Raw genomic sequence first — 144,179 nt, 5'->3', positions numbered from 1 at the left:
ACAGAGATACTGTGACTAGATCCTGAGGCCCATTGTCATGCCATTCATCCGCTGCCTTCACATCATGTTCCAGCACGATAATGCACGGCCCCATGTCGCAAGGTTCTGTACACAATTGCTGGAAGCAGAAAATATCCCAGTTCTTCCATGGCCTGCATACTCACCAGACATATCACATGTTTGGAATGCCCCGGATCAATGTGTATGATCAATCAATCAATAAATCAAATGTATTTCTAAAGCCCTTCTTACATCAGCTGATGTCACAAAGTGCTGTACAGAAACCCATTGTAAAACCCCAAACAGCAAAGCAATGCAGGTGTAGAAGCACGGTGGCTAGGAAAAACTATCTAGAAAGGCCAGAACCTAGGAAGAAACCTAGAGAGGAACCAGGCTATGTTAGGTGGCCAGTCCTCTTCTGGCTGTGCCGGGTGGAGATTATAACAGAACATGGCCAAGATGTTCAAATGACGGTGTGTTCCAGTTCCCGCCAATATCCAGCAACTCCGCACAGCCATTGAAAAGGACAACATTCCACAGTCAATAACCTGATCAACCCTGTCACAACAGATACTGACTGGTTTTCTGATCCACGCCCCTATGTTTTTTAAGGTATCTGTGACCAACAGATGTATTTCTCCATAGATTAGGGCCTAATTTATTTATTTCAATTGATTGTTTTCCTTATATGAACTGTAAGTCAGTGAAATCTTTGTAATTGTTTCATGATGCATTTTATGGTAAGTTAATAAAGGTGTTCTTTGTCATGCTCCTTCCATCTAGAGCTGATGGAATGTTTAGCAGGTGTAAATGTTCTTTGTCAGGTCACATTTCACAATTAAAACAAGTGTATTTTCTCCCCCCCACCCCCTACGGGTGGTTGACCTGACAGGTAAAACGTGTATGTTATTCCCCCCATAGGGGTGGTTGACCTGACAGGTAAAACGTGTATGTTATTTCTCCCCCTAGGGGTGGTTGACCTGACAGGTAAAACGTGTATGTTATTCCCCCCCTAGGGGTGGTTGACCTGACAGGTAAAACGTGTATGTTATTCCCCCCCTAGGGGTGGTTGACCTGACAGGTAAAACGTGTATGTTATTTCCCCCCTAGGGGTGGTTGACCTGACAGGTAAAACGTATATGTTATTTCCCCCCTAGGGGTGGTTGACCTGACAGGTAAAACGTGTATGTTATTTCCCCCTAGGGGTGGTTGACCTGACAGGTAAAACGTGTATGTTGTTTCCCCTCCTAGGGGTGGTTGACCTGACAGGTAAAACGTGTATGTTATTTCCCCCTAGGGGTGGTTGACATGACAGGTAAAACGTGTATGTTATTCCCCCCCTAGGGGTGGTTGACCTGACAGGTAAAACGTGTATGTTATTTCCCCCCCTAGGGGTGGTTGACCTGACAGGTAAAACGTGTATGTTATTTCCCCCCCTAGGGGTGGTTGACCTGACAGGTAAAACGTGTATGTTATTTCCCCCTCTAGGGGTGGTTGACCTGACAGGTAAAACGTGTATGTTATTCCCCCCTAGGGGTGGTTGACCTGACAGGTAAAACGTGTATGTTATTCCCCCCTAGGGGTGGTTGACCTGACAGGTAAAACGTGTATGTTATTCCCCCCTAGGGGTGGTTGACCTGACAGGTAAAACGTGTATGTTATTCCCCCCTAGGGGTGGTTGACCTGACAGGTAAAACGTGTATGTTATTTCCCCTCTAGGGGTGGTTGACCTGACAGGTAAAACGTGTATGTTATTCCCCCCTAGGGGTGGTTGACCTGACAGGTAAAACGTGTATGTTATTTCCCCCCTTGGGGTGGTTGACCTGACAGGTAAAACGTGTATGTTATTCCCCCCTTAGGGGTGGTTGACCTGACAGGTAAAACGTGTATGTTATTTCCCCTCTAGGGGTGGTTGACCTGAGAGGTAAAACGTGTATGTTATTTCCCCCCTAGGGGTGGTTGACCTGACAGGTAAAACGTGTATGTTATTTCCCCCCTAGGGGTGGTTGACCTGACAGGTAACACGTGTATGTTATTTCCCCCCTAGGGGTGGTTGACCTGACAGGTAAAACGTGTATGTTATTTCCCCCCCTAGGGGTGGTTGACCTGACAGCTAAAACGTGTATGTTATTTCCCCCCCTAGGGGTGGTTGACCTGACAGGTAAAACGTGTATGTTATTTCCCCCTCTAGGGGTGATTGACCTGACAGGTAAAACGTGTATGTTATTTCCCCCCCTAGGGGTGGTTGACCTGACAGGTAAAACGTGTATGTTATTTCCCCTCTAGGGGTGGTTGACCTGACAGGTAAAACGTGTATGTTATTCCCCCCTAGGGGTGGTTGACCTGACAGGTAAAACGGGTATGTTATTTCCCCCCCTAGGGGTGGTTGACCTGACAGGTAAAACGGGTATGTTATTTCCCCCCTAGGGGTGGTTGACCTGACAGGTAAAACGGGTATGTTATTTCCCCCTCTAGGGGTGGTTGACCTGACAGGTAAAACGTGTATGTTATTTCCCCCCTAGGGGTGGTTGACCTGACAGGTAAAACGTGTATGTTATTTCCCCCCTAGGGCTGGTTGACCTGACAGGTAAAACGTGTATGTTATTTCCCCCCTAGGGGTGGTTGACCTGACAGGTAAAACGTGTATGTTATTTCCCCCCCTAGGGGTGGTTGACCTGACAGGTAAAACGTGTATGTTATTTCCCCCCTAGGGGTGGTTGACCTGACAGGTAAAACGTGTATGTTATTTCCCCCCTAGGGGTGGTTGACCTGACAGGTAAAACGTGTATGTTATTCCCCCCTAGGGGTGGTTGACCTGACAGGTAAAACGTGTATGTTATTCCCCCCTAGGGGTGGTTGACCTGACAGGTAAAACGTGTATGTTATTCCCCCCCTAGGGGTGGTTGACCTGACAGGTAAAACGTGTATGTTATTCCCCCCCTAGGGGTGGTTGACCTGACAGGTAAAACGTGTATGTTATTCCCCCCTAGGGGTGGTTGACCTGACAGGTAAAACGTGTATGTTATTCCCCCCTAGGGGTGGTTGACCTGACAGGTAAAACGTGTATGTTATTTCCCCCCTAGGGGTGGTTGACCTGACAGGTAAAACGTGTATGTTATTCCCCCCTAGGGGTGGTTGACCTGACAGGTAAAACGTGTATGTTATTTCCCCCCCTAGGGGTGGTTGACCTGACAGGTAAAACGTGTATGTTATTTCCCCCTCTAGGTGTGGTTGACCTGACAGGTAAAACGTGTATGTTATTCCCCCCTAGGGGTGGTTGACCTGACAGGTAAAACGTGTATGTTATTCCCCCCTAGGGGTGGTTGACCTGACAGGTAAAACGTGTATGTTATTTCCCCCCCTAGTGGTGGTTGACCTGACAGGTAAAACGTGTATGTTATTCCCCCCTAGGGGTGGTTGACCTGACAGGTAAAACGTGTATGTTATTTCCCCCCCTAGGGGTGGTTGACCTGACAGGTAAAATGTGTATGTTATTTCCCCCTCTAGGTGTGGTTGACCTGACAGGTAAAATGCCTCACTTGTTTTTATAAACTACTATGAAAAACATTATTAACAAACTTATTTCAACTTTAACCATTTGAAGTGAAGTGGAGTGAAAGTGAAACAGTGAAATGAAAAGTCATTAGTAATGATGAAAGGTCATTAGGTGCTTCTACACCTGCATGGCTTGCTGTTTGGGGTTTTAGGTTGGTTTTCTGTACAGCACTTGGAGATATCAGCTGATGTACGAAGGGCTATATAAATACATTTTATTTGATTTGATTAGTAATGATGACTATCTTTGGCAGAATGTTCTCAATCTTGTTTGTCACCACAGGAGGTTGGTGGCACCTTAATTGGGGAGGATGGGCTCGTGGTAATGACATGAGCCAACTTAATGGAATGGTATCAAGTACAACAAACACATGATCTGAATGTGTTTGATGACATTCCATTTGCTCAGTTCCATTATTGTGAGCCGTCCTCCCTTCAGCAGCCTCCAGTCCGTCAGGGTTCTTGGTCAGCTAGTTGACAATGCGTGAGACAAAAACTGATGGATTCAATCATTGTAGAATGTACTTTAGTTAATTAATCTGCACTTTTTTCAAAATGTTAAGATGTTTGAGAAATGTGTTGGTAAAATTAAAATGATGTATACATTTTTATTATTAATATATTAAATATAATGCCCATGTTATTTTAGCCATGAAAGAACCACACTCGTATTCCTCTGCGGTGGTTCAGGGAGGGGGCACCGCATTTGCTTCCTCCGGTGAGGGACGCACCACAGTGGTCAGAGTGTGGGAGAACATCAACTACTACTACTACTACTACTACTACTACAACAGCAACGCCTACATCAGCGGGTGAGCAGACCCTGACCCATGAACAGACACCACTGACTCAGTCCAACAGCACTACCCAACAGACACCACTGACTCAGTCCAACAGCACTACCCAACAGACACCACGACTCAGTCCAACAACACTATCCAATTTCTCACCACTCACTCAGTCAAACTACACTACCCAACAGACACCACTGTCCAACTACACTACCCAACAGACACCACTGTCAAACTACACTACCCAACAGACACCACTGTCCAACTACACTACTCAACAGACACACTTTCTATATTTATTGTGAAAATCCTTCTCTGTTTCTTTGGTTCCCGCTACAACTGGTCTCCTGTGTTTGGTCACGATGCTGGTGAAGAGCAGGAGATGGAGCCGTCGCCAGGTGTCTGGGAAGTACATCCCTGGAAACTACATCAACAGTGGGCGCTCTCTGTCGGCCGGCCAGCCCTACCATGTCTCCTTTTACCCAGCCCACATGGGCAATGAGCTGAGGCCGCTCAGCTGTCGCTTCAACGGTGCCGACATCACCTCCATCGGAGCCTACTGGGTATTGGTGTACTTGGAAAAGGCTGGAAATAATTTGTGGGGGAAAAGTATGTCTCAATCTTTAGGTTGGTTCCCTGGAAACAGATTAAACCTAGTCCGGGACTAGTTCCTTTTAGTGGAGATTCTCCATTGAACATGATTTTTAGTCAAAGAGTAAAATTAATCTGGGTCTGGGGAACTGACCCTTTACGATTTGGATGTTTGACATAGATGCTGACAGGACTGTTTTGGTATTTAAGATACATTAACTGAGCCGTTTGAAGGTTAATGAATTTGAATGTTTAGAATATCATTGAGTATTTTCTAAATATGCACACTGTTATTTTTGAGGTTACCCCAATGAAGGAGGAGGGTCACGTACGGGTCACATTTGAGGTTGTATTTACCACAACAAATGAAAAGATGAGTATGTTTGACTTCATCAGAATACATTTAATATACATTAGTTCAGCTTGTTATCTTAGCGTTATACAGCAAACAAATGTTTTGTAAGTGTCACACCCTGATCTGGCTCACCTGTCCTTGTGATTGTCTCCACCCCCTCCAGGTGTCGCTAATTATCCCTAGTGTATTTATCCCTGTGTTTCCTGTCTCTGTGCCAGTCAACCAGCGGTTTTCCTTGCCCCTATTTTTCCCAACCTCTGTTCATTTCTATTCCTCCTGGATTCGACCCTTGCCTGTCCTGACTCCGAACCCGCCTGCCTGACCACTCTGCCTGTTCTGACTACCAGCCTGCCTATTCCCTTGTAAACTGTTTTGGACTCAGATCTAGTTTCTGACCCCTGCCTGGCCTGACTTCGAGACTGCCTATCGCCTGGTACTGTTTGGTCTCTGACCTGGTTTATGAACTCTCGCCTGTCCCCGACCTGTCTTTGCCTACTCTCTTTGTTATAATAAATATCGGAGCTCAACCATCTGCCTCCTGTGTCTGCATTTGGGTCTCGCCTTGTGCCCTTATAGTCAGGGGAGCTACCAGCTGGGCACAGACGACAATTCAAAGTCTACTCCACATTGGTTCAACATAATTTCATTAAAATGATGTGGAAACAACATTTATTCAACCAGTTTGTGCCCAATGGGTAGTTATTGAGATAAATTCACATTTTATCCCAATTAAAAGAAAATAGATAACTCAACTTACATACAGAAAAGTTGTTAAAATTGCAATTTTGATTTATATTGACCTTTTAACTTATCTTTTTTTAAATGTATTTTATTTTTTAGCACTTAAGTCCTACACTATATATTTGTATTAATGTGTTAATTGAACTATCAAATATTATGGATAGGTAGTCACAAGTGCCTCGGGGTATTTCACCTTGTCATCTCTATACAAACTTTTATTTTCTCACTTTGTAACTTCTACTGATATTTATCTGGTTCATCTGCAGAAAATGAAATCAGATTGTTTTCCTGTAGTAACATGAACAGGTTGCCAGTGATTTAATGAAGATGTGAGTGTTGTAACAGACTGCAGAAAATGTTGGACAATAATGAAGACGAAAAATTGAGAATCTCATCTGCCCCTCTAGAATTAAATGGAAACACATGTACAGAAGAATGTTTGAAGGGAAGGAGTTCCTCTTGGTGTAATAAAACAACTGAAGATTGGGAGACTGATTTTGAGCGATTTTTGTACACATTCATAGAATCTTGGTACATTCTTGAAATTGTTTGGTTGTTAAATGGTATCTTCCTTTTTATCCCTATTTCAGATCATTAATTTGTTACAATTCAAAAGAACACAATTATTATTTCCTTAAAAAATGTCCATGACACTCCCTCCCAAAGTAGCCTCGACCAATTAGAAAACAATGTCTGACTTCTCAATAGTGACTGACTAAACGTGTTCTTTGTCATGCTCCTTCCAGAACTGATGGAATGTTCAGCAGGTATAAATGCAGTTCTTTGAGGAAGCAGTACACTAGAAGGACCTGGCAGAGACAGAGAGACAAGAAGCTTTCACAGGTTTTCACACACATCTCAAGATAGCACTGTGGGTAACTACACAACTAACTAAATTGAAAATGTGCACTTGTTTTTAATGCATAATACTGGTGTGGGAAATGTTATGAAGTTAATATTCATTATCTCTTGGTGCTTGGGCACAAATATTTTGGCCCTTTTGCCACTAAATTTAAATTTAATGATCTGACATTATTTTAATGTGACAGTAGCTTAGCACTGCAAGAGTGATTGTAGTAAACAAGAGGAGGTTCAACTTTTTAGAGCTGTTTTATAACATTTCACATTAAGAATGGTTTGTTGTTTGTTACGTCACAATTCAAAAGGTTATTTTCTTTTCCCTCCTAGGAAACACTGACCTGACAGGTAAAATGACTTATTTGTTTTGACAAACTACTATGAAAAACATTATTAACTACATTATTTCAAGTTTTACCATTTAAAGTGAAACGGAATGAGAGTGAAATTGACTGAAATTAAAGGTCTTAAGTGTTGATGCCTCACTTTTGCAGAATGTTCTTAATCCTGGTTGTCACAATGTTCTTGGCTGGCTGCTTGGCTTTGCGTGAGTTATAAAAATACAATTCTGAATTATAATTATTAAATAATAGCTTTTGTGCTTTCACCAATTTGTCTTTTTCAGTTAGACAGTTCTTCTTTGAGACATAAACTAATGTATTAAATCATTGCAGAATGTACTTTAGTTAATTCATCTGCACTTTATTCATGATATAAAGATCTTTCAGAAATGTGTTGTTAAAAATAAAATGATGTATATAAATATGTATTATTAATATAGTAAATATAGTAAACATATTGGCCATGTTATTTTAGCCATCAAAGACCCCTACTCGTATTCCTCTGCGGTGGGTCAGGGAGGTGGCACCCCATTTGCTTCCTATGGTGAGGGGCGCATCACGGGAGTCAGAGTGTGGGAGACCAACAACAACTACTACTACTACTACTACTACTACAACTACAACAGCAACAACTACATCAGTGGGTGAGCAGACTCTGACCCATGAACAGACACCACTGACTCAGTCCAAATACACTACCCAACAAACACCACTGACTCAGTCCAACAACACTACCCAACAAACACCACTGACTCAGTCCAACTACACTACCCAACAACCACGACTGACTCAGTCCAACTACACTACCCAACAAACACCACTGACTCAGTCCAACTACACTACCCAACAAACACCACTGACTCAGTCCAACAACACTACCCAACAAACACCACTGACTCAGTCCAACTACACTACCCAACAACCACGACTGACTCAGTCCAACTACACTACCCAACAAACACCACTGACTCAGTCCAACTACACTACCCAACAGACACCACTGACTCAGTCCAACTACACTGCACAACAGACACCACTGACTCAGTCCAACTACACTACCCAACAAACACCACTGACTCAGTCCAACTACACTACCCAACAACCACGACTGACTCAGTCCAACTACACTACCCAACAGACACCACTGACTCAGTCCAACTACACTGCACAACAGACACCACTGACTCAGTCCAACTACACTACCCAACAAACACCACTGACTCAGTCCAACTACACTACCCAACAGACACCACTGACTCAGTCCAACTACACTGCACAACAGACACCACTGACTCAGTCCAACTACACTACCCAACAACCACGACTGACTCAGTCCAACTACACTACCCAACAAACACCACTGACTCAGTCCAACTACACTGCCCAACAGACACCACTGACTCAGTCCAACTACACTGCACAACAGACACCACTGACTCAGTCCAACTACACTACCCAACAACCACGACTGACTCAGTCCAACTACACTACCCAACAAACACCACTGACTCAGTCCAACTACACTACTCAATAGACTTTCATTCTTTCTTTCTTTCTTTCTTTCTTTCTTTCTTTCTTTCTTTCTTTCTTTCTTTATTTGTTGTGTTTATTACATATTCAGGTTATGACCAAACAATATTGTTATCGTATCTAACCCAGAGTACAATATAAAATGTAATTCCTTGATATTCTCTGACGCTACCTGCTGTCTCGGTCTGAATGTGCCTTATCAAAACACAACCAACGTGAAAAGCTTCCTCTGTTTTAGGTTCCAGCTGAGATACGGTAGCAACTGGTCTCCTGTGTTCGGTAACGAAGGGAGTGTAAAGCAGGTGATGGAGCTGTTTAATGATGAGGCCATTGTCGAGGTGTCTGGGAAGTACAACCCAGCAGACTACATCTGCTACCTGGTGTTAACCACCAACATGGGGCGCACTCTGTCAGCCGGCATGCCCAACCAGGTCTCCTTCAACTTCTACCCATCCAACATGGGCAACGAGCTGAGGATCCTCAGCGGTCGCTTCAACGGTGCTGGAATCACCTCCATCGGAGCCCACTGGGGATTTGTGGACATGGAAGGGGCTGGAAACAGTACTCTGGGAACAGCACTGGAAACAGTAACTCCTATTTATTAGGGGAAAAAAGTATGTCTTGCTCTTTGGGATGGTATCCCAGATACAGATTAAGCCTAATCCTGGACTAGTTACTTTCAATGGAGATTCTCCATTCAACATGCTTTTTATTCCAGGAGTAAACTTAATCTGGGTCCAGGAAACTGACCTTACATGATGGACGGATGTTTGACAGACGCTGACAGAACAGTTTTTATTTCACTATCGGTTTTTTATTTCACTTTTATTTCACTGATTGAATTTGAATGTTTTGAGTACTTTGGAAGTACTTTTGAGGTGATTCCTCACTTGAAGCAGTAATAAAATATTTCTTAACATTCAAATTCATTCAGTTCAAATTCTCATGAAGCATCCATTAGATAGGAATATTCAAACAGTCCTGTCAGCTTGGGTCAACATGCATTGTTATCACATTTTATCACAATAAAGGAAAGATTCATATGGGATTTAAAGGATTAATTATATCTTTGATTAATGGAACAATCAAATATTATGGGGAGATAATAGTGTTTCAGGGTGTTTCACCGTCACTATTTTATACACTCTGCATTTGTTATTTGTTGATCCTTTTCTGCTACATCTGCTTCTGGACATTTTAATAAAAAGCATATCTTTAATCATTATATTTCATTGTATTCCTTTTGATAAGACAATACATACAGTAGTGACCAGAAGCTACGATAAACTAATCTGTCATCTTAACAAACCCTACCTCAATGGTGTCAATAAGGAACTACATTTATAACAGCAAGACTGTTGAAACGCCTATCCAATAGTAATGAAAGGGGAAAAATGGATAGTTACATATCGGATATTATTTTACACAATATATCATGTCGTATCGCATCAACAATATCAAACTATTATTTTTGAGTTAGTTGGCTGTCCCTGCACCAAAACTCTTATTTCCTTCATAGACTGTTCTCCATTTTCATTTTAAATAGGAAGCACATATTTGGAGGAAATTTTATTTCCATTACTTTCTCATGATTTCTAGTCTCTCTGCCACAGACATATAGTGAGCAATGTTTGGAACATCGAATCACAATAAAATCACAGTATATAACCACAATAAGTGTAGAATCATGAGAATCATAATACATATCATACCAACACCATATAATTGTTATAATATGGTGCTGCATAGTGTTTTAGTTAAAGCTAAAGTCTGAGATTTGGGAAGCTGTTCAATGTACAGCTGTATACCAAAACAAGTGGTGGGGAAGGACACTACTTTGTCACGAATCACAGACTGTGTGGATGGTCTAGATTAGACAGTTTGATAGATGGGGTTTATACAGTATATGGATGGTCTAGATTAGACAGTTTGATAGATGTGGTTTATACAGTATATGGATGGTTCAACAGTCAAAGCTGCTTAGCTAGTTTTGGTGAGATAGAATGAAAGTAGGAAAAATATATATATTGTCTTTGTTTTACAGAATAAGTCTGTGTTTCCTTGAAAAATTGTCTTAGTCCCAGTAAATCCGAGCTAATTTGAGGAACAGACGTCGATTTAAATGGGGCAAAAATGATATGTATTTTTGCTATTTGCATTTAGTGTAATGTGGATGATACTGCAATGGGATGGTTGCAAATCTTAAAGAAATTATGTGTGATTTTTAAATTATAGTTGTTAAACCATGAACAATGCTACATTATAGCTTATTATAGAGTCTAAAATGTTAGCTTGACTACTGCTTCACTACTGTATATTCAGACCAGAATCACTAATCTGAGTAAATGTATCCCCCTGTATTGGACCCTCAAAGCATCACAAAGCACAACCTGCGCAACATTTCAAATGATGTACAGTAGGTGTTTATGACAAGTTTTCAGTGTATATATACTGAACAACAGAAAAACGCAACATGTAAAGTGTTGGTCCCATGTTTCCCAAAAAATGTCACAGGCATTTCAAGTTGAGGGAGCGTGCAACTGACATGCTGACTGCAGGAATGTCCACCAGCACTGTTACCAGAGAAGATCATGTTAATTTCTCTACCATAAGCCGCCTTCAATGCCATTTTAGAGAATTTGGCAGTACTTCCAACCGGCCTCATAACCTCAGACCACATGTAACCACACCAGCCCAGGACCTCCACATCTGGCTTCTTCCCCTGAGGGATCGTCTGAGACCAGCCACCCGGAGAGTTGATGAAACTGTGGGTTTGCACAACAAAATAATTTCTGCACAAACTGTCAGAAACTGTCTCAGGGAAGCTCATCTGTGTGCTCGTCGTTCTCACCAGGGACTTGACCTGACTGCAGTTTGGGAATGTACCTGACTAATGTGGGAAAAATGCTCACCTTCAATGGCCACTGGTCCGCTGGAGAAGTGTGATCTTCACAGATAAATCTCGGTTTCAACTATACCGGCCAGATGGCAGACAGCGTATGGCGTCATGTGGGTGAGCGGTTTGCTGATGTCAACATTGTAATTAGAGTGCCCCTTGGTGGCGCTGGGGTTATGGTATGGGCAGGAATAAGCAAACAACGATCACAATTGCATTTTTATCGATGGCAATTTGAATGCACAGAGATACCGTGACGAGATCCTGAGGACCATTGTCGTGCCATTCATCCACCGCCTTCACCTCATGTTTCAGCATGATAATGTCACAAGGATCTGTACACAATTATTGGAAGCTGAAAATGTTCCAGTTCTTCCATGGTCTGCATACTCACCAGAAATGTCCCCCATTGAGCATGTTTGGAATGCTCAAGACCAGCGTGTACAAAAGCATGCTCCACTTCTCACCAATATCCAGCAACTTTGCACAGCCACTGAAGAGGAGTGGGTCAACATTCCACAGGCCACAATCAACGGCCTGATCAGCTGTTGAGATAATTTTGTTCTCAATGTTTATAAACTGAACTTCAATTCACTGAACTCAATTCAGTGTTTTTCCACCTCCTTAGCTATCATACTCAAAATCCAGAAAGTGGAGAGCAACACTTATGCATTTTACCAACACATACTGACCAGCTCAAATAGACAGAAGTGTGCTCTACTCCTTGGGCTACAATATCTATTTTTGCCAATTGTCCTGGACCCCTATTACTACACGAAGCCCTGCTAATCCATCACGTCTTGACTACCGGCATAATCTGCCGAGGGTTCTTTTTGCAACAGGCCCCTCCGTTGCGATGTCCCCTGAATGCCCATGTGCTAGCCTGCTAGCTGTGGTCCGCTAGCTGTCTAGGGAATATCGGACTGTTAGCAGAATAGGTCCATCGGCCAATTCCTTGGGCCACTATACCTATTTTCCAATTGGACCAGGCACCTTTACTAAACAGAACCCTACCAATCCATCACGGCTGGTCTGCCGATGTTACCGCACGAGGAGGCTACAACAGACCTCTTCCGTCGCGACGTACCTCTAAGGCCCTTGTGCTAGCTTGCTAGCCCCGGCCCGCTAGCTGTCTGAATCACCGTGTCTCCAGCCAGCTTAACTACTCACTGGACCCCTATAATCACTCGGCTACGCATGTCTCTCCCTAATGTCATTATGCCTTGTCCATTGCTGTTCTGGTTAGTGATTATTCTCTTATTTCACTGTAGAACCTCTAGCCCTGCTCAATATGCCTTAGCTAAACCTTCAGTTCCGCCTCCCACACATGAGGTGACATCACCTGGTTTAAATTATGTTTAAAGTGACAATATCTCTCTCATTGTCACTCTATGCCTAGATTCACCTCCACTTTATTCAAACCCTACCATAACTTTGTCTATACATTATGCCTTGAATCTATTCAATCGCGCCCAGAAACCTGCTCCTTTTACTCACTGTTCCGAACGTACTAGACGACCAGCTCTTATAGCCTTTAGCCGTACCCTTCTCCTACTCCTCCTCTGTTCCTCTGGTGATGTAGAGGTTAATCCAGGCCCAGCAGTGCCTAGCTCCACTCCCATTCCCCAGGCGCATTCATTTGTTGACTTAAAAGCTTTGGTTTCATGCATGTTAACATTAGAGGCCTCCTCCCCAAGTAAGCATTTTTCTACAGCTGGCCATGCTTTCCATCTGGCTACCCCTACCCCGGTCAACTGCCCTGCACCCCCCCACAGCAACTCGCCCAAGCCTCCCCATTTCTCCTTCACCCAAATCCAGATAGCTGATGTTCTTAAAGAGCTGCAAAATCTGGACCCATACAAATCAGCTGGGATAGACATTCTGGAACCTCTCTTTCTAAAATTATCTGCCAACATTGTTGCAACCCCTATTACTAGCCTATTCAACCTCACTTTCATATTGTCTGAGATCCCCAAAGATTGGAAAGCTGCCGCGGTCATCCCCCACTTCAAATTGGGAGACAATCTAGACCCATACTGTTATAGACCTATATCCATCCTTCCCTTCTAAAATCTTCGAAAGCCAAGTTAATTAACAGATCACCGACCATTTCTAATCCCACCGTACCTTCTCCACTATGCAATCTGGTTTCCGAGCTGGTCATGGGTGCACCTCAGCCACGCTCAAGGTCCTAAATTATATTATAACCACCATCGATAAAAGACAGTACTGTGCAGCCGTCTTCATCAAGGCTTTCGACTCTGTCAATCACCACATTCTTATCGGCAGACTAAACAGCCTTGGCTTCTCAAATGACTGCCTCGGCTGGTTCACCAACTACTTCTCTGGTAGAGTTCCGTGTGTCAAATCGGAGGGCCTATTGTCCAGACCTCTGGCAGTCTCTACTGGGGTGCCACAGGGTTCAATTCTCGGGCCAACTCTCTTCTATGTATACATCAATGATGTCGCTCTTGCTGTTGGTGATTCCCTGATCCACCTCTACACAGACAACACCATTCTGTATTCTTCTGGCCCTTCTTTGGACCCTGTGCTAACTAACCTCCAGACGAGCTTCAATGCCATACAACTCTCCTTCCGTGGCCTTCAATTGCTCTTAATTGCAAGTAAAACAAAATGCATGCTCTTCAACCGATTGCTGCCCGCACCTGGCCGCCCATCCAGCATCACTACTCTGGTCCGTTCTGACCTAAAATATGTGGACAACTACAAATACCTAGGTGTCTGGTTAGACTGTAAACTCTCCTTCCAGACCCGCATTAAGCATATCCAATCCAAAATTAAATCTAGAATCGGCTTCCTATTTCACAACAAAGCATCCTTCACTCATGCTGCCAAACATACCCTCCTAAAACTGACTACCCTACCGATGCTCGACTTTGGCGATGTCATTTACAAAATAGCCTCCAACACTCTACTCAGCAAATTGGGTGCAGTCTATCACAGTGCAATCTGTTTTGTCACCCAAGCCCCATATACTACCCACCAATGCAAACTGTACGCTCTCGTTGGCTGGCCCTCGCTTCGTACTCGTCGCCAAACCCACTGGCTCCAGGTCATCTAAGAGTCTTTGCTAGGTAAAGCCGCGCCTTATCTCAGTTCAGTGGTCACCATAGCACGCTATAGCACCCAACCGTAGCATGCGCTCCAGCAGGTATATTTCACTGGTCACCCCCAAAGCCAATTCCTTCTTTGTCCGCCTCTCCTTCCAGTTCTCTGCTGCCAATGATTGGAACGAACTGCAAAAATCGCTGAAGCTGGAGACTCATATCTCCCTCACTAACTTCAAGCACCAGCTGTCAGAGCAGCTCACAGATCATTGCACCTGCACATAGCCCATCTGTAAATAGCCCATCTGTAAATAGCCCATCCAACTATCTCATCCCCATATTGTATTTATTTCTTTATTTTGCTCCTTTGCACCCCAGTATAGTTGCACATTCATCTGCACATCTATCACTCCTGTGTTTAATTGCTATATTGTAATTACCTCGCTGCTAGTGTAACCAATGTGAAATGGCTAGCTAGTTAGTGTGGTGCACGCTAACAGTGTTTCAATCGGTGACTCGCTCTGAGACCTTGAAGTAGTTGTTCCCCTTGCTCTGCAAGGGCCATGGCTTTCGTGGAGCGATGGGTAACGATGCTTCGAGGGTGGCTGTTGTCGATGTGTGCAGAGGGTCCCTGGTTCGAGCCCAGGTTGAGCCCAGGTTGCCTTTACCTCCCTTATCTTACCTCATTTGCACACACTGTATATATACTTTTTTTATTGACTGTATGTTTGTTTATTCCAAGATAAAGCAAAGCAGTTTGGCACATACAACAACACACACTGCTTTACTTTATCTTGGTCAGGTCGCAACTAGCCTACCTGGTTTAGTAAATGTGAGATAATTTTTATTTAAATGTATGCCAGACCAATCCAAACTCATCTCTCAGCATTTCCAGCCCACTCATCATCTCAGCAGCTAGCAGGAGCATTGCTGTCTTTTTCTGTGACTAAACCAACTAGGCTCGTAATTTAACAATTGAATTCGTATTTACAGATGGCATACAATTTGTTATTAAGGCACATGAAAGTTCACATGTTCGATAAGGCTTTTCTGCTAAAAAACGCATGATACATTTGTTTTATTATCGTTCTCCACAATTTAACAATGATATGTTTCATGATGTGTGCATTGTTGACATTAGATCTTACGTTCCATGTGTTGGTATAAGGCTATACTTGTATGTAAGGCAATGAACTTGCATTTTAATGACGTGTGATTTGCGACAACAGAGGGAAGGGGTGTCACAGAGTACATGTACGTGCACATCTTGCACTTCTCAACCATGTAAATTATAATCATGGAACAGTAATGTCTTTGGAGTGGAACAATTATGTTTTTGGAGCATTTTTTAATTTTTTATAAAACCTTTGTTTAACTAGGCCGGTTGTGATACAGCCTGGATGATTGAAAAAGAAAATGCTGAATTATATTTTTTATCACGAGCAGAAGGTATTTTATGGTCTCTGGAGCAGCTGATTTAAAAGAGAGGAGGATGGAGAGAAAGGATGGGTATGGAATCACTTTTATTTCCTCTTCCTTCCTCCACGTCCAGTTCTCAAACAGAACAAGTAAGCCATCGGAAGAAGCATTGAAGGGCTGAAAAAGCAGTCAACACCAAGGGAAGTAATTAACTCAATGTCTTCAGACCAAGCTGGATGTTCAAAACCATTCTCAGAGACCTGGCAAATCCTCTCACCCCTGTATACAAGAGAAATTATTGCACACATTTTACAGTCAGTTATGTCAAGTTCAAGTGCATAGGATGAAAGACTATTGAAGTCTATAGACGAATATAGCTACCTTGACCTGATCTCAAGAAACCAAATATCAACACAAGAAAAGACACAAAAAACGACATGGTTTCATAGTTTGGATTGTTGTTCAAAGGTTTGTGTGACAGAGCATATCCACATTCCTGTGTGTATATATATGTGTGTGTGTGTGTGTGTGTGTGTGTGTGTGTGTGTGTGTGTGTGTGTGTGTGTGTGTGTGTGTGTGTGTGTGTGTGTGTGTGTGTGTGTGTGTGTGTGTGTGTGTGTGTGTGTGTGTACTGCGTTTTAAATCATTATGTTTAAGGCAAGGTTTTTAAGTGTGTCTCCCCACTCTTTAATATTTAATAATGATAAATAATGTAAACTAATCAAAAAAGAAACGTCCTCTCTCACTGTCAACTGGGATTGAGTTGCGGGCTCTTTGCTGGCCATGTCAGAACACTGACATTCCTGTCTTGCAGGAGATCACGCACAGAACGAGCAGTATGGCTGGTGGCATTGTCATGGTGGAGGGATGAGGATGAGGGATCATGATCAGCCTGCAGAATGGCTACCTCATGAGGGAGGAGGATGTCTTCCCTGTAACGCACAGCGTTGAGATTGTCTGCAATGACAACAAGCTCAGTCCGATGATGCTGTGACACACCTCCCCAAACCATGACGGAGTCTCCACCTCCAAATCGATCTCACTCCGGAGTAGAGGCCTCGGTGTAACACACATTCTTTCGACGCGAATCCGACCATAAACCTTGGTGAGACAAAACCACTTTTTTACAGTCCTGTCTGGTTCAATGACGGTGGAGTTGTGCCTATAGGCAACATTGTCTGTGATATCTGGTGAGGACCTGCCTTTCAACAGGCCTACAAGCCCTCAGTTCTGCCTCTCTAAGCCTATTGCGGACAGTCTGAGCACTGATGGAGGGATTGTGCATTTCTGATGTAACTCGGGCAGTTGTTGTTGCCATCCTGTACTTGTCCCGCAGGTGTTATGTTCAGATGTACCGATCCTGTGCAGGTGTTGTTACACGTGGTCTGCCATTGCGAGGACGATCAGCTGTCCGTCCTGTCTCCCCTGTAGCGCTGTCTTAGGCGTCTTACAGTTTGGACATTGCAATTTATTGCCCTGGCCCCAAGCATCTGCAGTCCTCATGCTTCCTTGCAGCATGCCTAAGGCATGTTCACGCAGATGAGCAGGGACCCTGGGCATCTTTCTTTAGGTGTTTTTCAGAGTCAGTAGAAAGGCCTATTTTGTGTCCTAAGTTTTCATAACTGTGACCTTAATTGCCTACCGTCTGTAAGCTGTTAGTGTCTTAACGACCGTTCCACAGGTGAATGTTCATTAATTGTTTATGGTTCATGGAACGAGCATGGGAAAAAGTGTTAAACACTTTACAACGAAGATCGGTGAAGTTATTTGGATTTTACCAATTATCTTTGAAATACAGGGTCCTGAAAAAGGGACGTTTCTTTTTTTGCTGAGTTTGTGTCTTATACCCCTCCTGGATTTGGCCTAATATGCAGTATCTATTGGGGCCTTTCTTGAACTTTGTATCAATGAAAAAATTACAGTTTTTTTGGTCCGATCTAAATATTCCCCCTTAAAGCAATGCCAAGCATTTTTCTGCTCCATCAAGTAGTCAAACAGGCTCGACACTGCGGTGAGATCATGAACTTAGGTGATACTTTCTGGCTCTGGGTTGGACTTTCCTGTTATTATGATGATTAAGTTCAGTGACAGACAGATATATCCCCATTTCGTTCTATTCATTAGGCAGGCAGGTTGTGGGAAACTGTTCTAATCGTCAGAATCTGTTTCTCTTGCCAGAAAGTAGAGAGATATATCTCCACACACAGGTCTGTTTTAGAGGAGTGAAACATTCACATTAAATGTTAGAGATATCAGAAAATTGCTGCCATCTGTCAGTTAACCATCATTGAATCAGTATTGCAACCAAGTCACTTGTGGACCTATGATCATTTATAACAGTGTATGACTGTTTCTGTCTGCCTCCTCTACACCTGTCTTTAGAAGAAAACATGCGTGACATCATTTCTCATCAGGAAAGGATTGAGGAAGTAATGGCAGTTCCTGGTACATGTGTTTTTATAGCGAACAACCAGGTGAAATTGAAAGAGTTACAATCATCTGTCTTCTTCTTTGATTGATGACTAGATAATGTGTTGTCAGATGCTGAATGACATGTTTTTCTTGAGACTAGTTGGCCAATAAGTTTAACTGGGGTTGGCTAAGATAATCCTGCCAAAAGATGTCAAACCAGTACATGTTTCATGTAAAACAGTTAAAAATATTATTTTCTGAATCTTGTGGGTACTGTACATCTACAGATAGGAGGGCTTACGAGGCAGGGTGCAATAGTACGTAGGATTGCTTTAAGAATATACATATGTGGAGGTATAATCACAACTCATTCTCATCTCAAATGGAAGATCAGCTACAGACACATCATCAGAGTTGACTCACAAGACTAAAGGTGACTATTTCATTTTTCATATTCTAACATTACACTATCGTAAGCAGCATGAGTCCATGGACCCATCCTGTCTGGTGTCAACGGTACAGGCTGGTGGCGGTGGAGAACCGCTGTCCAATCTGCAGCAACTGCGTGATGCCATTGCGTCAGCATGGACCAACATCCCTGTGGAATGTCTCCGACTTGTAGAATCCATGCCCCAAAGAAGTCAGGCTGTTGTGGAGGCAAAGGGGGCTCCAACCCGGGACTAGATGGGGGTGCCTAATAAACTGGCCGATGAGTTTATAATTAGTTAATAATATGCATAATGGTATACATTATTGCTTTTTTCTTGATATGACAACATATCTCTCCTATATTGGCCACATTATGGGCTCAATTAGTCCTGCTAACAGAGCTCATTCATCAAACCTATCAACACACAACTATTCTCCATAAAACAATGCACCATAGTCTCATTAGAAGAGGGCTCTCCAACCCTGTTCCTAGTGAACTACTATCCTGTAGCTTTTCATTCCAACCTTAATCTTTCACACCTGATTCTAATAATTCACTGGTTTATAAGATAAATCAGGTTAGTTACAACTGGGGTTGGAGTGAAAACCTCCAGGAGGGTATCTCTTGTGAAGTTGTCCTGTAGAATATTCATAATTATTTTTGGTTTGTTTTAAGTCCGCTATAGATGGTATGAAGGTCAAATGGTGTATATCCAATGTATATACTGTACTCTATACCCTCTACTGCATCTTGCCATCTTTATGTAATACATGTATTACTAGACACTTTAAACAATGCCACATTTATATGTTTACATACCCTACAATACTCATCTCATATGTATATACTGTACCCGATACCATCTACTGCATCTTGCCCATGCCGTTCTGTACCATCACTCATTCATACATTTTTATGTACATATTCTTCATCCCGTTACACTTTTGTGTATAAGGAAGTTGTTGTGGAATTGTTAGGTTAGATTACTCGTTAGGGTATTACTGCATTGTCGGAACTAGAAGCACAAGCAAAAAAGTATTTAGTCAGCCACCAATTGTGCAAGTTTTCCCACTTAAAAATATGAGAGAGGCCTGTAATTTTCATCATAGGTACGCTTCAACTACGACAGACAAAATGAGAAAATAAAAATCCAGGAAATCACATTGTAGGATTTTTTACGAATTTATTTGCAAATTATGGTGGAAAATAAGTATTATAAGTATAAATAAATAAATTGCAGGCCACACTACTACTTTTCATGGCTGTTTGTCACATTCGTCATAACGATGAGACCAAGGCGCAGCATGATTTGAATACATTCTTCTTTATTTACGAAGAACACAAAGAAACACTAAACAAACTAACAAAATAACAACGAACGTGACGCTAATAATAACGAGTGCTGACATGCAACTACACATAGACAATAACCCACAAAACCAAAATGGAAAATGTCAACCTAAATAGGATCCCCAATCAGAGATAAAGATAAACAGCTGTCTCTGATTGGGAAACAATTCTGGCCACAATAGACCTACATTTACCTAGACAATACCAAAACCCCATATATATACAAAAAACCCTAGACAGGACTAAAACACAAATACCACCCTCGTCACACCCTGACCTAACCAAAATAATAAAGAAAACAAAGGTAACTAAGGTCAGGGCGTGACAGGTGCGGACTCGCGGCCGTAAACCTAAACCTATTTGGGAGTGTCTGGGTGGGCATCTAAATTTGGTGGCGGCTCTGGTTCAGGACTGGGGACCATCGCTGGAGACCCCGGGCCTGGGACCGTTGCTGGAGACCCCGGGCTGGGGACCGTTGCTGGAGACCCCGGGCTGGGGACCGTTGCTGGAGACCCCGGGCTGGGGACGGTGCTGGAGACCCCGGGCTGGGGACCGTTGCTGGAGACCCCGGGCTTGGGACCGTTGCTGGAGACCCCGGGCTTGGGACCGTCGTTGGAGGTTCCGGACTGTGGCCCATCGTTAGAGGTTCCGGACTGTGGCCCGTCGTTGGAAACCCCGGGCTTGGGACCATCGCTGGAGACCCCGGGCTGGGGACCGTCGTTGGAGGTTCCGGACTGTGGCCCGTCGTTGGAGGTTCCGGACTGTGGCCCATCGTTGGAGGTTCCGGACTGTGGCCCGTCGTTTGAGGTTCCGGACTGTGGCCCGTCGCTTGAGGTTTTGGACTGTGGCCCGTCGTTGGAGGTTCCGGTCTGTGAACTGTCGCCGGAAGCTCTGGACTGGGTACTGTCAACGGACGCTCTGGACTGGGTACTGTCACTGGACGTTCTGGACTGCCGAAGCGCACTGTAGGCCTGGTGCGTGGTGCCGGCACTGGTGGTACTGGGATGGTGACATGCACCTCAGGGCGAGTGCGAGGAGAAGGAACAGGGCGTACTGGACCCTGGAGGTGCACTGGAGGCCTGGTGTGTGGTGCCGGAACTGGTGGTACCGGGCTGGTGACACGCACCAGTGCGGGGAGGAGGCACAGGATACACTGGACCGTGGAGACACATTGGAGATCCAGAAAATAGAGCTGGCTCAATACATCCTGGCTGGATGCCCATTCTAGACCTGCAAATGCGAGGAGCTGGAATAGAGCGCACAGAGCTAGAATAGCGCACTGGAGACACCAAGCGCATCTCTGCATAACACGGTGCCTGACCAGTTACACGCTCCCCAAGGTAAGCATGAGGAGTTGGCTCAGGTATCCTACCTGACTCAGCCAATCTCCTCTTGTGTCCCCCCAAAGCATCTCAGGCTTCCGTGCCAGCCGTGTACCCTCATATTGTCGCCGTTCCTCTATTCTTCGGTATTTCCCCATCTTAGAACGGCGATACTCCCCAGGCTGCGTCCAGGGTCCTGCTCCAGCTAATATTTCCTCCATTGTCCAGGATCTTTTTCCGTCCAAAATCTCCTCCCAAGTCCATAACGTCTGCTCCTCCTTTTCACACTGCTTGGTCCTGTTATTGTGGGTTATTCTGTCACGTTCGTCGTAATGATGAGTCCAAGGCGCAGCGTGATTTGAATACATTTACGAAGAACACAAAGAAACAATAAACAAAACGAACGTGAAGCTAATAATAACGAGTGCTGACATGCAACTACACACAGACAATAATCCACAAAACCAAAATGGAAAATGGCAACCTAAATAGGATCCCCAATCAGAGACAACGATAAACAGGTGTCTCTGATTGGGGACCAATTCAGGCCACCATAGACCTACATTTACCTAGACAATACCAAAACCCCAAAAATGTACAAAAAACAAGGGAAAAAACACATACCACCCTCGTCACACCCTGAACCAAAATAATAAAGAAAACAAAGACAACTAAGGTCAGGGCGTGACACTGTTTATTTACCACCACAAACAGATGCTGGCACTAAGACCGCACTCAGTCAGCTGTATAAGGAAATAAGCAAACAGGAACCGCCCCCCCCTAGAGGCGGCGCTCCTAGTGGCCGGAGACTTTAATGCAGGGAAACTTAAATCACTTCTACCAAATCTCTATCAACATGTTAAATGTGCAACCAGAGGGAAAACAATTCTAGATCACCTGTACTCCACACACCGAGACGCGTACAAAGCTCTCCCTCGCCCTCCATTTGGTAAATACGACCACAACTCTATCCTCCTGATTCCTGCTTACAAGCAAAAATTAAAGCAGGAAGCACCAGTGACTAGGTCTATAAAAAAGTGATCAGATGAAGCAGATGCTAAACTACAGGACTGTTTTGCTATCACAGACTGGAACATGTTCCGGGATTCTTCCGATGACATTGAGGAATACACCACATCAGTCACTGGCTTTATCAATAAGTGCATTGAGGACGTCGTCAACACTGTGACTGTACGTACATACCCCAACCAGAAGCCATGGACTACAGGCAACATTCGCACTGAGCTAAAGGGTAGAGCTGCCGCTTTCAAGGTGTGGGACTCTAACCCAGAAGCTTACAAGAAATCCCGCTATGCCCTGTGACGAACCATCAAACAGGCAAAGCATCAATACAGGGCTAAGATTAAAACATACTACACCGGCTCCGACGCTCATCAGATGTGGCAGGGCTCGCAAACTATTACAGACTACAAAGGGAAGCACAGCCGCGAGCTGCCCAGTGACACGAGCCTACCAGACAAGCAGAATCACTTCTATGCTCGCTTCGAGGCAAGCAACACTGAGGCATGCATGAGAGCATCAGCTGTTCTGGACAACTGTGTGAATTAGGTTATTATTGTAAAGTAAATACAATTTTGTTGATCCATCCTCACCTTTCTTATGTCAAAGCCATTCATTCCTGAGAGTGTGTGTGTGTGTGTGTGTGCGGGGGACGGGGGGGAGGGGGGTCTAAGCTAGCATATGGAATTGTTTTATGATGGTCATACCATGGATCATTTACCTAATATATTTTGAATTTTAGGACACTCTTAAGGATAAAAAAATAAGTTAAAAAAATAAAATAAATGACTGAGTTCAGCCTAAATGATTTAATGAATGATGGAGCCGTGTTGGCTTTTTTCCCCAAAATGTCATTTAATCTTTTCACTGTCATTCTTTATATAATATATCTTTGTTTCACGGTGTCTTTTCACTGTCATTCTTTTTCTTTTTCTTAATTTACAGTATGTTTGCCAATCAGTTGGGCTGACAGACTTACTTGCCATACCTTTTGCCTCATCCCTATCAACCCCATACAACTTTTCAATTCCTCATCAATCCAAGGGGATTTTTACAGTCATATTCTTTTTTTTTTGTTGAATTTTACCCCTTTTTTCTCCCCAATTTCGTAGTATCCAATTGTTGTAGTAGCTACTATCTTGTCTCATCGCTACAACTCCCGTACGGGCTCGGGAGAGACGAAGGTTGAAAGTCATGCGTCCTCCGATACACAACCAACCAAGCCGCTGCTTCTTTAACACAGCGCACATCCAACCCGGAAGCCAGCCGCACCAATGCGCCGGAGGAAACACCGTGCACCTGGCCACCTGGCTAGCGTACACTGCGCCCAGCCCGCCACAGGAGTCGCTGGTGCGCGATGAGACAAGGACACCCCTACCGACCAAGCCCTCCCTAACCCGGGCGACGCTAGGCCAATTGTGCGTCGCCCCACGGACCTCCCGGTCGCGGCCGGTTACGACAGAGCCTGGGCGCGAACCCAGGACTCTGATGGCACAGCTCTGATGGCGCACCTTAACCAGTGCGCCACCCGGGAGGCCCCAACAGTCATATTCTTAATGGGTGCGTGCTCAGTAGTAACTGGAATAAGCAATTTGATAAATGTGTCAAGTGCAGGATCTGGTTGCTCCTCATTACACACCACAGACCAGCAAATATTCTTTACATCATCAACATATGAATAACTACAAAACGTATTGTATGACCTCTTATACACAATATTAGGCCCAGCCTTTGGAACTTCCTAGATATGGCTATTACAGTGCCTTGCGAAAGTATTTGGCCCCCTTGAACTTTGCGACCTTTTGCCACATTTTAGGCTTCAAACATAAAGATATAAAACTGTATTTTTTTGTGAAGAATCAACAACAAGTGGGACACAATCATGAAGTGGAACGACATTTATTGGATATTTCAAACTTTTTTAACAAATCAAAAACTGAAAAATTGGGCGTGCAAAATTATTCAGCCCCCTTAAGTTAATACTTTGTAGCGCCACCTTTTGCTGCGATTACAGCTGTAAGTCGCTTGGGGTATGTCTCTATCAGTTTTGCACATCAAGAGACTGAATTTTTTTTCCCATTCCTCCTTGGAAAACAGCTCGAGCTCAGTGAGGTTGGATGGAGAGCATTTGTGAACAGCAGTTTTCAGTTCTTTCCACAGATTCTCGATTGGATTCAGGTCTGGACTTTGACTTGGCCATTCTAACACCTGGATATGTTTATTTTTGAACCATTCCATTGTAGATTTTGCTTTATGTTTTGGATCATTGTCTTGTTGGAAGACAAATCTCCGTCCCAGTCTCAGGTCTTTTGCAGACTTCATCAGGTTTTCTTCCAAAATGGTCCTGTATTTGGCTCCATCCATCTTCCCATCAATTTGAACCATCTTCCCTGTCCCTGCTGAAGAAAAGCAGGCCCAAACCATGATGCTGCCACCACCATGTTTGACAGTGGGGATGGTGTGTTCAGCTGTGTTGCTTTTACGCCAAACATAACGTTTTGCATTGTTGCCAAAAAGTTCAATTTTGGTTTAATCTGACCAGAGCACCTTCTTCCACATGTTTGGTGTGTCTCCCAGGTGGCTTGTGGCAAACTTTAAACAACACTTTTTATGGATATCTTTAAGAAATGGCTTTCTTCTTGCCACTCTTCCATAAAGGCCAGATTTGTGCAATATACGACTGATTGTTGTCCTATGGACAGAGTCTCCCACCTCAGCTGTAGATCTCTGCAGTTTATCCAGAGTGATCATGGGCCTCTTGGCTGCATCTCTGATCAGTCTTCTCCTTGTATGAGCTGAAAGTATAGAGGGACGGCCAGGTCTTGGTAGATTTGCAGTGGTCTGATACTCCTTCCATTTCAATATTATCGCTTGCACAGTGCTCCTTGGGATGTTTAAAGCTTGGGAAATCTTTTTGTATCCAAATCCGGCTTTAAACTTCTTCACAACAGTATCTCGGACCTGCCTGCTGTGTTCCTTGTTCTTCATGATGCTCTCTGCACTTTTAACGGACCTCTGAGACTATCACAGTGCAGGTGCATTTATACGGAGACGTGATTACACACAGGTGGATTGTATTTATCATCATTAGTCATTTAGGTCAACATTGGATCATTCAGAGATCCTCACTGAACTTCTGGAGAGAGTTTGCTGCACTGAAAGTAAAGGGGCTGAATAATTTTGCACGCCCAATTTTTCTGTTTTTGATTTGTTAAAAAAGTTTGAAATATCCAGTAAATGTCGTTCCACTTCATGATTGTGTCCCACTTGTTGTTGATTCTACACAAAAAAATACAGTTTTATATCTTTATGTTTGAAGCCTGAAATGTGGCAAAAGGTCGCAAAGTTCAAGGGGGCCGAATACTTTCGCAAGGCACTGTATATTGTGATCACTATATCACATGGATTTGGATACTGCTTTAAAGTTCATTTCTGCAGCATTAGTAAAGATGTGATCAATACATGTTCATGATTTCATTCATATGAATTACATACATCTTTATGTGACCTAACTACTTTACACTCAACAATTTTTTTTAAATGCAACATGTGAAATGTGGGTTTCATGTTACATGAGCCACCATAATTTGCAAATAAATTCATTAAAAATCCTACAATGTGTGTTTCTGGATTTTTTTTCTCATTTTGTCTGTCATAGTTGATGTGTAGCTATGATGAAAATTACAGGCCTCTCTCATCTTTTAAGTGGGAGAACTTGCACAATTGGTGGCTGACTAAATACTTTTTTGCCCCACTGTATTTGTATTACTCTCAAATCAAATCAAATTGTATTGGTCACATACACATGGTTAGCAGATGTTAATGCGAGTGTAGCGAAATGCTTGTGCTTCTTGTTCCGACCATGCAGTAATATCTAACAAGTAATCTAACAATATGTTAATTGAACTATCACATTTTATTGATAGGTAGTAACAAGTGCCTCAGGGTATCTCACTTAGTAATGTTTATATAATATTTTATTTATTTTATCACTTTGTAACTTCTACTGATATTTATCTGGTTCATCTGCAGAAAAATAAATCAGATTGTTTTCCTGTAGTAACATGAACAGGTTGCCAGTGATTTAATGAAGATGTGAGTGTTGTAACAGACTGCAGAAAACGTCGGACAATAATGGAGGATAAAAATGTTGAATCTCGTCTGCACATCTAGAATTAAATGGAAAAACATGTTCTGAAACAAATATTCTACAATAAAATACTGTAGGTATTTGAGCAAACCAATGAACTAACCATCCTGTTAATGACAAGATCCACACGTCTTTTTCAGCATGTTAATGTTTGAAGGGAAGGAGTTCCTCTTGGTGTAATAAAACAACTGAAGATTGGGAGACTGATTTTGAGCGATTTTCGCACACATTCATACAATTTTGGTACATTCTTATATTTGTTCGGTTGTTCGATTGTATATTTTTTTAATCCCTATTTCAGATCATTAATTAGTTACAATTCAAAAGAACACAATTATTATTTCCTTATAGCACTTCCTTGATACTCCCTCCCAAAGTAGCCTCGACCAATTAGTAAACAATGTCTGACTTCTCAATAGTGATTGACTAAAGGTGTTCTTTGTCATGCTCCTTCCATCTAGAACTGATGGAATGTTCAGCAGGTATAAATGCAGTTCTTAGAGGAAGCAGTAGACTAGAAGGACCTGGCAGAGACAGAGAGACAAGAAGCTTTCACAGGTTTTCACACACATCTCAAGATAGCACTGTGGGTAACTACACAACTAACTAAATAGAAAATGTGCACATGTATTTAATACATAATACTGGTGTGGGAAATGTTATGAAGTTAATATTCATTATCTCTTGGTGCTTGGGCACAAACATTTTGGCCCTTTTGCCACCAAATTTAAATTCAATGATCTGACATTATTTTTAATGTGACAGTAGCTTAGCACTGCAAGAGTGATTGTAGTAAACAAGAGTAGGTTCAACTTTTTAGAGCTGTTTTATAACATTTCACATTCAAGAATGGTTTGTTGTTAGTTACATCACAATTCAAAAGGTTATTTTATTTTCCCTCCTAGGAAACACTGACCTGACAGGTAAAGTTACTTATTTGTTTTGACAAACTACTATGAAAAACATTATTAACTACATTATTTCAAGTTTTACCATTTAAAGTGAAATGGAATGAGAGTAAAATTGACTGAAATTAAAGGTCTTAAGTGTTGATGCCTCACTTTTGCAGAATGTTCTTAATCCTGGTTGTCACAATGTTCTTGGCTGGCTGCTTGGCTTTGCGTGAGTTATAAAAATACAATTCTGAATTATAATGATTAAATAATAGCTTTTGTGCTTTCACCAACTTGTCTTTTCAGTTAGACTTAGGAGTTCTTCTTTGAGACATAAACTGATGGATTAAATCATTGCAGAATGTACTTCAGTTAATTCATCTGCACTTTATTCGTGATATAAAGATCTTTCAGAAATGTGTTGGTAAAAATAAAATGATGTATATATAAATATGTATTATTAATATAGTAAATATAGTAAACATATTGGCCATGTTATTTTAGCCATCAAAGACCCCTACTCGTATTCCTCTGCGGTGGGTCAGGGAGGTGGCACCCCATTTGCTTCCTACGGTGAGGGGCGCATCACGGGAGTCAGAGTGTGGGAGACCAACAACTACTACTACTACTACTACTACTACTACTACTACAACTACAACAGCAACAACTACATCAGCGGGTGAGCAGACTCTGACCCATGAACAGACACCACTGACTCAGTCCAACTACACTACCCAACACACACTACTGACTCATTCCAACTACACTACCCAACATTCACCACGACTTAGTCCAACTACACTATCCAACATTCACCACGACTGACTCAGTCCAACTACACTATCCAACAACCACGACTGACTCAGTCCAACTACACTACCCAACAAACACTCTTTCTTTCTTTCTTTCTTTCTTTCTTTCTTTCTTTCTTTCTTTCTTTCTTTCTTTATTTATTTATTTATTTATTTATTTGTTGTGTTTATTACATATTCAGTTTATGACCAAACAATATTGTTATCGTATCTAACCCAGAGTACAATGTAAAATGTAATTCCTTGATATTCTCTGACGCTACCTGCTGTCTCAGTCTGAATGTGCCTTATCAAAACACAACCAACGAGAAAAGCTTCCTCTGTTTTAGGTTCCAGCTGAAATACGGCAACACCTGGTCTCCTGTGTTCGGTAACGAAGGGAGTGAAAAGCAGGAGATGGAGCTGTTTAATGATGAGGCCATCGTTGAGGTGTCTGGGAAGTACAACCCAGCAGACTACATCTGCTACCTGGTGTTAACCACCAACATGGGGCGCACTCTGTCAGCCGGCCTGCCCAACCAGGTCTCCTTCAACTTCTACCCATCCAACATGGGCAATGAGCTGAGGATCCTCAGCGGTCGCTTCAACGGTGCTGGAATCACCTCCATCGGAGCCCACTGGGGATTTGTGGACATGGAAGGGGCTGGAAACAGTACTCTGGGAACAGCACTGGAAACAGTAACTCCTATTTATTAGGGGAAAAAAGTATGTCTTGCTCTTTGGGATGGTATCCCAGATACAGATTAAGCCTAATCCTGGACTAGTTACTTTCAATGGAGATTCTCCATTCAACATGCTTTTTAGTCCAGGAGTAAACTTAATCTGGGTCCAGGAAACTGACCAGGAAACTGACGGATGTTTGACAGACGCTGACAGAACAGTTTTTATTTCACTATCTGTTTGTTATTTCACTTTTATTTCACTGATTGAATTGGAATGTTTTGAGTACTTTGGAAGTACTTTTGAGGTGATTCCTCACTTGAAGCAGTACAAAAATATTTCTTAACATTCAAATTCATTCAGTTCAAATTCTCATGAAGCATCCATTAGATAGGAATATTCAAACAGTCCTGTCAGCTTGGGTCAACATGCGTTGTTATCACATTTTATCACAATAAAGGAAATATTAATATGGGATTTAAAGGATTAATTATATCTTTGATTAATGGAACAATCAAATATTATGGGGAGATAATAGTGTTTCAGGGTGTTTCACCTTCACTATTTTATACACACTGCATTTGTTATTTGTTGATCCTTTTCTGCTACATCTGCTTCTGGACATTTTAATAAAAAGCATATCTTTAATCACTATATTTCATTGTATTCCTTTTAATAAGACAATACATACAGTAGTGACCAGAAGCTACGATAAACTAATCTGTCATCTTAACAAACCCTACCTCAATGGTGTCAATAAGGAACTACATTTATAACAGCAAGACCGTTGAAACGCCTATCCAATAGTAATGAAGGGGAAAAATGGATAGTTACATATCGGATATTATTTTCCACAATATATCATGTCGTATCGCATCAACAATATCAAACTATTATTTTTGAGTTAGTTGGCTGTCTGCACTAAAACTCTTATTTCCTTCATAGAAAGTTCAACGTTTTCATTTGAAATAGGAAGCACATATTTGGAGGAAATTTTACTTCCATTACTTTCTCATGATTTCTAGTCTCTCTGCCACAGACATATAGTGAGCAATGTTTGGAACATCGAATCACAATAAAATCACAGTATATAACCACAATAAGTGTAGAATCAGGAGAATCATAATACATATCATACCAAAACCATATAATTGTGACAATATGGGGCTGCATAGTGTTTTAGTTAAAGCTAAAGTCTGAGATTTGGGAAGCTGTTCAATGTACAGCTGTATACCAAAACAAGTGGTGGGGAAGGACACTACTTTGTTACGAATCACAGACTGTGTGGATGGTCTAGATTAGACAGTTTGATAGATGTGGTTTATACAGTATATGGATGGTCTAGATTAGACAGTTTGATAGATGTGGTTTATACAGTATATGGATGGTCTAGATTAGACAGTTTGATAGATGTGGTTTATACAGTATATGGATGGTCTAGATTAGACAGTTTGATAGATGTGGTTTATACAGTATATGGATGGTCTAGATTAGACAGTTTGATAGATGGGGTTTATACAGTATATGGATGGTCTAGATTAGACAGTTTGATAGATGGGGTTTATACAGTATATGGATGGTCTAGATTAGACAGTTTGATAGATGGGGTTTATACAGTATATGGATGGTCTAGATTAGACAGTTTGATAGATGGGGTTTATACAGTATATGGATGGTCTAGATTAGACAGTTTGATAGATGGGGTTTATACAGTATATGGATGGTCTAGATTAGACAGTTTGATAGATGTGGTTTATACAGTATATGGATGGTCTAGATTAGACAGTTTGATAGATGGGGTTTATACAGTATATGGATGGTCTAGATTAGACAGTTTGATAGATGTGGTTTATACAGTATATGGATGGTCTAGATTAGACAGTTTGATAGATGGGGCTTATACAGTATATGGATGGTTCAACAGTTAAAGCTGCTTAACTAGTTTTGGTGAGATAGAATGAAAGTAGGAAAAACATTTATTGTCTTTGTTATACAGAATAAGTCTGTGGTTCCTTGAAACAATGTCTTAGTCCCAGTAAATCCGAGCTAATTTGAGGAACAGACATCGATTTAAATGGGGCAAAAATTATATGCATTTTTGCTATTTGCATTTAGTGTAATGTGGATGATACTGCAATGGGATGGTTGCAAATCTTAAAGAAATTATGTGTGATTTTTTAAATTATAGTTGTTAAACCTTGAACAATGCTACATTATAGTTTATTATAGAGCCTAAAATGTTAGCTTGACTACTGCTTCACTACTGTATATTCAGACCAGAATCACTAATCTGAGTAAATGCATCCCCCTGTATTGGACCCTCAAGGCATCACAAAGCACAACCTGCGCAACATTTCAAATGATGTACAGTAGGTGTTTATGACAAGTTTTCAGTGTATATATACTGAAGAACAGAAAAACGCAACATGTAAAGTGTTGGTCCCATGTTTCCCAAAAAATGTCACAGGCATTTCAAGTTGAGGGAGCGTGCAACTGACATGCTGACTGCAGGAATGTCCACCAGCACTGTTACCAGAGAAGATCATGTTAATTTCTCTACCATAAGCCGCCTTCAATGCCATTTTAGAGAATTTGGCAGTACTTCCAACCGGCCTCATAACCTCAGACCACATGTAACCACACCAGCCCAGGACCTCCACATCTGGCTTCTTCCCCTGAGGGATCGTCTGAGACCAGCCACCCGGAGAGTTGATGAAACTGTGGGTTTGCACAACAAAATAGTTTCTGCACAAACTGTCAGAAACCGTCTCAGGGAAGCTCATCTGTGTGCTTGTCGTTCTCACCAGGGACTTGACCTGACTGCAGTTTGGGAATGTACCTGACTTATGTGGGAAAAATGCTCACCTTCAATGGCCACTGGTCCGCTGGAGAAGTGTGATCTTCACAGATAAATCTCGGTTTCAACTATACCGGCCAGATGGCAGACAGCGTATGGCGTCATGTGGGTGAGCGGTTTGCTGATGTCAACATTGTAATTAGAGTGCCCCTTGGTGGCGCTGGGGTTATGGTATGGGCAGGAATAAGCAGACAACGAACACAATTGCATTTTTATCGATGGCAATTTGAATGCACAGAAATACCGTGACGAGATCCTGAGGACCATTGTCGTGCCATTCATCCACCGCCTTCACCTCATGTTTCAGCATGATAATGTCACAAGGATCTGTACACAATTCTTGGAAGCTCAAAATGTTCCAGTTCTTCCATGGCCTGCATACTCACCAGACATGTTTCCCATTGAGCATGTTTGGAATGCTCTAGACCAGCGTGTACAAAAGCATGCTCCACTTCTCGCCAACATCCAGCAACTTTGCACAGCCACAATCAACGGCCTGATCAGCTGTTAAGATACTTTTTTTCTCAATGTTTATAAACTGAACTTCAATTCAGTTCAGTGAACTTCAATTCACTGAACTTCAATTCAGTGTTTCTCCACCTCCTTAGCTATCATCCTCGAATTCCAACACATACTGACCAGCTCAAATAAACAGAAGTGTGCTCTACTCCTTGGGCTACAATACCTATTTTTGCCAATTGTCCTGGACCCCTATTACTACACGAAGCCCTGCTAATCCATCACGTCTTGACTACCGACATAATCTGCCGAGGGTTCTTTTTGCAACAGGCCCTTCCGTCGCGATGTCCCCTGAATGCCCATATACTAGCCTGCTAGCTGCGGTCCGCTAGCTGTCTAGGGAATATCGGACTGGTAGCTGAATAGGTCCATCGGCCAATTTCTTGGGCCACTATACCTATTTTCCAATTGGACCAGGCGGAACCCTACCAATCCATCACGGCTGGTCTGCCGATGCTGGTCTGCTGGTCTGCCGATGTTACCGCACGAGGAGGCTACAACAGACCTCTTCCGTCGCGACGTACCTCTAAGGCCTTTGTGCTACTTGCTAGCCCCGGCCCACTAGCTGTCTGAATCACCGTGTCTCCAGCCAGCTTAACTACTCACTGGACCCCTATAATCACTCGGCTACGCATGTCTCTCCCTAATGTCATTATGCCTTGTCCATTGCTGTTCTGGTTAGTGATTATTCTCTTATTTCACTGTAGAACCTCTAGCCCTGCTCAATATGCCTTAGCTAACCCTTCAGTTCCGCCTCCCACACATGAGGTGACATCACCTGGTTTAAATTATGTTTAAAGTGACAATATCTATCTCATTGTCACTCTATGCCTAGATTCACCTCCACTTTATTCAAACCCTACCATACCTTTGTCTATACATTATGCCTTGAATCTATTCAATCGCGCCCAGAAACCTGCTCCTTTTACTCACTGTTCCGAACGTACTAGACGACCAGCTCTTATAGCCTTTAGCCGTACCCTTCTCCTACTCCTCCTCTGTTCCTCTGGTGATGTAGAGGTTAATCCAGGCCCAGCAGTGCCTAGCTCCACTCCCATTCCCCAGGCGCATTCATTTGTTGACTTAAAAGCTTTGGTTTCATGCATGTTAACATTAGAGGCCTCCTCCCCAAGTAAGCATTTTTCTACAGCTGGCCATGCTTTCCATCTGGCTACCCCTACCCCGGTCAACTGCCCTGCACCCCCCCACAGCAACTCGCCCAAGCCTCCCCATTTCTCCTTCTCCCAAATCCAGATAGCTGATGTTCTTAAAGAGCTGCAAAATCTGGACCCATACAAATCAGCTGGGATAGACATTCTGGAACCTCTCTTTCTAAAATTATCTGCCAACATTGTTGCAACCCCTATTACTAGCCTATTCAACCTCACTTTCATATTGTCTGAGATCCCCAAAGATTGGAAAGCTGCCGCGGTCATCCCCCACTTCAAATTGGGAGACAATCTAGACCCAAACTGTTATAGACCTATATCCATCCTTCCCTTCTAAAATCTTCGAAAGCCAGGTTAATTAACAGATCACCGACCATTTCTAATCCCACCGTACCTTCTCCACTATGCAATCTGGTTTCCGAGCTGGTCATGGGTGCACCTCAGCCACGCTCAAGGTCCTAAATTATATTATAACCACCATCGATAAAAGACAGTACTGTGCAGCCGTCTTCATCAAGGCTTTCGACTCTGTCAATCACCACATTCTTATCGGCAGACTAAACAGCCTTGGCTTCTCAAATGACTGCCTCGGCTGGTTCACCAACTACTTCTCTGGTAGAGTTCCGTGTGTCAAATCGGAGGGCCTATTGTCCAGACCTCTGGCAGTCTCTACTGGGGTGCCACAGGGTTCAATTCTCGGGCCAACTCTCTTCTATGTATACATCAATGATGTCGCTCTTGCTGTTGGTGATTCCCTGATCCACCTCTACGCAGACAACACCATTCTGTATTCTTCTGGCCCTTCTTTGGACCCTGTGCTAACTAACCTCCAGACGAGCTTCAATGCCATACAACTCTCCTTCCGTGGCCTTCAATTGCTCTTAATTGCAAGTAAAACAAAATGCATGCTCTTCAACCGATTGCTGCCCGCACCTGGCCGCCCATCCAGCATCACTACTCTGGTCCGTTCTGACCTAAAATATGTGGACAACTACAAATACCTAGGTGTCTGGTTAGACTGTAAACTCTCCTTCCAGACCCGCATTAAGCATATCCAATCCAAAATTAAATCTAGAATCGGCTTCCTATTTCACAACAAAGCATCCTTCACTCATGCTGCCAAACATACCCTCCTAAAACTGACTACCCTACCGATGCTCGACTTTGGCGATGTCATTTACAAAATAGCCTGCAACACTCTACTCAACAAATTGGATGCAGTCTATCACAGTGCAATCCGTTTTGTCACCCAAGCCCCATATACTACCCACCACTGCAAACTGTACGCTCTCGTTGGCTGGCCCTCGCTTCGTACTCGTCGCCAAACCCACTGGCTCCAGGTCATCTACAAGTCTTTGCTAGGTAAAGCCGCGCCTTATCTCAGTTCAGTGGTCACCATAGCACGCTATAGCACCCAACCATAGCACGCGCTCCAGCAGGTATATTTCACTGGTCACCCCCAAAGCCAATTCCTTCTTTGTCCGCCTCTCCTTCCAGTTCTCTGCTGCCAATGACTGGAACGAACTGCAAAAAATCGCTGAAGCTGGAGACTCATATCTCCCTCACTAACTTCAAGCACCAGCTGTCAGAGCAGCTCACAGATCATTGCACCTGCACATAGCCCATCTGTAAATAGCCCATCTGTAAATAGCCCATCTGTAAATAGCCCATCTGTAAATAGCCTATCCAACTATCTCATCCACATATTGTATTTATTTATTTATTTTATGGGACTCCCAATCACGGCAGGTTGTGATACAGCCTGGATGATTGAAAAAGAAAATGAAACTAGCAGAATTATGTTTTATATCACGAGCAGAAGGTCTTTTATGGTCTCTGGAGCAGCTGATTTAGAAGAGAGGAGGATGGAGAGAAAGGATGGGTCTGGAATCACTTTCATTTCCTCTTCCTTCCTCCACGTCCGGTTCTCAAACAGAACAAGTAAGCCATTAGGAAGAAGCATTGAAGGGCTGAAAAAGCAGCCAACACCAAGGGAAGTAATTAACTCAGACCAAACTGGATGTTCAAAACCGTTCTCAGAGTCCTGACAAATCCTCTCACCCCTGTATACAAGAGAAATATATGCACACATTTTACAGTCAGTTCAGTCAAGTTCAAATCAAATCAAATAAAACGTTATTTGTCACATACACATGGTTAGCAGATGTTAATGCGAGTGTAGCGAAATGCTTGTGCTTCTAGTTCCGACAATGCAGTAATAACAAGTAATCTAACTAACAATTCCAAAACTACTGTCTTGTACACAGTGTAAGGGGATAAAGAATATGTACATAAGGATATATGAATGAGTGATGGTACAGAGCAGCATAGGCAAGATACAGTAGATGGTATCGAGTACAGTATATACATATGAGATGAGTATGTAAACAAAGTGGCATAGTTAAAGTGGCTAGTGATACATGTATTACATAAGAATACAGTCGATGATATAGAGTACAGTATATACGTATGCATATGAGATGAATAATGTAGGGTAAGTAACATTATATAAGGTAGTATTGTTTAAAGTGGCTAGTGATATATTTACATCATTTCCCATCAATTCCCATTATTAAAGTGGCTGGAGTTGAGTCAGTGTCAGTGTGTTGGCAGCAGCCACTCAATGTTAGTGGTGGCTGTTTAACAGTCTGATGGCCTTGAGATAGAAGCTGTTTTTCAGTCTCTCGGTCCCAGCTTTGATGCACCTGTACTGACCTCGCCTTCTGGATGATAGCGGGGTGAACAGGCAGTGGCTCGGGTGGTTGATGTCCTTGATGATCTTTATGGCCTTCCTGTGACATCGGAGCAGTTGCCGTACCAGGCGGTGATACAGCCCGACAGGATGCTCTCGATTGTGCATCTGTAGAAGTTTGTGAGTGCTTTTGGTGACAAGCCGAATTTCTTCAGCCTTCTGAGGTTGAAGAGGCGCTGCTGCGCCTTCTTCACAATGCTGTCTGTGTGAGTGGACCAATTCAGTTTGTCTGTGATGTGTATGCCGAGGAACTTAAAACTTGCTACCCTCTCCACTACTGTTCCATCGACGTGGATAGGGGGGTGTTCCCTCTGCTGTTTCCTGAAGTCCACAATCATCTCCTTAGTTTTGTTGACGTTGAGTGTGAGGTTATTTTTCTGACACCACACTCCGAGGTCAAGTCAAGTTCAAGTTCAAGTTCAGTTTGTTATATCTGGAGTACTTCTCCTGTCCTATTCGGTGTCCTGTGTGAATCTAAGTGTGCGTTCTCTAATTCTCTCCTTCTCTCTTTCTCTCTCTCGGAGGACCTGAGCCCTAGGACCATGCCCCAGGACTACCTGACATGATGACTCCTTGCTGTCCCCAGTCCACCTGGCTGTGCTGCTGCTCCAGTTTCAACTGTTCTGCCTTATTATTATTCGACCATGCTGGTCATTTATGAACATTTGAACATCTTGGCCATGTTCTGTTATAATCTCCACCCGGCACAGCCAGAAGAGGACTGGCCATCCCACATATGCTCTCTCTAATTCTCTCTTTCTTTCTCTCTCTCGGAGGACCTGAGCCCTAGGACCATGCCCCAGGACTACCTGACATGATGACTCCTTGCTGTCCCCAGTCCACCTGACTGTGCTGCTGCTCCAGTTTCAACTATTCTGCCTTATTATTATTCGACCGTGCTGGTCATTCATGAACATTTGAACATCTTGACCATGTTTTGTTATAATCTCCACCCGGCACAGCCAGAAGAGGACTGGCCACCCCACATAGCCTGGTTCCTCTCTAGGTTTCTTCCTAGGTTTTGGCCTTTCTAGGGAGTTTTTCCTAGCCACCGTGCTTCTACACCTGCATTGCTTGCTGTTTGGGGTTTTAGGCTGGGTTTATGTACAGCACTTTGATATATCAGCTGATGTACGAAGGGCTATATAAATAAATTTGATTTGATTTGATTTGAAGTGCATGGAACAGACGATTATAGGATGAAAGACTATAGAAGTCTATAGACGAATATAGCTACCTTGACCTGATCTCAAGTTTCATAGTTCGGATTGTTGTTCAAAGTTTTGTGTGACAGAGTTTTTAGCATATCCTCATTCCTGTGTGTGTGTGTGTGTGTGTGTGTGTGTGTGTGTGTGTGTGTGTGTGTGTGTGTGTGTGTGTGTGTGTGTGTGTGTGTGTGTGTGTGTGTGTGTGTGTGTGTGTGTGTGTGTGTGTGTGTGTACTGTGTTTTAAATCATTATGTTTAAGGCAAGGTTTCTAAGTGTGTCTCCCCACTCTTTAATATTTAATAATGATAAATAATGTATTATTATTTGTTATTTATTTAATCTAAAAAGAAACGTCCTCTCACTGTCAACTACGTTTATTTTCAGCAAACTTAACATGTGTAAATATTTGTATGAACATAATACGATTCAACAACTGAGACATAAACAGAACAAGTTCCACAGACATGTGACTAACAGAAATGGAATAATGTGTGCCTGAACATTGGGGGGTCAAAATCAAAAGCAACTGTCAGTATCTGGTGTGGCCACCAGCTGCATTAAGTACTGCAGTGCATCTCCTCCTTATGGACTGCACCAGATTTGCCAGTTCTTGCTGTGAGATGTTACCCCACTCTTCCACCAAGGCACCTGTAAGTTCCTGGACATTTCTGGGGGGAATGTCCCCAGTCCTCACCCTCCGATCCAACAGGTCCCAGAATTGCTCAAAGGGATTGAGATGCGGGCTCTTTGCTGGCCATGTCAGAATACTGACATTCCTGTCTTGCAGAAAATCACGCACAGAACGAGCAGTATGGATGGTGGCATTGTCATGGTGGAGGGATGAGGATGAGGGATCATGATGAGCCTGCAGAATGGGTACCACATGAGGGAGGAGGATGTCTTCCCTGTAACGCACAGCGTTGAGACTGTCTGCAATGACAACAAGCTCAGTCCGATGATGCTGTGACACACCGCCCCAGACCATGACGGACCCTCCACCTCCAAATAGATCCCGCTCCGGAGTACAGGCCTCGGTGTAACGCTCATTCTTTCGACGCAAATCCGACCATAAAACCTGGTGAGCCAAAAACACTTTTTTCCAGTCCTGTCTGGTCCAATGACGGTGGAGTTGTGCCGAAAGGCAACATTGTTGACGGTGATATCTGGTGAGGACCTGCCTTACAACAGGCCTACAAGCCCTCAGTCCTGCCTCTCTAAGACTATTGCGGACAGTCTGAGCACTGATGGAGGGATTGTGCATTTCTGATGTAACTCGGGCAGTTGTTGTTGCCATCCTGTACCTGTCCCACAGGTGTTATGTTCAGATGTACCGATCCTGTGCAGGTGTTGTTACACGTGGTCTGCCATTGCGAGGACGATCAGCTGTCCGTCCTGTCTCCCCTGTGGCGCTGTCTTAGGCGTCTTACAGTTTGGACATTGCAATTTATTGCCCTGGCCCCAAGCATCTGCAGTCCTCATGCTTCTTTGCAGCATGCCTAAGGCATGTTCACGCAGATGAGCAGGGACCCTGGGCATCTTTCTTTTGGTGTTTTTCAGAGTCAGTAGAAAGGCCTATTTAGTGTCCTACGTTTTCATAACTGTGACCTTAATTGCCTACCGTGTGTGTGTGTGTGTGTGTGTTTGTGTGTGTGTGTGTGTGTGTGTGTGTGTGTGCGTGTGTGTGTGTGTGTGTGTGTGTGTGTGTGTGTGTGTGTGTGTGTGTGTGTGTGTGTGTGTGTTAGTGTCTTAACGACCGTTCCATAGGTGAATGTTCATTAATTGTTTATGGTTCATGGAACAAGCATGGGAAAAAGTGTTAAACACTTTACAACGAAGATTGGTTGAAGTTATTTGGATTTGACCAATTATCTTTGAAATACAGGGTCCTGAAAAAGGGACGTTTCTTTTTTTGCTGAGTTTGTGTCTTATACCCCTCATGGACTTGGCCTAATATGCAGCATCTATTGGGGCCTTTGTGGAACTTTGTATCAATGACAAAATAACATTTTTATTGGTCCGATCTAAATATTACCCCTAAAAGCAATGCCAAGCATTTTTCTGCTCCATCAAGTAGTCAAACAGGCTCGACACTGCGGTGAGATCATGAACTTAGGTGATACTTTCTGGCTCTGGGTTGGACTTTCCTGTTATTATGATGATTAAGTTCAGTGACAGACAGATATATCCCCATTCCATTCTATTCATTAGGCAGGCAGGTTGTGGGAAACTGTTCTAATCGTCAGAATCTGTTTCTCTTGCCAGAAAGTAGAGAGATATATCTCCACACACAGGTCTGTTTTAGAGGAGTGAAACATTCACATTAAATGTTAGAGATATCAGAAAATTGCTGCCATCTGTCAGTTAACCATCATTGAATCAGTATTGCAACCAAGTCACTTGTGGACCTATGATCATTTATAACAGTGTATGACTGTTTCTGTCTGCCTCCTCTACACCTGTCTTTAGAAGAAAACATGCTTGACATCATTTGCTCATCAGGAAAGGATTGAGGAAGTAATGGCAGTTCCTGGTACATGTGTTTTAATAGCGAACAACCAGGTGAAATTGAAAGAGTTACAATCATCTGTCTTCTTCTTTGATTGATGACTAGATAATGTGTTGTCAGATGCTGAATGTCATGTTTTTCTTGAGACTAGTTGGCCAATAAGTTTAACTGGGGTTGGCTAAAATAATCCTGCCAAAAGATGTCAAACCAGTACATGGTTTTTTATTTATTTATTTATTTATTTCACCTTTATTTAACCAGGTAGGCAAGTTGAGAACAAGTTCTCATTTACAATTGCGCCCTGGCCAAGATAAAGCAAAGCAGTTCGACACATACAACGACACAGAGTTACACATGGAGTAAAACAAACATACAGTATACAGTATAAACAAGTCTATATACGATGTGAGCAAATGAGGTGAGATAAGGGAGGTAAAGGCAAAAAGGCCATGGTGGCAAAGTAGATACAATATAGCAAGTAAAACACTGGAATGGTAGATTTGCAATGGGAGAATGTGCAAAGTATAAATACAAATAATGGGGGTGCAAAGGAGCAAAATAAATAAATAAATTAAATACAGTAGGGAAAGAGGTAGTTGTTTGGGCTAAATTATAGGTGGGCTATGTACAGGTGCAGTAAGCTGCTCTGACAGTTGGTGCTTAAAGCTAGTGAGGGAGATAAGTGTTTCCAGTTTCAGAGATTTTTGTAGTTCATTCCAGTCATTGGCAGCAGAGAACTGGAAGGAGAGGCGGCCAAAGAAAGAATTGGTTTTGGGGGTGACTAGAGAGATATACCTGCTGGAGCGTGTGCTACAGGTGGGAGATGCAATGGTGACCAGCGAGCTGAGATAAGGGGGGACTTTACCTAGCAGGGTCTTGTAGAGGACATGGAGCCAGTGGGTTTGGCGACGAGTATGAAGCGAGGGTCAGCCAACGAGAGCGTACAGGTCGCAATGGTGGGAAGTATATGGGGCTTTGGTGACAAAACGGATTGCACTGTGATAGACTGCATGTAAGACAGTTAAAAATATTGTTTTGGGAATCTTGTAGGTACTGTACATCTACAGATAGGAGGGCTTACGAGGCAGGGTGCAATAGTACGTAGGAATACTTTAAGAATATACATACGTGGAGGTATAATCATAACCCATTCTCATCTCAAATGGAAGAGCAGCTACAGACTCATCATCAGAGTTGACTAACAAGACTAAAGGTGACTATTTTATTTTTCATATTCTAACATTACACTATCGTAAGCAGAATGAGTCCATGGACCCATCCTGCCTGGTGTCAATGGTACAGGCTGGTGGTGGTGGAGTACCTCTGTCCAATCTGCAGCAACTGTGTGATACCATTGTGTCAGCATGGACCAACATCCCTGTGGAATGTCTACGACTTGTAGAATCCATGCCCCAAAGAAGTCAGGCTGTTGTGGAGGCAAAGGGGGCTCCAACCCGGGACAAGATGGGGAAGCCTAATAAACTGGCCGATGAGTTTATAATTAGTTAATAATATACATAATGGTATACATTAATGCTTTTTTCTTGATATGACAACAGGTATTTATAAAGTCCTTCTTACATCAGCTAATATCTCAAAGTGCTGTACAGAAACCCAGCCTAAAACCACAAACAGCAAGCAATGCAGATGTAGAAGCACGGTGGCTAGGAAAAACTCCCTAGAAAGGCCCGAACCTAGGAAGAAACCTAGAGAGGAACCAGTCCTCTTCTGTCTGTGCTGGGTGGAGATTATAACAGAACATGGCCAAGATGTTCAAATGTTCATAGATGACCAGCAGGGTCAAATAATAATAATCACAGTGGTTGTCGAGGGTGCAACAGTTCAGCACCTCAGGAGTAAATGTCAGTTGGCTTTTCATAGACGATCATTCAGAGTATCTCTACTGCTCCTGCTGTCTCTAGAGCGTTGAAAACAGCAGATCTGGGACAGGTAGTACATCTGGTGAACAGTCCAGGGTTCCATATCCGCAAGCAGAACATTTGAAACTGGAGCAGCAGCACGGCCAGGTGGACTGGGGACAGCAAGGAGTCATCAGGCCAGGTAGTCCTGAGGCATGGTCCTAGGGCTCAGGTCCTCAGAGAGAGAGAAAGAAAAGAAGAGAAGCAGAGAGCATACTTAAATTCACACAGGACACCGGATTAAAAAGGAGAAACACTCCAGATATAACAGACTGACCCTAGCCCCTCGACACATAAACTACTGCAGCATAAATACTGGAGGCTGAGACCGGAGGGGTCGGGAAACACTGTGGCCCAGTCCGACGATTCCCCCGGACAGGGCCAAACAGGCAGGATATAACCCCACCCACTTTGCCAAAGCATAGCCCCCACATCACTAGAGGGATATCTTCAACCACTAGAGGGATATCTTCAACCACCATCCTGAGACAAGGCCGAGTATAGCCCACAAAGATTGGCACAACCCAAGGGGGGCGCCAACCCAGACAGGAAGATCACATCAGTGACTCAACCCATTCAAGTCACGCACCCTTCCTAGGGACGGCATGGAAGAGCACCAGCAAGCCAGTAACTCAGCCCCTGTAATAGGGTTAGAGGCAGAGAATCCCAGTGGAGAGAGAGGAACCAGCCAGGCAGAGACAGCAAGGGCGGTTCGTTGCTCCAGTGCCTTTCCGTTCACCTTCACACTCCTGGGCCAGACTACACTCAATCATAGGACCTACTGAAGAGATGAGTCTTCAAAAAATACTTAAGTTCTCTAGGGTAGGGGGCAGCATTGGACATTTTGGTTGAAAAGCATGCCCAAATTAAACTGCCTGCTACTCAGCCATAAAATAATATAGAATATGCATATAATTAGTAGATTTGGATAGAAAACACTCTGACGTTTCTAAAACTGTTTGAATGATGTCTGTGAGTATAACAGAACTCATATGGCAGGCAAAAACCTGAGAAAAAATCCAACCAGGAAGTGGGAAATCTGAGGTTTGTAGTTTTTCATCTCTAGGCCTATCGAATAAACAGTGTCTATGGGGTCATATTGCACTTCCTAAGGCTTCCACTAGATGTCAACAGTCTTTAGAACCTTCTTTGATGCTTCTACTGTGAAGTGGGGAGGGGAATGAGAGGGGATTGAGTCAGAGGTCTGCCAGAGAGCCACGAGCTCAGTCTTGCGCGTTCACGTGAGAGCGAGCTCTGTTCCATTGCAATTCTACAGACAAAGGAATTCTCCGGTTGAAACATTATTGAAGATTTATGTTAAAAACATCCTAAAGATTGAATCTATACTTCGTTTGACATGTTTCTAATATTACTTTTTGGACTTTTTGTCTGTTCTTTCCGCTGGACTTGCACACGCGTTGTGAGTTTGGATTGTGAACTGAACGCGCGAACAACAAGGAGGTATTTGGACATAAATGATGGACATTATCGAATAAAACAAACATTTAGCACAAAGCTTTCGTCGTAAAACCTTTTTGAAATCGGACACTGTGGCTTGTCGTGGAAATTTCCTGTATTTACCCAATCATGAGAGCAAACCACACACAAGTCAGAGTTAGTTATCACAAAGTCCATCTTTAATTATATGAGCTCCATCACAACCCTGTGACTCTCAGATCAATTCAGTGTCTATCAATGAATTCTCTGAGAGTCCCTTACACATTGCAACTGATGTCCTTTATAGCAAAGACACAGATAGCCAGACAGCATCGGCATAATTTATCGTTCAGCTTTGTCTCCTAAACTATGTTATTTTCTCAAACTCAGAACCATAAACAAATCCTTATATCAACAGGCATATATCAAATCCACCTCCTTGACAAGATCACAGAGACACATTGACTGGCACACAGACATTGTGGAGCCAAGAGATACACGCTTGACCTCTTCCCCTCTCTCCGGCCCAAATAACATAGTCTTGACAGAGAACAGATACTGCAACCCACGCCACAGTATTATACAAACACATTCTGATGAGAAGTAACTTACAAACATATGATGAATATAAAACATTACCTATGTTACCAACTAGTTCTGATTATTCCCCAACAGGCTGTAATCACAACAAGTTTATCTTTAAAATGCATGTATGTTTGAGGAATTTTAATTATGGGATTTCTGTTGTTTTGAATTTGGCGCCCTGCAGTTTCACTGGCTGTTGACGAGGTGGGACCGTCCCACGTACCCTAGAGAGATTAAAGGTTGAGAACGAGTCTGCGTCTCTCACATTGGTAGGCAGACAATTCCGGAAAAATGGAGCTCTATAATAGAAAGCCCCACCTCCAACGGTTTGTTTAGAAATTCTAGGGACAGTTAGGAGGCCTGTGTCTGTGAACGTAGCGTACGTGTAGGTATGTACGGCAGGACCAAATCAGAGAGATAGGTAGGAGCAAGCCCATGTAATGCTTTGTAGGTTAGCAGTAAAACCTGGAAACCAAATGATGGGCTCAATTAGTCCTGCTAACAGAACTTATTCATCAAACCAATCAACACACAACTATTCTCCATAAAACAATGCACCATAGTCTCATTAGAAGAACCCTGTTCCTGGAGAGCTACCATCCTGTAGCTTTTCATTCCAACCTTAATCTAGCACACCTGATTCTAATAATTCACTGGTTTATAAGATAAATCAGGTTAGTTACAACTGGGGATTGAGTGAAAACCTCCAGAAGGGTATCTCTTGTGACGTTGTCCTGTAGAATATTCATAATGATCTTTTTTTTGTTTTAAGTCCGCTATAGATGGTATGAAGGTCAAAAGGTCACCGGGATACTCCATAGTAACCTTCATCAAACGCACATTCACTTTGTTTTTTCGCATTGTTAATTTATGATTATAATCTTGGTGGTTCAAGCCCTGAATGCTGATTGGCTGACAGCTGTGGTATATCATACCAAATACCACGGTTATGACAAAACATTTATTCTACTGCTCTAATTACGTTGGTAACCAGTTTATAATAGCAATAAGGCACCTCAGGGGTTTGTGATATATGGACAATATACCACGGCTAAGGGCCGTATCAAGGCAAACCACGTTGAGTCATGCTCAACAACAGCCCTTAGCCGTAGTATATTTGCAATATACCACACCCCATTGTGGCTTAGCGGTTAACAATGCAACAGGTGGGTCTAATTCTGAATGCTTATTGTTTAAAAAGGGGAGGCATGTATGCTAGTGATTAGAGTGTTTTACAGTCAGTTCAGTCAAGTTCAAGTGTATGGAACAAACGATTATAGGATGAAATTCTATAGAAGTTTATAGACAATAGTCAAGCTACCTTGACCTGAACTCAAAAAAACTACATTTCAACACAAGAGAAGACACACACAAAAAACAACATGGTTTCATAGTTCTGCAAATTCTGTGTCAGAAACAACTAAATATGGGGAGACTGATTCTAAAATATAATAATTTGAATTCAAAAATGTTATTGTGTTGTCCAGCAGACCAATCAGAACTATTGTGTAATCTCACATGATTGTATCTTGTTGACCTGAACAATGAAGTGGGGGAATGTGGCAGTCAATGTGTTGACACCTACCTGTAGATGCACTACACCCCAACCAAAGCATCTTGTCTGCTCAATGTGTTGACACCTACCTGTAGATGCACTACACCCCAACCAAAGCATCTTGTCTGCTCAATGTGTTGACACCTACCTGTAGATGCACTACACCCCAACCAAAGCATCTTGTCTGCTCAATGTGTTGACACCTACCTGTAGATGCACTACACCCCAACCAAAGCATCTTGTCTGCTCAATGTGTTGACACCTACCTGTAGATGCACTACACCCCAACCAAAGCATCTTGTCTGCTCAATGTGTTGACACCTACCTGTAGATGCACTACACCCCAACCAAAGCATCTTGTCTGCTCAATGTGTTGACACCTACCTGTAGATGCACTACACCCCAACCAAAGCATCTTGTCTGCTCAATGTGTTGACACCTACCTGTAGATGCACTACACCCCAACCAAAGCATCTTGTCTGCTCAATGTGTTGACACCTACCTGTAGATGCACTACACCCCAACCAAAGCATCTTGTCTGCTCAATGTGTTGACACCTACCTGTAGATGCACTACACCCCAACCAAAGCATCTTGTCTGCTCAATGTGTATATTGATGTTTTTATATTGTTGTGTTTTGTGTTTTTATGTTGTAAATGTGTCTTTGTATGAAACCTTATGTGCTGCTATTTTGACAAGGTCATTCTTAAAAATGTTTTTTTTATTTTATCTCAATAAAACTAATTTGGTCAAATATAAACAAAGTGAATTTCGAATTCATCTGGTATATTAATGTAATTGTTATTTTGTTTAGTGTATATATTTTTAAAATTCCTATCAGTTGTGTGTATTCATGGATGCCAAGGGAAGCCAGGCTTTCCAAAATAATTGACCAAGAAAAAAAGAAAGATAGATATAAAATAATGTATCTTTCATCTCTCAATGTTTCATCATTTTAATAGTTTTGCTGACAGTGTATCATCATCCATCCTAAAAACTATTTTCTTTGAAGGGAAGACGAGGTGCTTTTGAAATACTTTAATTTGTCTCTTTCTTTATTCTCTTTTCATTTCTCTCTTTTCATTTGTCTCTGTTGTGTATTGTTATTGTATGGGTAAGGTATTCCTTTGCAATCTGTTAACATGTTGTGAATCAGTGCAATGCTCTCTTAGTCTGCACAGTGGGCAGAGAAGCCTGATGGCCTAGACTGGATACACTTCAGAACACTTGTTGCTATTTTCTTCCTGTACAACTTTGAAACACCATTTAGATCATGTTACGCATATTATTGGCCTATAAAGTGGATTGGGGTTCAAAGTTTTGCGTGACAGAGTTTTTAGAATATCCTCATTCCTGTGTGTGTGTGTGTGTGTGTGTGTGTGTGTGTGTGTGTGTGTGGAGTGTTCTGTTTTTTAAATCAATATCTGTAAGGCAATATTTCTTAATGTATCTCACCACACTTTAATATTTAATGGAGATAAATAATGCATGTATATTACTCCTTCTAGATTTGGACTAATATGCAGCATCAATTGGGGCCGTTGTTGAACTTTGTGCCTATGACAAAATTAAAAATCTTTGGTCCGATCTAAATTTTACCCCCTAAAAGCAATGCCAAGCATTTTTCTGCTCCATCAAGTAGTCAAACAGGCTCGACACTGCGGTGAGATCATGAACTTCGGTGATACTTTCTGGCTCTGGGTTGGACTTTCCTGTTATTATGATGATTAAGTTCAGTGACAGACAGATATCCCCATTCCATTCTATTCATTAGGCAGGCAGGTTGTGGGAAACTGTTCTAATTGTCAGAATCTGTTTCTCTTGCCAGAAAGTAGAGAGATATATCTCCACACACAGGTCTGTTTTAGAGGAGTGAAACATTCACATTAAATGTTAGAGATATCAGAAAATTGCTGCCATCTGTCAGTTAACCATCATTGAATCAGTATTGCAACCAAGTCACTTGTGGACCTATGATCATTTATAACAGTGTATGACTGTTTCTGTCTGCCTCCTCTACACCTGTCTTTAGAAGAAAACATGCGTGACATCATTTGCTCATCAGGAAAGGATTGGGGAAGTAATGGCAGTTCCTGGTACATGTGTTTTAATAGCGAACAACCAGGTGAAATTGAAAGAGTTACAATCATCTGTCTTCTTCTTTGATTGATGACTAGATAATGTGTTGTCAGATGCTGAATGACATGTTTTTCTTGAGACTAGTTGGCCAATAAGTTTAATTAACTGGGGTTGGCTAAGATAATCCTGCCAAAAGATGTCAAACCAGTACATGTTTCATGTAAAACAGTTAAAAATATTGTTTTGGGAATCTTGTAGGTACTGTACATCTACAGATAGGAGGGCTTACGAGGCAGGGTGCAATAGTACGTAGGAATACTTTAAGAATATACATACGTGGAGGTATAATCACAACTCATTCTCATCTCAAATGGAAGAGCAGCTACAGACTCATCATCAGAGTTGACTAACAAGACTAAAGGTAACTATTTTATTTTTCATATTCTAACATTACACTATCGTAAGCAGAATGAGTCCATGGACCCATCCTGCCTGGTGTCAACGGTACAGGCTGGTGGTGGTGGAGTACCTCTGTCCAATCTGCAGCAACTGTGTGATACCATTGTGTCAGCATGGACCAACATCCCTGTGGAATGTCTACGACTTGTAGAATCCATGCCCCAAAGAAGTCAGGCTGTTGTGGAGGCAAAGGGGGCTCCAACCCGGGACAAGATGGGGAAGCCTAATAAACTGGCCGATGAGTTTATAATTAGTTAATAATATACATAATGGTATACATTAATGCTTTTTTCTTGATATGACAACAGGTATTTATAAAGTCCTTCTTACATCAGCTAATATCTCAAAGTGCTGTACAGAAACCCAGCCTAAAACCACAAACAGCAAGCAATGCAGATGTAGAAGCACGGTGGCTAGGAAAAACTCCCTAGAAAGGCCCGAACCTAGGAAGAAACCTAGAGAGGAACCAGTCCTCTTCTGTCTGTGCTGGGTGGAGATTATAACAGAACATGGCCAAGATGTTCAAATGTTCATAGATGACCAGCAGGGTCAAATAATAATAATCACAGTGGTTGTCGAGGGTGCAACAGTTCAGCACCTCAGGAGTAAATGTCAGTTGGCTTTTCATAGACGATCATTCAGAGTATCTCTACTGCTCCTGCTGTCTCTAGAGCGTTGAAAACAGCAGATCTGGGACAGGTAGTACATCTGGTGAACAGTCCAGGGTTCCATATCCGCAAGCAGAACATTTGAAACTGGAGCAGCAGCACGGCCAGGTGGACTGGGGACAGCAAGGAGTCATCAGGCCAGGTAGTCCTGAGGCATGGTCCTAGGGCTCAGGTCCTCAGAGAGAGAGAAAGAAAAGAAGAGAAGCAGAGAGCATACTTAAATTCACACAGGACACCGGATTAAAAAGGAGAAACACTCCAGATATAACAGACTGACCCTAGCCCCTCGACACATAAACTACTGCAGCATAAATACTGGAGGCTGAGACCGGAGGGGTCGGGAAACACTGTGGCCCAGTCCGACGATTCCCCCGGACAGGGCCAAACAGGCAGGATATAACCCCACCCACTTTGCCAAAGCATAGCCCCCACATCACTAGAGGGATATCTTCAACCACTAGAGGGATATCTTCAACCACCATCCTGAGACAAGGCCGAGTATAGCCCACAAAGATTGGCACAACCCAAGGGGGGCGCCAACCCAGACAGGAAGATCACATCAGTGACTCAACCCATTCAAGTCACGCACCCTTCCTAGGGACGGCATGGAAGAGCACCAGCAAGCCAGTAACTCAGCCCCTGTAATAGGGTTAGAGGCAGAGAATCCCAGTGGAGAGAGAGGAACCAGCCAGGCAGAGACAGCAAGGGCGGTTCGTTGCTCCAGTGCCTTTCCGTTCACCTTCACACTCCTGGGCCAGACTACACTCAATCATAGGACCTACTGAAGAGATGAGTCTTCAAAAAATACTTAAGTTCTCTAGGGTAGGGGGCAGCATTGGACATTTTGGTTGAAAAGCATGCCCAAATTAAACTGCCTGCTACTCAGCCATAAAATAATATAGAATATGCATATAATTAGTAGATTTGGATAGAAAACACTCTGACGTTTCTAAAACTGTTTGAATGATGTCTGTGAGTATAACAGAACTCATATGGCAGGCAAAAACCTGAGAAAAAATCCAACCAGGAAGTGGGAAATCTGAGGTTTGTAGTTTTTCATCTCTAGGCCTATCGAATAAACAGTGTCTATGGGGTCATATTGCACTTCCTAAGGCTTCCACTAGATGTCAACAGTCTTTAGAACCTTCTTTGATGCTTCTACTGTGAAGTGGGGAGGGGAATGAGAGGGGATTGAGTCAGAGGTCTGCCAGAGAGCCACGAGCTCAGTCTTGCGCGTTCACGTGAGAGCGAGCTCTGTTCCATTGCAATTCTACAGACAAAGGAATTCTCCGGTTGAAACATTATTGAAGATTTATGTTAAAAACATCCTAAAGATTGAATCTATACTTCGTTTGACATGTTTCTAATATTACTTTTTGGACTTTTTGTCTGTTCTTTCCGCTGGACTTGCACACGCGTTGTGAGTTTGGATTGTGAACTGAACGCGCGAACAACAAGGAGGTATTTGGACATAAATGATGGACATTATCGAATAAAACAAACATTTAGCACAAAGCTTTCGTCGTAAAACCTTTTTGAAATCGGACACTGTGGCTTGTCGTGGAAATTTCCTGTATTTACCCAATCATGAGAGCAAACCACACACAAGTCAGAGTTAGTTATCACAAAGTCCATCTTTAATTATATGAGCTCCATCACAACCCTGTGACTCTCAGATCAATTCAGTGTCTATCAATGAATTCTCTGAGAGTCCCTTACACATTGCAACTGATGTCCTTTATAGCAAAGACACAGATAGCCAGACAGCATCGGCATAATTTATCGTTCAGCTTTGTCTCCTAAACTATGTTATTTTCTCAAACTCAGAACCATAAACAAATCCTTATATCAACAGGCATATATCAAATCCACCTCCTTGACAAGATCACAGAGACACATTGACTGGCACACAGACATTGTGGAGCCAAGAGATACACGCTTGACCTCTTCCCCTCTCTCCGGCCCAAATAACATAGTCTTGACAGAGAACAGATACTGCAACCCACGCCACAGTATTATACAAACACATTCTGATGAGAAGTAACTTACAAACATATGATGAATATAAAACATTACCTATGTTACCAACTAGTTCTGATTATTCCCCAACAGGCTGTAATCACAACAAGTTTATCTTTAAAATGCATGTATGTTTGAGGAATTTTAATTATGGGATTTCTGTTGTTTTGAATTTGGCGCCCTGCAGTTTCACTGGCTGTTGACGAGGTGGGACCGTCCCACGTACCCTAGAGAGATTAAAGGTTGAGAACGAGTCTGCGTCTCTCACATTGGTAGGCAGACAATTCCGGAAAAATGGAGCTCTATAATAGAAAGCCCCACCTCCAACGGTTTGTTTAGAAATTCTAGGGACAGTTAGGAGGCCTGTGTCTGTGAACGTAGCGTACGTGTAGGTATGTACGGCAGGACCAAATCAGAGAGATAGGTAGGAGCAAGCCCATGTAATGCTTTGTAGGTTAGCAGTAAAACCTGGAAACCAAATGATGGGCTCAATTAGTCCTGCTAACAGAACTTATTCATCAAACCAATCAACACACAACTATTCTCCATAAAACAATGCACCATAGTCTCATTAGAAGAACCCTGTTCCTGGAGAGCTACCATCCTGTAGCTTTTCATTCCAACCTTAATCTAGCACACCTGATTCTAATAATTCACTGGTTTATAAGATAAATCAGGTTAGTTACAACTGGGGATTGAGTGAAAACCTCCAGAAGGGTATCTCTTGTGACGTTGTCCTGTAGAATATTCATAATGATCTTTTTTTGTTTTAAGTCCGCTATAGATGGTATGAAGGTCAAAAGGTCACCGGGATACTCCATAGTAACCTTCATCAAACGCACATTCACTTTGTTTTCTCGCATTGTTAATTTATGATTATAATCTTGGTGGTTCAAGCCCTGAATGCTGATTGGCTGACAGCTGTGGTATATCATACCAAATACCACGGTTATGACAAAACATTTATTCTACTGCTCTAATTACGTTGGTAACCAGTTTATAATAGCAATAAGGCACCTCAGGGGTTTGTGATATATGGACAATATACCACGGCTAAGGGCCGTATCAAGGCAAACCACGTTGAGTCATGCTCAACAACAGCCCTTAGCCGTAGTATATTTGCAATATACCACACCCCATTGTGGCTTAGCGGTTAACAATGCAACAGGTGGGTCTAATTCTGAATGCTGATTGTTTAAAAAGGGGAGGCATGTATGCTAGTGATTAGAGTGTTTTACAGTCAGTTCAGTCAAGTTCAAGTGTATGGAACAAACGATTATAGGATGAAATTCTATAGAAGTTTATAGACAATAGTCAAGCTACCTGAACTCAAAAAAACTATATTTCAACACAAGATAAGACACACACAAAAAACGACATGGTTTCATAGTTCTGCAAATCCTGTGTCAGAAACAACTAAAGATGGGGAGACTGATTCTAAAATATAATAATTTGAATTCAAAAATGTTATTGTGTTGTCCAGCAGACCAATCAGAACTATCGTGTAATCTCACATGATTGTATCTTGTTGACCTGAACAATGAAGTGGGGGAAGGGGGGCTGTCAATGTGTTGACACCTACCTGTAGATGCACTACACCCCAACCAAAGCATCTTGTCTGCTCAATGTGTTGACACCTACCTGTAGATGCACTACACCCCAACCAAAGCATCTTGTCTGCTCAATGTGTTGACACCTACCTGTAGATGCACTACACCCCAACCAAAGCATCTTGTCTGCTCAATGTGTTGACACCTACCTGTAGATGCACTACACCCCAACCAAAGCATCTTGTCTGCTCAATGTGTTGACACCTACCTGTAGATGCACTACACCCCAACCAAAGCATCTTGTCTGCTCAATGTGTATATTGATGTTTTTATATTGTTGTGTTTTGTGTTTTTATGTTGTAAATGTGTCTCTGTCTGAAACCTTATGTGCTGCTATTTTGACAAGGTCATTCTTAAAAACGTTTTTCTTTTTTATCTCAATAAAACTAATTTGGTCAAATATAAACAAAGTGAATTTCGAATTAATCTGGTATATTAATGTAATTGTTATTTTGTTTAGTGTATATATTTTTAAAATTCCTATCAGTTGTGTGTATTCATGGATGCCAAGGGAAGCTAGGCTTCCCCAAAAAATTGACCAAGAAAAAATAAAGAAAGATATAAAATAATGTATCTTTCATCTCTCAATGTTTCATAATTGTAATAGTTTCGCTGATAGTGTATCATCATCCATCCTAAAAACTATTTTCTTTGAAGGGAAGACGTGGTGCTTTTGAAATACTTTAATTTGTCTCTTTCATTATTTTTAAAAAATGTCTCTCTTTTCATTTGTCTCTGATGTGTATTGTTCTTGTATGGGTAAGGTATTCCTTTGCAATCTGTTAACATGTTGTGAATCAGTGTACTGCTCTCTTAGTCTGCACAGTGGGCAGAGAAGCCTGATGGTCTAGACTGGATACACTTCAGAACACTTGTTGTTATTTCCTTCCTGTGCAACTTTAGATAATGTTACGCATATTATTGGCCTATAAAGTGGATTGGGGTTCAAAGTGTTGCGTGACAGAGTTTTTAGCATGTCCTCATTCCTGTGTGTGTGTGTGTGTGTGTGTGTGTGTGGAGTGTTCTGTTTTTTAAATCAATATCTGTAAGGCAATATTTCTAAGTGTGTCTCACCACACTTTAATATTTAATGGAGATAAATAATATATGTATATTACCCCTTCTAGATTTGGACTAATATGCAGCATCAATTGGGGCCGTTGTTGAACTTTGTGCCTATGACAAAATTAAAAATCTTTGGTCCGATCTAAATATTCCCCCTAAAAGCAATGCCAAGCATTTTTCTGCTCCATCAAGTAGTCAAACAGGCTCGACACTGAAGTGAGATCATGAACTTAGGTGATACTTTCTGTCTCTGGGTTGGACTTTCCTGTTATTATGATGATTAAGTTCAGTGACAGACAGATATATCCCCATTCCATTCTATTCATTAGGCAGGCAAGTTGTGGGAAGCTGCTCTAATCGTCAGAATCTGTTTCTCTTGCCAGAAAGTAGAGAGATATATCTCAACACACAGGTCTGTTTTAGAGGAGTGAAACATTCACATTAAATGTTAGAGATATCAGAAAATTGCTGCCATCTGTCAGTTAACCATCATTCAACCAGTTTTACAACCAAGTCACTTGTGGACCTATGATCATTTATAACAGTGTATGACTGTTTCTGTCTGCCTCCTCTACACATGTCTTTAGAAGAAAACATGCTTGACATCATTTGCTCATCAGGAAAGGATTGAGGAAGTAATGGCAGTTCCTGGTACATGTGTTTTAATAGCGAACAACCAGGTGAAATTGAAAGAGTTACAATCATCTGTCTTCTTCTTTGATTGATGACTAGATAATGTGTTGTCAGATGCTGAATGTCATGTTTTTCTTGAGAATAGTTGGCCAATAAGTTTAACTGGGGTTGGCTAAAATAATCCTGCCAAAAGATGTCAAACCAGTACATGGTTCATGTAAGACAGTTAAAAATATTGTTTTGGGAATCTTGTAGGTACTGTACATCTACAGATAGGAGGGCTTATGAGGCAGGGTGCAATAGTACGTAGGAATACTTTAAGAATATACATACGTGGAGGTATAATCACAACTCATTCTCATCTCAAATGGAAGAGCAGCTACAGACTCATCATCAGAGTTGACTAACAAGACTAAAGGTGACTATTTTATTTTTCATATTCTAACATTACACTACCGTAAGCAGCATGAGTCCATGGACCCATCCTGCCTGGTGTCAACGGTACAGGCTGGTGGTGGTGGAGTACCTCTGTCCAATCTGCAGCAACTGTGTGATACCATTGTGTCAGCATGGACCAACATCCCTGTGGAATGTCTACGACTTGTAGAATCCATGCCCCAAAGAAGTCAGGCTGTTGTGGAGGCAAAGGGGGCTCCAACCCGGGACTAGATGGGGAAGCCTAATAAACTGGCCGATGAGTTTATAATTAGTTAATAATATGCTAAATGGTATACATTGATGCTTTTTCTTGTTATGACAACATGTATTTATAAAGTCCTTCTTACATCAGCTGATATCTCAAAGTGCTGTACAGAAACCCAGCCTAAAACCACAAACAGCAAGCAATGCAGATGTAGAAGCACGGTGGCTAGGAAAAACTCCCTAGAAAGGCCCGAACCTAGGAAGAAACCTAGAGAGGAACCAGTCCTCTTCTGTCTGTGCTGGGTGGAGATTATAACAGAACATGGCCAAGATGTTCAAATGTTCATAGATGACCAGCAGGGTCAAATAATAATAATCACAGTGGTTGTCGAGAGTGCAACAGTTCAGCACCTCAGGAGTAAATGTCAGTTGGCTTTTCATAGACGATCATTCAGAGTATCTCTACCGCTCCTGCTGTCTCTAGAGAGTTGAAAACAGCAGATCTGGGACAGGTAGTACATCTGGTGAACAGTCCAGGGTTCCATATCCGCAAGCAGAACATTTGAAACTGGAGCAGCAGCACGGCCAGGTGGACTGGGGACAGCAAGGAGTCATCAGGCCAGGTAGTCCTGAGGCATGGTCCTAGGGCTCAGGTCCTCAGAGAGAGAGAAAGAAAAGAAGAGAAGCAGAGAGCATACTTAAATTCACACAGGACACCGGATTAAAAAGGAGAAACACTCCAGATATAACAGACTGACCCTAGCCCCTCGACACATAAACTACTGCAGCATAAATACTGGAGGCTGAGACCGGAGGGGTCGGGAAACACTGTGGCCCAGTCCGACGATACAACCGGACAGGGCCAAACAGGCAGAATATAACCCCACCCACTTTGCCAAAGCACAGCCCCCACATCACTAGAGGGATATCTTCAACCACTAGAGGGATATCTTCAACCACCATCCTGAGACAAGGCCGAGTATAGCCCACAAAGATTGGCACAACCCAAGGGGGGCGCCAACCCAGACAGGAAGATCACATCAGTGACTCAACCCATTCAAGTCACGCACCCTTCCTAGGGACGGCATGGAAGAGCACCAGTAAGCCAGTAACTCAGACCCTGTAATAGGGTTAGAGGCAGAGAATCCCAGTGGAGAGAGAGGAACCAGCCAGGCAGAGACAGCAAGGGCGGTTCGTTGCTCCAGTGCCTTTCCGTTCACCTTCACACTCCTGGGCCAGACTACACTCAATCATAGGACCTACTGAAGAGATGAGTCTTCAAAAAATACTTAAGTTCTCTAGGGTAGGTGGCAGCATTGGAAATTTTGGTTGAAAAGCATGCCCAAATTAAACTGCCTGCTACTCAGCCATAAATGCTAGAATATGCATATAATTTGTAGATTTGGATAGCAAACACTCTTGACATTTCTAAAACTGTTTGAATGATGTCTGTGAGTATAACAGAACTCATATGGCAGGCAAAAACCTGAGAAAAAAATCCAACCAGGAAGTGGGAAATCTGAGGTTTGTAGTTTTTCATCTCTTGGCCTATCGAATAAACAGTGTCTATGGGGTCATATTGCACTTCCTAAGGCTTCCACTAGTTGTCAACAGTCTTTAGAACCTTCTTTGATGCTTCTACTGTGAAGTGGGGAGGGGAATGAGAGGGGATTGAGTCAGAGGTCTGCCAGAGAGCCACGAGCTCAGTCTCGCGCGTTCACGTGAGAGCGAGCTCTGTTCCATTGCAATTCTACAGACAAAGGAATTCTCCGGTTGAAACATTATTGAAGATTTATGTTAAAAACATCCTAAAGATTGAATCTATACTTCGTTTGACATGTTTCTACGGACTGTAATATCATTTTTTGGACTTTTCGTCTGTTCTTTCCGCTGGACTTGCACACGCGTTGTGAGTTTGGATTGTGAACTGAACGCGCGAACAACAAGGAGGTATTTGGACATAAATGATGGACATTATCGAATAAAACAAACATTTATTGTGGAACTGGGATTCCTGGGAGTGCATTCTGATGAAGATCATCAAAGGTAAGTGATTAATTTTATCTATATTTCTGCTTTTTGTGACTCCTCTTTTTGGCTGGAAAAATGGGTGAGTTTTTCTGTGAGTTGGTGGTGACCTAACATAACCGTTTGGTTTGCTTTCGTCGTAAAACCTTTTTGAAATCGGACACTGTGGCTTGTCGTGGAAATTTCCTGTATTTACCCAATTATGAGAGCAAACCACACACAAGTCAGAGTTAGTTATCACAAAGTCCATCTTTAATTATATGAGCTCCATCACAACCCTGTGACTCTCAGATCAATTCAGTGTCTATCAATGAATTCTCTGAGAGTCCCTTACACATTGCAACTGAGATCCTTTATAGCAAAGACACACATAGCCAGACAGCATCGGCATAATTTATCGTTCAGCTTTGTCTCCTAAACTATGTTATTTTCTCAAACTCAGAACCATAAACAAATCCTTATATCAACAGGCATATATCAAATCCACCTCCTTGAAAAGATCACAGAGACACATTGACTGGCACACAGACATTGTGGAGCCAAGAGATACACGCTTGACCTCTCCCCTCTCTCCGGCCCAAATAACGTAGTCTTGACAGAGAACAGATACTGCAACCCCGCCACAGTATTATACAAACACTTTCTGATGAGAAGTAACTTACAAACATATGATGAATATAAAACATCTTACCTATGTTACCAACTAATTCTGATTATTCCCCAACAGGCTGTATTTACAACAAGCTTATCTTTAAAATGCATGTATGTTTGAGGAATTTTAATTGTGGGATTTCTGTTGTTTTGAATTTGGCGCCCTGCAGTTTCACTGGCTGTTGACGAGGTGGGACGCTACCGTCCCACGTACCCTAGAGAGATTAAAGGTTGAGAACGAGTCTGCGTCTCTCACATTGGTAGGCAAACAATTACGTAAAAATGGAGCTCTATAATAGAAAGCCCTACCTCCAACGGTTTGTTTAGAAATTCTAGGGACAGTTAGGAGGCCTGCGTCTTGTGACCGTAGCGTACGTGTAGGTATGTATGGCAGGACCAAATCAGAGAGATAGGTAGGAGCAAGCCCATGTAATGCTTTGTAGGTTAGCAGTAAAACCTGGAAACCAAATTATGGGCTCAATTAGTCCTGCTAACAGAACTTATTCATCAAACCAATCAACACACAACTATTCTCCATAAAACAATGCACCATAGTCTCATTATAAGAACCCTGTTCCTGGAGAGCTACCATCCTGTAGCTTTTCATTCCAAACCTAATCTAGCACACCTGATTCTAATAATTCACTGGTTTATAAGATAAATCAGGTTAGTTACAACTGGGGTTTGAGTGAAAACCTCCAGAAGGGTAATCTCTTGTGACGTTGTTGTCACGTTTTATCAAGGTGGGTGGAATCAGGCGCAGAGAGCAGGTTTCAGTGATTCGACAGTTTATTCTCCGGCGCACAAAAAACACGGTCAACCCAACATACAGGGTGAATAATCCAACACAGGATCAAAAATAGACCGGAGAATAAAACACAAGTACTACACCAAATGACATAAATACAAAACAATCCCGCACAAAACAAGGGCGGGACAACCTACTACATATAAGGACATTAATTAAACTAAAATACACACAGGTGAAACTAATAAGATAAAACCAACAGAAAAAGGGATCGGTAGTGGCTAGTAGGACGGTGACGACGACCGCCGAGCACCGCCCGAACAGGCAGGAGAGCCAACTTCGGCGGAAGTCGTGACAGTACCCCCCCCCCCCCCCCCCCCCCCGCCACCGTCCTCGAGGACGACCCGGAGGACGAGGTGCTGGCCGATCCGGGTGGAGGCGGTGGAAATCTCTCAGGAGAGAAGGGTCCAAAATGTCCCCCACCGGAACCCAGCATCTCTCCTCCGGACCGTACCCCTCCCAGTCCACGAGGTACTGTAGGCCCCCCACCCGACGTCTCGAATCCAGAATGCCCCGAACTGTGTACGCCGGGGACCCCTCGATGTCCAGAGGGGGCGGAGGGACCTCAGGCACCTCACCTTCTTGCAGGGGACCAGCCACCACCGGCCTGAGGAGAGACACATGAAACGAGGGGTTAATACGGTAATACCTAGGAAGTTGTAACCTGTAACACACCTCGTTTATTCTCCTCAGGACATTGAACGGTCCCACACACTGCGGCCCCAGCTTCCGACAGGTCAGGCGGAGGGACAGGTTTCGGGTCGAGAGCCAGACCCTGTCCCCCGGTGCAAACACGGGGGCCTCACTGCGGTGCTGGTCAGCGCTCCTCTTCTGCCGTTCTCCCGCTAACCGTAGTGAGTCCTGAACGGCTTTCCAGGTGTCCTTGGAGCGCTGTACCCATTCCTCCACCGCAGGAGCCTCGGTCTGGCTCTGATGCAATGGGGCCAGGACCGGCTGGTAACCTAACACACACTCAAAAGGGGACAAGATAGTTGAGGAGTGGCATAGGGAGTTCTGAGCTAGTTCAGCCCAGGGAACATACCTTGCCCACTCCCCAGGCTGGTCCCGGCAATAGGACCACAGAAACCTGCCCACATCCTGGTTTACGCGCTCCACCTGCCCATTATTCTCGGGGTGAAAACCTGAGGTTAAGCTGACCGAGACCCCCAGTCTCTCCATAAACGCCCTCCACACTCTGGACGTGAATTGGGGACCCCGATCAGAAACAATGTCCTCAGGCACCCCATAGTGCCGGAAGAGATGGGTAAACAAGGCCTCCGCAGTCTGCAGGGCCGTAGGGAGACCGGGCAACGGGATGAGGCGACAGGACTTAGAAAACCGATCCACAACGACCAGGATCGTAGTACTTCCCTGGGACGGGGGAAGGTCGGTAAGAAAGTCCATCGATAAGTGTGTCCACGGCCGTTGTGGAACGGGGAGGGATTGTAATTTCCCTCTAGGCAGGTGCCGAGGAGCCTTGCTCTGAGCACACACTGAGCAGGAGGAGACATAAAATCTCACGTCTTTAGCCAGCGTGGGCCACCAGTATCTCCCTCTCAGACTCCGCACTGTCCTCTCGATGCCAGGATGACCCGAGGAGGGGAGAGTATGAGCCCACCAGATCAGCTTGTCCCGGACCCCCCTCGGCACGTACTGAGTCCCCACTTGACAGTTAGGGGGGGCCGGCTCTGACCGTGAGGTCTCCTCTATCTCCGCGTCCACCTCCCATACCACCGGTGCCACGAGACATGACGGTGAAATGATGGGAGTTGGCTCAACGGACCGCTCCTCGGTATCATAGAGGCGGGACAGCACGTCGGCTTTGGTGTTTTGGGAGCCTGGCCGGTATGAGAGGGTAAACCGGAACCTGGTAAAAAACATGGTCCATCTAGCCTGACGTGGATTTAGTCTCTTTGCTGCCCGGATATACTCGAGATTACGATGGTCAGTCCAGATGAGAAAAGGGTGTTTAGCCCCCTCAAGCCAATGTCTCCACAACTTCAGAGCCTTGACTACAGCTAACAACTCCCGGTCCCCCACATCATAGTTTCGCTCCGCTGGGCTGAGCTTGCTCGAAAAGAAAGCACACGGGCGAAACTTTCCCAACGCCCGAGCGTTGGGACAGCACGGCTCCGACCCCAGCCTCTGACGCATCCACCTCCACTATGAACGCTAAAGAGGGGTCCGGATGCGCCAACACGGGCGCATTGGTGAACAGCTCCTTCAAACGACTGAAGGCTCTGCCCGCCTCTGCTGACCAGCGCAAGCGCACCGGTCCTCCCTTCAGCAGTGAGGTGATGGGAGCAGCCACCTGACCAAAACCCCGGATAAACCTCCGGTAGTAATTGGCAAACCCTAAAAACCGCTGCACCTCTTTCACCGTGGTCGTAGTCGGCCAATTACGCACGGCTCCTTATGATCCCCTGCGTTACCATGTCCAGCGGCACCGTAGCCTCCCTAATTACTCCTGACCCTAATAGTCGGCTATCTAAGGAGTGCACGGGGAAAGGTAGGTCTAACGACACTAGGGGAATCCCTAGCCTTAACGCAAGCCCACGATCCATGAAATTCCCAGCTGCGCCTGAATCGACTAGCGCCTTATGCTGTAGAGAGGGAAAAAACCCAGGGAAAGAAGTCAATACATACACATGACCGACAGGAAGCTCTGGGTGAGTCTGGTGCTTACTCACCTGGGGTGATCGAGCAGTGCTCCGCCTGTCCTCCCGACTCTCAGACGAGTTCCTCCAGCACCGGTCGGACGTGTGCCCTCGTCGACAACAACTGGTGCAGGAGGACACTCCTCCTCCGGTCCCCCTCGAAGCCGCCCCTCCTAATTCCATAGGGATAGGGGCAGGAGGGCTGGGAAGTGGAAACGACAGGGCCTGATCCGAACGCCCGCGGGCAGCCAGCAGGTTGTCGAGACGGATAGCCAAGTCAATGAGTTCATCCAGTGTGCATGTGGTGTCCCGACATGCCAGATCCCTGCGGACGTCCTCCCTGAGACTGCATCTGAAATGATCGTTCAAGGCCCTGTCATTCCATCCTGCTCCTGCGGCCAAGGTCCTGAACTCCAGAGCAAAGTCCTGTACGCTCATCGTCTCCTGACGTAGGTGGAACAGCCGTTCACCCGCCGCCCGACCCTCTGGTGGATGGTCAAAAACAGCTCGGAATCGGCGGGTGAACTCTGGGTAATTATCCCTCGCCGAGTCCGGACCATTCCACACTGCGTTGGCCACTCGAGGGCTCGCCCAGTCAAGCAGGAGACGAGGGCGCTCACGCTCTCCTCTCCGGAGGGAGCAGGACGCACGGTAGCCAGGTATAGTTCCAGTTGAAGGAGGAAACCCTGGCACCCAGCCGCCGTTCCGTCATACTCCCGTAGGAGTGTCAGCCGAAGAGCCCCGGAGCCAGATGTGGTCGCAGGAACAGGAGGTGCTGGAGAAGGGGGTGCTAGAGATGAGGTGGGAAGGCCACTCCTCTCCCATCGATCCATCCTCTCCATCAATTGGTCCATGGCAGAACCAATCTGGTGAAGCACGCTGGTGTGATGGAGGACCCTCTCTTCCATCGATGGGAGAGGAGACGCGGCTGCTCCTGCTGATGCCATGGTGGTGCGGGATTCTATCACGTTTTATCAAGGTGGGTGGAATCAGGCGCAGAGAGCAGGTTTCAGTGATTCGACAGTTTATTCTCCGACGGTCAACCCAACATACAGGGTGAATAATCCAACACAGGATCAAAAATAGACCGGAGAATAAAACACAAGTACTACACCAAATTACATGAATACAAAACAATCCCGCACAAAACAAGGGCGGGACAACCTACTACATATAAGGACATTAATTAAACTAAAATACACACAGGTGAAACTAATAAGACAAAACCAACAGACAAATGAAAAAGGGATCGGTAGTGGCTAGTAGGACGGTGACGACGACCGCCGAGAACCGCCCGAACAGGCAGGAGAGCCAACTTCGGCGGGAGTGACAGTTGTCCTGTAGAATATTCATAATGATCTTTTTTTGTTTTAAGTCCGCTATAGATGGTATGAAGGTCAAAAGGTCACCGGGATACTCCATAGTAACCTTCATCAAATGCACATTCACTTTGTTGTTCGCATTGTTCATTTATGATTATAAACTTGGTGGTTCAAGCCCTGAATGCTGATTGGCTGACAGCTGTGGTATATATCATACTGTATACCACGGTTATGACAAAACATTTATTCTACTGCTCTAATTACGTTGGTAACCAGTTTATAATAGCAATAACGCACCTCAGGGGTTTGTGATATATGGACAATATATCACGGCTAAGGGCCATATCAAGGCAAACCACGTTGAGTCATGCTCAACAACAGCCCTTAGCCGTAGTATATTTGCAATATACCACACCCCATTGTGGCTTAGCGGTTAACAATGCAACAGGTGGGTCTAATTCTGAATGCTGATTGTTTAAAAAGGGGATGCATGTATGCTAGTGATTAGAGTGTTTTACAGTCAGTTCAGTCAAGTTCAAATGTATGGAACAAACGATTATAGGATGAAATTCTATAGAAGTTTATAGACGAAAATAGCTACCTTGACAAGAACCCCAAAAAACTACATTTCAACACAAGAGAAGACACACACACACACAAAAAACGACATGGTTTCATAGTTCTGCAAATTCTGTGTTGGATACAACTAAAGATGAGGAGACTGATTCTAAAATATAATAATTTGAATTCAATAATGTTCTTGTGTTGTCCAGCAGACCAATCAGAACTATCGTGTAATCTCACATGATTGTATCTTGTTGACCTGAACATTGAATTTTTTTTTTTTTTTTATCTCAATAAGACTAATTTGGTCAAATGAAAAATATATACAAATGTGAATTTCGAATTCATCTGGTATATTAATGTAATTGTTATTTTGTTTAGTGTATATATTTTTAAAATTCCTATCAGTTGTGTGTATTCATGGATGCCAAGGGAAGCCAGGCTTTCCAAAATAATTGACCAAGAAAAAAAGAAAGATAGATATAAAATAATGTATCTTTCATCTCTCAATGTTTCATCATTTTAAAAGTTTTGCTGACAGTGTATCATCATCCATCCTAAAAACTATTTTCTTTGAAGGGAAGACGTGGTGCTTTTGAAATACTTTAATTTGTCTCTTTCATTATTCTCTTTTCATTTCTCTCGTTTCATTTGTCTCTGTTGTGTATTGTTCTTGTATGGGTAAGGTATTCCTTTGCAATCTGTTAACATGTTGTGAATCAGTGTACTGCTCTCTTAGTCTGCATTTAATAGAGATAAATAATGCATGTATATTACCCCTTATAGATTTGGACTAATATGTAGCATCTATTGGGGCCTTTGTTGAACTTTGTGCTAATGACAACATTTTTTAAAAATTGGTCCGATCTAAATATTACCCCTAAAAGCAATGCCAAGCATTTTTCTGCTCCATCAAGTAGTCAAACAGGCTCAACACTGCGGTGAGATCATGAACTTAGGTGATACTTTCTGGCTCTGGGTTGGACTTTCCTGTTGTTATGATGATTAAGTTCAGTGACAGACAGATATATCCCCATTCCGTTCTATTCATTAGGCAGGCAGGTTGTGGGAAACTGCTCTAATCGTCAGAATCAGTTTCTCTTGCCAGACAGGAGAGAGATATATCTCCACACACAGGTCTGTTTTAGAGCTATGAAACATTCACATTAAATGTTAGAGATATCAGAAAATTGCTGGCATCTGTCAGTTAACCATCATTCAACCAGTACTGTAACCAAGTCAATAGACTCTAGGGGTTATTTGTATATGTATTTATTTTGGATCCCCATGCTGCCAAGGCAGCAGCTACTCTTCCTGGGGTTTATTATGGATCCCCATGCTGCCAAGGCAGCAGCTACTCTTCCTGGGGTTTATTATGGATCCCCATGCTGCCAAGGCAGCAGCTACTCTTCCTGGGGTTTATTATGGATCCCCATGCTGCCAAGGCAGCAGCTACTCTTCCTGGGGTTTATTATGGATCCCCATGCTGCCAAGGCAGCAGCTACTCTTCCTGGGGTTTATTATGGATCCCCATGCTGCCAAGGCAGCAGCTACTCTTCCTGGGGTTTATTATGGATCCCCATGCTGCCAAGGCAGCAGCTACTCTTCCTGGGGTTTATTATGGATCCCCATGCTGCCAAGGCTGCAGCTACTCTTCCTGGGGTCCGTCAAAATTAGGGCAGTTGTACAATTTTAAAAACATTACAAAACATTCATTACAGAATTCACAACACACCAAGTGTGTACCCTCAGGCCCATACTCCACTACCACATATCTACAATGCAAAATCCATGTATGTGTGTGCATAGTGCGCATGTTATCATGTGTGTGTATGCATGTGTCTGTGCCTATGTTTGTGTTACTTCACAGTCCACGCTGTTCCATAAGGTTTATTTTTACCTGCTTTTAAAATCTGATTCTAGTGCTTGCATCAGTTACCTGATGTGGAATATAGTTCCATGTAGTCATGGCTCTATGTAGTACTGTGTGCCTCCCATAGTCTGTTCTGGACTTGGGGAGTGTCACGAGACCTATGGTGGCATGTCTTGTGGGGTATGCATGGGTGCCAGTATTTTAACAGACAGCTCGGTATCTTCAGCTTGTCAACACCTCTTACAGAAACAAGTAATGAGGAAGTCAATCTCTCTTCCACTTTGAGCCATGAGAGATTGACATGCATGTCATTAAAGTTAGCTCTCCGTGTGCTTTTAAGAGCCAGTCGGGCTGCCCTGTTCTGAGCCAACTGTAATTTTCCCAAATCCCTCTTTGTGGCACCTGACCACATGACTGAACAGTAGTCCAGGTGTGACAAAACCAGGGCCTGTAGGATCTTCCTTGTTGATAGTGTTGTTAAACCAGGGCCTGTAGGACCTGCCTTGTTGATACTGTTGTTAAGAAGGCAGAGCAGCATTTTATTATAGACAGACTTCTCCCCATCTTAGCTACCGTGGTATCAATAGGTTTTGACAATGACAGTTTACAATCCAGAGTTACTCCAAGCAGTTTAATCACCTCAACTTGCTCAATTTCCACATTATTCAATATGAGGTGTAGTTGAGATTCAGCGTTTAGTGAATGATTTGTACAAAATAAAGAACTTTTATTTTCGGAAATATTTAGGACTAACTTAGTCCCTGCTACCCATTCCGAAACTAACTGCAACTCTTTGTTAAGTGTTTCAGTCATTTCAGTTGCTGTAGTAGCTGACGTGTATAGTGTTGAGTCATCTGCAAACATAGACACACTGGCCTTACTCAAAGCCAGTGGCATGTCGTTAGTAAAGATTGAAAAAAGCAAGGGGCTAAACAGCTACCCTGGGAAATTCCTGCTTCTACCTAGTTCTATGTTTGAGAGGCTTCCAATAAAGAACACCCTCTGTGTTCTGTTAGACAGTAACTCTTTATCCACGTTATAGCAGGGGGTGTAAAGTCATAACAGCAGACTATGATCCATAACGTCAAAAACTGCACTGAAGTCTAACAAGACAGCCCCCACAATCATTTTATCATCAATTTCTCTGAGCCATTCATCAGTCATTTGTGTAAGTGCCATGCTTGTTGAGTGTCCTTCCCTATATGCGTGCAGAAAGTCTGTTGTCAATTTGTTTACTGTGAAATATCATTGTATTTAAAAAATACAAATATTTAACTAGACAAGTCAGTTAAGAACAAATTCATATTTACAATGACGGCCTACCAGGGAACAGTGGGTTAAATGTCTTATTCAGGGGCAGAATGACAGATTTTTACCGTGTCAGCTCGGGGATTCGATCCAGCAACCTTTCAGATACTGGCCCAACACTCTAACCACTAAGTTACCTACCGCACCGGCATCTGGTCAAGCACAATTCTTTCCAGAAGTTAACTAAGGGTTGGTAACAGACTGACTGGTCAGCTATATGAGCCAGTAAAGGGGGCTTTACTATTCTGGGGTAGTGGAAAGACTTTAGCTTGCCTACAGGCCTGAGGGCACACACTTTCTAGTAGGCTTAAATTGATGGAGTAGCAATATCGTCCACTATTATCCTCAGTAATTATCCATCCAGATTGTCAGACCCCGGTGGCTTGTCATTGTTGATAGACAACAATAAAAAAAATGTACCACACTGACTTTACAGAATTCAAAAGTGCAATTCCTGTCTTTGATAATTTGGTCAGATATACTTGGATGTGTAGTGTCAGCGTTTGTTGCTGGCATGTCATCCCTCAGTTTGTTTATCTGAAAAAGTAATTAAAGTAGTTTGCAATATCAGTGGGTTATCTGATAAATGAGCCATCTGATTTAATGAATGGAGCCGTGTTGGCTTTTTCCCCCAAAATGTCATTTAAGGTGCTCCAAATCTTTTCACTATCATTCTTTATATCCTTTATCTTTGTTTCATGGTATAGTTTCTTTTTCTTAAGCTTAGTCACAGGATTTCTTAATTTACAGTACGTTTGCCAATCAGTTGGGCTGACAGACTTACTTGCCATACCTTTTGCCTCATCCCTATCAACCATACAACTTTTCAATTCCTCATCAATCCAAGGGGATTTAACAGTTTTTACAGTCATTTTCTTAATGGGTGCGTGCTCAGTAGTAACTGGAATAAGCTATTTGATAAATGTGTCAAGTGCAGGATCTGGTTGCTCCTCATTACACACCACAGACCAGCAAATATTCTTTACATCATCAACATATGAATAACTACAAAACGTATTGTATGACCTCTTCTACACTATATTAGACCCAGCTTTTGGAACTTTGGTTTTCCTAGATATGGCTATTATATTGTGATCACTATATCACATGGATTTGGATACTGCTTTAAAGTTCATTTCTGCAGCATTAGTAAAGATGTGATCAATACATGTTGATGATTTCATTCATATGAATTACATACATCTTTATGTGACCTAACTACTTTACACTCAACAATTTAAAAAAAATGCAACATGTGAAATGTGGGTTTCATGTTTCATGAGCCGAAATAAAAGATCCCAGAAATGTTCCTTATTTCTCTAAAACGTTTGATCGTTAGATTGTTTGGCAGTGCGTCCAACCGGAATCACAACCACAGACTAATATGGACTAATATGCAGCATCTTTTGGGGCCTTTGTTGAACTTTGTGTCAGTGACAAAAGTACAGTTTTCTTTGGTCCGATCTAAATATTCCCCCTAAAAGCAATGCCAAGCATTTTCCTGCTGGGTAGCAGGCAGTTTAATTTGGGCACGCTTTTCATCCAAAATTCCCAATGCTGCCCCCTACCCTAGTGAAGTTAAGACATTTTGCCACAACTTTGGAAGTATGCTTGGGGTCATTGTCCATTTGGAAGACCCATTTGCGACCAAGCTTTAACTTCCTGACTGATGTCTTGAGATGTTGCTTCAATACATCCACATCATTTTCCTTCCTCATGATTACATTTATTTTGTGAAGTGCACCAGTCCCTCCTGCAGCAAAGCACCACCACAACATGATCCTGCCACCCCCGTGCTTCATGGTTGTTATGGTGTTCTTTGGCCTGCAAGCCTCCCCCTTTTTCCTCCAAACATAACGATGGTCATTATGGCCAAACAGTTCTATTTTTGTTTCATCAGACCAGAGGACATACAGTTGCAAACCGTAGTCTGGCTTTTTTATGGCGGTTTTGGAGCAGTGGCTTCTTCCTTGCTGAGCGGCCTTTCAGGTTATGTCGATATAGGACTCGTTTTACTGTGGATATAGATACTTTTGTACCGGTTTCCTCCAGCATCTTTACAAGATCCTTTGCTGTTGTTCTGGGATTGATTTGCACTTTTCGCATCAAAGTACGTTCATCTCTAGGAGACAGAACGAGTCTCCTTCCTGAACGGTATGACGGCTGCGTGGTCCCACAGTGTTTATATTTGCGCACTATTGTTTGTACAGATGAACATGGTACCTTCAGGTGTTTGGAAATTTCTCCCAATGATGAACCAGACTTGTGGAGGTCTAAAGAAAAAATCTGAGGTCTTGGCTGATTTCTTTAGATTTTCCCATGATGTCAAGCAAAGAGGCACTGAGTTGGAAAGCAGGCCTTGAAATACATCCACAGGTGTATTTGATTCAATTGATGCAATTGATTCAAATTATGTCAATTAGCCTATCAGAAGCTTCTAAAGCCATTACACAATTTTCTAGAATTTTCCAAGCTGTTTAAAGGCACAGTCAACTTAGTGTATGTAAACCTCTGACCCACTGGAATTGTGATGCAGTGAATTCTAAGTTAAATAATCTGTCTGTAAACAATTGATGGAAAAATGACTTGTGTCATCCACAAAGTACATGTCCTAACCGACTTGCCAAAACTATAGTTTGTTAATAAGACATTTGTGGAGTGGTTGAAAAACGAGTTTTAATGACTCCAAACTAAGTTTATGTAAACTTCCGACTTCAACTGTATATCTGCCATACCCATTCATAACATCAAACATTTTGTCTATGAAGTCTGCTCTCCTTCTAGCCTGGCATTGCATGACAAGCTGCATAGTGTTTAAGTTAAAGTTACAATCTGAGATTTGGGAAGCTGTTCAATGTTCAGCTGTATACCAAAACAAGTGGTGGGGAGAGACACCACTTTGTGGCGTATCACAGACTGCAGCTTTAACTGTGTTGTTGTTCTAGATTAGACAGTTTGATAGATGTGGTTTATACAGTATATGGATGGTTCAACAGTCAAAGCTGCTTAACTAGTTTTGGTGAGATAGAATGAAATTAGGAAAAAAAATATGTTGTCTTTGTTTTACGGAATAAGTTGAAACATCCTTAAAACATTGTCTTAGATCCAGTAAATCTGAGCCAATTTGAGGAACAGCCACCGATTTAAATGGGGCAAAAATGATATGGATTTTGCTATTTGCATTTAGTGTAATGTGGATGATACTGCAATGGGATGCCTGCAAATCTTAAAGAAATGATGTGTGATTTTTTAAATTATAGTTGTTAAACCATGAACAATGCTACATTATAGTTTATTATAGAGTCTAAAATGTTAGCTTGACTACTGCTTCACTACTGTATATTCAGACCAGAATCACTAATCTGAGTAAATGTATCCCCCTGTATTGGACCCTCAAGGCATCACAAAGCACAACCTGGGCAACATTTCAAATGATGTACAGTAGAATGAAAACATGTCAAAAACACTACACTATCTACACTGAACAAAAATATAACATTTAAAACACAACATGTAAAGTGTTGGGCCCATGTTTCATGAGCTGAAATAAAATATCCCAGAAATGTTCCAAACAAACAAAAAGCTTATTTCTCTAATTTGTTTTGTTTACATTGGTTAGTGAGCGTTTCTCCTTTGCCAAGACAGGTGTGGCATATCAAGAAGCTCATTAAACAGCATGATCATTATTAGGGATGCAACGGTACAGCTGGCCCACGGTTTGGTATGTCTCATGGTTTGTGGGCCAAGGTACGGTTTCGGTATGTTTATATTTAAGAAAAGTGTGCGCTTGTATGACTCTCATACAGGGGACGAGTTTGCAACACGTAGCTCTTTATCTCCCAATCCAGTACATAGTAAACCATCACAGCGAGGTAGATTTGAGTTGCTCGGGTGGTCCAATTATCAGTGGAGAGAGCTAGATAGGGTGTCTGTGTCAATTTGTTTTAAATTTCTCTCTGTGATGTTTCATAGAGTTTGGCAATTACTTTGCTGCTGAAATGTGTGAGCGAGGGGACATTGTAGCGCGGTAAAAATAAAAAAAAATCCCCAGGTGACGAAATCCTGAGTCGGTAACCACTGAATAGGGATGCAAATCTTTGGCTATGAATATTCCCACTGCTTTCGTTAATTCTTAATGTTTTTATGAATTTGTCGCAAATTGTTGTTGGAAGACAGCAGCGAGAGATTGTTGTTTTCGCTAACGAGTGGACTCTCCTTGCTCCAGCTCCACCTGCAAGGGATACGGCCAGGTGATGATGACGTAAATGACACATCTTGTTAGAAGTGTTTCCACTCGAGTAGCCGACAGTGGCAAAGCAATGCTTGCAGACTTTACTTTGTTTGTTTACGGTCCTCTTACCCTCATCATCGTATTGAATGCTGAATCCAAAATGTTCCCACACAGCGGATTTGAAAAGACGGCAGTGCCTCTTCAAATTTGCTTCTCTCTGTCTCACTAGCACTCGCCATTGTCACGGTGGAGCTGAGATAATATTTGTTTTTAGTTTCCCATCTCTTCATGGGGCCCCTTTAGGGAGGTTACCTACTGAGGTGTCATTGCAAATAGTCCATTGGTTGTTTAAGGGGGGGTTGCGGTCACTGCAGTTGCCACATTTTGAGACATGTGGAGTAAAGTTTGTCAGCCCTCAGGAGACCCTTAACATCCTGGAACCCCAAGCAGTTGCATGCCAAGCCTGTTCACAAACTGCGTGTCTGGTTCTGTGGATCTCAATGTACAACGTGCGTGTAATCTGCAGCGCAATAAGCAAGTTTTGGAAATTGTAGGAAAATGACAGGCATATCGTAATTCCGAGGTTCACGTGTGCGTATTGAACTGTAGGGGGCATTCCGAACGGTTCGACAACATACTGTGTACCGGTGCATCCCTAATCATTACACAGGTGCACCTTGCACTGGGGACAATAAAATGCCACTCTAAAATGTGCAGTTTTGTCACACAATACAATGCCACAGATGTCTCAAGTTTTGAGGGAGCATGCAATTGGCACGCTGACTGCAGGAATGTCCACCAGCGCTGTTGCCAGAGGTTAATGTTAATTTCTCTACCATAAGCCGCCTCCGAATTTGGCAGTACGTCCAACCAGCCCCATAAGCGCAGACCACATGTAACGATGCCAGCCCAGGACCTCCACCACCTGCGGGATTGTCTGAGCCCGGTAAGAGGGTCAGCTAATGTAACTGTGGGTTTGCACAACCAAAAACTTTCTGCACAAGCTGTCAGAAATCGTCTCAGTGAAGCTCATCTGTGTGCTCGTCGTTCTCACCCAGTGGTGGAAAAAGTACCCAATTGTCATACTTGAGTAATAATTAAAGTTAACTTAATAGAAAATGACTCAAGTAAAAGTGAAAGTCACCCAGTAAAATACTACTTGAGTAAAACTCTAAAATTATTTTTTATAACCTTTTTGATAGGGTATCAAAACGAAATGCTAATTGCTAAAATATACTTAAGTATCAAAAGTACAGGAATGTAGTGAAGTAAAAGTTGTCAAAAATATAAATAGTAAAGTACAGATACTCAAAAAAATGACATAAGTAGTACTTTAAAGTATTTTTACTAAAGTACTTTACACCACTGTCTTGACCAGACTGCAGATTGACATTGTAACTGACTTCGGTGGGCAAATGCTGACCTTCAATGGCCACTGGCACACTGGAGAAACAGATGAATCCCAGTTTCAATTATACCGGGCAAATGCTGACCTTCAATGACCACTGGCACACTGGAGAAAGAGATGAATCCCGATTTCAACTATACCGGGCAGATGGAGACCACGTGTATGGAGTCATGTGGATGAGCGGTTTGCTGATGTCAATGTTGTGAACATAGTGCCTGATGGTGGCGGTGGGGTTACGGTACAGGCAGGCATAAGCGGACAACGAATACAATTCCATTTTTATTGATGGCGATTTGAATGCACAGAGATACCGTGACGAGATCCTGAGGCCCATTGTCGTGCCCTTCATTCGCTGCCTTCACCTCATGTTACAGCATGATGATGCACTGCCACATGTGGAAAGGATCTGTACACAATTCCAAGAAGCTGAGAATATCCCAGTTCTTCCATGGCCTGCATACTCACCAGACATGTCAGCCATTGAGCAGATTTGGAATGCTCTGCACCGACATGTACGACAGTGTGTTCCAGTTCCTGCCAATAACCAGCAACTCCACAAAGTCATTTTTATTATTAGATTTTATTTTTATTTCACCTTTATTTAACTAGGTAGGCCAGATGAGAACAAGTTCTCATTTACAACTGCGACCTGGCCAAGATAAAGCATAGCAATGCAACACAGAGTTACACATGGAATAAACAAACATACAGTCAATAACACAATAGAAAAGTCTACAGTGTGTGCAAACGAGGTAAGATTAGGGACGTAAGGCAATAAATAGGCCGTAGTGGCGAAGTAATTACAATTTAGCAATTAAACACTGGAGTGATAGATGTGCAGAAGATGAATGTGCAAGTAGAGATACTAGGGTGCAAAGGAGCACAAATAAATAAATACAAATATGGGGGTGAGATAGTTGGATGGGCTTTTTACAGATGGGCTATGTACAGGTGCAATGATCGGCAAGCTGCTCTGACAGCTGATGGTTAAAGTTAGAGAGGGAGATATGAGTCTCCAGCTTCAGTGACTTTTGCAATTCGTTCCAGTCATTGGCAGCAGAGAACTGGAAGGAAAGGCAGCCAAAGGAGGAATTGGCTTTGGGGGTGACCAGTGAAATACACCTGCTGGAGTGTGTGCTAAGGGTGAGTGCTGCTATGGTGACCAGTGAGCTGAGATAAGGGGGGGCTTTACTTAGCAAAGACTTATAGATGACCTGGAGCCAGTGGGTTTGGAGACAAATATGAAGCGAGGGCAAGCCAACGAGATCATACAGGTCGCAGTGGTGGGTAGTACATGGGCTTTGGTGACAAAACGGATAGCACTGTGATAGACTGCATCCAATTTGCTGAGTAGTGGGTTGGAAGCTATTTTGTAAATGACATCGCCGAAGTCAAGGATCGGTAGGATGGTCAGTTTTACGAGGGTATGTTTGGCAGCATGAGTGAAGGATGCTTTGTTTGCGAAATAGGAAGCCGATTCTAGACTTAATTTTGGATTGGAGGTGCTTAATGTGTCTTAATGAGTCTGGAAGGAGAGTTTACAGTCTAACCAGACACCTAGGTATTTGTAGTTGGTGTAGTTGGTGTCGTCTGCATAGAGGTGGATCAGAGCGTCACCAGCAGCAAGAGTGACATCATTGATGTATAGAGACTGCCAGAGGTCCGGACAACAGGCCCTCCGATTTGACACACTGAACTCTGAGAAGTAGTTGGTGAACCAGGCAAAGCAGTCATTTGAGAAACTAAGGCTTTTGAGTCTGCCGATAAGAATGTGGTGATTGACAGAGTCGAAAACCTTGGCCAGGTCAATGATATCGTTTAGGACCTTGAGCGTGGCTGAGGTGCACCCATGACCAGCTCGGAAACCAGATTGCAAAGCGGAGAAGGTACGGTGGGATTCGAAATGGTCGGTGATCTGTTTGTTAACCTTAAAAGGCAGGGTAGGATAGATTTAAGTCTATAACAGTTTGGGTCAAGAGTGTCTCCCCGTTTTGAAGAGGGGGATGACCGCGGCAGCTGTCCAATCTTTGGGGATCTCAGACGATATGAAATAGAGGTTGAACAGGCTAGTGATAGGGGTTGCAACAATTGCGGCAGATCATTTTAGAAAGAGAGGGTACAGATTGTCTAGCCCAACTGATATGTATTGGTCCAGATTTTGCAGCACTTTTAGAACATCAGCTATCTGGATTTGGTTGATGGAGAAATGGGGAGGCTTAGGCAAGTTGCTGTGGGGGGTGCAAAGCTGTTGACCGGGGTAGCCAGGTGGAAAGCATAGCCGTAGAAAAATGCTTATTGAAATTCTCAATTATCGTGCATTTATTGGTGGTAGCAGTGTTTCCTAGCCTAGGTGCAGTGGGCAGCTGGGAGGAGGTTCTCTTATTCTCCATGAACTTTACAGTGTCACAGAACTTTTTGGAGTTTGCTACAGGATGCAAATTTCTGTTTGAAAAAGCTAGCCTTAGCTTTCCTAACTGCCTGTGTATATTGGTTCCTAACTTCCCTGAAAAGTTGCATATCCCGGGGGCTATTCGATGCTAATGCAGTACGTCACAGGATGTTTTTGTGCTGGTCAAGGGCAGTCAGGTCTGGAGTGAACCATGGGCTATATCTGTTCCTGGTTTAACATTTTTTGAATGAGGCATGCTTATTTAAGATGGTGAGGAAAGCCCTTTTAAAGAATAACCAGGCATCCTCTACTGACGGAATGAAGTCAATATCCTTCCAGGATACCCGGGCCAGGTCGATTAGAAAGGCATGCTTGCTGAAGTGTTTTAGGGAGCGTTTGACAGTGATGAGGGGTGGTTGTTTGACCGCAGACCTATTACGAACACAGGCAATGAGGCAGTGAAGAACGGAAACGGTTGAGGTGTATTTAGAGGGCAGGTTGGTCAGGATGACATCTGTCAGGGGGCCCGTGTTTATGGATTTGGGGTTGTACCTGATAGGTTCATTGATAATTTGTGTGAGATTGAGGGCATCAAGCTTAGATTGTAAAACGGCTGGGGTGTTAAGCATGTCCCAGTTTAGGTCACCTAACAGTACGAGTTCTGAAGATAGATGGGGGGCAATCAGTTCACATATGGTGTCCAGGGCACAGCTGGGGGCTGAAGGTGGTCTATAACAAGCGGCAACGGTGAGAGACTTGTTTCTGGAAAGGTGGATTTAAAAAAAATAGAAGCTCAAATTGTTTGGGCACAGACCTGGATAGTATAACAGAACTCTGTAGGCTATCTCTGCAGTAGATTGCAACTCCGCCCCCTTTGGTAGTTCTATCTTGTCGGAAAATGTTATAGTTTGGGATGGAAATTTCAGGATTTTTGGTGGCCTTCCTAAGCCAGGATTCAGACACGGCTAGGACATCCGGGTTGGCAGAGTGTGCTAAAACAGTGAATAAAACAAACTTAGGGAGGAGGCTTCGAATGTTAACATGCATGAAACCAAGGCTTTTACAGTTACAGAATTCAACAAATGAGAGCGCCTGGGGAATGGGAGTGGAGCTAGGTGCTGCAGGGCCTGGATTAACCTTTACATCACCAGAGGAACAGAGGAGGAGTAGGATAAGGGTACAGCTAAAGGCTATAAGAACTGGTCGTCTAGTGCGTTTGGAACAGAGAGAAAAAGGAGCAGATTTCTGGGCGTGGAAGAATAGATTTGTGTGTGTGTGTGTGTGTGTGTGTGTGTGTGTGCCTTCCTCTCTCACACACCATCTGTGTGGGTCTCTCTTACTTGTTCACTCTTTAACATTTTCCTCTCCTATTCCAGTCTATATGAGTTTCATTCTTCACTCTGTCCATTTTCCATTCACCTGAGGAACAGAGGAGGAGTAGGATAAGGGTACGGCTAAAGGCTATTAGAACTGGTCGTCTAGTGCTTTCGGAACAGAGAGTAAAAGGAGCAGGTTTCTGGGTGCAGAAGAATAGATTCAAGGAATAATGTACAGACAAGGGTATGGTAGGATGTGAATACAGTGGAGGTAAATCTAGGCACTGAGTGACGATGAGAGAGGTTTTGTCTCTAAAGACACCACTTAAACCAGGTGCGGTTACCGCATGTGTCGGAGGTGAAACAAAAGGCTAGCTAAGGCATATTGAGCAGGGCTGGAGGCTCTACAGTGAAATAAGACAATCACTAACCAAAACAGCAATGGACAATGTATATTGACATTAGGAAGAGGCATGCGTAGCTGAGTTATCATAGGGTCCAGTGAGTAGCTAGGCGAGCTGGAGACACGGCGATTCAGACAGCTAGCGGGCCGGGGCTAGCAAGCTAGCAGAAAGGCCTTAGGGGGACGTCGCGACGGAATAGTCTGTTGAAGCGCCCTTGGACGGTTACGTCGGCAGACCAGTCGGGATGGCAGGGCTCTGTGTAGGCAGTAAAATGGTCCAGGCCAATTGGCAAAATAGCTATTGTAGCCCAAGAAGTGGCTGATGGACCTCTTCAACAAGCCGGGAGATGGGCCTAGCACGAGGCTAGCTCCAGGCTAACTGTGCTTGCTTCGGGACAGAGACGTTAGCCAGGAGTAGCCACTCGGATAGCAGCTAGCTAGCTGTGATGATCCAAGTGAAAAGGTTCTGAGCTTGCGGTAGGAATCCAGAGATGTGGAGATGTGGTAGAGAAAAAAGCAGTCTGATATGCTCTGGGTTAAATCGCCCTGTGCAGACTGGTGGGAGTTGATCGGGCTGAGGTGAGCTGATGACTGCTAGCAGTGGCTAACTGACTATTAGCTAGTTAGCTGGCTAGCTTCTGTTGGGGGTTCCGGTTCTAAAGTATAGAAAATAGCAGATCCATACCACATTGGGTGAGGCGGGTTGCAGGAGTATGCTGAAATTGAGGTTAAAAATATTACAGATATATACGAAATATATACAAAGAAAAACATATATATACACGGGACACGACAAGACAAAGACGGCTGACTGCTACGCCATCTTGGATTTTTGTCCCACTCCATTGAAGTTCCACAGGCCACAATCAACAGCCTGATCAACTTTATGCAAAGGAGATGTGATGCGCTGCATGAGGCAAATGGTGGTCACACCAGATACTGACTGGTTTTCTAAGCCACGTCCCTACTTTTTTTTAAGGTATCTGTGACCAACAGATGCATATCTGTATTTCCAGTTATGTGAAATCCATAGATTAGGGCCTAATGAATTTATTTCAATTGACTGATTTCCTTATATGAACCGTAACTCAGTAAAATCTTTTAAATAGTTGCATGTTGCGTTTATATTTTTGTTCAGTGTAGCTGACTCCTATTAGTGAAATGTATTATTCGTATATGATACATTTTTTTGAATGATCAAAAAGAGAATTGACTGTAATGTTCTTCATCAGCCCTGTTTCTTAGCCTTGTATTGTAGCACCATCTAGTGTGGGACAACATTACTGTCCAATCCATTTTAATATTGGAGTTAAAGCTTTGATCTCCAGCTTCAGAAAAATGGAATAGCCACTTTGTTAGCTTCAGTCATTTTCATCCAAATGTATTTTTTTTTAAACTCATGAGTGCATAAGAAGTAAAAGCATCACTGAGGTTCAGGCTCTGTCATTCCAACAGATGAAACACACCATAACTCTAAAATAACAGAAATATAACAGAGAAAAGAGAAATGTCTTCCAAAGGGAAGGAGTGGTTATTACACTTAACCATGTGTACTTTTCAAGGTCCTTCATGCGTTCCATAACGGATATACTTTAGCTGTCCTTTGTGATTGGTTATTGTTCCTCATCCCTCGAGCGCCAGAATTTAAAACTTAAATATGTACTTCCTGCATAGCAGAGCGTGACCAGGAAGGCAAAGAACTGAAAAACAGACGGATGAAAACATTAAAATTCAGTACAATACTGAGTATGAGTTGAGTAGGCTTAAATGGACCAAATAGATAGCATTTTGGATGGTACACAGTGGAATCATACCTCTCTTATCTGACTTGTAAGCATATATTTGGCATTTTAATATTGTATAATTTAATATCGCTGTAATCATAAATACTCAGTCATATTTGTGGTATATTTTCACAGTTGGCGTGATTTAAATGTCTGTCTGGGAGTTCTAAGGTGGTTTTCTTACTGTGGATGCTACCCAGCAGTTGTAGTTATGGCGTCCCTTAACAGCATGGCTGATTGAGGCTGCGTCCACTGCTGCTGCCACCACATACATCACTGTAGCACTACTGTTGAAGAACAGACCCTGTAGAACACCACATACATCACTGTAGAACTACTGTTGAAGAACAGACCCTGTAGAACACCACATACATCACTGTAGCACTACTGTTGAAGAACAGACCCTGTAGAACACCACATACATCACTGTAACACTACTGTTGAAGAACAGACCCTGTAGAACACCACATACATCACTGTAGCACTACTGTTGAAGAACAGGCCCTGTAGAACACCACATACATCACTGTAGCACTACTGTTGAAGAACAGACCCTGTAGAATGACAACAACAGGATTCCTGGCTGTCTCAGATACTGTTGGGTAGTACACATTATAGAATGGTTTCATTTGATCACATTCATAAAGACTTGGTTCATCTATTTGCTCTCTCCCCCAAAACCATCAAGGCAGTTAACTCCATTGGTTTTCTGTTACATAAATAGTCCACAATTATTCAATTACTAGATTTATAATAAACAACCTCAATCACTCAAGTTTCAAATAATGTGCTGTTGTATTATGTGTCGTAGTATGTGTCGTACCACAGTTGTCCAGGGGACCTGAGGGATCCTGTTGTAAGCCATGGTCAGGTAGATGATGAGGAAGATGACCGTCAGGACCCAGTACAAGATGGCCACAAACATGACCCACCCAAAGGCAGACACACGGAAGTATTCCGTCCCTGCTATCAGCATCCATACCAGCAGACCAAACACCTGAGGGGACAGGGAAGCATATAGCCAGCATTCCAAATGGTATCCTTTTCCATTTATAGATCACTACTTTTTAACAGGGCCCATAGGGCTCCAGTAGAAAGTAGTGCACTATACAGGGAATAGGGTGCCACTTGGGATGCACACATAGTCGGATATGGCTGTACTCTGGTGGTGTCTAATTTATTGTGTATTTAAATGCATTTGCTCAAATCAAATCAAATTTGTATTTGCCACATGCGCCGAATACAACAGGTGTAGGTAGACCTTACACGGAAATGCTTACTTACAAGCCCTTAACCAACAACGCTTTAAGAAGTTAAGAAAAAAAGAAGTGTTAAGTAAAAATGAGAAAATAAAAGTTACAAATAATTAACCGGCAGCAGTAAAATAACAAGTGAGGCTATATACAGGGGGTACCGGTACAGTCAATGTGTGGGGGCACCGGTTAGTCGAGGTATTTGAGGCAGTATGTACATGTAGGTAGAGTTAAAGTGACTATGCATAGATTATAAACAGAGAGAAGCAGCAGTGTAAAAGAGGGGTCCGGGTAGCCCTTTGATTAGCTGTTCAGGAGTCTTCATGGCTTGGGGGGTAGAAGCTGTTAAGAAGCATTTTGGACCTCGACTTGGCACTCCGGTACCGCTTGCCGTGCAGTAGCAGAGAGAACAGTCTATGACTAGGGTAGCTGGAGTCTGACAATTTTTAGGGCCTTCCTCTGTCACCGCCTGATATAGAGGTCCTGGGTGGCAGGAAGCTTGGCCCCAGTGATGTACTGGGCTATACGCACTAACTTCTGTAGTGCCTTGCGGTCGGAGGCCGAGCAGGTTCCATACCAGGCAGTGATGCAACCAGTAAGGATGCTCTCGATGGTGCAGCTATAGAACCTTTTGACGATCTCAGGACCCATGCCAAATATTTTTAGTTTCCTGAGGGGGAATAGGCTTTGTCGTGCCCTCTTCACGACTGTCTTGGTGTGCTTGGACCATGTTATTTTGTTGGCGATGTGGACACCAAGGAACTTGAAGCTCTCAACCTTTTCCACTACAGCCCCATCGATGAGAATGGGGACGTGCTCGGTCCTCCTTTTCCTGTAGTCCACAATTATCTGCTTCGTCTTGATCACGTTGAGGGAGAGGTTGTTGTCCTGGCACCACATGACCAGGTCTCTGATCTTCTCCCTATAGGCTGTCTCATCGTTGTCGGTGATCAGGCCTACCACTGTTGTGTCATCAGCAAACTTAATGATGGTGTTGGAGTCATGCCTGGCCATGCAGGAAGTAGCCTATATTACAGGAAGAAGCATATATTACAGGAAGTAGCCTATATTACAGGAAGTAGGTTGACATTATGTTCATTTTCTCCAGTTACATTTCCTTGAACAATGTTAAATAATTAAACCTTCACTTCAGTGCAGTGTTCAGGACAGTGTCATGCCACCATCTGTGATAAACCATCATGCAGGTCATACAGTATTGATTCCCTCCATGAATTCTGATGGCAGTTATTGTGAGAAAGATGGTAAAAGCCATAGTGATTTCAATAAATTATTATATTGAACTTGGACACAAATATGTTTGTGCTGCAGTTAGGTCATCACTCTCTGCAACTGGATCCTGAACTCCCTGAGGGGTAGACCACAGGCTGTGAGGATTGGCAACAACACCTCCTCTACACTGACTCTTAACTCAGGGGCCCCCCAGGGGTGTCCTCAGTCCTCTGCTGTACTCCCTGTTCATCCACAACTGTGTGGCTTTGCACAACACCAACTCCCTCATGAACTTTGCTGACGACAGCACGGTTATAGGCCTGATAACCAACGACAACGAGTCAGCCTATAGGGAGGAGGTATGTGAACTGGCATTGTGGTGTCATGACAACAACCTATCCCTCAAAGTCAGCAAAGCAAAGGAGTTGATTGTTAAGTTCAGGAAGCAGAGGTGGGAACATGCCCCGATCCACATCAACCGGACTGCAGTAGAGAAAGTTATTTGTTTTAAGTTCTTCAGCGTCCACATCACTGAGGACATGTCATGGACCAACACCACCACAACTCTTGTCAAGACGCCACAACATCATGATGCCCCTGCACCATCAAGAATGTCCGGACAGGTTGCCTGCTTCTATTACCACAAGGCCCTCCAGCGGGTGGTGAAGACAGCCCAGTACATCATGGGACCGTGCTCCCACCCAAACTGTGCCTGAGGAAGTCACGCAGCATCATCCAGGACCCCACACACCCCAGCCACAGTTTATACACTGCCCCCCATTCCCACCTTCTCCAATACACGTGTAAATATTGGACTATACTGTAAATAGTGCTTTCTTGAATTATATTTATGCTACTATAAAATGTTTATTTTATTCTACTGAGCCATTTAATTTATGTTCGTATTCTTATATTTTATTATGTCATATTGTTGTTGCATCGTCGAGAAGGAACACGCAAATAAGCATTTATTTGGACGATGTATACTATGCGTATCCCGTAGCCTACATTTTGAACGTTGAAACTTGACTACTTACTATTTCTGCGAAAACGAGGAGCCCCGAAGCAGTGCGAAGAAACTGCCTGTCGTAAACCAGAGTGGAGGTGGAAAAGTTGTCCGTGCTGCTGCTTGTAGACGTTATCACAGTGCGCGTCGCTGCTCCTTCCATTTTCAATATCCATCTACCGCGTTTGGATCCTGCCCCCCTGAATTAAGAAAACAATCAAAGGAAGGTGGGAAAGATGGCAATGACGCGTCTTTCCTGAGTAGGCAACAAGACATCTGCGGAACTCTGTAAATTTGTGAAACAACTCGTTTTTGTTTATTTGATAATAATATCTAGGACCTGTCTGAATGTTATTCATAACATCGTCATAACAAAGCCTACTGTATGAATTTGGTCAGTTAGGCCTATACCATTCCCAAAATGTCACTGAGTTGCGAGTGGTTGCATAAAGAGGAACTTATTTTTGATGATAGGTAAATGGGCCTGCCAGAAAGTATTGCCTTTTCATGCTCGTATGGTTGGTAATGTTTTGCATAGGGTGCTTTTTTTCAGAGGACCCGAGCAGGAACAATCTACAGCCAAAGACTGAAGAGAGACCAAGCCAGTAGAATGCTGATTGTAGTTTTGAAACTGAGGTAAAAGTTCAGTAACTGCAGTCGGCTGTGTGATTTCGGATGCAATAATTGCTGCATACTGCTCTTATACTGCAGTTATACTGCACTCTGACTGCAAACTTTTTTCGTAAGGGCAATGAGAGCTGGTGGAGTCTCACTTCTAAAGGAGTGCATAATGCAGGTTAGCTGTGGATTATTAATTTACTAAACTGTAGTCGCACCTTTGCTCAAACAGATACTGTACAGTGTGCCTTTTGGTCAAACAGAACAGTGGGTGTTCAGTTATGGACTGTCTAGACCTGCTGGGGCATGTCCAATAAGGACCAGAGTCCTGGCCTAATGTACCTTCGCTAAATCAGACAGTTGTTGATGTAGTTTTCAATCATTGATTAGTTACTACTCTCTCCAGTTAGAAACTCGATATTCATCACCATGTCCTCAGTGTGACAGTAATAAATCTGTTCTATGGTAGTGTCTAATCTGAACCAGCAGATGGCAGCATATAGACAGACAAAGATCATGGGGAAAGGCAAAGGAAAATGTGAAAACAGCTCGAGGCTTAACTACAACTTGTGCATTAACAACCAACATAACAATACTCGAAATAGGCGATGTAATTACATCACAACAAAATATTATACACGTGTTAATACTGCTACAAATATTAGTATGGACACTTAAATTCAACCTGTAACAAACTGAAGGGGATTGCATGGCCAGGTTGAGAGAGGCATTGTGTGATAATATATATGATCATATTTAGGCAAGTCAGTTAAACACAGTTCTATTTACAATGACAGCCTAAACAGGACAAACCCATAAGACACTGGGCCAAGTGTGCACCATCCTTTGGGACTCCCAAACACAATTACTCTGATACAGCCCAGATTTGAACCAAGGTGTCTCTAGCGTCTTAGACCGCTGCGCCACTCGGGAACCCCAAATACTAGGGTCCTATCTAAGAAACCTCATCACGAATAAATAAATGTAAAACAGGACTTAATCAATTAATTCACAAGTGACCTTTGGTTGACTGCGGTACATCTCGTGACATTGTCATTTAGAATATTCAAAATTATGTTTATTTTTTTTGTCCGCTGTACACCCGCAAGGTTAAGGAAAAGGTCACTCGGACACTCCATAGTAACCTTCATCAAACTCACATCCACTTTGTTGTTTGCATTCTTTATTTCTGATTTAATATGAAAATTCGAATAATGCATTTTATTGTTGGCAAGCATTCCATCTATCTCTCCTCAGACACACAGCAACATGAGATTCCCCGGTTCATTTGAGGAGTATACATTTCCCTTTTAACATTTTAATGGTGTTTTCTAGACAATATGCAGAGTTCATTGCAGATAGATGTGCTGGTGCCACTCAGGCAGTTTAAGTTATTGATTGAGGACCTCTATGTGATTGCTTTTATTAAATATGTTTATTTTTGTTTATTGTGTGATGAATTATATTGTTTTATACACATAAATGTGTATGATGTTTTCATATCCTTTTTTTATTGTCTCTTGTAAAATAGATTTTTAATCTCAATGTGACTCCCTGTTTAAATAAATGTTAAATACAACTGAAAAATAATTAGCAGGATGTCACGTTCTGACCTTAGTTCCTTTGTTTTGTCTTTGTTTTAGTATGGTCAGGGCGTGAGTTGGGTGGGCAGTCTTTCTGTTTTTCTATGTTGGTTTTTGAGTTTGGCCTGGTGTGGTTCTCAATCAGAGGCAGGTGTCGTTAGTTGTCTCTGATTGAGAATCATACTTAGGTAGCCTTTTTCCACCTGGGTTTCGTGGGTGTTTTGTTTTCAGTCTTTGTGTGTCTACACCAGACAGAACTGTTCCGGTTGTTTCTTTGTTGTTTTGTTATTCAGTGTTCAGTTTTCATTAAATAAGATGAACACTTACCACGCTCCACTTTGGTCCTCCGGTCCTTCTTACTACTCCTCTTCAGAAGAGGAGGACGAGATTCGTTACACAGGAAGAGTAAAGTTATCAGTCAGTGTTGTCGTGAATAAAAAATAATGGACCATCAATTATTTGTCTGCAATCCAATGCTTCATCAAGGCATTTTACCCCCTTTCCCTTAAATTACAGATATTACCCCATTCCCTTAAATTACTTATACGTAAGTTAAAACAAGGAGTTACAATATCGCAAGTAATTCACCTTTTAAGAGGTATTATGATTTATAGATGTAGAGTAAAGAGATGCTTCAGGAAAACAGCCTTATAAACAAACTCATAGTATGGAGATTCATTCTGTGAATTCAACAGAGACACATTGATCTCAATGAGATTATAATAGAATTAGTAGAATTAGAATTAGTAATTAGAACATAGTAATTACCTGCAGTAAACAGGCTTTGTATTAGTCAATACTTAATCCTGCCTGAGAATACATTTTAGATTTAACACAAATAGGTATAAACGCCATTGTCTGGCTGTAGTTATAAGTCTCTATATTTCAGATTAATACCTTAAAGCCTTGTTAGAATCACACAGGACCAGAGGACTTAAGCATTATCCTGATTTCCTATGTGTCCAGCAAGAGACATCTTGTTGATGCCTGGATTACGTGCTAAACGTGCATTATCATGGTGCATTGTAGAATAGGTTATAGTTAGTGTACAAGGCCCAGGATAAATAACAGTGTTTTATGTAATCATACTAAAATAATAGCAATGCTATACTGCAGACAATATCCCTGTTTCCCTAGATCTTCAGTTTTGATCATTATTGGTTATTAATTATTGACAATATATTTGTTTAGCTATTCAGTACATCCATCACTCACTATATAACTATATATCAAATATGTTTTATCCTTCTCCACAATTAAACAATGATATGTGCATTGTTGACATTAGATCTTACTTTACATGTGTTGGTATAAGGCTATACTTGTATGTAAGGCAATGAACATGAATTTTAGTGACGTGTGATTTGCGTCAACGGAAGGGCGTCGTAGAGTACATGTAAGTGCTCCTCTTGCACTTTTCAACCATGGAAATTATAATCGTAGAATAAAAACGTCTTTTGAAGTGGTACAATAAAGTTTTTGGAGCCTAATTGAAAAAGAAAATGAAGAATTGTGTTTTTTATCACAAGCAGAAGGTATTTTATGGTCTCTGGAGCAGCTGATTTAGAAGAGAGGAGGATGGAGAGAAAGGATGGGTCTGGAATCACTTTCATTTCCTCTTCCTTCCTCCACGTCCGGTTCTCAAACAGAACAAGTAAGCCATCGGAAGAAGCATTGAAGGGCTGAAAAAGCAGCCAACACCAAGGGAATCAATTAACTCTTTGTTTTTAGACCAAACTGGATGTTCAAAACCACTTTCAGAGACCTGACAAATCCTCTCACCTCTGTATAAAACAAAACTATATGCACACATTTACAGTCAGTTCAGTCACTTGCAAGTGTATGGATGAGTAGGATGTATAGGATGAAAGACTATAGAAGTCTATAGACGAATATAGCTACCTTGACCTAAACAAATGAGAATTTTGAAATCATCTGGATTTTGGTATATTTATGTAACTGGTATTTTGTTTAGTGTATATATTTTTTACAATCCTATCAGTGGCGTTTATTCAGGGATGTCAGGCCAAGAAATTGACCAATAAAAAAAGAAGGAAAGATACATTATTTGATCTTTTGTCTCTCTTTGTTTCATCATTTTGATAGTTTATCACCATCAAGGCTAAAAACCATTTTCTTTGAAGGGAAGACGTGGTGCTTTTGCAATAGCTTAGCACTGCAGGAGTGACTGTAGGAAACAAGGGTAGGTTCAACTTTTTAAAGCTGTTTTACAACATTTCACGTCCAAGAATGGTTTGTAAAGTCACATTTCACAATTCAAACCTTGTTTGAATTTTATTCCCCCTAGGAAACGTGGTTGACAGATAAAATGCCTTAAAATACCTGACAGATAAAATGCCTTAGTTGTTTTGGCGAAATACTATAAACACCAGGTTCAAATTATTTCAAGTTTAACCATTGGAAGTGAAATGGAGTGTGAGTTGAATTGAGTGACATGAAAGATCTTCGAGGTCTTAAGTATTGATGCCTCCCGCCAGCAGAATGTTCTGAATCCTGTTTATCACTGTGTTCTTGGCCAGCTGTTTGGCAATGAGTGAGTAATAAAAATAAGATTCTGAATAATAATTAGGCCACCAAGTGCTTACAGTTATTATCTAAATAATATGTGTGAAATGCTTTATAGTGTATGTTATGTAAACAGAGAGGTCTACTTTCTTGGGGACCTGAATATTGACTGGTTTTCATCAACCTGTCCGCCCAAGAGGAAGCTTCTCACTGTAAACTTATAATTGGTTTCAGGTTATTAATCAACCTACCAGGGTGTTAACAAACACTACAGGAACAAGATCATCCACATGTATTGATCACATTTTTACTAAAACTGTAGAACTTTGTTCTAAAGATGTATCTGTACCCATTGGATGCAGTGATCACACTATAGTGGATATATCCAGGAAAGCCACAGTTCCAAAATAGTGTATAAGAGATCATCCAAAATATTTTGCTGTGACTCTTATATGGATGATGTTAACCATATTTGTTGGTCTGATGTGATTAATAAAGAGCATCCAGATGCTGCACTTGGTAACTTTATGAAATTGCTTCTTCCAATAATTGATTTTCAAACTTTCTTTTAACCATTCATGTTCTTTAACACAGGGCCGACAAACAAGTTCCTTACATTTTTCCCCTTCTACTTGCCTCTTCCATTTTTGTGGTAATGCTGTAATTAATTGGTTGTAATGTTGGGTAGAGCAGACATTTCCATATGTCTGTGTTAGCTGTATGTGTGACATAACTCCACCAGTCCACCAGTCCTATTTATGATATCGCTAGGCTACCAGTCAAGTATTACAAGGAAAACCTAGTTAAGCTGCAACTGGTCCAGAACAGAGCTGCACATCTTGCTCTTCATTGTGATCAGAGGGATAATACTAATAATATGCATGCCAGTCCCTATTGGCGTCACTTCTTGTTTTTATAAGAAACACTAATGTGTTGGAATTTCCAAATTGTTTGCATAGTCAACTTACACACAGCACTGACACACACACTTACACCACCAGACAATCCACCAGGCGTCTTTTCACAGTCACAGGTCCAGAACAAATTCAAGGAAAGTATTATACAAAGCCATATGAGTGCATGGAAGTCCCTTCCATCTCATATAGCACAAGTGAACAGCAAACCTGGTTTAAAAAAACAAATATAGCAACGCCTCTCCCCAGTGACCTACTTGTTGTGTGTATGTACTGACATGTATGTGGAACTGACAGATGCACACACACTACATGTTCATGTTTTTAAATGTATGTTAAGTTTTTTTGTCTGTAATGTATTTTTTTATGTCACATATGTTATATATATATGTGTTAGCAGTTGATGTTATTCTTCAATAACACAGATCCCAAAGCAGATCAGGGGGAGGAAAATACGTTTATTCAAATAGGACAAATCATGGATGTTATGCTGAGAGGTAGATGTTCATTCTCCCCTGTCCTCAGTGATTCTCTCCACAGAACAAAGGGACAGGATGTAGTTTTATAACGCCCACCTGTGGTTGACCAATTAGAATTCCTTGCAATAAAACTGGGCCAATGGCCAAAAAACAAGTATCCTATTTCAGGCTCAATACATAGACAAATTCCTCCCATGTCTCTGACCCATTGTTCATTAATTCCCTATGACAGAATAAACACTATTTCCATTGATCGTTAGTAGTCTCTTGACTTTTAGTCCTCTTGACCTTTAGTCCTCTGCGTTGTGTATTTATCTTAAAATATTCTTACACTCCCCTTAGAACATTTTAAAAATAAATATACTTCAAATGTCTTTTTTAGAAAACAATAGAAAACATGAAAAAAATAGACCGTATAAAAAACAAGGAGTAAGCATAACATCATTTACATTAAACACCTTGCATTTCTAGAAAGCACAAAGGGCATATTTTATTTGCTGTTACAATAAGACTGTCTGCAAGACAATAAAACTCAATCGTCCTATTGGCAAGGTAATCATTCGCCAAGTCCTTTAAAAGTGACCAGCTCTTCCACACTGATATCAGTCCCACATAGATAACTATTAGAAATGATATTCTGACAGTCTGCCCGTAGTGAGGAATTATTCTTCCGTTCCAGTGGTTGATAAGGACTTCTCTAATGAACACTTCAACGGTGATCTTGTATTGTTTCAGGTACAGGCCTTGGGTCAAGGAATATTGCTGCAGCCTCAGAAGATAGATTCTCATAACCTGTAACGAAGGAAGCAAAAAAGTGAAAGTAACAAGTTCTGGTTTCAAGAGAAATTTATATTTCACATAGATCTCCCTACGTAAGCATGCACAGATTTTCGGAAAAAGTTGGAAATTTCACCTAGATATCCCTAATATGATGACTGCGGTGTACAACATACAGTAGAAGCTTATCAGGTTCTGATCATCTTACTATGCTTCTTCACCTGAGATTGCCCCCTGATTGCTAATCAATCAGTTCTTCATTCTCCAGGCTCCGCCTTGTCATCAAAATGGACAACCTTGCAATGAATGACATGTATCCATCATGATATTCCCTGAACTTTTACTGCTGACCTCCTTATGAGCAAAACTTGATAAGGACGTTCCCATTTTGGCCCGCATGTCATGTCCCCCCTCGTGTTTTATTCCCCACGCCTCTCTTACTTGTCTGTCTGCTTCCCCTACTGCATTAGAGAGTTGTATGCAATAGTTAAGCACTGTGTCACTCATAAAGTGAACGTCTGCTTTTCTCAAATCTAACGTACCTGGTAGTGACATGGGTTAACCTGTGACGACCTCAAACGGACTCAACCATGTGGTTTTGTTATTATGTGTTGCCCATATACTACATAATACCGTAAACAATGCATATGTTTCCGAATCAGTTCAGGTGACACAGGTGTTCTCTTGGCAGCCGCCTTGGCAGTTCTGTCAGCCAGACCATTACCTTTACTCTCGTCTGTAAAGATTTGTCCATGTGATTTCATTTTCAAAATTGCAATATGTCCAGGTAACTGGAGAGCATTCAGTAGAGCCATCACCTCTGGTCCATTCTTCACAGGAGCTCCCAGTGATGTCATGAATCCTCTGTTTTTCTAAGTTCCTTAGAAATCTAGAAATCATTGAATAGACAGTGACCTCAAAAAAAAAATCTGAATGCTCAGGGTTTTGCCTGCTACATAAGTTCGGTTATACTCACAGACATAATTCAAACAGTTTTAGAAACTTCAGAGTATTTTCTATCCAAATAATATTCAGGGGATGAGCAGCAGGAAATTGAATTTGGGCACGCTATTTATCCAAAAGTCAAAATGCTGCCCTCTATCCCAAAGAAGTTAAAAAGCTTGTTGAAGGCTTATAAGGTTAACATTACACACAGGTGTAAAAATTGCTACTCAACTAGCAACTGTCACCATAGGCGTCGGCTAATGGGGATCCAAATAAAATAAAATCTTTCAACTTTGATTGAGCTATAATGCAGAACGTCTGCTATACGGATTTAATCTAGCCCTTAGACAACTTCTGATGGATTAATGCATTGCAAAATGTACTTATAAATACAAATTATAAACTTGGGGGTTCGAGCCCTGAATGCTGATTGGCTGACAGCTGTGGTATATCAGACCATATCACGGGCATGACAAAACATGTATTTTTACTGCTCTAATTAGGTAGCCAGTTTATAATAGCAATAAGGCACCTCAGGGGTTTGTGATATATGGTCACTGTACCACGGCTAAGGGCTGTGTCCAGGGAATTCGTGTTCCATAAAAACCCCCCTCAGCCGTGGTATATTGGCCATATACCACACCCTCTCTGGCCTTACTGGTTAATAACACTGTACATTATATATGTTTTACATTTATTAGTTCAGCTGGAAAGTTGAAAGCTTCCAGAGTTTTGAATAGATGGTCCAAAGCCTTTTCGGAATCAACAGCCTTCGTTGATAAATCTATATCTTGTTTTTTAGCATATTGTATTCAACTGAAACATGTACTTGTATTTGCTTGTAAGTGTCAGAAACCCTGTTCGATTAATATGTTTCAAGTCTGGTAAGACTTTTGACATTCTGTTCCTTATGAGATTGGTTAATATTTTATTGTTACAATTGACTAAACTTACAGGTCTGTAATGATCAGGGAACTACACAGATTGTCCTGGTTTTAATATAACTAAAATAACGGTGTGATACATGGAACTAGGAAGCACTGAATTGAGTGGCATGTGTGTTGTCATTGTGTAAATAGGGGCACTACCTTTCTATAGGAAAGCCATCCATTCCTGGTGCTTTTCTCCACACTAATGTTTTAACAGTATCTAATATTTATTTTGGGGTAATCTCTGTTTTAATGATTATTTTTTGTCTGCTGATAATCACAGTTGTGGAGTGTAAGAACGTTGTAGGATCAGTCCAACTGTTGTTTAATTCTGATTTATATAGAAACTTTTAAAATTGCCAATAATCACTTTGTTGTTTCTAATTAACACAGTTAAGTGTCTTTATCAATTAAAATTACAAGTGGGTTGGTGTATATTCATTTTGTGAGAGCTACAAGATGTTTACCGGTTTATTTGCCATTAAGTAGTATGCTTTATTTGAGTTTAAACTGTAGGCTCTCTTCAAAAGTAAAATATCATATTCCTGATTAAGATCAGACACTTTTTTTCTTCTTTACCTTGTAAAGTTGTTTATGGGCTTTTTCTAAGATTTGAAACATTTTTCTTTCATTTTCATTTCTAACTCTGATTGAACTTTTACAGAGTATTTAACTTTAGCAGAGTATTTAACTTTAGCAGAGTATTTAACTTTTACAGAGTATTTAACTTTTACAGAGTATTTAACTTTAGCAGAGTATTTAACTTTAGCAGAGTATTTAACTTTAGCAGAGTATTTAACTTTTACAGAGTATTTAACTTTAGCAGAGTATTTAACTTTAGCAGAGTATTTAACTTTAGCAGAGTATTTAACTTTTACAGAGTATTTAACTTTAGCAGAGTATTTAACTTTTACAGAGTATTTAACTTTAGCAGAGTATTTAACTTTTACAGAGTATTTAACTTTAGCAGAGTATTTAACTTTTACAGAGTATTTAACTTTAGCAGAGTATTTAACTTTTACAGAGTATTTAACTTTTACAGAGTATTTAACTTTTACAGAGTATTTAACTTTAGCAGAGTATTTAACTTTTACAGAGTATTTAACTTTAGCAGAGTATTTAACTTTTACAGAGTATTTAACTTTAGCAGAGTATTTAACTTTTACAGAGTATTTAACTTTAGCAGAGTATTTAACTTTTACAGAGTATTTAACTTTAGCAGAGTATTTAACTTTTACAGAGTATTTAACTTTAGCAGAGTATTTAACTTTTACAGAGTATTTAACTTTAGCAGAGTATTTAACTTTTACAGAGTATTTAACTTTTACAGAGTATTTAACTTTTGCAGAGTATTTAACTTTTACAGAGTATTTAACTTTAGCAGAGTATTTAACTTTTACAGAGTATTTAACTTTTGCAGAGTATTTAACTTTTACAGAGTATTTAACTTTAGCAGAGTATTTAACTTTTACAGAGTATTTAACTTTTACAGAGTATTTAACTTTTGCAGAGTATTTAACTTTTACAGAGTATTTAACTTTAGCAGAGTATTTAACTTTTACAGAGTATTTAACTTTTGCAGAGTATTTAACTTTTACAGAGTATTTAACTTTAGCAGAGTATTTAACTTTTACAGAGTATTTAACTTTAGCAGAGTATTTAACTTTTACAGAGTATTTAACTTTTACAGAGTATTTAACTTTTGCAGAGTATTTAACTTTTACAGAGTATTTAACTTTAGCAGAGTATTTAACTTTTACAGAGTATTTAACTTTAGCAGAGTATTTAACTTTTACAGAGTATTTAACTTTTGCAGAGTATTTAACTTTTACAGAGTATTTAACTTTAGCAGAGTATTTAACTTTTACAGAGTATTTAACTTTAGCAGAGTATTTAACTTTTACAGAGTATTTAACTTTTACAGAGTATTTAACTTTTGCAGAGTATTTAACTTTTACAGAGTATTTAACTTTAGCAGAGTATTTAACTTTTACAGAGTATTTAACTTTAGCAGAGTATTTAACTTTTACAGAGTATTTAACTTTAGCAGAGTATTTAACTTTTACAGAGTATTTAACTTTAGCAGAGTATTTAACTTTTACAGAGTATTTAACTTTAGCAGAGTATTTAACTTTTACAGAGTATTTAACTTTAGCAGAGTATTTAACTTTTACAGAGTATTTAACTTTAGCAGAGTATTTAACTTTTACAGAGTATTTAACTTTTGCAGAGTATTTAACTTTTACAGAGTATTTAACTTTAGCAGAGTATTTAACTTTTACAGAGTATTTAACTTTAGCAGAGTATTTAACTTTTACAGAGTATTTAACTTTTACAGAGTATTTAACTTTTGCAGAGTATTTAACTTTTACAGAGTATTTAACTTTAGCAGAGTATTTAACTTTTACAGAGTATTTAACTTTAGCAGAGTATTTAACTTTTACAGAGTATTTAACTTTAGCAGAGTATTTAACTTTTACAGAGTATTTAACTTTAGCAGAGTATTTAACTTTTACAGAGTATTTAACTTTTACAGAGTATTTAACTTTAGCAGAGTATTTAACTTTTACAGAGTATTTAACTTTAGCAGAGTATTTAACTTTTGCAGAGTATTTAACTTTAGCAGAGTATTTAACTTTTACAGAGTATTTAACTTTAGCAGAGTATTTAACTTTTGCAGAGTATTTAACTTTTACAGAGTATTTAACTTTTACAGAGTATTTAACTTTTACAGAGTATTTAACTTTAGCAGAGTATTTAACTTTTGCAGAGTATTTAACTTTAGCAGAGTATTTAACTTTTACAGAGTATTTAACTTTAGCAGAGTATTTAACTTTTGCAGAGTATTTAACTTTAGCAGAGTATTTAACTTTTACAGAGTATTTAACTTTTACAGAGTATTTAACTTTTACAGAGTATTTAACTTTAGCAGAGTATTTAACTTTTGCAGAGTATTTAACTTTAGCAGAGTATTTAACTTTTACAGAGTATTTAACTTTTACAGAGTATTTAACTTTTACAGAGTATTTAACTTTTACAGAGTATTTAACTTTTACAGAGTATTTAACTTTAGCAGAGTATTTAGCTTTTACAGAGTATTTAACTTTAGCAGAGTATTTAACTTTTACAGAGTATTTAACTTTAGCAGAGTATTTAACTTTTACAGAGTATTTAACTTTTGCAGAGTATTTAACTTTAGCAGAGTATTTAACTTTTACAGAGTATTTAACTTTAGCAGAGTATTTAACTTTTACAGAGTATTTAACTTTAGCAGAGTATTTAACTTTTGCAGAGTATTTAACTTTAGCAGAGTATTTAACTTTTACAGAGTATTTAACTTTTACAGAGTATTTAACTTTTACAGAGTATTTAACTTTAGCAGAGTATTTAACTTTTACAGAGTATTTAACTTTAGCAGAGTATTTAACTTTTACAGAGTATTTAACTTTAGCAGAGTATTTAACTTTTACAGAGTATTTAACTTTAGCAGAGTATTTAACTTTTACAGAGTATTTAACTTTAGCAGAGTATTTAACTTTTACAGAGTATTTAACTTTAGCAGAGTATTTAACTTTTACAGAGTATTTAACTTTAGCAGAGTATTTAACTTTTACAGAGTATTTAACTTTTACAGAGTATTTAACTTTTGCAGAGTATTTAACTTTTACAGAGTAGTATTTAACTTTTACAGAGTATTTAACTTTTGCAGAGTATTTAACTTTTACAGAGTATTTAACTTTAGCAGAGTATTTAACTTTTACAGAGTATTTAACTTTAGCAGAGTATTTAACTTTTACAGAGTATTTAACTTTTACAGAGTATTTAACTTTTGCAGAGTATTTAACTTTTACAGAGTATTTAACTTTAGCAGAGTATTTAACTTTTACAGAGTATTTAACTTTAGCAGAGTATTAAGAGTATTTAACTTTTACAGAGTATTTAACTTTAGCAGAGTATTTAACTTTTACAGAGTATTTAACTTTAGCAGAGTATTTAACTTTTACAGAGTATTTAACTTTAGCAGAGTATTTAACTTTTACAGAGTATTTAACTTTAGCAGAGTATTTAACTTTTACAGAGTATTTAACTTTAGCAGAGTATTTAACTTTTACAGAGTATTTAACTTTAGCAGAGTATTTAACTTTTACAGAGTATTTAACTTTTACAGAGTATTTAACTTTTGCAGAGTATTTAACTTTTACAGAGTATTTAACTTTAGCAGAGTATTTAACTTTTACAGAGTATTTAACTTTTGCAGAGTATTTTTTTACAGAGTATTTAACTTTAGCAGAGTATTTAACTTTTACAGAGTATTTAACTTTAGCAGAGTATTTAACTTTTACAGAGTATTTAACTTTTACAGAGTATTTAACTTTTGCAGAGTTTTATTTAACTTTAGCAGAGTATTTAACTTTTACAGAGTATTTAACTTTTACAGAGTATTTAACTTTAGCAGAGTATTTAACTTTTACAGAGTATTTAACTTTAGCAGAGTATTTAACTTTTGCAGAGTATTTAACTTTAGCAGAGTATTTAACTTTTACAGAGTATTTAACTTTAGCAGAGTATTTAACTTTTGCAGAGTATTTAACTTTTACAGAGTATTTAACTTTTACAGAGTATTTAACTTTATTTAACTTTTGCAGAGTATTTAACTTTAGCAGAGTATTTAACTTTTACAGAGTATTTAACTTTAGCAGAGTATTTAACTTTTGCAGAGTATTTAACTTTAGCAGAGTATTTAACTTTTACAGAGTATTTAACTTTTACAGAGTATTTAACTTTTACAGAGTATTTAACTTTAGCAGAGTATTTAACTTTTGCAGAGTATTTAACTTTAGCAGAGTATTTAACTTTTACAGAGTATTTAACTTTTACAGAGTATTTAACTTTTACAGAGTATTTAACTTTTACAGAGTATTTAACTTTTAACTTTTGCAGAGTATTTAACTTTTGCAGAGTATTTAACTTTTATTTAACTTTTGCAGAGTATTTAACTTTAGCAGAGTATTTAACTTTTACAGCTTTAGCAGAGTATTTAACTTTTACAGAGTATTTAACTTTAGCAGAGTATTTAACTTTTACAGAGTATTTAACTTTAGCAGAGTATTTAACTTTTGCAGAGTATTTAACTTTTGCAGCAGAGTATTTAACTTTTACAGAGTATTTAACTTTTACAGCAGAGTATTTAACTTTTGCAGCACAGAGTATTTAACTTTAGCAGAGTATTTAACTTTTACAGAGTATTTAACTTTTGCAGAGTATTTAACTTAACTTTATTTAACAGAGTATTTAACTTTTACAGCAGAGTATTTAACTTTTACAGAGTTATTTAACTTTAGCAGAGTATTTAACTTTAGCAGAGTATTTAACTTTTACAGAGTATTTAACTTTTGCAGAGTATTTAACTTTAGCAGAGTATTTAACTTTTACAGAGTATTTAACTTTTGCAGAGTATTTAACTTCTGTCCTCTATGTCTACATTTGTAATGCACTGAAAAAGATGGTGCTTTGAATTTAATGAATTAAAATATCTACATTGGTTCCAAATGAATGAATCATGTTAAACACAATTATTATTTTTCAGTTTACTTCTATTATTTTTGTCAAGCAAATATAATTTATTCAAGTAAATGCATTGTAATGGAATAGAATCAATTGAACATGATTTGTAAAGCTAATTTTATCTGTATTAAATGTGTAGCTTCAAATGTATTTGATCATGTTCCCTAAACCTGATCACTACTTAATTATTAACATTATTTTATTGATGATATTACTCATAATTATGTAGAACTTCATCCATAATTTATATTATAGACCAGGTTCTACATAATTATTCATGTAAGCACAAGATGAAATGCTGCCACTTTCTACCTTAGTGTCTGTCAGCGTAGTGTCCAGAGCATGGAGGCGCTACCAGGAGACAGGCCAGTACATCAGGAGACGTGGAGGAGGCCGTAGGAGGGCAACAACCCAGCAGCAGGACCGCTACCTCCGCCTTTGTGCAAGGAGGAGCAGGAGGAGCACTGCCAGAGCCCTGCAAAATGACCTCCAGCAGGCCACAAATGTGCATGTGTCTGCTCAAACGGTCAGAAACAGACTCCATGAGGGTGGTATGAGGGCCCGACGTCCACAGGTGGGGGTTGTGCTTACAGCCCAACACCGTGCAGGACGCTTCGCATTTGCCAGGGAACACCAAGATTGGCAAATTCGCCACTGGCGCCCTGTGCTCTTCACAGATGAAAGCAGGTTCACACTGAGCACATGTGACAGACGTGACAGTCTGGAGACGCCGTGGAGAACGTTCTGCTGCCTGCAACATCCTCCAGCATGACCGGTTTGGCGGTGGGTCAGTCATGGTGTGGGGGGCCACAAAGCCCTCCATGTGCTCGCCAGAGGTAGCCTGACTGCCATTAGGTACCGAGATGAGATCCTCAGACCCCTTGTGAGACCATATGCTGGTGCGGTTGGCCCTGGGTTCCTCCTAATGCAAGACAATGCTAGACCTCATGTGGCTGGAGTGTGTCAGCAGTTCCTGCAAGAGGAAGGCATTGATGCTATGGACTGGCCCGCCCGTTCCCCAGACCTGAATCCAATTGAGCACATCTGGTACATCATGTCTCACTCCATCCACCACAGACTGTCCATGAGTTGGCGGATGCTTTAGTCCAGGTTTGGGAGGAGATCCCTCAGGAGACCATCCACCACCTCATCAGGAGCATGCCCAGGTGTTGTAGGGAGGTCATACAGGCACGTGGAGGCCACACACACTACTGAGTCTCATTTTGACTTGTTTTAAGGACATCACATCAAAGTTGGATCAGCCTGTAGTGTGGTTTTCCACTTTAATTTTGAGTGTGACTCCAAATCCAGACCTCCATGGGTTGATACATTTGATTTCCATTGCTAGTTTTTGTGTGGTTTTGTTGTCAGCACATTCAACTATGTAAAGAAAAAAGGTACAAATCTGTCGTTTTGCCCCTGAACAGGCAGTTAACCCACTGTTCCTAGGCCATCATTGAAAATAAAAATGTGTTCTTAACTGACTTGCCTAGTTAAATAAAGGTAAAAATGTTGCCCAGATCCTGCAGCACCTTGACGCCTTCAAGGACAATCCCAGTGTCCTCTGGTTCCTCAGTGGTCTTTGAAAATGTAGATCCACAAAGTATTGTCCTCAATGGCTGCCACAAAGACAAAACTCGTCAATCAGACAAAATGAATCATTCATCAATTAAGTGTTTACAGTTAGGGACTGTAGGTTGCAAAAAGTATAGCTGATGAAGCACAAGAGCATGATACAGACAGAAATATATCAAGATTGGAGTCCTTTTAAGTGTCAACTAAATCAAGAACTGCTGGTAATATTTGAACACCGCCTATTACAAGGCTAAAATTAAAAGTGTTTCTAACCAAGATTTCCATTCTATTCAGATTGCATTTGAGACATTTGATCACAGCATTCAAACACACAAAAAAGACATGGAGTCTTTAATCTGAATAATACAATTCAGAAGAAAAAATAATGTTGCATCTAATCGCAGCTATTGAAATAAGATGGAAGACAGAGGAGATGACGCAGGAATAAAATAGCTAATGATAGAAGATGAAGGTGGCACAGAACAGGAGAGGAAGATAAAGACAAAGGAAGGAAGGAGGAAACACTTCAATCTATTAATATGCCATATATTCCTGAACAAGGTTTTCTGTGTCTTCACCCATATACACTCTCACTCCCTTTTTGATGCACTTTCCTCCCACATCTATGTTGTTATTCTAAGAAAAGAGAAGAAGGATTTTTTCATTTATGTCTCATTTTGAAGTCACCTTTTGGTGTAGAACCATATATGAATGTGTATTTAGAAGCATAAGGAATTCTTACATCAGCCATAGGTGCCATGATTGATATGAGTCTTCTGCCCAGATGTCCTCCTCTTCTTTGGAACAACTTCAGCAGGTTATCTGAGTGTATATCACGTTGAGAAAGACATTTGGACGGGAGTGAGGTTGTGGTGATTCTCTTAAACTCACATTTGAGATGAAAATAGTAATTAAACAAATTCGTTGTTTTTTTTAACTATAGAGAGGAAAATAGACTGGAGATGATCACACAAGCAGCAAACTACAGGGTTCTCTATAAAGAGAGAAATAACTAGGCAGTCAGCACAAATGGTGAGAACTCGGAATAAGGCTCAATAATGTGGCAAGCTGAGGGAAAATAATAATCTACCTTCACCAACAAATCCCAGAAAACATACCAATAGATCAACAATAAGACAAGTATGGCTAATTTACTTCAATGACTTCAGAGAGCGCAGGCCATCTTGCCATGAAGTCCTCTACCACGGACAACTTCATGTCTCCTGTATGCAAATGTCTTCTCCATTTTGAACTTCACTGTCTCTCTGTTGTTCCTTTTCTTCACATCGGACAGTAGATCTTTCCACATGTCCTCAAGGCTCCTGAGGGATATGTGAGGTTAAAGTTCACTTCTGCTCTCTTTGTCTTTTTAACAATATAGGCTGTACATGACTTCCCTGCAGGTTTGTGCTTCAAGGAGTTTATCGTCACCTCTGGACATCCCAGTCTTCTCAGAAGAGTGAGGTAGTTTGCCAGTTTGTATTTCAAACTGGTTTTCCATCCGCCACATCCAGTGAAGTGATGCTTCTCAGTCAAATATGGATGCTTCTTGACTGTGTGCAACCTATTCTATCTCTCCATCAGTGGTATAAACGTTAAGCTGGACAATCTCTTGCAATAAGCCGTCGATTATGTCTGACTTCAACTTAGGCTCTGGAACAAGTAGAGTGCCACTTTCAAGGTACGCTGAATTGGCCTGCTGAAGTTTTAGCTCAGCATCACCGGAGAATTGAGGCACACAGAACAAAGTAGGCCAAGAGGACCGTGAGCTAGTAGACTCTGGAGTGTCAACTGAGCCACTGGATAGTACTGTTATGGTTATGATTGAAGGCGGAGATTGTGAGGGTCTCTGACATGTCAATAACTTTAAGAGTACCTTTGTCCTCTACTTCTGCCATTGAGGTCAGGTTAAATAACTCATTTCCAAAAATAGGGTCCATGAACTGAAGACTGAAGTTGCCGTGATGTCCACACTGCTTCTTTACATCGTTCAAAAGGTCAGTCACAGATTCAGGTAGTCCACAAGGAAAGGTCAGTCTCTGGCAGCGGCCATCAATCAGGATGATCTTTATGATTGTAGGAGTTGGCATCATCTTGCTTCTTAGTCTGCAAAGAAAACAGACAAGAACAACAGTCAAGGATTATTCTTCATGGTCCTTTAAATGTTCATTATATTTGAAAGTTGTAAGAAATACAGTTTTCATATCTATTTTCTACTGATTAGGCAGGCATGCATATTAATTGATATTCAACCAGTATGTGCTAAACATACTTAACCTCTTGTTGGATATGCCATTACAAAGTCACCATGCGGACTGATCCAATGATGGAGTCAACCAGTGGATAACTGTCTGCCAGTTCACTTAGTGCCACTAGAGACACATTTCTTGTGGGAGCTCTATAATGTTCTCTGTACCAACCACACAGTTCCTTGACAACAAAAAAACACAATTTCACCAAAATCTGCTAATCCACCTGCTAATTTATGGGCAACTATCATTCCCTTCCTGTATGTTATGCCCTTACTTGTCACACACTGGGAAAGATAACCCTCAGGTGTGTCAATGTACTTCTGTCTAATGGATTCTGCCATTTCATTTGAGAGTAAATTCACTGGGTGAGTGGAGACAGTTGAGACCTCAAGTTCAGACTTGCTAATATATGGAGAGCTCAACTGGTAAGCAATCATCTGATGTGTGGAGGCTACATTTTTGAAGCACCTTGAAGCACTGCTTTATTAAAGCAAGGTATGTTTGGCCTCAAACCGCATTGTCCAATCTGCCCTACCAAGCAAAAAGACAGTAACTGCTGGAACGAGCCTACACTTTCTGCCGTTTCCCTAAGGTGTCTGCAGCATTGTGACGTATTTGTAGGCATATCATTGGAAGATTGGCCATAAGAGACTACATTTACCAGGTGTCCGCCCGGTGTCCTTTGTCGAAATTGGTGCGTAATCTTCAGCTGCAAGCATTCTTCCATGGGATTCAGAGGAGAAAGCAGACTTCCACGAATGATATATCATCGAAGAGATATGTGAAAAACACCTTGAGGATTGATTCTAAACAACGTTTGCCATGTTTCAGTCGATATTATGGAGTTAATTTGGAAAAAAGTTCGGCGTTTTGATGACTGAATTTTTTTTTAAAACAATTGAAAACATTTTTGGTTTTGAACAAAACGGTGCGATTTCTCCTACACAAAGAATCTTTTTGGAAAAACTGAACATTTGCTATCTAACTGAGAGTTTCCTCATTGAAAACATCCGAAGTTCTTCAAAGGTAAATGATTTTATTTGAATGCTTTTCTTGTTTTTGTGAAAATGTTGCCCGCTAAATGCTACGCTAGCTACGCTAGCTATCAATACTGTTATAAAAATGCTTGTTTTGCTATGGTTGAAAAGCATATTTTGAAAATCTGAGATGACAGTGTTGTTAACAAAAGGCTAAGCTTGAGAGCTAGCATATTTATTTAATTTCATTTGCGATTTTCATGAATAGTTAACGTTGCGTTATGGTAATGAGCTTGAGGCTGTATTCACGATCCCGGATCCGGGATGGCTAGTATCTTAAACAAGGTGAAAAAAAAAGAAAAAAAAAAGAAAAAAAAAACATTCTCAGTTCCACGCTATGAGCAGGTAGTAACGTTTTGCTTGGTAGGGCAGCATAGCCTTACAAGCAGACCAAAACAACAAATCATCTGGGGCTAATGTTCCAGATAATGATGCTTCGGTAGAAAGGGGGAGACCTAGTCAGTTGTTCAACTGAATGTATTCAACTGAAATGTGTCTTCCGCATTTAACCCAAACCCTCTGAATCAGAGATGAATGAGGTGGATGCCTTAATTGACATCCACGTATTCAGCACCCCTGGAATCAAATCAAAATCAAATCAAATGTATTTATATAGCCCTTCGTACATCAGCTGATATCTCAAAGTGCTGTACAGAAACCCAGCCTAAAACCCCAAACAGCAAGCAATGCAGGTGTAGAAGCACGGTGGCTAGGAAGAAACCTAGAGAGGAACCAGGCTATGTGGGGTGGCCAACATGGCCAAGATATTCAAATGTTCATAAATGACCAGCATGGTCCAATAATAATAAGGCAGAACAGTTGAAACTGGAGCAGCAGCACGGCCAGGTGGACTGGGGACAGCAAGGAGTCATCATGTCAGGTAGTCCTGAGGCATGGTCCTAGGGCTCAGGTCCTCCGAGAGAGAGAAAGAAAGAGAGAAAGAGAGAATTAGAGAGAGCACACTTAAATTCACACAGGACACCGAATAGGACAGGAGAAGTACTCCAGATATAACAAACTGACCCTAGCCCCCCAACACATAAACTACTGCAACATAAATACTGGAGGCTGAGACAGGAGGGGTCAGGAGACAGTGGGACAGTGGGTTAACTGCCTTTCTCAGGGAAAGAACGACAGATTTTTACCTTGTCAGCTCTGTGATTCGTACCAGCAACCTCCGGTTACAGAAGCCTAATGCCAGGGAACAACTCTTTGTATCTATGCCTGTGCTCAATTATTTTGCTTTCTAGATAAGAAATAGAGTCATCACTATGCACGGGGGAAAATCTGTGTGGTAACACATGAGGTCTGTTTGTCTTGTCTGACTACTTGTAGGGGAAATTCAGAATAACTGTATTCAGGTAATCCAATGTTAAAAGTTGTCTTGATACAAGTAATGCTGAGCAGTGAGACAGCTCGTTTGGGACAATACCCCCAAAAATATTGTGAACAAGATCTGGAGTATAGCCAAAGATGCCGTGAAAATGAGTTAAGTTGCTTGTGAAAACACGATCTTTCTTCACCCCAAAATGTTTTGTTCAAGTGTCTTTTGTTTTTTTGTTCTCAAGCTGAAAGCACCAGATGCAACTTCACGTAACTGAATATCACAAATCTTTCCTGTGCAAAACATGCAATAGTACTCCCCTGAGAAACTCTCAATGAAAGCAGATATGCTGTGAGCTCCCAGATTGTCAACCACTACACTCTATACTGTACCTTTGACATATACACCTAGTAAAGGGGCATAAACACCAAGTTCTTCCAGAGTTCGTGGATCTCTTAGAAGAGGTTCCAAAACCTTACCATAACCATAGGTTTTAACATCATTGCTCTTGCACAGAACTGCTAAATAAATGGATGATAAAGAGGAATGAGGCAAGTTAGCCAACACCCAATAAACAGCACATAGCTTGTGTTTCTTCTTTGTAGTGCCAAGGGGATTACACATTTCGAAGTCATCCATATAAAGACCTGAGAGTATCCTTAGCTCTTCTCCAGAGAGAAAACAGTTATCCTTAAAATGTGAACCATCTTTGTAGGACTTGTGATGGTCCAATGTTAATGTCCTGCGGTCCCCAATGACGCTCAACTACTTTGTCAACAATGTCCCTTCTACTTAAAAGCTTCTGTAATTACTTCAGTATTGGGACATACTGGAAAGTGTATCTCTTTTTAGCGTTTAGCATGTATTCAATTGGCTCCACAACACTGAAGTGCTCCTTGTAATACTGCTTACGCTGATAAGCAGTGCTAAGACGACCACCTTTTTCAATAGAGTTTTGCACAGGATTACCAGAACAAACTGCAACAGCAATTTATTGACTTCAATTTCTTTGTAAGCAGTAACGTAATTAGTGATTGCTCCATATAATCATTTTGTGCTCTTTTTTTATTTTTTATTTTCGGTATTTTTTTAATGATCCGCCCCTTTTTTCAATTTTCGTCTAAAATGACATACCCAAATCTAACTGCCTGCAGCTCAGGCCCTGAAGCAAGGATATGCGTATTCTTGGTACCATTTGAAAAGAAACACTGAAGTTTGTGGAAATGTGAAAGGAATGTAGGAAAATATAACACAATAGTAAAAGATAATACAAAGAAAAAACCAACCATTCTTTTGCATTTTTTTAACCATCATCTTTGAAATGCAAGAGAAAGGCCATAATGTATTTTTCCAACCCATGTTGGATTTTTCCAACCCATGTTTTGGCCACTAGAAGATAGCAGCGTATATGCAACGTTTTAGACTGGTCCAATGAACCATTGTATTTCTGTTCAAAATGTTTTATCAAGACTGCCCAAATGTGCCTTATTTGTTTATTAATACGTTTTCATGTGCAAAAGGGTGCACTCTCCTCAAACAATAGCATGATATTCTTTCACTGTAATAGCTACTGTAAATTGGACAGTGAAGATAGATTAACAAGAATTTAAGCTTTCTGCCAATATCAGATATGTCTATGTCCTGGGAAATGTTCTTGTTACTTACAACCTCATGCTAATCACGTTAGCCTACGTTAGCTCAACCGTCCCGTGGAAGGGACACCGATCTCAAATAAATTTTTTAATGGTCGATCATCCACTTGGAGGTTATGCTGATGAAAACTGCCAATAATAAAGTCACCAGATAAAGGGACAGGTGCAGAAAAAATAAAATGATGGAGCTCCCTTAAAAACTCATCAATAGCTGAGCTTGGCACATGGACCAAATGCTCTAATTTCAGTGGAGAAGATGCACATCTTTCCTCAATAATAGTTGCTAACTAAGCCTTTAGCTGTACAATACAAATCAGAAGAAGCATTGGCATCATCAACAAACTCTTCTTCCTGACTATTTACTAGTGATTCATCCGCCGATGGTGAGGATACTCTAGTAGTTGTGAATACTCCGGGATTTAAATCCAACCATGTGTGAGAGCAATGTTTGTGAGATTTAAAAGGTACCATTAATTTTGCCTGAAAATTACAGCCTACTACCTACAAGGGATAGTTTCATTACTCTTGTGTTGGCTGTTGATGTGTACAAAATAATAATTTTCTGATGCTAAATTATTACAAGCTGTCACGCTGTATAATGATAGGAGACAAGCAGGAATATGTAAGAGGAGGATTTAGTTTCTCCACCCAAACAAAAGAGCGAGGTGTGTACCTCTAAATATTACACGGGACGAGACCCGGAAAATAAGTGTACAGTAACACGTAGTATGGAACCCGATACAACAGCATAGGTGCTCACAAGACCAACGGACAAATATAATGGGGAATAGAGGGCACATCTTTACACATACTAATCAGGGGGAATGGGAACCAGGTGTGCTCAATGAGACAAGACAGTCCGAGGTTGGTGGTAATGAATCCAGTTCAGTGAAGCATAGAAGGCCGGTGACGTAGACCTCTGGAGCTGGTGAATGGAATGAACAGCAGCAGGATCCGTGACAGAACCCCCCCCCCCGACGCACTGCACTGGACGACACTGGCCTCGAGGACAACCACAGGGAGGTGGTGCCGACGTCAGGGTGCCGACTGTGAAAATCCCTGGTCAGCAAAGCGTCCAGAATGTCCACCGCAGGAACCCAGCACTGCTCCTCTGGGCCATACCCCTCCCAGCCGATGTGGTACAAGAGACACCCCGCCCGGCGCCTCAAATCCAGGACTTCACGGACCGACTACGCCAGACCTCCCTTGATGTCCAGAAGAGTAGGCAGGGCGTCACTGGGTCCAGCCTCAGCGAGGGGACCAGGCACCACTGGCCTGAGGAGAGACACATGACAAGTCGGGTTAATGAGGAAATCAGCAGGGAGTTGCAAATGGTATGTTGCCTCTAACCCTCCTCAGGACTTTAAACAGCCCCATAAACCGTGGGCTTAGCTTCCGACAGGGCAGGCAGAGGGGCAGGTTCCGGGTGGAGAGCCAGACCCAGTTGCTTGGAGAGAAGACAGGCGCCTCACTGCGGTGGCGGTCGCATGGCCAACGGGAGACCAGGCAGAGGAAAGAGGTGACAAGCTTTGGAAAACTGGTCCACAATGACGAGAATGATGGTGTTCCCCTGGAAGGGGGGAAGGTCAGTCACAAAGTCCACCAAGGGGTGAGACCAGGGTCAATGTGGGACTGGCAGTGGAAGAAGCTTTCCATAAGGGAGGTGTCTGGGTGTCTTTGACTGGGCACAGATGGAGCAGGAAGAGATGTAATCCCAGACGTCCCTAGCCAAGGTGGGCCACCAGTACTTCTCAGTCAGGCAGGAGATGGTACGGCTTATCCCAGAATGACCCGATACAGGCACCGTGTGCACCCAGGTAAGGAGGCGGTCCCACACACACACGTGGGCACGTATGTGCGGTTCTCCGGGCACTGTGCAGGTGAGGGTTCCGTACGCAGGGCCTGCCGTATGTCGGCGTCAATGTCCCACACCACTGGCGTGATGATACGAGACGGAGGGATGATGGGGGTCTCCTCTCCCTCTCTGTCCTCTGCATCATAGAGGCGAGACAGGGTGTCCACCTTCACATTCTTTGAGCCTGTCTCGGGTTTAGCCTCTTCACTTCCCAGGTTGCGGTGGTTCGTCCACACCACACCACACCTCCACACCTTCAGAGCCTTCTTGACCGACCAAAAGTTCCTGGGTCCCCTATGTCGTAGTTCCTCCGGGTGGGGCTCAGCTGTTTGGAGTAAAAGACGCAGGGCTGCAGCTTTGGAGGCGTTCCGGTGTGCTGGGACAGCACAGCCCCGACTCGTACTTCGGAGGCATCCACCTCAACGATGAAGGGAAGTGAGTGATCGGGATGTGTCAGCACAGGAGCAGTGGTGAAGCGTGCCTTCAGTGTCTCAAACGCCCTCTCCACCTTTGCCGTCCAACGAAGCTGCTGGGGGCCTCCTCTCAGCAGGGAGGTGAGAGGTGCGACCACCGTGCTGCAGCCCCGGATGAACCTCCGGAAATAGTTGGCAAACCCCAGGAATCGCTGATCTGCTTTCACAGAGTTGGGGATGGGCCATGACCTGACTGCGCTGACGCGTTGCTCCTCCATCTCCGCTCCCTCCGTGGATATGAGGTATCCCAAAAAAGGACACGGATTGCTGGAAAAACAAACACTTCTCTTGTTTAACATATAGATCATGCTCCAACAGTCTACCCAGCACAGAGCTAACTAACAAGCCATGCTGGGCAAGGTCCAAAATGTTGTCTATATAAACCACTACGCCCGTCCCAGCCTGTCCCAAAACACTTTGTTAATAAAGGCCTGGAAGACTGAAGGAGCTTTAGACAGACCATTCGTGCACCATTGTAGGCTCTTCTCAAGTCGAGTTTTATGAAGTACTGCAACCCGTGCATTTGTTTGATGATGGTTGGGATGAGGGGTTAAGGATAGCTGAACTTAACGGTGGCTTTTTTCAGAGTTCGATAATCAAAGCAGGGGCACAGTCCCCCATCTTTCTTTTCAACAAAAAAGAAGCTTGAGCAGGCTGGTGACTTAGAGGGGCGGATAAAACCCTGCTGGAGGCTCTCCTGTACGTGGGACTCCATGGCCTCGGTCTCCGCATAGGAGAGGGAATAGACGTGTCCTCTCGGGAGGGCAGCATCAGATAGCAGATCAATGGCACAGTCCCCAGGGGTGTTGAGGAGGCAGGCGTGTAGCCTGGGTCTTAGAGAAAACCCGATGCAGATCCTGGTATTCCTCCGGTAACTCCACATGAGGTGTGTGGTCCAGACTTTCCACCGTAGTGGTGTTAACAGACACCACGAGACACCTCCCCTGACACTCCTGCAACCAACCCAGCAGTCTCCTCTCGGACCAGGAAGTAACAGGGTTATGCCAGCTCAACCAGGGGAGACCTAACACAGCGGGGTGCGTGGGGATGTCTATAATCAAAAAGGTGATCTGTTCTAAATAAGTGTCATGGGTCAGCAGAGAAACGGTAATAGTGATGTGATGTACAACCCTGTCCCTATTGGACGAATATCCAGGACTCGAACCAGAATGGGTGACTAATCTAAAAGATTCCCGGCAGCTCTGGAAATCAGAGCTAACAATCAGAGCTAATGGGAGTATGGGGCTAGGCTATTCAGGGAATTTAATGGGAAAACACACTGGTTGAGCTGACAGAAAAGGAGGGGAGAACTTGCATCCTACCTGGGTTGGAGCAGGAGAATTCCCTAGCTTGTCACCTCCTCGCCTATTAGGGGATAGAGGGAAGGTTGGGGAGAAATGACCCCTTACTCCACAATAGGAGCAGAGGCCTAGATTCCTCCTGCTCCTACGCTCTGCCTTAGGCAAACGTCCAGAGTCCACCTCCATCGGATCCAGCCACAGAGCAGGTGTAGCCATGGGCTCCGGTTTCCGTGCACGTCTTTGTCGGGACCGCAGGAGGTTGTCCAAATAAATTGCCATGCTGATGAGCTGGTCGAGTATTAGGTTGTCATCACGGTAACTCCACCTGTACCTTCTCCTGCAGTCCGTTGCTGAACACCTGACCAGAGCCGATTTGTTCCATCTGGTGGAGGCTGCAATATTCCGGTACTCCAGAGCGAACTTCGAGGCGGTCCTAGATCCCAGGAGTAGTCGGGGTAGGCGCTCACCCACCTCTCGGACCTGCACAGGATGAGCAATCACCGAGTGGAAGAGGAGGGTGAAGCACTCATAGGACTCGACCTCAGGTCGTGCCCGTTTCACAGACCGCGGCACGGTGGCAACCCTGTCTCTCCCAGAGACAGCCTCGTTGTAGCGAGCGAGGTACAGGTCGCATTGCAGAAGGAATCCCTTGCATCTTGCTGGAGCGCCGTCAAAGCACTCCAGAAGGGACAGGGTTATTTCGCGGCCTGGCACAGATGGGACAGAGGCAGGTAGTGGTGTGGTGGCTGGTGCTGGAACCATTGCTGGAGACTGGAGGGACTGCACATTCCCCTCCAAACGCAGGATGGTTGCCAGCACCCTGTCCATGGCGCTGCTGAGTCTGGAGAGACAGTCCTTGATGCTGGACTGTCTCTATGATGGTTGACAGCTAGTCTCCATTTAGTAGGTTGGTTATTCTGTCACACTGTATAAGGATAGGAGACAAGCGCAGGAATACGTAATAGGGGGATTTATTTTATCCACCCAAAAGAGCGAGGTGTAAACCTCCAAATAATACATGGGATGAGACCCATAAAACAAGTGCACAACAACACGTAGCATGGAAGCCGATACAACAGCACAGGTGCTCACAAGACCAATGGACATGGTAACAATAACCAACAAGGACAATGGGGAACAAAGGGCACACATACACTACCAGTCTAAAGTTTTAGAACACCAACTCATTTAAGGGTTTTTCTTTCTTTTTACTATTTTCTATAATAATGTGTTTCTATAATAATAGTGAAAACATCAAAACTATGAAATAACACATATGGAATCATGTAGTAACCAAAAAGGTGTTAAACAAATATATTTTCAAAATATATTTTATATTTGAGATTCTTCAAGTAGCCACCCTTTGCCTTGATGACAGCTTTGCACCCTCTTGGCATTCTCTCAACCAGCTTCGCCTGGAATCCTTTTCCAACAGTCTTGAAGGAGTTCCCATATATGCTGAGCACTTGTTGGGTACTTTTCCTTCACTCTGCATTCTGACTCAGCCCAAACCATCTCAATTTGTTTGAGGAGGCCAGGTCTTCAGATGCAGCAGTCCATCACTCTCCTTCTTGGTAAAATAGTCCTTACGAAGCCTGGAGGTGTGGTGGGTCATTGTCCTGTTGAAAAACAAATGTACAGGTCCATTGATTTATGTCGGCTATTTTTTTAACCATCTACCCATCTGCCAATAGGTGTCCATCTTTGCGAGGCATTGGAAAACATCCCTAGTCTTTGTGGTTGAATCTGTGCTTGCAATTCACTGCTTGACTCAGGGACATTACAGATAATTGTATGTGTGGAGTACAGCGATGAGGTTGTCATTCAGAAATCATGTTAAACACTATTATTGCACACAGAGTCGGTCCATGCAACTTACTATATGACTTGTTAAGCAAATATTTACTTCTGAACTTATTTAGGCTTGCCATAACAACTTATTAACTCAATACATTTCAGATTTTCAGATTTAATTCATTTGTAAACGTTTCAAAAAACATAATTCCACTTTGACATTATGGGGTATTGTGTGTTGTCCAGTGACAAAAATCTCAATGTAATCAATTTTAAATTATGGCTGTAACACCAAAATGGGAGAAAAGTCCAGGGGTGTGACTACTTTCTGAAGGCATTGTATTTGTATTTCCTTCCACTCCCTACTAAAGTAGCCTGACAAATTAGAAAACAACAGGGGTAGCCTGGGACAAGAATCTGGCATTGGCATTTTGTCTACACCAGCCCACATCACTATGAGCGCTGCCAACTCCTTACACACACACACTATCCCCACACATACATCCTGTCCCTACACATCATCCTTACACACAGGCACTGGTACTGACACGTAACACTGGCAGGACAGTACAGTGTTTCTTAACCATTTCTGTACCACTGACTTACAAGACATGGTCCTCTTCCTCTTTCTTAACCATCTGATGTTTAAAACAAATACAATATGTTAAACACCACTGGAGATACAACTCACCACTAGAACAGGACCTCCACTCGAGACATTTGGTTTTGCCTCCCTGTTGTGCTGTCTATCTGTCTCAGCATCTTCTCTGCTGTCACGCTGAGCTTATTCTTGTTCTCTGTCTATCTGTCTGTCTGCTTCAGCCTTATACGTTATAAAAGCCAAGCTAATGACTTGGGCTATATTGTTCCCCTGAATGAACATCTACCCTCAGTGTTACTATTACAGTGATTTAAGCACCAGCTGCCTGAGTAGCTCACAGATCACTGCACCTGTACATAGCCCATCTGTTAATAGCCCATCCAACTACCTCATCCCCATACTGTATTTATGAATTTATCTTGCTCCTTTGCACCCCTGTATCTCTACTTGCACATTCATCTTCTGCACATCAATCACTCTAGTGTTTAATTGCTAAATTGTAATTACTTCACCACCATGGCCTATTTATTGCCTTATCTTACCTCATTTGCACACACTGTATATATATTTTAATCAACTGTATTATTGACTGTATGTTTTGTATGTTTTGTTTATTCCATGTGTAACTCTGTTGTTGTATGTGTCGAACTGCTTTGCTTTATTCTTGGCCAGGTCGCAGTTGTAAATGAGAACTTGTCCTCAACTAGCCTAGCTGGTTAAATAAAGGTGAAATAAAAAAAATAAAAAAAATAAACAGAGCTCCAGACTAACATTTCCCTCTGGTGTCACAACATTTTACAGTTGGGGACACCAGCCCTGAGTAATCATCTTATAAAGTCATTCTTATTGCTTTATTAGGAAGTATAAATAATAAACTACTGTGTCACTGTCGTCCTCCTCTTCATCTGAAGAGGAGAGGCGAGATGGATCGGAGGACCAAAATGCGGCGTGGTTTGTGTTCATCATGAATTTTAATAAAGAAAACACTGAAACACTGAAACACTATACAAAAACAATAAACGAAATAACAACCGTGAAGCTAATGAGAACTGTGCTGACACCAGCAATCAACATAGACAATCACCCACCAACAAACAGTGAAACACAGGCTACCTAAGTATGATTCTCAATCAGAGACAACTAATGACACCTGATTGAGAATCATACTGGGCCGAAACATAGAAATCCCCAAATCATGGAAAATCAAACATAGACTGCCCACCCAACTCACGCCCTGACCATAATAAATAAATACAAAACAAAGGAAATAAAGGTCAGAAAGTGACATACTGAGGTATTCAAGTTGTTTCATCTAACATGTCCATCTAAATACATGTACTGAAACAAATATTCTACAATAAAATACTGTAGGTATTTGAGCAAACCAATGAACTAACCATCCTGTTAATGACCAGCTCCACTTGTCTTTTTCAGCATGTTAATGTTTGAAGGGAAGGAGTTCCTCTTGGTGTAATAAAACAACTGAAGATTGGGAGACTGATTTTGAGCGATTTTCGCACACATTCATACTATTTTTGTATATTCTTTTTATTGTTCGGTTGTTAGATTGTATATTTTTTATCCATATTTCAGGTCATTCATTTGTTACAATTCAAAAGAATACAATTATTATTTCCTTAAAAAATGTCCATGACACTCCCTCCCAAAGTAGCCTCGACCAATTAGAAAACAATGTCTGACTTCTCAATAGTGATTGACTTAAGGTGTTCTTTGTCATGCTCCTTCCATCTAGAGCTGATGGAATGTTCAGCAGGTATAAATGCAGTTCTTTGAGGAAGCAGTAGACTAGAAGGACCTGGCAGAGACAGAGAGACAAGAAGCTTTCAGAGGTTTTCACACACATCTCAAGATAGCACTGTGGTAACTACACAACTAACTAAATAGAAAATGTGCACTTGTATTTAATGCATAATACTGGTGTGGGAAATGTTATGAAGTTAATACTCATTATCTCTTGGTTCTTGGGCACAAACATTTTGGCCCTTTTCCCATTAAATTTAAATTCAATGATCTGACATTATTTTTAATGTGACAGTAGCTTAGCACTGCAAGAGTGATTGTAGTAAACAAGAGTAGGTTCAACTTTTTAGAGCTGTTTTATAACATTTCATATTCAAGAATGGTTTGTTGTTTGTTACATCACAATTCAAAAGGTTATTTTCTTTTCCCTCCTAGGAAACACTGACCTGACAGGTAAAGTTACTTATTTGTTTTGACAAACTACTATGAAAAACATTATTAACTACATTATTTCAAGTTTTACCATTTAAAGTGAAACGGAATGAGAGTAAAATTGACTGAAATTAAAGGTCTTAAGTGTTGATGCCTCACTTTTGCAGAATGTTCTTAATCCTGGTTGTCACAATGTTCTTGGCTGGCTGCTTGGCAATGCGTGAGTTATAAAAATACAATTCTGAATTATAATGATTAAATAATAGCTTTTGTGCTTTCACCAATTTGTCTTTTTCAGTTAGACTTAGGAGTTCTTCTTTGAGACATAAACTAATGGATTAAATAATTGCAGAATGTACTTCAGTTAATTCATCTGCACTTTATTAATAATGTAAAGATCTTTCAGAAATGTGTTGTTAAAAATAAAATGATGTATATAAATATGTATTATTAATATAGTAAATATAGTAAACATATTGGCCATGTTATTTTAGCCATCAAAGACCCCTACTCGTATTCCTCTGCGGTGGGTCAGGGAGGTGGCACCCCATTTGCTTCCTACGGTGAGGGGCGCATTACGGGAGTCAGAGTGTGGGAGACCAACAACAACTACTACTACTACTACAACAACAACGCCTACATCAGTGGGTGAGTAGACCCTGACCCATGAACAGACACCACTGACTCAGTCCAACTACACTACCCAACATTCACCACGACTTAGTCCAACTACACTATCCAACATTCACCACGACTTAGTCCAACTACATTACCCAACATCCACCACGACTTAGTCCAACTACATTACCCAACATCCACCACGACTTAGTCCAACTACCCTACCCAACAAACACTCTTTCTTTCTTTCTTTCTTTCTTTCTTTCTTTCTTTCTTTCTTTCTTTCTTTCTTTATGTATTTATGTATTTATTCATTTGTTGTGTTTATTACATATTCAGTACATGACCAAACAATAGTGTTATCGTATCTAACCCAGAGTACAATGGAACATGTCATTCCTTGATATTATCTGACGCCACCTGCTCTACCAGTCTCAATGTACCTTATCAAAACACAACCAACGTGAAAAGCTTCCTCTGTTTTAGGTTCCAGCTGAGATACGGCAACACCTGGTCTCCTGTGTTCGGTAACGAAGTGGGTGAAAAGCAGGAGATGGATCTGTTTAATGATGAGGCCATCGTTGAGGTGTCTGGGAAGTACAACCCAGCAGACTACATCTGCTACCTGGTGTTAAGCACCAACATGGGGCGCACTCTGTCAGCCGGCCTGCCCAACCAAGTCTCCTTCAACTTCTACCCATCCAACATGGGCAATGAGCTGAGGCTGCTCAGCGGTCGCTTCAACGGTGCTGGAATCACCTCCATTGGAGCCCACTGGGGAATGGTGGACATGGAAAGGTCTGGAAACCGTACTCTGGAAACAGTACGGGAAACAGAACCTCCTCTTCATTGAAAAAAAAAGTATGTCTTGCTCTTTGGGATGGTATCCCAGATACAGATTAAGCCTAGTCCTGGACTAGTTACTTTCAATGGAGATTCTCCATTCAACATGCTTTTTAGTCCAGGAGTAAACTTAATCTTGGTCCAGGAAACTGACCTTATATGTTGGACGGATGTTTGACATAGATGCTGACAGAACTGTTTTTTATTTCACTATCTGATGGGGGCTTCATGTGTCACGCCCTGACCTTAGATCAGGGTGTGATTTGGGTGGTCATTCTATGTTCTTTATTTCTATGTTTTGGGTTTCTATGTTTTGGCCGGTTATGGTTCTCAATCAGGGACAGCTGTCTATCGTTGTCTCTGATTGGGAATCATACTTAGGCAGCCTGTTTTGCCACCTTAGGTTGTGGGATGCTGTTTTTTGTTAGCTCTGTGTAGCCTACTGAACGTGACGTTTTGTTGTTTTGTTTGGTGTTCGGATTTAATAAAGAATCATGAACACGTACCACGCTGCACCTTGGTCCACTTCTTCAGGACGAGCGTTAATTCATGATAATTTAAACTGAATTGAATGTTTAGAATGTTTAATTTTTGAGGTGATCCCTGACTTGAAGCAGTACAAAAATACATCTAAACATTCTAATTCATTCAGTTTAAATTCTCATGATGTAACGCTCGTCGGAAGAAGTGGACCAAGGTGCAGCGTGGTACGTGTTCATGATTCCATCAGATAGGGATATTAAACAGTCCTGTCAGAGTGAGCCACATGCGCCACATGGGATTTAAAGGATGAGTTATATCTTTGATTAATTGAACAATCAAATATTATGGGGAGATAATAGTGTTTCAGGGTGTTTCACCTTCACTATTTTATACACACTGCATTTGTTATTTGTTGATCCTTTTCTGCTACATCTGCTTCTGGACATTTTAATAAAAAGCATATCTTTAATCATTATATTTCATTGTATTCATTTTGATAAGACAATACATACGGTAGTGGCCAGAAGCTACGATAAACTAATCTGTCATCTTAACAAACCCTACCTCAATGGTGTCAATAAGGAACTACATTTATAACAGCAAGACCGTTGAAACGCCTATTCAATAGTAATGAAAGGGGAAAAATGGATAGATACATATCAGGATATTATTTTCCACAATATATCATGTCGTATCGCATCAACAATATCAAACTATTATTTTTGTGTTAGTTGGCTGTCTGCACTAAAACTCTTATTTTCCTTCATAGACAGTTCAATGTTTTCATTTGAAATAGGAAGCACATATTTGGAGGAAATTTTATTTCCATTACTTTCTCATGATTTCTAGTCTCTCTTCCACAGACATATAGTGAGCAATATGTTTGGAACATCGCAACACAATAAAATCACAGTATAGAATCGTAATACATGTAGAATCGTGGGAATTGTAATACATATCATATCAGCACCTAAGTATTGTGATAATATCGTATCGTGAGGTCACTGGCTATTCCCAGCGCTACTATCCAACACACCCATAATGTATAATAATATACATAATGTATAATACACCCATAATGTCTGGAACGTATATCTGCCATACCCATTCATAACATCAAACATTTTGTCTATGAAGTCTGCTCTCCTTCTAGCCTGACATTGCATGACAAGCTGCATAGTGTTTTAGTTAAAGCTACAGTCGGAGATTTGGGAAGCTGTTCAATGTTCAGCTGTATACCAAAACAAGTGATGGGATGGGACACCACTTTGTTGCGAATCACAGACTGTAGCTTTAACTGTGTGGTTGGTCTAGATTAGACAGTTTGATAGATGAGGTTTATACAGTATATGGATGGTCTAGATTAGACAGTTTGATAGATGAGGTTTATACAGTATATGGATGGTCTAGATTAGACAGTTTGATAGATGTGGTTTATACAGTATATGGATGGTCTAGATTAGACAGTTTTATAGACTGGGTTTATACAGTATATGGATGGTCTAGATTAGACAGTTTGATAGATGGGGTTTATACAGTATATGGATGGTCTAGATTAGACAGTTTGATAGATGTGGTTTATACAGTATATGGATGGTCTGATTAGACAGTTTGATAGATGTGGTTTATACAGTATATGGATGGTCTAGATTAGACAGTTTGATAGATGGGGTTTATACAGTATATGGATGGTCTAGATTAGACAGTTTGATAGATGGGGTTTATACAGTATATGGATGGTCTAGATTAGACAGTTTGATAGATGGGGTTTATACAGTATATGGATGGTCTAGATTAGACAGTTTGATAGATGGGGTTTATACAGTATATGGATGGTCTAGATTAGACAGTTTGATAGATGGGGTTTATACGGTATATGGATGGTCTAGATTAGACAGTTTGATAGATGGGGTTTATACAGTATATGGATGGTCTAGATTAGACAGTTTTATAGATGGGGTTTATACAGTATATGGATGGTCTAGATTAGACAGTTTGATAGATGGGGCTTATACAGTATATGCATGGTTCAACAGTCAAAGCTGCTTAACTAGTTTTGGTGAGATAAAAATACCTTTTCTAATTTCATTCTATTGTCTTTGTTATATAGAATAAGTCTGTGGTTCATTGAAACATTGTCTTAGTCCCAGTAAATTCAAGCTAATTTGAGGAACAGCCACCGATTTAAACGGGGCAAGAATTATATGGATTTTTGCTATTTGTATTTAGTGTAATGTGGATGATTCTGCAATGGGATGGTTGCAAATCTTAAAGACATGATGTGTGAGTTTTTAAATTATAGTTGTTAAACCATGAACAATGCTACATTATAGCTTATTATAGAGTCTAAAATGTTAGCTTGACTACTGCTTACCTACTGTATATTCAGACCAGAATCACTAAATAATCTGAGTAAATGTATCCCCCTGTATTGGACCCTCAAGGCATCACAAAGCACAACCTGGGCAACATTTCAAATGATGTACAGTAGGTGTTTTTGACAAGTTTTCATTGTATATACACTGAACAACAACAAAAAACTCAACATGTAAAGTGTTGGTCCCATGTTTCCCAGATATTTTCCACACACACAAAAAGCTTATTTCTCTCATTTGTTTTGTTTACATCGGTTAGTGAGCATTTCTCCTTTGCCAAGACAGGTGTGGCATATAAAGAAGCTGATTAAACAGCATGATCATTACACAGGTGCACCTTGCACTGGGGACAATAAAAGGCCACTCTAAAATGCAGTTTTGTCACAATACACAATGCAACAGATGTCTCAAGTTTTGAGGGAGAGTGCAATTGGCATGCTGACTGCATGAATGTCCATGAGCGCTGTTGCCAGAGAAGTTAATTTCTCTACCATAACCGCCTCCAACATCGTTTTAAAGAATTTGGCAGTACTTCCATAACCGCAGACCACATGTAACCACGCCAGCCCAGGACCTCCACATCTGGCTTCTTCACCTGCGGGATTGTCTTAGACCAGCCACCCAGACAGGAACTGTGGGTTTGCACAACCGAATAATTTCTGCACAAACTGTCAGAAACCGTCTCAGGGAAGCTCATCTGCGTGCTCGTTGTTCTCACCAGGGTCTTGACCTGACTGCAGTTTGGCGTCGTAACCGACTTCAGTGGGCAAATACTCACCTACGATGGCCACTGGAACGTTGGAGAAGTGTGCTCTTCACGGATTAATCTCAGTTTCAACTATACCGGCCCGATGGAGACAGCGTGTATGATGTTGTGTAGGTGAGTGGTTTTCTGATGTCAACATTGTGAACAGAGTGCCGCATGGTGGCAGTGGGGTTGTGGTATGGGCAGGCATAAGCGGACAATGAACACAATTCCATTTTTATCAATGGAAATTTGAATGTACAGGTGTACCGTGACGAGATCCTGAGGACCATTTGTGCGCCATTCATCCACCGCCTTCACCTCATGTTTCAGCATGATAATGCACAGCCCCATGTCGCAAGGGTCTGTACGCAATTCCTGGAAGCTGAAAATGTCCTAGTTCTTCCATGGTCTGCATACTCACCAGACATGTCACCCATTGAGCATGTTTGGAATGCTCTGGACCGGCGTGTACAACGGCGTGTTCCAGTTCCCGCCAATATCCAGCAACTTCACACAGACATTGAAGAGGAGTGGGACAACATTCCACAGTCCACAATCAACGGCCTGATCAACTCTATGTGAAGGAGATGTGTCGCGTTGCATGAGGCAGATGGTGGTCACACCAGATACGGACTGGTTTTCTGATCTACACCCCTACTTTTTTTTTTGGTATTTGTGACCAACAATGAACCATAATCCCAACTCATGACGTTACTACCCTGCATGAATCTGCAGGTAGCTAACCAACCAGGTTCAATGTTAGCTAGCCAAGCAAATGGCTCTGAGATACGAATAGTAAGATTATACATGTAACATAAGCTAGCTAGCCAGCCAGCTAACATTAGCTAGCTAGCAGTACACTTTAACTTGAAATTATAACACTTTCTTACCCATATACATGGACGCGTCTCCTGCATTGGACGCGTCTCCTGTCATGGATGCCATGGTTGCCCTAAATTTGAAGATGTAATCCGGAGACAGGTGTTTTCTCCATCTCCTTAGCTATCATACTCGAATTCCACTTACCTCAGTCCTCCAGAAAGTGGAGAGCAACACATATGCAGTTTTACTACGCAATACTTAAAAAGAAAAAGCTGCGTTAGACACGATTACCAACACATACTGACCAGCTCAAATAGACAGACGCGTGCTAAATGGCAGAACAATCCAAACTCATCTCTTGGTATGTCACTTCCACTCATTATCTCAGCCAATCATGGCTGGCAAGAAGGTTGCTGTCTTTTCTGTGGCTAAACCAACTAGGCTTGCAATTGAAATGTTTTATTCGTATTTACAGATGGCATACAAGTTTGTTATTAAGGCACATGAAAGTTCACATGTTCGAGTAGGCATTTCCACCAAAAAAAGCATGCGTAATTTTTTTTAAACTCATGAGTGAATAAGAAGTAAAAACACCACTGAGGTTCAGGGTCTGTCATTCCAACAGATGAAACACACCATAACTCTAAAATAACAGAAATATAACAGAAATTAAATAGAGAAATGCATTCCAAAGGGAAGGAGTGGTTGTTGCATTCTTCTTGTGTTCCATAACGGATATACTTTAGCTGTCCTTTGTGAGTGGTTATTGTTCCTCATCCCTTGATCTCCACGATTTAAAACTTAAATATGTACTTCCTGCATAGCAGAGTGACACCAGGAAGGCAAAGAACTGAAAAACAGACATATGAAAACATGAAAATTCAGTACAATACTGGGTATGAGTTGAGTAGGCTTAAATGGACCAAATAGACATCATTCTGGATGGTACACAGTGGCATCATACATCTCTTATCTGACTTATAGGCATATATTTAGCATTTTAATATTGTATAATTTAATATCGCTGTAATCATAAATACTCAGTCATATTTGTGGTATATTTTCACAGTTGGCGTGATTTAAATGTCTGTCTGGGAGTTCTAAGGTGGTTTTCTTACTGTGGATGCTACCCAGCAGTTGTAGTTATGGCGTCCCTTAACAGCATGGCTGATTGAGGCTGCGTCCACTGCTGCTGCCACCACATACATCACTGTAGCACTACTGTTGAAGAACAGACCCTGTAGAACACCACATACATCACTGTAGAACTACTGTTGAAGAACAGACCCTGTAGAACACCACATACATCACTGTAACACTACTGTTGAAGAACAGGCCCTGTAGAACACCACATACATCACTGTAGCACTACTGTTGAAGAACAGACCCTGTAGAACACCACATACATCACTGTAGCACTACTGTTGAAGAACAGACCCTGTAGAACACCACATACATCACTGTAACACTACTGTTGAAGAACAGACCCTGTAGAACACCACATACATCACTGTAGCACTACTGTTGAAGAACAGACCCTGTAGAACACCACATACATCACTGTAGCACTACTGTTGAAGAACAGACCCTGTAGAATGACAACAACAGGATTCCTGGCTGTCTCAGATACTGTAGGGTAGTACACATTATAGAATGGTTTCATTTGATCACATTCACATTTATCTATTTGCTCTCTCCCCCAAAACCATCAAGGCAGTTACCTCCATTGGTTTTCTGTTACATAAATAGTCCACAATTATTAAATTACTAGATGTATAATAAACAACCTCAATCACTCAAGTTTCAAATAATGCTGTATTATGTGCCGTAGTATGTGTCATACCACAGTTGTCCAGGGGACCTGAGGGATCCTGTTGTAAGCCATGGTCAGGTAGATGATGAGGAAGATGACCGTCAGGACCCAGTACAAGATGGCCACAAACATGACCCACCCAAAGGCAGGCACACGGAAGTACTCCGTCCCTGCTATCAGCATCCATACCAGCAGACCAAACACCTGAGGGGACAGGGAAGCATATAGCCAGCTTTCCAAATGGTATCCTATTCCATTTATAGTGCACTACTTTTTAACAGGGCCCAAAGGGCTCCAGTAGGAAGTAGTGCACTATACAGGGAATAGCACACATAGTCAGTGATGGCTGTGGTCTGGTGGTGTCTACCTTATCATGTATTTAAATGCATTTGCTGTGCCTATCTTGAAGGCATACTGTAGAAAGACATTATAATGAAAGGAAATAATATAGCCTAAATCAAATCAAATCATATGCACAGGATCCAGTGCAGTGTAGAGGGATATGTTTACCTGCAAACTCTCATCTTAAACAGTACAACAGCTATACAAAGTATAACATAATTGCCAAGTGATTTTTCATAGTTTGTATTTCTGGAACCGAAATTAAACCCGCAGCTGACTGACACCTATCTGATCTGATCATTCTTTCAGAATGCCGTCACACATTGATCATGATAAATCTATAGATGCAGATTGTTATACTGCGTGCTACTGTAAATAATGGGAAGTTTTGTCCTCTGTTGCACTGCAAACCTCCCTTCCTGTTATTAAAAGAAAATAATGTTTCATTGGTTGCTTCATGTCACAGGAAAAAATAATGTCTGGCCTAAGTGGAAGAGGAGGCTCTTTTGGTCACATTCTCCTCTGATGCTGGAAGGAAAATGGACAATGAAACTGACCTTGTTTTTTAAGCAACTTCCCTTTCCAGAGAAAAATAAAACACTGTACTGAGAACCAATGTCTGTCTACACAGCAAGTATTCTATATTACAGAAAGTATTCCATATTACAGAAAGTATTCTATATTACAGAAAGTTATCTATATTACAGAAAGTAGTCTATATTACAGAAAGTAGTCTATATTACAGAAAGTAGTCAATATTACAGAAAGTAGTCTATATTACAGAAAGTAGGAAGATGACCGTCAGGACCCAGTACAAGATGGCCACAAACATGACCCACCCAAAGGCAGACACACGGAAGTACTCCGTCCCTGCTATCAGCATCCATACCAGCAGACCAAACACCTGAGGGGACAGGGAAGCATATAGCCAGCTTTCCAAATGGTATCCTTTTCCATTTATAGTGCACTAAGTAGTCTATATTACAGAAAGTAGTCTAAATTACAGAAAGTAGTCTATATTACAGAAAGTAGTCTATATTACAGAAAGTGGTCTATATTACAGAAAGTAGTCTATATTACAGAAAGTAGTCTATATTACAGGAAGTAGTCTATATTACAGAAAGTAGTCTATATTACAGAAAGTAGTCTATATTACAGAAAGTAGTCTATATTACAGGAAGTAGTCTATATTACAGGAAGTAGGTTGACATTATGGTCATTTTCTCCAGTTATATTTCCTTGAAAAATTTGAAATAATTGAATCTTCAGTTCAGTGCAGTGTTCAATACAATGTCATGTCACCATCTGTGAAAAAAACGTCATACAGGTCATTAGCCTATGCAAAATGTGTATAAAATGCACATAAAATATACAGGTCAAACAGAATGCAAATCTGTATAAAAGTAATGGGATTCAGGAAATGACAAACTCTTCCCTTTTTCAGAACTAATTGTGCCCCTATGATAAGGGTACAATTAGCCATGTGATACAAGGTATGAACAATCTAAAATGTCTGATCTTCATAATGTGTTTAATTTGTTTAATCAACAAAGCGGTATTGATTCCCTCCATGAATTCTGATGGCAGTTATTGTGAGAAAGATGGTAAAAGCCACTGCCAAAGTGATTTCAATAAATTATTACATCAAACTTGGACACAAATATGTTTGTGTTGTAGTTAGGACATCACTCTCTGCAACTGGATCCTGAACTCCCTGAGGGGTAGAGCACAGACTGTGAGGACACCTCCTCTACACTGACTCTTAACTCAGGGGCCCCCCAGGGGTGTCCTCAGTCCTCTGCTGTACCCCCTGTTCATCCACAACTGCGTGGCTTTGCGCGACACCAACTCCCTCATGAACTTTGCTGACGACAACATGGTTGTGTGCCTGATAACCAACAACAATGAGTCAGCCTATAAGGAGGATGTAAGTGAACTGGCATTGACAACAACCTCTCCCTCAAAGTCAGCAAAACAAAGGAGTTAATTGTTAACTTCAGGAAGCAGGGATGTGAACATGTCCCGATCCACATGAACCGGACTGCAGTAGAGAGAGTCACTAGTTTTAAGTTCCTCAGTTTCCACATCACCTAGGACGTGTCATGGACCAACACCACCACCCCTGTTGTCAAGAGGGCACAACAGAATGCCGCCCCGGGTCCTCTCCAAATACTAGCCCTGCACCATCAAGAATGTCCTGACCGGTTGCATCCCGGCTTGCTGTTTGGGGTTTTAGGCTGGGTTTCTGTACAGCACTTTGAGATATTAGCTGATGTACGAAGGGCTATATAAATACATTTGATTTGATTGATTTGGTACGGGAATTGTTCCCTATACGACCGCAAGGCCCTCCAGCGGGTGGTGAAGACGGCCCAGTACATCATGGGACCGTGGTCTCACCTATCCAGTACATCTACTTGAAACAGTGCCTGAGGAAGTCATGCAGCATCATCCAGGACCCCACACACCCCAGCCACAAGCTGTTCTCTCCCTCCCTTAACATCTGGCAGACGGTCAGAGCATGAGGTCTGATACCAACAGGCTCAGAGACAGTTTCTATCTACAAGCCATCAGACTGTTGAACAATTGAACTGGACTGACCACCTGCTCTGATTCTCCTCACCTTAGCACACATGCACTCACTCATGCACACGCCGATATAGACGTGCACACATTTACATTCATGCTAAACACTGACATCACAACTCAGAGCATGCGCAGACCAGCTGGCTGGTGTGTTTACGGACATATTCAATCGCTCCCTATCCCAGTGTGCTGTCCCCACATGTTTCAAGATGGCCACCATTGTTCCTGTACCCAATAATGGAAAGGTAACTGAACTAAATGACTATCGCCTCGTAGCACTCACCTCTGTCATCATGAAGTGCCTTGAGAGACTAGTCAAGGATCATATCACCTCCATCTTACCTGTCACCCTAGACCCAATTCAATTTGCTTACCGCCCCAATAGGTCCAAAGACGATGCAATCGCCATCACACTGCACACTCCCATCTGGACAATAGGAATACATATGTAAGAATGCTGTTCATTGACTAAAGCTCAGCATTCAACACCATAGTACCCTTCCAGCTCATCATTGAGCTCGAGGCTCTGGGTCTGAACCTCGCCATGTGCAACTGGGTCCTGGACTTCATGATGGGCCACCCCCAGGTGGTGAACGTAGGAAACAACACTTCCACTTCGCTGATCCTCAACACTGGGGCCCCTCAAGGTTGCGTACTCAGCCCCTTCCTGTACTCCCTGTTCACCCATGACTGCGTGGCCAAGCACGCCTCCAACTCAATCATCAAGTTTGCAGAGGACACTACAGTGGTAGGCTTGATTACCAAGAACAACGAGACAGCCTACAGGGAGGGGGTGAGGGCTCTGGGAGTGTGGTGTCAGGAAAAAAACCTCTCACTCAATGTCAACAAAACAAAGGAGATGATCGTGGACTTCAGGAAACAGCAGAGGGAGCACCTCCCTATCCAAATCGACGGGACAGCAGTGGAGAAGGTGGAAAGTTTTACGTTTCTCTGTGTACACATCACTGACAATTTGAAATGGTCCACCCACACAAACAGTGTGGTGAAGAAGGCGCAATAGCTTGTTACCTAAAACCCTTACAAACTTTTACAGATGCAGAATTGAGAGAATCCTGTCAGGATGTATCACCGCCTGGTATGGCAACTGTACCGCCCACAACCGCAGGGCTTGCCTTCAGGACACCTACAGTACCCAATGTCACAGGAAGTCCAAAAAGACCATCAAGGACAACAACCACCCGAGCCACTGCCTGTTCACCTCTCTATTATCCAGAATGTGAGGTCAGTACAGGTGCATCAAAACTGGGACCGACAGACTGAAAAACAGCTTCTATCTCAAGGCCATCAGACTGATAAATAGCCATCACTAACACAGAGAGGCTGCTGCCTACATACAGACTTGAAATCATTGGCAACTTTAATAAATGGAACACTAGCCACTTTAATAATGTCACATTAATAATGTTTACATATCTTGCATTACTCATCTCATATGTACAGTGCCTTGCAAAACTATTCATCCCCTGGCGTTTTTCCTATTTTGTTGCATTACAACCTGTAATTGAAATAGATTTTTATTTGGATTTCATGTAATGGACATACACAAAATAGTCCAAATTGGTGAAGTTAATAATAAAAAATGGAAAGGTGGTGCATGCATATGTATTCACTCCCTTTACTACGAAGCCCCTAAATTAGATCTGGTGCAACCAATTACAGTTGAAGTCGGAAGTTTACATACACTTAGGTTGGAGTCATTAAAACTCGTTTTTCATCCACTCCACAAATGTCTTGTTAAGAAACTATAGTTTGGGCAAGTTGGTTAGGACATCTACTTTGGGCATGACACAAGTAATTTTTCCCCAAAAATGTACAGACAGATTATTTCACTTATAATTCACTGTATCACAATTCCAGTGGGTCAGAAGTTTACATACACTTAATTGACTGTGCCTTTAAACAGCTTGGAAAATTCTAGAAAATTATGTCATGGCTTTAGAAGCTTCTGATAGGCTAATTGACATGATTTGAGTCAATTGGAGGTGTACCTGTGGATGTATTTCAAGACCTACCTCCAAACTCAGTGCCTCTTTGCTTGACATCATCGGAAAATGAAAAGAAATCAGCCAAGACCTCAGAAAAAAAATTGGAGACCTCCACAAGTCTGGTTCATCATTGGGAGCAATTTCCAAATGCCTGAAGGTACCACATTCATCTGTACAAACAATAGTACGCAAGTTTAAACACCATGGGACCACGTAGCTGTCATTCCACTCAGGAAGGAGATGTGTTCTGTCTCCTAGAGATTAATGTACTTTGGTGCAAAAAGTGCAAATCAATTCCAGAACAACAGCAAAGGACCTTGTGAAGATGCTGGAGGAAACAGGTACAAAAGTATCTATATCCACAGTAAAACGAGTCCTATATCGACATAACCTGAAAGGCCGCTCAGCAAGGAAGAAGCCACTGCTCCAAAACCGACATAAAAAGACAGACTACGGTTTGCAACTGCACATGGGGACAAAGATCATACTTTTTGGAGAAAAGTCCTCTGGTATGATGAAACAAAAATAGAACTGTTTGGCCATAATCACCATCTTTATGTTTGGAGAAAGAATATGGCACCACAACAAACCTGCCAAGAGAGGGCCGCCCACCAAAACTCACGGACCAAGCAAGGAGGGCATTAATCAGAGAGGCAACAAAGAGACCAAAGATAACCCTGTAAGAGCTGCAAACCTCCACAGAGATTGGAGTCTCTGTCCATAGGACCACTTTAAGTATACAGAAGAGTGGCCAGAAAAAAAGCCATTGTTTAAATAAAAAAATAAGCAAACACATTTGGTGTTCACCAAAAGGCATGTGGGCGACTCTCCAAACATATGGAAGAAGGTACTCTGGTCAGATGAGACTAAAATTAAGCTTTTTGGCCATCAAGGTAAATGCTATGACGTAAACCCAACACCTCTCATAACCCCCGAGAACCTCATCCCCACTGTGAAGCATTGGATGTTTTCATCGGCAAGGACTGGGAAACTGGTCAGAATTGATGGATGGTGCTAAATACAGGATCATTCTTGAGGGAAAGCTGTTTCCGTCTTCCTGAGATTTGAGACTGGGACAGAGGTTCACCTTCCAGCAGGACAATGACCCTAAGCATACTGCTAAAACAACACTTGAGTGGTTTATTTAGGGAAACATTTAAATGTCTTGGAATGGCCTAGTCAAAGCCCAGACCTCAATCCAATTGAGAATCTGTGGTATGACTTAAAGATTGCTGTACACCAGCAGAACCCATCCAACTTAATGGAGCTGGAGCAGTTTTGCCTTGAAGAATGAGCAAACATCAGCCGGATGTGATACAGCCTGGATTTGAATCAGGGACTGTAATAACGCCTCTTGCACTGAGATGCAGTGCCTTAGATCGCATCGCCACTCGGGAGCCCAATTTGCTACACCCGCAATAACATCAACTTAACACATGTACGTGACCAAACAATTTGATTTGATTTTGATTTGCTACCAGACTCTTGTCATACTGCCCAGTTTAAACACTGCCCCCATCCCAACCTTCTCCAGTACAAGTGTAAATATTGGACTATAAAATGTGCTTTCTTGAATTATACTTATGCTACTATAAAATGTTTATTCTGTTCTATTGAGCCATGTAATGTATGTTCGTATTCTTAACCTTTATTATGTCTTATTGTTGTTGCATGGTCTATAAGGAATCTGCAAATAAGCATGTCTTTGGATGATGTACCATGCGTTACCCGTAGCCTACAGCTTGAACCTTGAAACTTGACTACTTACTATTTCTGCGAAAACGAGGAGCCCCGAAGCAGTGCGAAAAAAGTGCCTATCACATGCCAGAGTGGAGGTGGAAAAGTTGTCCGTGCTGCTGCTGGTAGACGTTATCACAGTGCGCGTTGCTGCTCCTTCCATCTTCAATATTAATCTACCGCGTTTGGATCCTGCGCCTCTGAATTATGAAAAAAAATCGTGCTACTCTAATAAAAGGAAGGTGGGAAAGATGGCCATGACGAGTCTTTCCTGAGTAGACGACAATACTTCCACGGAACTCGGTTTTGTTTTATTTTAGATAATAAGATCTATGACCTGTCTGAATGTCATTCTGTCGTCGTATAACAAATCCTACATACAAAGTATGTTCAACATAATTTGGTCAGTTAGGCATACACCATTCCCTAAATGTCACTGAGTTGAGAGTGGTTGCATAAAGAGGAACTTTTTTTGGATGATAGGTAAATCAGGCTGCCAGAAAATATTGCCTTTGGTTGGTAATGTTTTGCATAGGGTGCTGTATTTCAGAGGACCTGAGCAGGAACAATCTACAGCCAAAGACTGATGAGAGACCAAGCCAGTAGAATGCTGATTGTAGTTTTGAAACGGAGGTAAAAGTGGAGTAACTGCAGTCGGCTGTCTTATTTTGGACGCAATAATTGCTCCGTACTGCAGATATACTGGATTCTAACTGCAGTTATACTGCACTCTGACTGGAATCTTTTTTCGTAAATGCTATGACAGCAGGCAGAGACTCACTTCTAAAGGAGTGCATAATGCAGGTTAGCTGTGCATTATTAATTTACTAAACTGTAGTCGCACCCTTGCTCAAACAGATACTGTACAGTGTGCCTTCTGGTCAAACAGAACAGTGTGTGTTCAGTTAACGACTGTCTAGACCTGCTGGGGCATGTCCAATAAGGACCAGAGTCCTGACCTAATGCATCTTTGCTAAATCAGACAGTTGTTGATGTAGTTTTCAATCATTGATTAGTTACTACTCTCTCCAGTTAGAAACTCGATATTCATCACCATGTCCTCAGTGTGACAGTAATAAATGTGTTCTGTGGTAGTGTCTAAACTGTACCAGCAGATGGCAGCATATAGACAGACAAAGATCATGGGGAGAGGCAAAGGAAAATGTGAAAACAGCTCGAGGCTTAACTACAACTTGTGTATTGTCTTAACAACCAACATAACAATACTCGAAATAGGCGATGTAATGTCCAGGCACCCCGCGATGCGTTGTGCATAATTTCATATATATATATATATATATATTGTTGTACCTTTATTTAACTAGGCAAGTCAGTTAAGAACAAAATCTTATTTACAATGATGGCCTACCGGGGAACAGACCTTAGCCGTGGTATATTGGCTATATACCAAACCCCCTAGTGCCTTATTACTTAATTATACAACAGGTGGGTCTAATCCTGAATGTTGATTGGTTAAAAACGCATTCCAGCCGGTGTCTATTCCACAAGTTACCACCGGCTAAATCTATGACGCTAACATGTAGGGCAATCAATGTAAATAAGATTATTTTTTTTACTGACTTGCCTAGTTAAATAAAGGTTAAATAAAAAATGCTTGTGTGTCTAGTTCTGACAGTGCAGCAATATCTAACCATTTCACATATATCCAACACACACAAATCTAAGTAAGGAATGGAATTAAGAATAGATAAATATATGGACGAGCAATGTCAGAGCGGCATAGACGAAGATACAGTAGAATAGTATAGAAAGGTTTAATAAAAAATAAAAACATTTTCAATCTGACTGTCTCAAGCTCAGCCAGACAATTTATAAACTTGATCTCCACTATAGAAAGCATCTAGACATTATCACACATTTCTTTTAGACTAACATTTAGTTTTCAACAGCGGAGATTTGTATAAACCTTGTGGTCTGTCTCTCCAACATTTGCAACATTGTTTCAATATTCAAATTCGATCTGCAACTGTCCCATAGTAACGAACTTGTCGGTAGGAGACAGACAGGCAGGCAGCGTTTGTCATCCAGTCGAAATCATGAATCAGTTGGCATCATTTTATGGATATAAAACAAAGAAATGTCAATAGAAAGCAGGTGAAACGAAACGAAGTGCAGCTAGTTTGCAGTCTTTTCAGCTTCAGTTTGAAGTGATTGTGTTAGCTGTGTTGTTGGCTAGCTCCTCTGAACAACGGTCCTGACATTTCCTATGGCAGGTGAAATCGAGGCTTATTAACTCATTGTTATGGATGTATCCAAATAAATGTCACGAGAAAAACAGCTTAAACTGTTTGACGTGACTGTAAATTAGCCCTAGTTGGCTAGCTAGAAAGCAAGGCATAAGAATGGGACTATATCTATATCTTGTGGAAGGATAAAATAGTATTATTTCATCAAATTTCATCATCATTATTTGAATATGTTGGTAACCTGTTGTATAAAAGTGATAATGCCAGAGAAGCTGGTGTTTGGAGGATATATTGGCATGGTTTGCCAACAACACCCATGCCAATATATCCTCCAAACACCAGCTTCTCTGGCATTATCACTTAACTAAATAAAGGTGACAACGTTAATAATGCATTTTATTGTTGTACACAGTTCCGTTGCCATTATCAGGCCTATCTTTTCATAGAGGTGGGATAGGAACATACAGTCCATCTATCTGGCCTCAGACAAACAGCAACATGAGATTCCCTGATTCATTTGAGGAGCAAACATTTTCTCTTTTAAGATTTGTAATGGTGGTTTCTAGACAATTAGCAGGAAGAGTATTGTTATCAGTCAGTGTGGTAGTGAATAAAAATAATGGACCATCAATTATTTATTTGTCTACAATCCAATGCTTCATCAAAGCATAGTACCCTCTTTCCCTTAAATGACTGATATTACCCCATTCCCTTAAATTACTGATATTATCCCATTCCCTTAAATGACTGATATTACCCCATTCCCTTAAATTACTGATATTACCCCATTCCCTTAAATGACTGATATTACCCCATTCCCTTAAATGACTGATATTACCCCATTCCCTTAAATTACTGATATTACCCCATTCCCTTAAATTACTGATATTACCCCATTCCCTTAAATTACTGATATTACCCCATTCCCTTAAATTACTGATATTACCCCATTCCCTTAAATGACTGATATTACCCCATTCCCTTAAATGACTGATATTACCCCATTCCCTTAAATTACTGATATTACCCCATTCCCTTAAATTACTGATATTACCCCATTCCCTTAAATGACTGATATTACCCCATTCCCTTAAATTACTGATATTACCCCATTCCCTTAAATGACTGATATTACCCCATTCCCTTAAATGACTGATATTACCCCATTCCCTTAAATTACTGATATTACCCCATTCCCTTAAATTACTGATATTACCCCATTCCCTTAAATTACTGATATTACCCCATTCCCTTAAATTACTGATATTACCCCATTCCCTTAAATTACTGATATTACCCCATTCCCTTAAATTACTGATATTACCCCATTCCCTTAAATTACTGATATTACCCCATGCCCTTAAATTACTGATATTCCTCCATTTCCCTTAAATTACTTACACATTTGAGGTATATATTTAAGTTAAAACAAGCAGTTACAATATCGCAAGTGATTCACCTTTTAAGAGGTATTATGATTTATAGATGTAGAGTAAAGAGATGCTTCAGGAAAACAGCCTGATAAATAAACTCATAGTATGGAGATTCATTCTGTGAATTCAACAGAGACACATTTATCTCAATGAGATTATAATAGAATTAGTAGAATTAGAATTAGTAATTAGAACATAGTAATTACCTGCAGTAAACAGGCTTTGTATTAGTCAATACTTAATCCTGCCTGAGAATACATTTTAGATTTAACACAATAATTAATAGGTATAACCTCCATTGGCTGTAGTTATAAGTCTCTATATTTCAGATGATTACTATAAAGCCTTGTTAGAATCACATAGGTCCAGAGGAACGTGAAGGTTTAAAAACGTTTTTTTTTAAGCATTATCCTGATTTCCTATGTGTCCAGCAAGAGACATCTTGATGATGCCTGGATTACGTGCTAAACCTGTATTATAATGGTGCATTGTAGAATAGGTTATAGTTAGAAGATGTAATGTACAAGGCCCAGGATAAATAACAGTGTTTTATGTAATCATACTAAAACAATAGCAACACTATAGTACAGACAATACCCCTGTTTCCCTAGATCTTCAGTTTTGATCATTATTGGCTATTAATTATTAACAGTATAATTGTTTAGCTATTCAGTACATCCATCACTCACTATATAACTATATATCAAATATGTATTATCCTTCTCCACAATTAAACAATGATATGTTTCATGATGTGTGCATTGTTTACATTAGATCTTACTTTACATGTGTTGGTATAAGGCTATACTTGTATGTAAGGCAATGAACTTGCATTTTAATGATGTGTGATTTGCGACAACAGAGGGAAGGGGTGTCACAGAGTACATGTACGTGCACATCTTGCACTTCTCAACCATGTAAATTATAATCATGGAACAGTAATGTCTTTGGAGTGGAACAATTATGTTTTTGGAGCATTTTTAAATTTTTTATAAAACCTTTGTTTAACTAGGCCGGTTGTGATACAGCCTGGATGATTGAAAAAGAAAATGAAACTAGCAGAATTATGTTTTATATCACGAGCAGAAGGTCTTTTATGGTCTCTGGAGCAGCTGATTTAGAAGAGAGGAGGATGGAGAGAAAGGATGGGTCTGGAATCACTTTCATTTCCTCTTCCTTCCTCCACGTCCAGTTCTCAAACAGAACAAGTAAGCCATTAGGAAGAAGCATTGAAAAAAAAAGCAGCCAACACCAAGGGAATTAATTAACTCAATGTCTTCAGACCAAACTGGATGTTCAAAACCATTCTCAGAGACCTGGCAAATCCTCTCACCCCTGTATAAAATAAAAAATATATGAACACATTTTACAGTAATTTCAGTAAATTTCAAGTGTATGGAACAGATGAATATAGGATGAAAGACTATAGAAGAATATACAGTTGAAGTCGGAAGTTTACATACACTTAGATTGGAATCATTAAAACTCTTTTTTCAACCACTCCACAAATTTCTTGATAACAAACTATCGTTTTGGCAAATCGGTTAGGACATCTACTAAGTGCATGAAACAAGTCATTTTTCCATCAATTGTTTACAGACAGATTATTTCACTTATAATTCACTGTATCACAATTCCAGTGGGTCAGAAGTTTACATACACTAAGTTGACTGTGCCTGTAAACAGCTTGGAAAAATCCAGAAAATGACGTCATGGCTTTAGAAGCTTCTGATAGGCTATTTGACCTCATTTGAGTCAACTCGCTTGACATTATGGGAAAATCAAAAGAAATCAGCCAAACAATTATAAACCTCCACAAGTCTGGTTCATCATTGGGAGCAATTTCCAAACGCTTGAAGGTACCCCATTCATCAGTACGAAAAATAGTACACAAGTATAAACACCATGGGACCACGTAGCTGTCATACCACTCAGGAAGTAGACGCGTTCTGTCTCCTAGATATGAGCGCACTTTGGTGCGAATAGTGCAAATCAATCCCAGAACAACAGTGAAGGATCTTGTGAAGATCCTGGAGGAAACAGGTACAAAAGTATCTATACCCACAGTAAAACAAGTCCTATATCGACATAACCTGAAAGGCCGCTCAGCAAGGGAGAAGTCACTGCTCCAAAACCGACATAAAAAGACAGACTACGGTTTGCAACTGCACATGGGGACAAAGATCATACTTTTTGGAGAAATGTCCTCTGGTCTGATGAAACAAAAATAGAACTGTTTGGCCATAATGACCATCGTTATGTTTGGAGAAAAAAGGGTGAGGCTTGCAAGCCGAAGAACACCATCCCAGCCATGAAGCATGGGTGTGGCAGCATCATGTTGTGGGGGTGCTTTGCTGCAGGAGGGACTGGTGCACTTAACAAAGTAGATTGCATCATGAGGAAGGAAAATTATGTGGATATATTGAAGCAACATCTCAAGACTTCAGTCAGGAAGCTAAAGCCTGGTCGCAAATGGGTCTTCCAAATGGACAATGACCCCAAGCATACATCCAAAGTTGTGGCAAAATGGCTTAAGGACAACAAAGTCAAGGTATTGGAGTGGCTATCACAAAGCCCTGACCACAATCCTTTAGAATATTTGTGGGCATAACTGAAAAAGCATGTGTGAGCAAGGAGGCCTACAAACCTGACTCAGTTACACCAGGTCTGTCAGGAGGAATGGGCCAAAATTCACCCAACTTATTGTGGGAAGCTTGTGGAAGGCTACCCGAAACGTTTGACCCAAGTTAAACCATTTAAAGGCAATGCTACCATATACTAATTGAGTGTATGTAAACTTTTGACCCACTGGGAATGTGATGAAAGAAATAAAAGCTGAAATAAATCATTCTCTCTACTATTATTCTGACATTTCACATTCTTAAAATGAATTGGTGACAGGGAATTTCAGGGAATTTCTAGGATTAAACTGAGTTTAAATGTATTTGGCTAAGGTGTATGTAAACTTCGACTTCAACTGTAGCTACCTTGACCTGATCTCAAGAAACTCTAAAATGCTGCGTCGGAAACAATATAACATGAATATCTTATACGTGGGTTTCTACTTTTAACTTAATGTGATATTTTTGTAAAAAAATATTTTACCTTTATTTAACCAGGCAATTCAGTTAAGAACAAATTCTTATTTTCAATGGCAGCCTAAGAACAGGGGCAGAACGACAGTTTTGTACCTTGTCAGCTTGGGGGTTTGAACTTGCAACCTTCTGGTTACTAGTCCAACGCTCTAACCACTAGGCTACCCTGCCGCCCCAATAATTCAACTTACCTGAATTAGTCAGCTGGCAGGCATATAGCCACCTACACAACCTTGTACCTCAGTGTTATCATTCACTACTCCAAGAGTAAACAAGTCTATGAAGAGCTTGCAGGCAAATTGTGGGGCTGCAGCAAATTATTATTTGGCCCCAAATACGGGGGGGGGGAAGTGTGTGTGTGTGTGTGTGTGTGTGTGTGTGTGTGTGTGTGTACGTGCGTGCGCGTGCGTGCGTGCGTGTGTGTGTGTACGTGCGTGCATGCGTGTGTGTGTGTGTGTGTACCCAAATAACAGTCTTACAATTGACGTCAAACAGCTTTTTAACAGCAGTCATAAATCATTAGCTTTTATAAACAGATTGCAGTGTTTAATGTAGAGTTTGGTTTACTGGCCCCTAAGATTAGATACATAGCATCAATCAAATATATTTATAAATCCCTTTTTACATCAGCAAATGTCACAAGTGCTTATACAGAAACCCAGCCTAAAACCCCAAACAGCAAGCTATGAAGATATAGAAGGCATCGAAGATACATGTCCTCAAGCTTCTCCATACCTTGGTGTGAGAGAAAGATAGAGAAGATGGAGAAGATACATGTCCTTAAGCTTCTCCATACCTTGGTGTGATAGAAAGATAGAGAAGATGGAGAAGATACATGTCCTTAAGCTTCTCCATACCTTGGTGTGAGAGAAATATATAGAAGATGGAGAAGATACATGTTCTTAAGCTTCTCCATACCTTGGTGTGAGAGAAAGATAGAGAAGATGGAGAAGATACATGTCCTCAAGCTACTCCATGCATTGGTGTGAGAGAAAGAGAGGAGTCCCGTTGAAGCTCTGCTTTATGGACTCCTTGTACTCTAGCCTGATGGATTGTTTGTTGAGACTTTTACTGAGCAGTATGATTGTGTTAGACCCAGTTATAAACTGGGTGGTTCGAGCTCTGAATGCCGATTGGCTGACAGCCGTGGTATATCAGAAAAAACATGTATTTTGTCACAGCCGTCGAAAGAACTGGACCAAGGTGCAGCGTGGTGAGCGTACATTTCTTTTTATTCAAGATAAATGTCGCCAACAAAACAAGAAAACAAGAAAATGACCGTGAAGCTCAACAGGACTAAGTGCCACAAACAAAGTTAACTACCCGCAATCACAGGTGGGAAAGGGCTGCCTAAGTGTGATAGACAGCTGTCCCTGATTGAGAACCAAACCCGGCCAAAACAAAGAAATACAAAACATAGAACATAGAATGCCCACCCCACATCACACCCTGACCTAACCAAATAGAGAAATAAAACGTATCTCTAAAGTCAGGGCATGACAGTAACAACCCCCCCCCCCCCCCAAAGGTGCGGACTCCGGCCGCAAAACCTGAACCTATAGGGGAGGGTCCGGGTGGGCATCTATCCGCGATGGCGGCTCTGGTGCGGGACGTAGACCCCTCTCCACCTCTGGCTCACCCCGCTTTGGTGGCGTCTCTGGTGTGGGGACCCTCTCTGCGGGCCCCGGACTGGGCACCCTCATTGCGGGCCCCGGACTGGAAACCGTCACTGGAGACCATGGATCCATGGATCATCACTGGAGGCTTCTTGCCATGGATCATCACTGGAGGCTTCCTGCCATGGATCATCACTGGAGGCTTCCTGCCATGGATCATCACTGGAGGCTTCGTGCCATGGATCATCACTGGAGGCTTTGTGCTATGGATCATCACTGGAGGCTTCTTGCCATGGATCATCACCGGAAGCTTCATGCCATGGATCATCACTGGAGGCTTCTTGTCATGGATCATCACTGGAGTGGAGAGACACACAGGAGGCCTGGCTCTGGAAGCAGGCACAGGACTCACCAGGCTGGGGAGACATACAGGAGGCTTTGTCCTTGACGCTCGCCACTGTAAGCACGGGGAGTTGGCTCAGGTCTGAATCCTGACTCTGCCACACTCCCAGTGTGCCTCCCCCCAAAAAAACTTTGGAGTGGCCTCCCGGTCCTTAGTGCCAGCCGTGACCCTGTGTAATCCTGGGCCCTCTTTCTCGCTGCCTCCGCCTTCCTCGCTGCTTCCAGCTGCTCCCACAGCAGGCGATCCTTTCCGGCCAGGATCTCCTCCCACGTCCAGGATCCCTTGCCGTCCAGGATGTCATCCCATGTCCAGTCCTCCTTTTTACCACTCTGCTTGGTCCTTTTGTGGTGGGTAGTTCTGTCACAGCCGTCGAAAGAACTGGACCATGGTGCAGCGTGGTGAGCGTAAATGTATTTTTATTTAAGATAAATGTCGCCAACAAAACAAGAACACGACCATGAAGCTCAACAGGGCTAAGTGCCACAAACAAAGTTAACTAGCCACAATCACGGGTGGGAAAAAGGGCTGCCTAAGTATGGTTCCCAATCAGAGACAACGATAGACAGCTAGCTGTCCCTGATTGAGAACTATACCTGCCAAAACATAGAAAATAGAACATAGAATGCCCACCCCACATCACACCCTAACCAAATAGAGAAATAAAACGGCTCTCTAAGGTCAGTGCGTGACCATTTCTACTGCTCTAATTACTTTGGTAATCAGTTCATAATAGCAATAAGGCACCTCGGGGTGCCACACCCCCCCAGGCCTTATTGCTTAATTATAATATGTCTTCATCTCCTCTGTGGAAAAGGATAAGGAATTCAAAACCAGAGCATAATAGTATTCTACTGAGTACCGAGAAGTGCAGAAACACTACAATGATGTTTGAAAGTGTCCAGCTGAGGCCATTTTGAAGCACTGTCCCTTTTCAGCCCTGGGGGGCTCATTTTGTCTCAAACAGAAAATGTGGAACTATTGAAGCTGCTTGTGCAGTTGGTTTGTTAGTTCCTGGTGTGCTGTTTCTGTTTCTATCAACCCACCATGTCATACAGCTACACTAACCACACCCCTCACTGGACTGTTTTAGCCTTACAACTATGGGTGTTTGTGTTGAGTAACATATTAGAATGTGTCTGTTGTGTATGGATGTGTACAGTACCATATTAGAATGTGTCTGTTGTGTATGGATGTGTACAGTACTATAGTATAATGTGTCTGTTGTGTATGGATGTGTACAGTACTATATTATAATGTGTCTGTTGTGTATGGATGTGTACAGTACTATATTATAATGTGTCTGTTGTGTATGGATGTGTACAGTACTATATTATAATGTGTCTGTTGTGTATGGATGTGTACAGTACTATATTATAATGTGTCTGTTGTGTATGGATGTGTACAGTACCATATTAGAATGTGTCTGTTGTGTATGGATGTGTACAGTACTATATTATAATGTGTCTGTTGTGTATGGATGTGTACAGTACTATATTATAATGTGTCTGTTGTGTATGGATGTGTACAGTACTATATTATAATGTGTCTGTTGTGTATGGATGTGTACAGTACTATATTATAATGTGTCTGTTGTGTATGGATGTGTACAGTACTATATTATAATGTGTCTGTTGTGTATGGATGTGTACAGTACTATATTATAATGTGTCTGTTGTGTATGGATGTGTACAGTACTATATTATAATGTGTCTGTTGTGTATGGATGTGTACAGTACTATATTATAATGTGTCTGTTGTGTATGGATGTGTACAGTACTATATTATAATGTGTCTGTTGTGTATGGATGTGTACAGTACTATATTATAATGTGTCTGTTGTGTATGGATGTGTACAGTACCATATTAGAATGTGTCTGTTGTGTATGGATGTGTACAGTACTATATTATAATGTGTCTGTTGTGTATGGATGTGTACAGTACTATATTATAATGTGTCTGTTGTGTATGGATGTGTACAGTACTATATTATAATGTGTCTGTTGTGTATGGATGTGTACAGTACTATATTATAATGTGTCTGTTGTGTATGGATGTGTACAGTACTATATTATAATGTGTCTGTTGTGTATGGATGTGTACAGTACTATATTATAATGTGTCTGTTGTGTATGGATGTGTACAGTACTATATTATAATGTGTCTGTTGTGTATGGATGTGTACAGTACTATATTATAATGTGTCTGTTGTGTATGGATGTGTACAGTACTATATTATAATGTGTCTGTTGTGTATGGATGTGTACAGTACTATATTATAATGTGTCTGTTGTGTATGGATGTGTACAGTACTATATTATAATGTGTCTGTTGTGTATGGATGTGTACAGTACTATATTATAATGTGTCTGTTGTGTATGGATGTGTACAGTACTATATTATAATGTGTCTGTTGTGTATGGATGTGTACAGTACCATATTATAATGTGTCTGTTGTGTATGGATGTGTACAGTACTATATTATAATGTGTCTGTTGTGTATGGATGTGTACAGTACTATATTATAATGTGTCTGTTGTGTCTGGATGTGTACAGTACTATATTATAATGTGTCTGTTGTGTCTGGATGTGTACAGTACTATATTATAATGTGTCTGTTGTGTATGGATGTGTACAGTACTATATTATAATGTGTCTGTTGTGTCTGGATGTGTACAGTACTATATTATAATGTGTCTGTTGTGTATGGATGTGTACAGTACTATATTATAATGTGTCTGTTGTGTATGGATGTGTACAGTACTATATTATAATGTGTCTGTTGTGTATGAGTGTGTATTGACACCGCCTGCATCACCTCTCGTCCCCTTCACTTCTCCGTTGCCCAATCCTGCTGTGCATTCAGAATCCATATCTGTTCCCCTAAATGCCGCCCCGCTGCCACGGAACAAAGCACAGATCCTCTCCGCCTGCGACGACGGTCACTTGTCGGCCAGCCCAGATGCTGTGCTGTAATTGGTTGTTGGGGCATCCTGCTGTGGAGAAGACATTATTACGAGCAGAGCTCCCCTAACTCACCCCAACCCAGCCTCCACAACCCCCCTATACAGACACACACACACATGCGCACACACACTCCAGTGCATGCATGTACACACGTACACAGGCACATATGCCCATGCACACATACACATACAAACACACATATGCCATACTCCACCCCTACCAGCCACAAACCACAAACCCTCCACAACCTCCACCAACCATTCTACACACACACACACACACACACACACACACACACACACACACACACACACACACACACACACAGAAACACCCCAGCCAAACTCCACCCCTCCCACCACTAACCTAATCCACTGACATCACATCTAGAAGAACAGATCTGACTTCTCCATGGAATGGACCCAGTTTTATATCACAACGCTATAATAATAACAATACAGAAACCCGTGTTTATACGTCGCTGCTCATTTTGTCCGTTGGAGTTGAAGAGTTGAATCAACCTTTTCCTTTGGTGAGGGACTGAGCTCTAAACATAGGAGAATATCTCATCAGCATTCTTGAAATAGCGTCTGAGTGAAAAAATAGATCTGTAGTCTTACTGCAGAGCAGGGCCCCCTACTGTGCTACCTGTCAAAGCCAATATTTCCTCAAGCCACCTTTCCTCTCCTTACTTGTAATTCATGAATGATTGGCGTATTGGACTCAGACTCTGCCTCTGGTCTCACATTAGTAGATGATCGTTTTGATTTTGATCCATTTTTTACCAAAATAATTACTACAGTTATTAAGATATGTATTGTTTTAGTTTTTAGATTGGGAATTCATTTAGTTTCTGTTACAATGTTGGAATCATCTATTTTTACAGATTTTGTTGACCTTGAGATATTCAATTTCAACAATTTATTGAAACATAAATCTAGCACCTTTATCTTAAAAATAGACTGTGGGAACAACGTTGTCCAAACCTTAAATAAAACACATTGTTCTAGAATCTGACCCCCCCCCCAGATTGGAATCTATTCTGACTATATTATTAATTGTTTGGCCAGAGATTTGATCATTTTCACGGGATATATTCTCTCCATGTTATGTAGGAAAAATCATTTGCATTTTTTCTCTGAGTGTGAAGTATCAAAGCCAGGCCCCTGCTGAGCTGAGAATGGAGTGAGCTGGCATAGGCATGAATTTTTCAGCAGCCCGCTCCCTCTCTCTCTCTATTTCCTTTCTCTTCCCCTCTCTCTCTCTCTTTTCCTGTCGGTTCAGTCGATACGCTGCTCAGACGAGGAGCTCAGGCTGAATAAGAACTAGACCGAGTGCATCCCATGAATTCGAGGAGCTGCCGGAGAAATGGCCCCTGAATTTAAATCATAAAAACAACAACAAATATATTTCAGTATATAGCCTTTTTATTCACACCTCCTTCTGTTTGATGGTACAGTCCATGTTCCGTGTTAGACAATGAATATAGGCAGACTGGATCCAAAAATAGCCAATATGGGCTGTCCATAAAGAGTTCATTATAAAGCTCAGGGTTGAACCATCATTGTTTTCTAATAATTACAAGACATAAAATTAAAATAAAATTGAACACCAAAAAAAAAAAGATTTTAATAAATAAAACTGAAATTGCAACAATTCCCTTTTTGACTCTTTTAACACCTAACACAGGCCATGTATTACTAAGAATAAGTGATCAATTAAAAAAGGTTGTGAATGTGTGGTTTTACGATACATTTCCTCACTGGAAAATGGTAACGTACCTGCTAGTTCTGCTTGCTTGGTATACAGACACAGCAATTAAAGTGAGAAGAATAAGAAAACAGTTTGTATGTGTCAGCAGCAGGCCACAGTAAAGATGTGGTCAAATGTGTTTGGCAGGGCGAGGTCATCTCTACCTCATACTGTAGGCCAGCGATCATCAACTCCATTCATTTGTAGACTGAAAATTGACCGCAAGAAGCCCAAAGACATGTAATATTTGTATATAAACATAATCATTTAAAACCTTGCTTACATTTGTATACGATCGCGTATCTATTATGCGTGGGAGTACTTGGGAACAGATTTACAAAATTAAAATAGTTTGGAGCTGATTTCCTGGTGTTTTAGTCTTTTATGTCCAATAATGAAAATGACAATATTTATATATAAAACCAAATGTGTCCCTTGGGCTGACAGTTGGGGAACCCTGCTGTAGGTCTTCTGTCAGCAGGACTGATGGCTACAAATCACCACCTGAGACTGACAGACTCACAGAAAACTCACTGTCTCTTGCTAGCCAGGCGTCCATTTTATGGAAAGGTGTCAGAAGGAGAGAATAGAATATACCACTGTAGCTTACACAGCAAATACATTTACCTTGTAGGTCCATTGGAATTGTATTTTGTATTGATTGTTGTTTCACTAGAAGCGAACGTGTGGGGTGTGATTCCATCCCATTTCATTTACAATAACTGTAACTGTTATTGAGGATAAACAATCATCCCTAGCTGGAAGTCAAGTGTTTAGTGCAGAATGTCAGCGTATGCTATTTCATATCTTCTTGTCCTTTTCAGCACAACCCAATCACATAAACCCTTATGGTGGTTCTATTTAGTGGGATATATTGCATACATCTGTAGTGGACCAAAATTCATAAGGAGAAGCTGGGTTGTTAATGTGTTTGTTTGTTTGTTTCAGAGAGAGGCAGGCAGGGACTCCCCTGGGCATCGGGGAGTAGACATCCATTTAGGTGAGAGACAGTTTTATGATTATTATAATGAAGTTGACCCATAAAGCATTTTTATTGCTGTTTGTTTGGAGGAAAAACATTGAACAACTCTTGTGTTATTACAAGGTTAGATTGTAGAGGCATCTCTTGTGTTATTACAAGGTTAGATTGTAGAGACATCTCTTGTGTTATTACAAGGTTAGATTGTAGAGGCATCTCTTGTGTTATTACAAGGTTAGATTGTAGAGACATCTCTTGTGTTATTACAAGGTTAGATTGTAGAGGCATCTCTTGTGTTATTACAAGGTTAGATTGTAGAGACATCTCTTGTGTTATTACAAGGTTAGATTGTAGAGGCATCTCTTGTGTTATTACAAGGTTAGATTGTAGAGGCATCTCTTGTGTTATTACAAGGTTAGATTGTAGAGGCATCTCTTGTGTTATTTAAAGGTTAGATTGTAGAGGCATCTCTTGTGTTATTACAAGGTTAGATTGTAGAGACATCTCTTGTGTTATTTAAAGGTTAGATTGTAGAGACATCTCTTGTGTTATTACAAGGTTAGATTGTAGAGACATCTCTTGTGTTATTTAAAGGTTAGATTGTAGAGACATCTCTTGTGTTATTACAAGGTTAGATTGTAGAGACATCTCTTGTGTTATTTAAAGGTTAGATTGTAGAGACATCTCTTGTGTTATTACAAGGTTAGATTGTAGAGACATCTCTTGTGTTATTACAAGGTTAGATTGTAGAGGCATCTCTTGTGTTATTACAAGGTTAGATTGTAGAGGCATCTCTTGTGTTATTACAAGGTTAGATTGTAGAGGCATCTCTTGTGTTATTTAAAGGTTAGATTGTAGAGGCATCTCTTGTGTTATTACAAGGTTAGATTGTAGAGGCATCTCTTGTGTTATTTAAAGGTTAGATTGCAGAGACATCTCTTGTGTTATTACAAGGTTAGATTGTAGAGACATCTCTTGTGTTATTACAAGGTTAGATTGTAGAGACATCTCTTGTGTTATTACAAGGTTAGATTGTAGAGACATCTCTTGTGTTATTACAAGGTTAGATTGTAGAGGCATCTCTTGTGTTATTTAAAGGTTAGATTGTAGAGGCATCTCTTGTGTTATTACAAGGTTAGATTGTAGAGACATCTCTTGTGTTATTTAAAGGTTAGATTGTAGAGACATCTCTTGTGTTATTACAAGGTTAGATTGTAGAGACATCTCTTGTGTTATTTAAAGGTTAGATTGTAGAGACATCTCTTGTGTTATTACAAGGTTAGATTGTAGAGACATCTCTTGTGTTATTTAAAGGTTAGATTGTAGAGACATCTCTTGTGTTATTACAAGGTTAGATTGTAGAGACATCTCTTGTGTTATTACAAGGTTAGATTGTAGAGGCATCTCTTGTGTTATTACAAGGTTAGATTGTAGAGGCATCTCTTGTGTTATTACAAGGTTAGATTGTAGAGGCATCTCTTGTGTTATTTAAAGGTTAGATTGTAGAGGCATCTCTTGTGTTATTACAAGGTTAGATTGTAGAGACATCTCTTGTGTTATTACAAGGTTAGATTGTAGAGGCATCTCTTGTGTTATTACAAGGTTAGATTGTAGAGGCATCTCTTGTGTTTTTTAAAGGTTAGATTGTAGAGGCATCTCTTGTGTTATTACAAGGTTAGATTGTAGAGGCATCTCTTGTGTTATTTAAAGGTTAGATTGCAGAGACATCTCTTGTGTTATTACAAGGTTAGATTGAAGAGACATCTCTTGTGTTATTACAAGGTTAGATTGTAGAGGCATCTCTTGTGTTATTACAAGGTTAGATTGTAGAGACATCTCTTGTGTTATTACAAGGTTAGATTGTAGAGACATCTCTTGTGTTATTACAAGGTTAGATTGTAGAGACATCTCTTGTGTTATTACAAGGTTAGATTGTAGAGACATCTCTTGTGTTATTACAAGGTTAGATTGTAGAGACATCTCTTGTGTTATTACAAGGTTAGATTGTAGAGGCATCTCTTGTGTTATTACAAGGTTAGATTGTAGAGGCATCTCTTGTGTTATTACAAGGTTAGATTGTAGAGGCATCTCTTGTGTTATTACAAGGTTAGATTGTAGAGACATCTCATGTGTTATTACAAGGTTAGATTGTAGAGGCATCTCTTGTGTTATTACAAGGTTAGATTGTAGAGACATCTATTGTGTTATTACGAAGGTTAGATTGTAGAGACATCTCTTGTGTTATTACAAGGTTAGATTGTAGAGGCATCTCTTGTGTTATTACAAGGTTAGATTGTAGAGGCATCTCTTGTGTTATTACAAGGTTAGATTGTAGAGACATCTCTTGTGTTATTACAAGGTTAGATTGTAGAGACATCTCTTGTGTTATTACAAGGTTAGATTGTAGAGACATCTCTTGTGTTATTACAAGGTTAGATTGTAGAGACATCTCTTGTGTTATTACAAGGTTAGATTGTAGAGGCATCTCTTGTGTTATTACAAGGTTAGATTGTAGAGACATCTCTTGTGTTATTACAAGGTTAGATTGTAGAGACATCTCTTGTGTTATTACAAGGTTAGATTGTAGAGACATCTCTTGTGTTATTACAAGGTTAGATTGTAGAGACATCTCTTGTGTTATTACAAGGTTAGATTGTAGAGACATCTCTTGTGTTATTACAAGGTTAGATTGTAGAGACATCTCTTGTGTTATTACAAGGTTAGATTGTAGAGGCATCTCTTGTGTTATTACAAGGTTAGATTGTAGAGACATCTCTTGTGTTATTACAAGGTTAGATTGTAGAGGCATCTCTTGTGTTATTACAAGGTTAGATTGTAGAGACATCTCTTGTGTTATTACAAGGTTAGATTGTAGAGGCATCTCTTGTGTTATTACGAAGGTAAGAGTGTAGAGACATCTCTTGTGTTATTACAAGGTTAGATTGTAGAGACATCTCTTGTGTTATTACAAGGTTAGATTGTAGAGACATCTCTTGTGTTATTACAAGGTTAGATTGAAGAGGCATCTCTTGTGTTATTACAAGGTTAGATTGTAGAGGCATCTCTTGTGTTATTACAAGGTTAGATTGTAGAGGCATCTCTTGTGTTATTACAAGGTTAGATTGTAGAGGCATCTCTTGTGTTATTACAAGGTTAGATTGTAGAGACATCTCTTGTGTTATTGCAAGGTTAGATTGAAGATATCCCTCTAGTGGTGTAGAGGCTGTGCTTTGGCAAAGTTGGTGGGGTTATATCCTGCCTGTTTGGCTCTGTCCGGGGGTATCATCAGATGGAACCACAGTGTATCCTAACTCCCCCTGTCTCAGCCTCCAGTATTTATGCTGCAGTAGTTTATGTGTCAGGGGGCTAGGGTCATTCTGTTATCTGGTGTCCTGTGTGAATTTAAGAATGCTCCCTCTAATTCTCTCTTTCTTTCTTTCCCTCTCTCGGAGGACCTGAGCCCTAGGACCATACCTCAGGACTACCTGGCATGATGACTCCTTGCTGTCCCCAGTCCACCTGGCCGTGCTGCTGCTCCAGTTTCAACTGTTCTGCCTGCGGCTATGGAACCCTGACCTGTTCACCGGACGTGCTACCTGTCCCAGACCTGCTGTTTTCAACTCTCTAGAGACAGCAGGAGCGGTAGAGATACTCTGAATGATTGGCCCTGAAAAACCAACTGACATTTACTCCTGAGGTGCTGACCTGTTGCACCCTCTACAACCATTGTGATTATTATTATTTGACCATGCTGGTCATTTATGAACATTTGAACATCTTGGCCATGTTCTGTTATAATCTCCACCCGGCACAGCCAGAAGAGGACTGGCCACCCCTCATAGTCTGGTTCCTCTCTA

At 41.4% G+C, this 144,179-nt stretch overlaps 5 protein-coding genes across 6 annotated transcripts; 3 read left to right on the top strand and 2 right to left on the bottom strand.

Moving 5' to 3' along the window:
- Positions 1 to 7,368: 7,368 nt before the first annotated feature.
- Positions 7,369 to 9,467, top strand: LOC139394299 (zymogen granule membrane protein 16-like). The gene is made up of 3 exons (XM_071142330.1): positions 7,369 to 7,438; positions 7,708 to 7,876; positions 9,001 to 9,467. The coding sequence occupies exons 1-3, from the start codon at positions 7,369 to 7,371 to the stop codon at positions 9,365 to 9,367; spliced, it is 606 nt and encodes a 201-aa protein (XP_070998431.1). The 3' UTR covers positions 9,368 to 9,467.
- An 18,414-nt stretch (positions 9,468 to 27,881) lies between these two features.
- Positions 27,882 to 29,842, top strand: LOC139394298 (zymogen granule membrane protein 16-like). Its single transcript, XM_071142329.1, has 3 exons — positions 27,882 to 27,951; positions 28,227 to 28,401; positions 28,864 to 29,842. The coding sequence occupies exons 1-3, from the start codon at positions 27,882 to 27,884 to the stop codon at positions 29,228 to 29,230; spliced, it is 612 nt and encodes a 203-aa protein (XP_070998430.1). The 3' UTR covers positions 29,231 to 29,842.
- Positions 29,843 to 75,788: 45,946 nt separating this feature from the next.
- Positions 75,789 to 81,307, bottom strand: LOC139394297 (CKLF-like MARVEL transmembrane domain-containing protein 8). 2 transcript variants are annotated; one of them, XM_071142328.1, is made up of 4 exons: positions 81,139 to 81,306; positions 78,442 to 78,615; positions 77,803 to 77,922; positions 75,789 to 77,534 (listed from the first exon to the last, which is right to left on the bottom strand). In XM_071142328.1, exons 1-4 carry the CDS (start codon positions 81,268 to 81,270, stop codon positions 77,448 to 77,450), a joined length of 513 nt encoding a protein of 170 aa, XP_070998429.1. In that variant the 5' UTR covers positions 81,271 to 81,306; the 3' UTR covers positions 75,789 to 77,447. The 2 variants fall into 2 exon arrangements, with proteins under 2 accessions (XP_070998429.1, XP_070998428.1); XM_071142327.1 differs by lacking the exons at positions 75,789 to 77,534; positions 77,803 to 77,922; positions 78,442 to 78,615 and adding an exon at positions 78,960 to 79,897 and having other exon boundaries at positions 81,139 to 81,307.
- Positions 81,308 to 111,650: 30,343 nt separating this feature from the next.
- Positions 111,651 to 112,971, top strand: LOC139394301 (zymogen granule membrane protein 16-like). Its single transcript, XM_071142333.1, has 3 exons — positions 111,651 to 111,720; positions 111,995 to 112,148; positions 112,605 to 112,971. Exons 1-3 carry the CDS (start codon positions 111,651 to 111,653, stop codon positions 112,969 to 112,971), a joined length of 591 nt encoding a protein of 196 aa, XP_070998434.1.
- Positions 112,972 to 117,946: 4,975 nt separating this feature from the next.
- Positions 117,947 to 126,051, bottom strand: LOC139394300 (CKLF-like MARVEL transmembrane domain-containing protein 8). The gene is made up of 4 exons (XM_071142331.1): positions 125,905 to 126,051; positions 119,233 to 119,406; positions 118,508 to 118,627; positions 117,947 to 118,239 (listed from the first exon to the last, which is right to left on the bottom strand). The coding sequence occupies exons 1-4, from the start codon at positions 126,034 to 126,036 to the stop codon at positions 118,153 to 118,155; spliced, it is 513 nt and encodes a 170-aa protein (XP_070998432.1). The 5' UTR covers positions 126,037 to 126,051; the 3' UTR covers positions 117,947 to 118,152.
- Between the last annotated feature and the right edge of the window lie 18,128 nt (positions 126,052 to 144,179).

This window comes from Oncorhynchus clarkii, unplaced genomic scaffold (genome assembly GCF_045791955.1).
Source record: "Oncorhynchus clarkii lewisi isolate Uvic-CL-2024 unplaced genomic scaffold, UVic_Ocla_1.0 unplaced_contig_3050_pilon_pilon, whole genome shotgun sequence".
Lineage (NCBI taxonomy): Eukaryota > Metazoa > Chordata > Actinopteri > Salmoniformes > Salmonidae > Oncorhynchus > Oncorhynchus clarkii.
This window is presented reverse-complemented; position numbering and strand designations above follow the sequence as displayed.

Coding starts and splice junctions, on each gene's coding strand:
- LOC139394298 (XM_071142329.1), top strand. CDS start 27,882: ATGCCTCACTTTTGCAGAATGTTCTTAATCCTGGTTGTCACAATGTTC. Junction 27,952..28,226: donor GGCTGGCTGCTTGGCTTTGC/GTGAGTTATAAA, acceptor ATGTTATTTTAG/CCATCAAAGACCCCTACTCG. Junction 28,402..28,863: donor AGCAACAACTACATCAGCGG/GTGAGCAGACTC, acceptor CCTCTGTTTTAG/GTTCCAGCTGAAATACGGCA.
- LOC139394300 (XM_071142331.1), bottom strand. CDS start 126,036: ATGGAAGGAGCAGCAACGCGCACTGTGATAACGTCTACCAGCAGCAGC. Junction 119,407..125,904: donor TCCTCGTTTTCGCAGAAATA/GTAAGTAGTCAA, acceptor CTGTCCCCTCAG/GTGTTTGGTCTGCTGGTATG. Junction 118,628..119,232: donor AGGTCCCCTGGACAACTGTG/GTATGACACATA, acceptor GGTGTTCTACAG/GGTCTGTTCTTCAACAGTAG.
- LOC139394297 (XM_071142327.1), bottom strand. CDS start 81,270: ATGGAAGGAGCAGCGACGCGCACTGTGATAACGTCTACAAGCAGCAGC. Junction 79,898..81,138: donor TCCTCGTTTTCGCAGAAATA/GTAAGTAGTCAA, acceptor CCTGTAATATAG/GCTACTTCCTGCATGGCCAG.
- LOC139394299 (XM_071142330.1), top strand. CDS start 7,369: ATGCCTCACTTTTGCAGAATGTTCTTAATCCTGGTTGTCACAATGTTC. Junction 7,439..7,707: donor GGCTGGCTGCTTGGCTTTGC/GTGAGTTATAAA, acceptor ATGTTATTTTAG/CCATCAAAGACCCCTACTCG. Junction 7,877..9,000: donor AGCAACAACTACATCAGTGG/GTGAGCAGACTC, acceptor CCTCTGTTTTAG/GTTCCAGCTGAGATACGGTA.
- LOC139394301 (XM_071142333.1), top strand. CDS start 111,651: ATGCCTCACTTTTGCAGAATGTTCTTAATCCTGGTTGTCACAATGTTC. Junction 111,721..111,994: donor GGCTGGCTGCTTGGCAATGC/GTGAGTTATAAA, acceptor ATGTTATTTTAG/CCATCAAAGACCCCTACTCG. Junction 112,149..112,604: donor AACAACGCCTACATCAGTGG/GTGAGTAGACCC, acceptor CCTCTGTTTTAG/GTTCCAGCTGAGATACGGCA.